The sequence below is a fragment of the Lemur catta genome, chromosome 4 (genome assembly GCF_020740605.2).
Source record: "Lemur catta isolate mLemCat1 chromosome 4, mLemCat1.pri, whole genome shotgun sequence".
NCBI lineage: Eukaryota > Metazoa > Chordata > Mammalia > Primates > Lemuridae > Lemur > Lemur catta.
In genome coordinates this window covers 27,217,112-27,346,799 of record NC_059131.1, presented here as the reverse complement: position 1 = coordinate 27,346,799, position 129,688 = coordinate 27,217,112, and the positions used below count along the sequence as shown (strand labels likewise).

Genomic DNA, 129,688 nt, shown 5'->3' with positions numbered 1-129,688 from the left:
TGAGCCAGAGCAAGACCCCGTCTCTACTAAAAGAAAAATTAGCCAGGTGTGGTGGTGTGAGCCTATAGTCCCAGCTACTTGGGAGGCTGAAGCAGGAGAATCGCTTGAGCCCAGGAGTTTGAAGTTGCAGTGAGCTATGATGACGTCACTGCACTCTTCCCGGGTCTCAAAAAACAAAAACAAAGTATGGTTGAAGTAATTATCTGAAATAAATGAAATCTAAAATATTCACAGTGGCTCTGAAGGCAGTCACCTTCTCCAATGCGTGCCCCCAAAAGGAATAGCCCAAAACAATTTTAATAACTTTGTAACATCAAAGGTCATTGTTATCCAGATAATCCTGGGGGGGGGGAAGCATTTCAATTTTGTCAATAAATTTCTGGTCTAAACGGTCAGGACAATTACTTCACCATCCTCTTGTTCCTCCACAGTGAGGATCGGGGCTTGGCCTGCCCTGAGTCATCTCCCGGTAATATATAGTTACCAAAAAAATCAGAACAAGGACACTGACATAGAACTATTTCCCAGAGAGCAAACGTTTGAAGGTAAGGAAGCCTGACAGAAGGCCCACCCATTCTATTAACACTTTCCTAGGCTGGGCTGTAAGAGTGAGTTTTGTAAAAAGGGAGAGGGCTTCCCTGGGAATACACTGTTTTGCCCTCCTCTGGAGCTACAGGGGAAGACAGGATGGAAGTATCTTCTTTTCTGATGTTCAAAATTGCTAACCCTATTCATGTCTCAGAGTTCTGAGTGAAAATTTAAATCTCCAGACTTAAAATTAAATAGCTTCTTTATTACATCCATGGACAGTTCAGATAATCAGACCACTTAAGAACTTTATATTGATTGGTTTGATATTCAGAACAAAACCGCCTTCACATTTCCCAATATATTTCCTCTCTTGCTGCCTAGGACAACCTTGAAATACTGGGTTTCCTGGATGGCTAGGTAATAATGAAACTATTTGGTTTTCTTACCCTAATACCTTTATATCTTTTCACATTATGTTTCCTATATAAAAGGGGAAGTAGAAATAGCAAACCTACATGAGACAAAATGTGAAAGATATCATGCTAAATATAAGCAATTCAAAATAAGAAATATGGAAACACTTACGTTAAAATGTTAACACAGAATCTGATGATGATTTTCTATTCCCTAGGGTTCTCTAGTCTTGGTTATATTTAAGCCAATAAGATGCTGTTGCAGTTTGGTATCTACAGGAAGCAGACCACAAGACAGTTTAGCATGCAGGATGTGCATTAGGGAGTGCCCTCGGGACAAACCCCCGTGGGAGGAAGAAGGAGGAACAGGACAGAGCAGAGGTAGAAGTTAGCAGCAAAGTGGGCCCAATAGCTGCACCCAATCCCATAGGGAGCCTTGAAGCTGAAATAGCCTGTCAGAGTTGTCCCATGGTGGGCCAAAATGGCTGGGGCTTTATCTTCACACCTCAATGGAGTGATTTCCTGCAAGCTGCTCTACAGCCAAAAGAGCTGACTACTAGGGGCTGTCTGTCAGGAGGTCTCCTACAGCAGGAGCAGGCCAGCAAGGAATTTCTTTATGAATGATCTGTGAGAGCAGTCATTGTAGATGAGAGAGGCCTCTTGCCTTTTCCTGGAGACCTGCCTAATGCATAATACTAGTAACAGCTATTTGTTTGGAAGTGGGTGTTGCATGATTCAGCCTCCAAGTTTAACCTTCCCTTTTGCATAAGGAGTTGAAGGGTGTGGTCCTGAGATTTTCATTTCCCTTTACAATATGTATACACCCATGAAACCACCATAATCAAGAGAATGAACACATTCACCACCCCAAAGTTTCCTCCTGTCCCTTTATAATCCATCCCTCCACTGCCTAAGATAAATCATATTTATTGAGAATTATTTTATAGCCCAGAATATGATCCATCTTGGTTAATGTTCCTTGTGCACTTACAAAGAATGTGTATTCTGTTGTTATCAGATAGAGTGTTCTATAAATGTCAATCAAATCAAGGTAGTTGATAGTGTTGCCCAAATCTTCCATATAATAACTGATTTTTTTGTCTGCTTGTTCTACTGATTACTGAGAGAGTAGTGTAGAAATATCTAACTGTAATTGTGGATTTTCCTACTTCTTTTTTCAAGTTCTATTAATTTTTATGTCATCAACTTCTAAGTTTTCTTGTTAAGTGCATAAACATTTAGGATTGCAATGTCCTTTTTACTAATTGATCCCTTTGTCATAATGAAATGACTCTTTGTACTTTGTGATATTCTTTGCTCTGAAATCTACTTTTTTCTAATATTAATAGTCACTCCAACTTTCTTTTAATTATTGTTAGTATGGTATATTTTTTCTATCCATTTTCTTTTAAGTTATTTTCTTATTTATGTATAAAATGGGAGGAACATACAGTTAGGTCTTATTTTTTATCTAATTGGACAATCTCTTGCTTTTAAATGAGGTATTTAGATTACCTATATTTAATGTAATGTATTGATATGGTTAAATTTAAATGTACTACTCTGATATTTGTTTTTATGTGTTCCATCTATTTTTTTGTTCATTTTTACCACTTTTTCTGATAATCTTGATTATTTTGTATTATTTTATCAGCTTTATTAGCTTTTCAGCTGTACCTCTGTTTTCTGTTTTTGTTTTGGGGGGGTTGTTTTTTTTTTTTTTCTTTAGTGGTTGCTTTAGGATTTGTAGTGTACATTTTTAATGCATCACTGTTTGCTTTCAAGAATCATTTAATGTATAGTATAAGAACCTCACAATAGTATTCTTCAATTTCTCTTCTTTTGGTCTTTGTGCCAATGTTGTTAGATATTTTATTTCTAAATATGTTATAATCCCCACAATACATTGTTATTATCTTTGCATTAAACAATTTCCTTTCAAAGAGATGATTAAGATGAGGTTTTTAAAGTCTTTGTCATTTACCCACACAATTACCATTTGTGATATTCTTCCTTCCTCTGTATAGATACATATGTTTGTTTATCCAGTGTCATTTTCCTGAAGTATGTCCTTTAACACTTCTTATAATGTAGGGATGGTAGTAATTAATTCTTTCTGTTTCTGTATGCTGGAAAAATATTTATTTTGTCTTAATTTTTGAAAGCTATTTTCTCAGAGTATAGAATTCTATGATGATGGATTTTTTTCTTTTAGTACTTTATCGATGTTGCTGCAATGTCTTCTTGCTTGCTTTGTTTCTGACAATTCTGCTCTCATTCTTATCTTTGGTCCTTTGCATGTAATGTGAATTTTTTTCTCAATCTGCTCTTAAGATTTTCTCTTTAATCACAGATTTTAAGAAATTCGGGACATAGTGGCTCATGCCTGTAGTACCAGTGACGTGGGTGGATTGCTTGAGCTCAGCCAGGAGTTCGAGACCAGCCTGGGCAACATAGGGAGACCTCGTCTCTACAAAAATGAAAAAAATTAGCCAGGTATGGTGGCATGGGCCTGTAGTCCTAGCTACCTGAGTGGCCAGGACAGGAGGATTGCTTGAGACCAGGAGTTCGACGCTACAGTGAGCTATGATGTAGCTGGAGCTACACTGCACTCCAGCCTAGGTGACAGAGGAAGACCCAGTGAAAGAAGGAAGGAGGGAAGGAAGGAAGAAGAGAGAGAGAGAGAGAGAGGGAGGGAGAGAGAGAGAGGGAGGGAGAGAGAGAGAGAGAGAGAAAGAAAGGTAGATGATTGTAAATTTTATCAAATTTGGAAAACATTTTAGCCATTATTTCTTCAAATATTTTTATTTTCCCTCTTTCTTCCTTGAGCTCCTCTGGGGACTCCAATTACACGTATATTAAGTTGTTTGAAGTTTTCCCATACTTCACCAGTACTCTGTTTATTTTTTTCTGTCTTTTTTTGGTCTCCTTCATTTGTATAATTTCTATTTCTTTTCTTTTCTTTTCTTTTTTTTTTTTTTTTAAGACTGGTCAAGTGAAGCAGTAGGAGTGAAGAAGGAACAAACAAATCTGTAACTGGTTGTGATCAATTAGTTGTAAACACCACTGCACTTGGACCCAGCCTAATTTCTATTTCTATGTCTTCAAGTTCACTAAACTTTTTTTTTTTTTGCAATGTTTAATCTGCTGTTAATCCCATCTATGTACTTTTCATCTCAGACATTGCTTTTTTCCATCTTTAGATGTTTGATTTAGGTCTTCTTTATACCATCATGTCTCTCCCTGCATGTTCATCCTTTCCTCTACCTTCTTAAGCATATGGAATAGAGTTACAGCAACTATTTTAATATCCATTTCCATTTGCTCATTTATCATCTGCATCATGTTTGTGTTTGTTCCTACTAATTGGTTTTTCTCCTTATTATAGGTTGTATGTTTCTGATTCTTTGTATGCCTAATAATTTTTTAATAGATACCATGTACAGTGAATTTTGTCTTTTTGGGTGCTGGGCAATTTTGTATGTCTTTACATATTCTTGATTTTTGTTCTGGGACACAGTTGAGTTGGAAACAGTTTGATCCTTTGAAGATTTGCTTATAATTTTTTAAGCTGTGGCAGAGCCGCCTGTAATCCAGGGCTAATTTGATCCACTACTGAGGCAATACTTGCCTAAGTATTCTGCTATTTGTCCCTTGTATTTTGAGTTTTTTCCACACTGACTGGTGGAAACTTGAAATATTCCTGACCCTATCTGCACTGCAGGGCTCGTTATGCCCGCTCATTCTTGGCAGTTCTTTCCCCACCCTTGAGTAGTGTCCTCACATGCATGCTGACCAGTACTCAGCTGAGGGGCCGTGGAGAGGTATTTGCTGATCCCTGAAACTCTCCTTGCATGAAGCTCTCTCTCCTCCCGTACTCTGTCCTACAAAATTCTAGCCATCCTGAAGACTCTCTCAAGGCATGTTTTCAAGTGATCTGGAGAAAACATCAGGCTCATCTCATTTCTTTCTCTTTTTTCATTCTTCTCCTGTGATGCCTGTTTTCCAATATTTGAGACATTATTTTTATAAAATATATTTTTTTAAGATGGGAAGATAAATCCAGTCCCATAGTGACTGGAAGCATAATTTGAGAGTATGCTGCTTTTTTATATTCTGCATGACAAAATGGAAGGAACAGATAAAACACTTTGGCTGCAAACCAAAGGACAACTGTTGTCTCAAGGAAAAGCACTTGCATTGTTATTTTAGATGTTTGGTGAACTATCTGCTTTTTTCATGTAATTCCATTTTAATTGAAAGAAAAATGGCTGATAAATTATGGTTATTAAGACTTGGACATTTGGCAGACATTTCTCTGAAAATGAATACCATGTCTATGACTTCAAGGAAAATAACTGACAGTATTTGTTGCCAATGATAAAGTTGGATCTTTCAAGTGAAAACTGGAATTTTGGAAAACTTGTATCTGCTACCGTAAGTTTGACAGTTTCCTGATGTGTAACAACTTTTCTGACAAAATTGGTGATTTTAACAACTGTGATTATTTATTATATATAATGAAATGTTCAACATTTGGAATATCTGCAGAACTCAGTGAAGCAATATTTTCCAAATGCTCAATTCACCATTTTACAAAATCACACAGAAAAGATCTATTCAAAGCATAAGAGAGACCAGTGCAGTTTAATGTAATAGAGTAAAAAAGTCCATTTATATAGTTTCAGATTCCAAATTGCAACTAACTTTTATGACACTACCATTTGTGGTGTTTTGATTTAATAATGAAGATTATACACATTTATCTGAAATGGCTATTAAAATATTCCTTCCTTTTCCAACTGCATGTATGTGTGGAGTCAAATTTTGTTCATATACTTCAGCCAAAATAATCTATCATGACAGATGGAATCCATGAGCAAATAAAGAAATTGAATTGTCTTCTAAGAAGTCAAACCTTAAAGACATTTTTTAAAAATTGAACAATGCCAATCTTCTCACTAAATTCTTTTTATTTTAGAAAATATAGTTATTTTTTCATAAAAAAGTGTTAATCATGTATTTTATTATTTTTAAATAAATTCATAATTAAATATTTATAAAATGCCTGCTTTAATTTTCAATATAATAAATATATCGCTAGACACAATCCACATAAATAAAAGCCACTTGTGGTCCTCAATAATTGTCGCTAATGCAAGGGGTACTGAGACGAAAACATTTGAGACCACTGTAGTAAAACTATTCTCCCTGAGAAAGATAACATGTTAAGCCAATGGCTCTAACTGTAGGTACACATTAAAATAATCTAGAAAGCTTTTTAAAGAAATGGTGATGTCTGGGGTTCCACCCCCAGATATTCAAATGTGTTTAGGCTAGTGCGTGGTCTGAGCATCAGACTGCCTGAAAGCTCCCCAGGTAATTCTAATGTGCAGCCAGGGCTGAAAATCACTGCATTAAGCCTTACAATTTGAGAAACAGATTCACAAAAATCATGTAATCAGATTAATGGTAACATTAGTAATGATGTTGCATAGTAATTATTTTGTAAAGCTCTGGGGGAAACAGCAAAAAAAAAAAAAAAAGATTGGGAAAATGGGCCAGCCCCAGAAAAATTATGAAGTGGGCAGCTTAAATTCAAAACCCCCAATGTTTCCCCCTACTTTTTTGCCCCTGCACAAGCTTCATTCTGAAGCACTCTGTCTTTTGTTATATCCCTGTCTGAATCTGTCCACCACTACTTTCAAAAACAGAGTGAAAAATTAGAATGTTAGCTTCTGTAGTCCAGAGTCAGAATTTTGCTTTTCCTTAGAAATCTCAGGAATGCAGATTTCCTGTAACTCTTCCCAACTCCTTTCTTGAGATCAAAGGTCAGGTCAAGGTGAAAATAAAAGTTAGAAAAAGGCTCCTTCTCTCTGGTTTTCTGGCCCTCTCCCTTCCCAGCCCTTTTGAATAATGTTCTTTCTCCTCTCAAAGAAGGTGAGAAAAACAGTCCCTACACACCCTGATTCCTTTCACCAACACTAATTTTGCCCCTTAAATGAAAATCCTTTCATCTCTTTACAAATTTTGTCACGCTTTTTACCAATTTTTCTCTGAAAGCCAGAGTGTTCAAGATCCAAAGAAATGAATCTCTAGTAAGGAATTTCAATACACTTAAGGAGACAATAGCAAAGAGAATCAAAGATAAAGAACCAAAGAGAAATTTCACTCTTCATAGCTCACTGAATACAATACCAAAACGGACTATGATGTGAAGTTACAATCATACATATAGTATATGTATGCATATTTACAGATGCATACATATTGACTTTTTCTTTAAAAAATTCTTTTAAAAAAAAAATTTTTTGCATCTTGTCAGATCAAATAAGGTGACAAAGCACCCATTTCTACAGTATGTTAATGATAGTATCAAATACATGAAAGACAAAAAGCTATTAGCTCAAGAACTTGTTTTCGTTCAGAGTTACTAGCTAAAGTTTTATGGCATAAGTTAAAAATAGGATCAGGGATGTTAGGTGTGTCAATAATACATTTTTAAGACCTTCTGATTCTATAAATAAGTATAATTAGGGATATTATTATCCTCATTGTTAATGACAAAAAAATTAAGATACAAGGTTAAATAATCTGTCCAGGGCCATATGAGGAAGTTGATTCAGCTGTAGGCAGTATACTTACCCTACAGGCTTTTATAGTTTCAAAGGAGAAAGTGCAAGCAGCCGTTACAATCTAGCTTTCAATATGTTGGAGTAAGCTTTTATTGAAGGTAAAATCAGACACCACTGAAATTATTTCATTTCCAGGTTTTAAACAGAATACTCATTTTTGCACTGCTTTCTCTCCTTTAATCACAGGTCTACTACCACATTTATTCGAAGAGGGAAAGGGGAATCTTTTTTAAAAAGTTAAATACCAAAATGTAAATTAATATAAGATCAACACCGAGACACCTGGTTGTCTTTTGCTTTGAGGTCATTTGTGGATTTTCTAAGGTGTTATATCCTATTTATTCATATTACAATAGTACGAAATTGTGAGTTTTTTCTACTGATCAGGCTATCAACTTTTCTCTCAATCTTGTAATGTTGGAGCAATATTAATTGTGCCTGTTAATTAGTCCCTTTATGATTTTCCATGAAAGAATAATCATTCCAAGAGAAATGTTCAAGTCATACCAAAAAAGTGCTTGTTTTCAAGATTCAGGTACGGCCCAGCAGTCTCAAGCAAAAGGGGAAGTAAAGCTCCTAAAATCCCTTTCCACAGGGTCCAAAAATAGGACATTGAGAAAGGAAATAAAAATGATACAAATTCACCAAAAAATAGCAACAGTCATTAAAAAAACAAGTTGGCTATGCCACACATAGCTATTAATAATAATAATAGAAAGTTGCAACATAGTACCATAACTCAAATTCTGCCTTTAAACCACGTATGTTCCTATAAATACCTTGGTATTACTTAAATTTAGGATGAAATTTATACTATTTGTTCCATTTATATATAGGAAAATATTAGCAAAGTATTTTGAATGTTTTAGTAATACTAAGACAGTACAGATGTGGTCATTAATAATCCTTTCAGCCCTGTGGTTTACATACTCCATTGTTCAGATTATAATAAATTAGATGAACAAATCCATCTTCAATTTTAATGTTTGAAAAAGCATTTCAACAGAGCTCATGATCAGCACTAGGCCAAGAGAATACCTAAATTTCCCTAAAAAAGGAGCTTAAATTACTCAGCATAAAATTTTAGTAAGACTAATCCCCTTCTGTCACTGTTCAAACCTTGACCTTATGATGGTTCTCATTCAGTAACTCACATTCATATTATGGGGACCACTAAAGTTTGAATTTAGAGATCTGTGAGAAAGCAAAACTGATTAATTGTCCTTCATGATATATTTTGTCTAATCCTCCACAAAAATCCTTCTGACAGGGTTAGATCTGTATTACAGATAAGGAAGAAGCAAAGTAGTAATTTTAGACGGGGGGGTGAGAGGAAATTTCATAAGCAAAAGGGAGGGACCATAAGAGAACTGTGCATCTTCATTCTGCTCTAAGGCAAAATGGTCTCCTTCTGATTCTACTCTTAGATTAGAAAAATGATCATCAATTCCAGAACAAGCTAATGGCTCAGACAGGAAACAAACGACATTCGGGACTAAGCCATAGATGAAGGATGCAGTAAATATTGTTATTCAGGATTTTTAGAGACTAAAAATAGGAGAGAAATATCATATAGTAGATAGACAACAGCCTGATTATACACATCTCTGTGTGCTACAATTACATGTGTTTATCTGCATTAAATAATGTAGTAGCTTACAGACTACTATTTTATAGGACACACACACATATATCTTTAGCATATACTTTACATACATAGAAAATTATGGTAAAATTAATATAATCCTTATGAGTGCAGGGACCTGGCAGTTTAGTATTGTAAGTTCTCAATAAAATATTTAATATCTGGGCCAGGTGCAGTGGCTCATGGCTGTAATCCCAGCACTTTGGGAGGCCTAGGTGGGAGGATTGCTTGAGGCCAGGGGTTTGAGACCAGCCTGGGCAACACAGTGAGACCCTATCTCTATAAAAAATTTTTTAAAAATTAGCTGGGTGTGGTGGTGTTTGCCAGCAGTCCTAGCTACTTGGGAGGCTCAGGCAGGAGAATCACTTCAGCCCAGGAGTTCAAGATTGCAGTGGGCTGTGATCATGCCACTGTAGCCACTGCACTCCAGCCTAGGCAACAGAGTGAGATCTCATCTCTCTAAAAACATTTTGTTTTCAGACATTAAAAAAAATATATATTTTTTTTTCCTTAAAGACAGGATCACACTCTGTTGCTCAGGTTGGAGTGCAGTGGCTGCAGAGGCATGATCACAACTCATTGCATCACTGCAACCTTGAACTCCTGGGCTCAAGCTATCACCCTACCTCAGCCTCCCAAGTAGCTAGGACTGCAGGTGTGTGCCACCATGCCCTGATACATGTGTGTGTGTGTGTGTATACACATATATATATATATATATTTATTTATTTTACTTTTTATGGAGACAGGGTCTCAGGGTCTCGCTTTGTTGCCCAGGCTGGTCTCAAACTCCTGGTCTCAACTGATCCTCCAGTATTACAGGCACAAACCACCATACCTGGCTGTAAACAAATATCTTATGATTATTCAAGCTAGTGCCTGCCAGAAATACAGAGAACTACTGGACTAATTATAGTACATAATGTGCAGCCTACCCAATAAGGACAAGCAGATGATGATGGTCCCTTGACCCTGATACCTTGTCTAATTATTGCTTTTTTTCCCTTCAATTCCATTTTTTAATGTAATCTACACCGTTACTTCCCAAATGCCAATTCTATAGTAATGTCTGTCCATGACTATGCCTATTTAGTCTGTTGCAAAAGAACATTAAGAAAAATATGTTTTGTTGTTAATAAGGCAATTATATTTACTCAAAAGGCTGATTTTTAATCTTATATTCTTCCTTTATATTTGATGTTACTTTTTAAAAAATTAACATAATAGTAGGTTGTAGGTTCTTGGATTTGTTTTTTTGTTGTCTTGTTTTACTGTTGTTTAATTGTGGTAAAATATGCACAACATAAAATTTGCCATCTTAACATTAAATATTCAGTTCACTGAATACATTCACATGGTTGCACAACCACCACCACTATCCATCTCCAGAATTATTCTCATCTTGCAAAACTGAAACCACCCATTAAACCATAACTCTCCATTCCCTCTTCCCTTCAGCCTCTGGCAACCACCATTCTACTTTCCGTCTCTATCATTTGACTACTCCAAGTACATGCCTCATATAAGTGGAGTCATACAGTATTTGTCTTTTTGTGATTGGCTTATTTCACTTAATGTAATGTCCTCAAAGTTCACCCATGGTGTAGCATGTGTCAGAATTTTCTTCCTTTTTAAGGCTAAATAATATTCTATTTCATGTATATACCACATTTTGCTTATCCATTCATCTGTAAATGGACACTTGGGGTTGCTTCCATCTTTTGGCTATTCTGAAAAATGTTGCCATGAACATTTATGTGCAAATATCTCTTCAAAACCCTGCTTTCAATTCTTTTGGATATATACTCAGAAGAATTGCTGGATCATATGGTAATTCCATTTTTAATTTTTTGAGGAACTTCTATACTGTTTTCAATAGCAGCTGCACCATTTTACCTTCCTACCAACAATGCATAAGGGTTTCAATTTCCCCACATTCTTGCCAACACACATTATATTCTGTGTTTTCTTAAATATTAATAGTAGCCATGCTGATGGGTGTGAGGTGATATCTCACTGTGGTTTTGATTTGCATTTCCTTAATGATTAATGATGTTGACGTCTCACTTTGCTTTAATGTTCCTAGTTGGTAAAACAAGAAGTTGGCAACTTGGTTAGTCTCCAGTTTTTTATAATTGTATTTGTCCTTGATACCTGCAAATCTGAGAACCACTGGTGTACTCTCTATGTCCTCTTCTCATCTACAATTTACCTCCTCAATTCACTGCAGTCTGATTTTGGCCCTAAATCTCCTCCTGACAGCTCTCTCACCAGAGTTAACAAGTTATTCATTTATAATTTCTAAATAGAATGAACCCTCTTCAGTCTTTATATGATTAGTGGAAAGCATAGAGCCTCTGAGGTCAAACCTAAAATCCCACTCCCTCCAGCACAGTAGGATAGCAATAAATATAACTCTTGCTCCTGGACTTCCCACAGGGCAATTTCATCCCTTCCTACAGTTTCATTCTCCATCCTATGCAATGACTCCCAAATCTCTAGTACTCAACCATGTCAGTGGAGCAATAATACTATGTATGGTTCTCTGCAAGAAATATAGGGATGAATTAGATATGGCCCCTGCTCTCAAGAAGCTTGCAGTTTAGTAAGACAGATAGTTGTATAATAAAGTATCACAAGTGCCATGGAGGAATATCTCTGGAACACAAGGAAAGGAATAATTATTCCAATATGACCTGGAGTGGACAGGAAAGGCCTCATGGAGGAGAAGCCTGAACTGAATGAATCTTGGAAGTGCTTACCAGGTAGAAGAGGGTAGACAGGTATCACACGAGCCAAAGAACATTGGGGAACTTTCAGCAGTCCACCACCATTAGAGGTGTTAGATATGTGGAGAATGGAGGGAGCAATAAGAGAAAGTAGGAGGGGGCACATTGAGTGGGTCACATTATATATCATTGTAAAAATTTTGCACACTGAAAGCATGGGTTAGCTCTTGAGGGATTTTGAGGCTCAGGGAATCATATGATCAATTCTGCATTTTAAAATAGAACTATCAATATACTGGCAGAGTGAAGGTGGATTTAAGAAGAGAACATTCCACGAGATCTCATAGACATAAAGAGTAGAATGATGGTTACTAGAGGCAGGGAAGCAGCAGGGGGACGGATGGATATAGAGAGGTTGAATAATGTGTCCTACTTATTTTTTTTTTACTCTCTTCTCTATATTAGAGATTTTCAGCATATCTTAGCTAATAAACTTTGGACTCCTGAGAACAGGAGTTGTTTTACCTATAGATCCTATCAAATGCCTTGTACATAGTAGCCTCTCAAACATGTTTAGTGAATCAATACATCAGAGACTATAAAGTCTCAAGGGGACTCTAGGAAAAAGGATAAACAAGCAAAATTAAAATCAATTAGCCTTCAGCTAATTAGGCATCATCATTTAAAGAATATTTAAGGAGACAGTTTAAAGCCTAGGGTTATACCATCAGAATTCCTTCTGGAGATCTTAAGGTTTTGAAATGTGAGATGTCATGATCAGAGTACAAATTGTAGTAAAATGTTCAGGTCATTATAGTCTGACTAACTATATTAAAAATAAAACCAACAAACAAAATTATTTAGTGATTTTATCCTGCACTGGTACACTTCAAGTCTTTAGTATAGAAAATGTTGCAGTGACAGCTTCTGATCAGTGGAGGATCTGTGCAGCAAGATCTTCCTTTGATGAAGTAAAAAGGAATTCATTCCATGGCCATAGGAATTTCTGTTCCTTTTCAGCTTTTTGTTATCTTTTAAAATTTCCCTCCACAGAATCAAGCTTAGCATCTTTTCTTTCTCTGTGCTGTCAAAGGAAAGCAGATAGGGAGATATAAAAAGCTCTAACGTTTTAACATGAATAATTAACAGTTAACATTCATTGAGCACTTTCTGTGTGGTAGGCGTTTTAAAAAGTGCTTCCCATGTATTATCTCATTTAATCCTTATAAAATTCAAGGAGTAAGAACTACTACCATCCCAGTTAACTATGAAGAGACTGAAGCACACAGAAGTTAATTTGTCCATAGTCACACAGCTTGTTAAATGGTAAAATCCTGATGCATACCAAGGCAGATTACATTAAGTGTATGGTGCATTACATGCATTTTTTTTCAATTAATTATCACAACAACCCAATGAGGTTAAGTAATTATTTTCCCTCATCTTACATGTAAGGAAATTGATTCTTAGTGAGATTAAGTAGCTTAAAACTACTAAATGGCAGAGCCCAGACTGTACTCTGTCTTCTAATTGGCTTCTCTGGACTGGTGTAGTTTCCAGGCTGTGAGGGAAGGAGCCCCAACTCCTCTATTTTGGTCAGTCCTGGTATGATAATTATTATACATTTTTTTTTTGGAGAACACAGTCTTGCCCTGTTGCCCTGGCTAAAGTGCAGAGGCGTCATCATAGCTCAGTGCAACCTCAAACTCATGGGCTGAAGTGATCCTCCTGGCTCAGCCTTGTGAGTCACTGGGACTATAGGTGTGTGCCAACATACCTGGCTAATTTTTCCTATTTTTGGTAGAAACAGGGTCTTGTTCTTGCTAAGGCTGGCCTCAAACTTCTGAGCTCAAGCAATCCTCCTGCCTCGGCCTCCCACAGTGCTAGGATTATAGGTGTGAGCCACCGCAGCCAGACTATAATTTTAATACTAGCTCCCTGTTCAGGTTTGTAGGACCTTTGTTCTCTTTCTCGGTTGGCTTTTTAAATATATTATAACCAGTGTACAGTATTTTAAAAGAGAGCTTGTAAAAAAAAAATAGTCAATTAAATGAAATCCAGAATAAAAGAAAGATTCTATAACCCAAAAGAATTTAATGTTAATTCTATTTTAAAATCCATGAACACATTTATGCATTACCTCCTCTTTCCTGGAGAAACTTATTTTGCAACCACAAAGATAAACAGGAATTACTGGGGGTGGGCAAGGTAATTGGTTTTTTTATTGCAAAGTATCTGAATATTCACTTTTAAGAACACCATATGAAATCTTAGGTGAAGCATATGCAGTAACTTCTCCCTTCAGTTGTCAGACTTTCCTTATCTTCTTCTTAGTCAAACCATTTTTACCATACCTCTTTTTGCTTATATACTATAAATATTTACAAAATAGTATACATAATTAAATGTGAAATTATATAAGGCTAAGTATAAGTGCAAATTTTAAAAAAATGAGGAGTTATGGGAATAAACAGAGCAAGCTACATAAAAATGGATGAATGTGCCTGGCCTAGAGCTGGTGTTCAATAAATGATAGATATTGTTAGTCTTTTATTTACAAGCAAAAGTATTTGGATCTGGTGAGGTAGGCAGTAGGGAACAATCACAGAGTCTATCATGTGATGTTTTAGTACCACTAGGCTAACTACTGTAATCAAGCTATTAAAATATTAGAAAAATTCACTGACTTAACCAAAATTTATTGAGCACTGTGCTAAGTGATGATTAAGTAACATAAGACATGGTCTTCCACAAGTTCAGGAGGGAGAAGGGCAGATGGGTAGCCCAGGAGGATCAGACTCAACCCACAATAAAATGTTAAAAGTGACATGAGAATTATCTATTAAGGTTAATCAGAGCACAGAACACTTACTGACAGGCTGAAAATCAGAAAAGACAATTCCAAAGATGTAACCATTTGAGCTAGCCTAGAAGGAGACCAACTAAAAGTCTGCTTCAATAATCCAGATATGAGACATGGACTAGGATGATGGCAGTGGAAACTGAGGAAGGACATTCTGAAGGCTATTTCAAGTTGGTCTCTGCTGATAAAGAGATCCTAAAGTATTTTCTCCCATAATTATTTTACTAACTCTATATTGACACCCAAACGCTTTCTTAATTTTTCAGCTATGTTTTGGGGTCATGGAAGAAAGCACATAACAGAAAATAATTTTGCAGTAACCACATGCTATAAATTAAACCCAGCTGAAATTTTAAAATGAGTATTTCCTCTAGCTGGGGCTTAGCAAATCATTTTTTTCCAAGTTTAGGCTTCTCAATTAGGTAGTTCTGCTATCTCAAGTCACAACAGTGTTGACACTCTTTGCTTGTATTAAACAACACCTGCGAATGGCTATGCTGTGTGTCATTAAGTACAAGGGGGGCCATTAATGTGAAACAAGATTTGCAACTGCAGCCACAGAAGAGAAATATCGTAAGCTCCTGTTTTCATAAAACACCACCGAGAAGAAAAATCCTTTCCATCTCAATCATTCAGACTATATTTTCTCTCAAGGATAAAACATTTTGCATGATAATACACTTACTTATTAAATCCAGACTTATCTCTGTAATGCTCTTAGAACAGGAATGGAACATCTTGAGGAAACCGTAGTTCATAGTAAGAAAGAAGGACAGGTACAAACAGTTCTACGCTTAAATGTGTTGTTGAAAAATTCAGCTACAGTGTAGGAGACAATTTTATTTTTAAAAAGAGAAGCAGAACAGTGGAAATGAAATGAAATATATACATTATACATATGTAATATTTTTTGGTCACGCAAGTACACAGAAACATACAGCAGTTTGATTCTTTTGGAAAAGTTACTTCTAGGAAGAGTAACTTCTGTCTCTTTAAGGACCACAACAGAAAATGGAAGTCAATAGTGAGATGGGACTGGCTGTAAACTGCTCCAATGAGGTCCTGGGAATCTTGCTGAGAGGGGACATTTGGGGGCTGGACTAAAACGTCTGCTGGGAAGTGAAAAAAAAAAAAGGCAAAGTTAGGCAAGAGAATTCTTTAAAAAGAAGGTAAATTTGAGTCCATCTACTTTCCATTTTAAAGTAAAAGAATGGTAAAATAAGACTTTAAGTACAAAAATATAATTAAATTGAATTAGATAGATACTACTAAATGTAAGATATTTCAGCAGCTTCCAATTTCTGAGCATGTTTCAGAAATGCCTTTTTTTAAAAAATAGCTTCAGAGTAGATCAGGTTTATACACAATTTTACTTACCCCATCTTTAATATTACTTTAATGTTCCCATTTCTTAATTTTAAACCCAAGGACATCCACTAAGATTGAAGGCTTGGTATCAGAAACAGGGGCCCACTTAAGTTTTCCTTCTTTCTATTCTCAAAAACTGCCCTCTTAACTGTAGCACCTCCTACTGTTTCAATATAGTTTACTTAAATATTTTTGGGATAAGACGTTGACATACGAAGAACTATGTCGGTTCTGTGACAATGGCTGTCAGCTACTCAGGCTTTTCTCTCCCGTAAGACACACATAATTCAACGCACCGTGCATTTTCCCTCTCGGTCCTTACACCGACTCCCGCCCTCGCCCCGCTCGCTCCACAGTGTCACACTTTGTTTTGGAACAAAACAAGTGGAAATACGTTGTGCTTCACGCGTGTGAAAGCCTACGTTTGGTGATTCTTGACTGCACTTCACTTTGGTGGTAGGGTTCACATTCGAGTTTAAAGATGGACAAGGAGGAAACACAAAACGCCTGGAAAACCACTCCCGTTTACTGTGCTGTAGGTGAGGGGCTCTGCACGGATCCGTGCGGGAGCCGAATGCGCGGGGCTGCGGGGCCAGGCGGCCACGCCGAGGGCACGCGGGAGGGAGGGAAACGTGAGGAGCGAGCCGCTATCTCGGGGTGGCAACTGCTCTCAGCTCTGGACACCTTACAAGTCCCCCGTTCAATCTGTCACCTCTTGCCCCTTGTCGCCATCGCCTCCATCAGGGCGCACAGCAAAAGAGAAAGAAGCAGTTCAGTAGCAAGAGTGGGTATCAAGTACTGCGAGTAACTGATACAAATCCACGGTCACGCCTCCGGCGGCGCCCCTGCCACGCGCACGCCCCGCTGCCCCGCGCTCACGGAGACGCCTGCACCTCGGGGGTTGAGCGGCGAACCCCGGTGCGCCCAGAGCTCTCGCGGCCCCTTCGCTGAGCGGAGGAGCCACCGACCTGCCCGCACCGCCGCCTCCGGGCCGGGGCCGCCGGGGACTACAGCTCCCGGCAGGCCTCGCGCCGGCCGCGCGCCCCCGCCCCCCGCCCTCGGCCTCGGGACGGGACGGGGAGGGAGCGAGGGAGGAAGGGGCGCCAGTGGCGGGCGGGATCCTGCGAGGCGCGTGAAGCCTCGCTGGCGCCTCGTCCGGGACCCAGGCACTGGCGGGCGCGGAGTTTCTCGCGACGGGCCGAGCCCGCCACTGTAAGTAGTCGCCTCAGGGAGCGCGGAGCAGACACCGAAAAAGTTCGCGCTGCCACCGCCGCCGCTTTGTTCTCGCAGCCCGTCGGGCTGAGGCGGCGGCGGCCCTGCCCCCACCCGCCCGCACGCGGCGGCGCCCGCGGAGGCGGCGGGACTCGGACTCCGCGCGGGGCTGGGCGGCGGCCGCCGCGCCGGGCGGGAAGTTGGGGCGGCGCGCGGCGGGCGGCCGAGGGGGCGCGGGGCGCCGGCGCGGCCGCCAGATGGGGCCAAGTTCCGGCGTCCGCGCCGAGGCCAACTTGGATTCGCGCTCCGCTGGCGACCACCGCGCCCGGCCCCTTGGCGACGAGCTGGTCCTGGGTCCTCCAAACTAGTTCCCGACGCCAGACCCGCGGCACTCCCAGTGCCGAATTTGGGGTGAACGTTTTCGTTTCTTTTCATCACTTTACGTTGTACCCGTCTCAAAGGGGTGAGTAAATGATGTTTGGAGGACGTAAGCCACCCCCACCCCAATTCCCTGACTGCGTCTAGATTTGCAAGTTGCTGCATTGCTCTGAGTTGTTCTCACTCCCGGGGGGGTTTTAAGATGAAACACAGGAGTGCGACGGTTTCTGTGAGCAATGAAAATAATCACATACTACTCGATTGCCTGTTGGATATTTTATTTCAAGTCATCGCAGTCAGAGGCATAGGCCTTGTCTGCAAGCACGAATATAAATCCAGCGACCTGCAGACTTTTCCACACACAGATTGATGGCATGGACGTAACTGTCTCTTCAACCACACCCATCCCTACAGGAAATCAGACTATCAGTGTCGTCTTTGATTAGGAAGGATAAGTTACACCCTCAACTACTACTTTGTACGACACAGCCTTTAGGAGCTGTAGCCACAAATAAAACAAAAACTTATAAAATGACTTAATTCGTACTCTAGAAAATGTTATTTTATTACTCTCAAACTGCTTTTTCTTCATGCTTAAATGCTAGCAGTTGTTATATTTTTACAGATTTTGATTTTGCTTAGATCAAGCTTACTTATAAAGTTCTAATGTAATGAGGGCGCGGAATACCTGTGGATTTGCTGCAGAAGGCTTCCATAAAGTTCCCCGACTGAGATTTTGGCCACTTTTACTCTATAAAGGAACCCTTTCCTCCTCCCCTGTTTAGAATATGGGTTGAGCTCAAGCGTGGAAATTCAGCCAAAAATAAGTTGCAACTTTTAGTAAAAGTAGTATTTAAAACATGTCACAGAACATGACTGTGGGCTTTGCTTCAGTGGGCAATATAAATGCTTCAGTGGGTCTGATCACATTAACTTGGAGTATTCCTATTTGACAAGCCAGTTTCCATCCAATTAGGTTCCATAATTTAGTATATGGCATTTCACATTTCAGGACGACTCAGATTCAAGAATGTTGACTAGTTTATATCTTAAAACTAGTTTTTTAAGCATTCCAGGCAGTGGTGAGTCTTTTAGTTATACAGATTTTATAAGCTTTCAGTTTCATCAGATGACCTCTTTAAAGTAGAAATTTGCGGTAGTGGATTTTTTTAATTTAAACACTGTCACGCAAAAAAAAAAAAACTTAACAAATCTTTTGGATATTAAATTTTAAAAATTATGTAAGAATTGAAAACACTTAATACAGGAGAAAAATGCATAGATGGTGGCTTAAATGTACTTTTCTTAGGGGATGTTTTGTTCTCATTTTTAAAAAGACATTCTAAAGTTGATGAAAATACTACCATAGTGGAATTGTTTATTTTTAAAAGAAACTACTTGTACAGAATTTTATATATGGGGAAATTATTTGCTAGTACTAGTTTTAATTTGATTTAATAATGATACTGCTTATGATTCACAATATCCTATGCTGATTGTACTTTGAGTCTCTCTGATTATGTAATTCATATTGAACTTGTTATATTTGTGTGCCTCTTTGGAGTAGTCATGTCAAGAAAAACTTGAGATAATGCATTTTGGAGATGTTTTGATTTTAATTTCAATATAGGAAAAAAGTTTCCTCCACTTGTGTGGTTAGTTGATAGTGGCAATATGTGAGAAATTGCTCATTGGCCATTAGCCAATCAGATTTCTTAGATAGTCCTGGTGCAGAGATGGAAGCTCTATCAAGCTCAACACAGATTCAGATTACATTGCCAGATTGGCAGGCTGTAATCTTATTACTGGATAAACTTTTCAGTGCCTGAGCAGAGAGCAGACATGGTGTTCCCTGTCACTACTCTCTTGACAGTGGAAGGCCGGAGATTTAAATATCACTGGTACAGAACAGCAGAATTTTAGAGGAAACAGTTTAGCCAAATGCTGAGCTCTTAGGAAGGAAGGCATATTAATCTGAGGTAATAGTCATGTTTTTGAAAAAATAGATGTAGGGATTGGTACAAAATATGTATTTTTTTAAAACCAACAAGATATTTGAGATTTTTTTTTACACTATATACAATATAAAAGCAACAAATTAAGCAAAGTCAAACCTGTATCAAGGTAAAATATGGACATTGACTTCAGGACAGTGGTTAGTACTGCACTGAAAAAGGCTACATGCTTTTTTACATACTAAAAAAATACTTGTACATATCAAGGGAGGAACACAATCCTCCACTTCATCAGCATTTCTAGCACACAAAACTAAATTGAGCTGGAAAACTCTTTACTAGTAGAGAATCATGGTAAATACTATGTTATTCTAAATAGGAAAAGCATTTTATCTCTTCACTTAGCCTTTATTGAGTACCGTACAAAAAGAATGCTGGCTACACTAAATAATGAGCTTCCTTTTGAAGTATTTAATAACTAGATGTGTTTTGCCTTCCTGGAATCCTCTAGCCTCCCTCTCTGCTTCCCTAACTCCTACTTATCCAAAGGTCTCAGCTTAAATATCATTTCTATAAAGGATCCTTCCCTGAAATCCCAGCTGAATTTGGGTCCCGGTAGTATACTCTGTCATATCACTTTTTGTAGTTTATAATTACCTAGCTATTCATGAGAATGTTTCATGCCTGTGTCCCACATCACACTGTGAGTTCTGGAAAGAGTAGTGGCATGTCTGTTTTGGTTACTGCTGTTTAACTCCAGCGTCCCTCGTAGCAGTCTAGTAAATAATAAGTACTCAATAAATATTTATTAAATGAAAATGCTGCTGTTAGAGTTTCTCCTGATTAGAGACTGTTAAAATCTGAGATGATGTGTGCATGGGGGAAGGAGAGAGGAGGAGAGGAAGATAGATCAACTTGTGATACTATGTGAAGTAACCCTCAAGTAAGTCCTGTAATGTCCAGGGCTTTTACTTCACCTTGTCTGTAACAATAGGGCAGACTAGGCTCAAGATGCCTTAGATATCCTGTCTTTTGATTCCATTCAACATTGACGACAGATTATGTAAACTTGTTTGAATGGAATGTGTGACAGATAACTCTGCAAAAGAATATTTGAGATGTTCCATCTAAACATATTCTTGCCAATTAGACATGATTGAGTATCTCATAGCTGTTAGAAACATATACAATCAATATATAATTTATAAATTAATAAGATGTACTATTTCAGTTTTCTAATTGAAGCATAAAGACAAAATTAAGCAACATTCAAGGTTCTTGTAAGTTAGAGTTATTAAATTTCTTTTAATATTTAGTCTTAATATTTTGTACCATACATTGTGTTGCATCTTACAGAGCAAATCAGGGGGTCTACAGACAAAACAAGGAGAGGGAAAACAGATGGGATGAGTGGGCAGAAGCTAATAGCTCCTTAGTTTCTTCTATTTATGTTCATGCTGAAAATAATTTTTATACGAAATTATATATTATAAATAGTTAACATTAGTTGTGGTAAATTAGTCAATTGTATTAGACAGTTGCTGTTATTTGGCTAATATTACTAGGTATAATAAAGTGGAAATTAACTGTGAAGACAGCCGTTAAAATAAATTATTGTATAACACAGTGGTGTCTTGTATTTTGAAGTAGTTAACTGGCATAAAGTGTTATTCGTAGATATTTTACTACTTTATTGTGATAAATATCTACTCAGTCAGATATGTTATAGAGCTAATTACCTCATGAGACAACCTGTTGTTAGATTTTTGGATGTGGAATAAAATAGAAAGGACATGGGCTTTGGAGTCAGGGAAACTAGTTTGGATCTCATTTCCATCACTTATTAGCTATATTTAACAACTTCTTTGAAACTCTGGGTCCTTTTCTGTAAAATGGAGTTAAACAGATCTCCTAGTATTTTTCCAAGGATTTAATGAAGTATCATGTCCCACTTGCAGTGCTTAGCATAAAGTAGGGGCTTAATTGCTAATTCCTTCAACTAATTACTATGAAAATTACTAAAACTTACTGAGCACTTACTGTGAGCCAGGTACTGATATAGGTACTTCATATGTAGTAGCTCAGTCCTTACAACTTGTCAATAAGTAGTGATGTCCTCTTTATTTTACATCTTCTTTCTGCAATGATACTGAATAAAACCAATTTTTCTGTTAACACCTCTTCAGATATTTAAAAACCACTTATTCTATGTGGATTTGTTAAGCATATTTTTGTCACGTGACATTTTTTCCCTTTATCTGGAAGCATGATTTTTTTTTAAATGAATATATTAATAGCTCTGAAAATGTGGACCATAGAAATAAACAATAGTGATGTAGACTGACTAGCAAGGAGTATACAGATCAATGCTGTTATGTCCTCAGTGTCCTGGAGCATTAGGTTTGCATTAGCTCTTTTAGTCACCCATTATATTAGCAGTTGGTATTAAACTCTTGGGTTGATAACCCCTTCTCATATGAACAGCTTCCGAGTTAGCATTTCCACATTTCTGTAATGCATATTTAACTTTTTGAAACTAAATGCAAAGGTTTACACTTCTTAATTTTCACTTTAATTTTAGTTTTTTTCTCCCAGGTTTGTTCAACCTGAGAATTTTATAAACATGTCTTCTGTGTCTTTATCATCTCATAAATAATGAAAAATAGGGCTAAGGACAGAGCTCCAATCCCCTAAAGACTTTCCTCATCTAAATTGACTTAGAGCAGCAAACTTACCTAACTACACTAACATCCAACTGACACTCAAGCAACATATTTACAAAGATAGTATGGAAAACCGTCTTAAATACTATTTTTGTCAGAATACACTATCTTTTTTTCTGTCTTTGTTAATTGTGTGATCTTGGGCAAGTACTTTAATCTGTAAACCTGTTTTCTAAACTATAAAATGGGTTGTTGTGAAGATTAAGTGAGATAATACATATAAAGTGCTTAGAATAACATCTGGCAGATAGTAAGAGCTCAATAAATGTAAACTATTATTATTATTTCCTTTATCTAAGACTGTGGCCCCAATCCCTGGGGCCACAGACCTGTCCTTGGCCTGTTATGTTAGCTCAGCAAGAGGTGAGCAGCAGGCCAGTGAGGCTTCATCTGTATTTACAGCCACATCCCATTGCTCGCATCACCACCTGAGCTCCGCCTGCATCACCGCCCTGCAGCCCCCGATCCACGGAAAAATTGTTTTCCATGAAACTGGTCCCTGGTGCCAAAAAGGTTGGGGACCACTGATCTAAGAAGTCTAATAGTCATTATTTTCCAGGATGTAAACGTGGTTGATTTGGCATTACTTGTTTTTGTTTGAATTCATGCTAACATCTATCTAGTGATCATGATGTTCTTCTCTAGTTATTCACAGACCATTTGCTTCATAATTTTAAGTTTTCTGTAATTTCTAAAATTTGCTTTCCCGCTTCTCCAGCCCTCAGAACTTGAAGCAACTCTACCCATATTCTGTCTTTCTGAGCTCTGTCTTCAAGATTATCGGAATCAGCTTTGTGATTACACTTGCTGATTGCTTTAGTAGTGTGGAATGGATTTCATCTGGGCCCAAGAGACTCAAACTGGCCTAAAGTTGTTTTAGTCTCTTACTCATCGGGCTCAGGTTTCAGTTCTCAATGTTTTTCTGCAGCTTTAGTTTAAAAGCTGTTGGAGAAGATAAGCAAAATACAGGTTGAGCAATCTATGTGATCTCTCAGCCTTAGCAACATCCTCTGAGCAGTGATTCTCTCAGTTCCTTGTTCTGTTCGAGAAATAGTTTGTTATTGTGGAGAGAGCATTGGGTAAGAAAGCATGAAACCTGGGTTCTAATTCCCACTCCACCTCTTAATAGCCATGTGATACTGAGCAAGTTGTATTATCATCTTGTGCTTCAATTTTCTCACTTGTAAAAATGATATTTGCCCTGTCAACTTTCAAAGAAGTATCATGAGATAAAGTATGTAAAACATTTATGAACTATCACGTGTTGTACAATATAAGATATAATATTTATTTGAATGTAGCTATAAAAGCTTTTATCTTTAAGCAGTGTTTTTCTAAGTCTCAATTTTTTTTTGAGCTTTCTCATTATTTATACTATATCTTTATGTTTTTGTTCTTCTGTCATGTTCATCCTTTTTTAGCCTCATTAACTACTCTGCAGAGAGTCACTCTGCAGCCACATTGGATGCTTCACTCTTTGATCACTGGAATTGTTTATGGGTATATAGATGGAAGTTAGAAGGATCCATCTCTAGTGAGCCATTTCACTTAGTCATGTGGAATTATCCCTTTTTCTTTTTTTTACTTTTTGAATTGTGCTTTTCTAAAAACTCTGATACATGGTTAACTGTACCTAGTGTTTTCTTTCTTACTGTTAGAAATCCGTATGGTTTTATGGCTGTACCACCCTGAACGTGCTTGATCTTGTCTGATCTAGGACACTTAAGCAGGGTTGGGCCTGGTTAGTACTTGGATGGGAGAGATCCCTTATGATGAGATCACTTTCTCCCATCTTCCTGTCATAAGTATGTCAGCTTTCACACTTTGTTGGTCATGTAACTGTTCAGTATATCCCCTCCTGCTTCCTTAGGCTTCTGAAAGGAATTTTCAACAAAACAAGTCAGCAGTTGTATTTTGACAGAATTAGGCTTTTAATATAAAAAAAGAATACTCTTAAATTATCTTTATTAGGAATGTATTGTACATCTTTTGTATGGCTGGGTGATAGGTATTTTATGTATAATTTATGTCTATGACAATGTCAGTTTTACTCTTTTTTGTCCTGTCATAGCTCAGTTATGTAATTGTAGAATAAAAGTGTTTGATATTTATCAATTAAAAATAAAATAAAACAGATTTTTTTTAAAAGTATTTAATCTTCAAGTGTCAGATATTACTGAGGAGTGCCAGTAGTTGTTTTTTTTTTGTTTTTTTGTTTTTTTTGAACGGGAGACTGTCCCTGAAATTATTCCTGCAGTAAAAAATGGTTCTGATAACTAGACAAAAAATGGCTACTCACTAGGATTTATTAGTGAATTATAAACACATGGCCGAAAATTGTCATTTAAAAAAATTATAGATAATCTTACATTTTTAAATTAATTTCAAATAAATGTAAAATATTAAAAAACCTTTTTAAAAATTTCTTCTAGGCTGACTGCATTTCAGAAAGCATCAACTTTTCTCGATCGACCTATTCATCAAGTGAAATATACCAGTACTGTTTTAAGAAGCTTTGTACTTCATCATAGACAAGTTCTTCCCTCCCTCTCAGTGAAAATGAGGACATTTGAGAAGTGATTTAAGGTGTGGACATTTGAGAAGGTGTCCCATCAAATCAGTGAACCAAAGGATAAGTACTGAATAGATTAATCCAAAGCACTATTTTTTAAACCAGGAGGATTTCACCTTGACAGAAAAGCAACTTTTACTCAATATGTATTTTTCTGGGGTTCAGAGAGACAAGAACAGACTTAAAAAAGATGAAGATGTTTAGTAAATAAGCAATGTCAACTCTATTCTGATTAGGATAACTCAGTAATGTTAAATACAAATCTGTCGTTGTGGTCCTAGAAATAAGATACCTTTTTGATGGAACTGGTATCAAGAGAAGTAGCACCTTTTCTGCATTCAACTCAGTGATAAAACTTGTAATCATCGGCATGAGTGGCTTAGAAGAGGAAGTAAAGAAGCTTTCAACTAAATCCAAAAGTGTAGTCATTTTTTTTTTGCTGTTATTTTAAAAACCTCTTCATAATCACTTTCAAAGAATTGACAACTGTTTTAAAAAATTAAAGAAAGGCAGATGTCTGCAAATAATTCCCCTCCATCAGCCCAGAAGTCTGTATTACATGCAGCTATTCCTGCTGTGCTTCCAACTGCTTCTCCATGTTCAAGTCCTAAGACGGGACTTTCTGCCCGACTCTCTAATGGAAGCTTCAGTGCACCATCACTCACCAACTCCAGAGGCTCAGTGCATACAGTTTCATTTCTACTGCAGATTGGCCTCACACGGGAGAGTGTTACCATTGAAGCCCAGGAACTGTCTTTATCTGCTGTCAAAGATCTTGTGTGCTCCATTGTTTATCAAAAGGTACTGTGCATGCTATTCACGTCAATAGTTTTTCTACGTAATGTTACTATTGCTTCTCAGTAAGTTATATACGCAACGAGTTAACACATATGGATCCATCAATTCTGAGCATTTTTGGAAGGGTCCTAATAGATTATGAGCCGAAAGTCTGGAATATCAGTCTAACTAATTGGAACCTATATCCCAGATTTAAAAGACTGCTATTCTTTTGTCTCTTAAGAACAGGAAAATCAGTACAAAGTCAAGGAGGCATAGGAAATCTCATTTGTTTTCAGAGAAAACAGGAGGTAGAAAGCACAAGGCATTGAGGTGGCATGGGGGCATACCAGCGGCCAAGTCCCAGGTCCATACCTTGTTTTTTTCTACGTGCTCTGTGTTTTGCCCTCTGTGTTTTGTTTTGTTTTTACCCTTTCCTTCTCTTTAGAGCCTGATTATTTTTCAGATGACCTATTAATAAAAGATTTCAAACACAGGTCTGTCGTAACTTAAAAGCTTATACACTCTTCATTGCACTGTGCTGCCTTCCCTGTGCCCATGAAAAGTTTCACACTTGATTTTTCTAAGAGTGAACAGGGTATTTGCACAGCAAAAGGAGATGTTCAGATCTGTTTTGGCAAGCTTAAATATGGCAACTGAGTGTGAGATACAGTAGGGAGATCAGATAGGAGGCCATCATAATGAAGACCTGAACTGAGGCAGTTGGAAAGTGATGACATATTTGAAGCGTATTGGAAAAGTACAGTTGATAAAACTTGATACCCTGTTGAATATAAAGGAAGAGCGAAGGGCGAAAGACAGCCAACCTGAGTGACTGGATGGGTGGCAATGCTGGTGACCAAGATAGGAAAGCCAGAAGGAAAAGTAAGGCTTTTTCTGGTAGAGATAATGTGATTGACTTTAATAGAATAGAGGTCCTATGTTCTGGAGATTTAAGAGCATCAAAGAAGTGTTCTTTCACTTAGCTTTTGCATAAGGATGTACGTTGGGGCTCTGTGTTTTACTTGACTCTTGCAATGGAATCATTATTTCTTAAGATGAACTCTTCCAATTCTTTCTCTGATGTTTTCTGCTCTTGTTGAGTAGAGTGTTCTGGAAATGTCAGGTCAATTGGTTGATAGTGTTAAGATCTTCTATATCTTTATTGATTTTTTTTCTACATGCTCTATCATTTATGGAGAAAAGAGTATTGAAATCTCTCAACAATGATTCTAGATTTTTTTATTTTTTTCAGTTTTATTAAATTTTGCTTCATATTTTCTGAAGCTGTGTTATTTACTATTTACAAGCACATTTAGGATTTTTTTATAGCCTTTGATGTAGTGATCCCTTCTTCGATGTAACTTTTCTTCTTTATCTCTGGTAATACCTGTTCTGAAGTTCATAGATGCTCCTAGACTTACAAAGGGTTTATGTCTTGATAAGCCCGTGATTAAGTTGAAAATATCATAAGTCAAAAGTGCATTTTAACTTAACGATATTTTCAATTTACAGTGGGTTTATTCAAACATTGTAAGTTGAGTGTACTGAATGTGTATGACTTTTATACCATTGTAAAGTCAGAAAATCATAAGTCAAAAATCATAAGCCAGGCACTATCTGTACTTTGGTACTAATATAATTCCTACTTTTTAAAAAAAATTAGTGTTCGCATTGCAATATCTTTTCACATGCTTTACTCAAAACCTTTCTGTGTCTTCACATGTAAAGTAGGATTTTTGTAGACTGCATATAGTTGGGTCATGCTTTCACTCTGTCAAGTTTTGCTTTTCAAGTGTTTAGACCATTTATATTTAATATAATTTTCTTTTTTTTTTTCTTTTTTTTTTTTGAGACAGAGTCTCGCTCTGTTGCCCGGGCTAGAGTGCCGTGGTGTCAGCCTAGCTCACAGCAACCTCAAACTCCTGGGCTCAAGTGATCCTTCTGCCTCAGCCTCCCAAGTAGCTGGGACTACAGGCATGTACCACCATGCCCAGCTAATTTTTTTCTGTATGTATATTTTAGTTGGCCAGATAATTTCTTTCTATTTTTAGTAGAGACGGGGTCTCGCTCAGGCTGGTCTCGAACTCCTGACCTCGAGCAATCCACCCGCCTCAGCCTCCCAGAGTGCTAGGATTACAAGCGTGAGCCACCGCGCCCGGCCTATAATTTTCAACATATATGCATTTAAATATATTTTTTGCTATTTTCTGTTTGTCCCTTTTGTTCTTAGGTCCTGTTTTTCTTTTTTTTCTGCCTTCTTTTGAATTGAGTATGTCATATAATTCCATTTCATCTCCACTGCTGGTTTTTTTACATTCTTTAAAAATTTCTTTTAGCAGTTACTCTAATGCAGGGGTCAGCAGTCTACATCCATAGGCCAAATCTGGCCCACCACCTGTTTTTGTAAATAGAGTTTTATTGGAATACAGCATGCTTATTCATTTATATCTTGTCTATGGCTGCTTTCATTGTGGCAGCAGAGTTGAATAGCTGTGGGAGATACCATATGGCTTACCAAGCCTGAAATATTACTATCTGGCCTTTTACAGAAAATGTTTGCAAACCCCTGCATCTTTAACTTACCATAGAGCATCTTCAAACAGTTTCGTACCACTTTATGTATAATGTAAGGTGTGCCTTAAAATGGTATATTTCTATTTTCTTCCTATTGTCATTTGTGCTATGTTGTCATACATTTTATTTCTACATATAATCAATTCTCATTATTTACAGTAGTTATATTCTATAAAGTCACTGTGAACACTGAATTAGCAAATAGTGAACCATTGCTCCTAATGGGAATACAGAATTAGGTTTCTACAAGCTTTTGGTCACAACATTTTCATCAGCCAATAAATACATACCCTGGTTTTATGTGTATTTCTGTTTAAAGATACCTTATTTAATATATATGGTTGATTCATTAACATTGTACTGACAACCAGCAGCCCTATAACTCATGCCTGAATGAAGCTTATTTAACATACTTATTTACTCCGTAAGGCACATCACAGACTTCCTGCACTGAGGAACATTCAGCACATGCTTGGGAGCCATTTTAGAGGAATCACTAACAAAAAACAGAAAATGTGGCACTTAATAGACCATGAAAAGGACACTTTTTTATACTGTAAGAGCTGAAACAAGAAAGCAGAGCTGAAACAGAAGATTTCCATTTGAAGTATACATAATAGTGCAATGGAAAAGCTGTATTTGCCTCTGAGTTGTGCCATGACAACTAATATATTGTTTTGAGATTTTTTTCAATCCCAGCCTACTCTTGGAAATAGGTTGAAGGAGTGTGAACCAAGCTCCTTGTCAAATTTTTCCATGATTCAATAATTTTTTATAAAATAATAACTTGTTACAATCAAATGAACAAATTAATACATATACCTGGACAAATGCAGACTTTATTTTAATGTTTTTGTCTATTTTTTTGTATGAAAATCTTATCCAATCTACTTTTAAATAGCCCACAAGAAGATTTTCTGGTGACCCTATCATTGAACATTTCCCGATGACCAGCTTTTTAAAAATTAGAAGCAAAATGTTCAAAGTTTATTTTGTCATATTCATGAAAAAAATGGCTTAATTTTAAAAAATATTTTACCACAGGCCACATGTTGTAAAGGATCAGGATTCATGAATATTTATAAATTCCATGCCTGTGGTTGCAAGGTCATGTGCAACTTAAATATGACTTGATTTGTAACAGTGGTTTGCAACCCAGGCTGCACCAAAGAGTAACATCTAGGAGCTTAAACAGGTCCTTCCCTAACCTACATATTATATTAAGTCAGGATCTCCTGGAGGGGAGAGTCTTTAAGCGCTCTATATATGATTCTAATGAGCAGCCAGAATTTAGAACCTCTATTGTAATGGAAATCACTAAGCTTAAGGATCAGGTAAATAATAATCTGAAGGTATGTTTTTTCAAATACTTAAATTTTATATTTTGTTTTATAACATGCCATCTCATTATTTTCCACATACTGATAATATGATAATGTATTTTATAATTTATAATCCAAAATATCAGTGAGGCCTACATATGATTGATTATAGGTTACTATGATAGTTGAAAATTCTATTAATAGAGGGAAAATAAATGCTAGTGATTTTTTTTCTACTTGGCAGTTTGCAGAGAGCTAAATAGTGTGATACAATTATACCTTACCAGGGTGCCATTATCTGTTATGGCTTTGCTTCAGTTGAACAAATATTTATGGTACACTTACTCTTTTCAGTCACAGTGCCAGATGACTGTGGAGGCTCCCAAGATGAAAGACAGACAAATTCCCTGTCCCTGTGTTTTACGCTCTAGAAAGGGAGAAAATGACCAAATGTCAAATTACTGTGATATAAGGTAGATTATGACAAGTCCTGAAATAAAGGTATAAAATGGTAAAATGAATCAAAGGAAAGAGAAGTACCAGCTTGTTAGGGGGAGTTATGAAAGCTTAGGTTTTAAACCATACTTTTTGCTTTTGCCATCACCAACTGTAGTACTTCACCTGGGGAAATAAACCCCAGCAGTTGGTACAATGCCTTGTTACTACTTTCTGATAGCTTCTAGCCTGGATAATACAAGATGCCTTTAACATCCTCAGTAGTCAATGAGAGCAGAAACCAGTCTATTTATGCACATACAGACTCTTTTGCATGGTCAAATGAATAAAGTTTTGTGATTCTGCTTCCTAGTGATACTCTAAATTTTATGTGAGCTAGACCTAGTTATTCAAGAAATTCATGGTGATCTCTGCCTTTCTCACTCTTATAATTAACTACACAAACATTTGTAGTTAGTAGCAATGAGCAGGTGACAGAAATATGTGATTGCTTATGTTAGGTATTATTGCAAGTTTACTTGCAAAATATGCTGATGATTCACAATGGCATATCTCCGGTCCAGATTCATTTTCTAAGCTTCAGACATGCCACATTATGTCATTAATTAGCCCTTTGTGCCTGCTGTTTCTCTGCCTGTAACACCCTTTCTCTGCCACATCCAATTCTTAGACCTCTAGCAAGTCTTTTTCTGTGCAGGTGGTAGCTTCCTATTCAACCTATTGTACTGTAGTATTTCATCATGCTGATTGTAATTGTCTGTTTACTTGAATGTATCTACCATAAAACTAATTTTTTGAGGCCAGGTATGGCCACCGTAGGTGCTCAACAAATACGTCTTGGTTGACTAAATCAGTGTAGTATTGTTAAAAACATGAGTTTTGGGTTAGTCAAACTAGAGTTCATTTCTACCGCTCACTAGTTGTGTAAACTTGGTTTCTTATCTGAAAAATGAGGTTAAAGATAGTACTTATCTCTCATGGTTTTGTGTGTGTATGTGTGTGTACATATATATGTGTATTAAATGTTTAGTACCCAGCACATAGTAATCAGTAAATGTTATCAGTAATGTTGTTTATTAATCTGATCTTTTTCTGAAAAGAAAAAAAAACTTTAACCACTATACTTTGAAATCTCTCCCTGTTAAAAATTGGTTAGAATTAGTCAGTGGTAACCTGGAAATAAAACTACTACCAGTTAAATTTATGTTAAGATTGTGTTTTATGAAATATACATATATGTCAAAATCTATTTTCTACTGTGTAGAAGACAACTAACTGATTCCTTTCTTGATCTGAATGAATATTCACAATTTTCTATTAGCTTTACTAATTCTTCTGTTGGTACAGAAAATTAGGGTAACGGTATATTAGTTCTGTGATTTATTCAATCTTTTGTTCTTGGACTGCATGTGAAACTTGTGATTTCTGTATTATAACAATACAGTATGCCCATGCTCAGTGGCTCATACCAGTAATCCTAGTACTTTGTGAGGTGGAGGCAGAAGGATCTCTTTTTTTTTTTTTTTTTTTTTTTTTTTTTTTTTTTTTGAGACAGAGTCTCGCTTTGTTGCCCAGGCTAGAGTGAGTGCCGTGGCATCAGCCTAGCTCACAGCAACCTCAAACTCCTGGGCTTAAGTGATCCTACTGCCTCAGCCTCCCGAGTAGCTGGGACTACAGACATGCGCCACCATGCCCGGCTAATTTTTTCTGTATATATTTTAGTTGGCCAGATAATTTCTTTCTATTTTTAGTAGAGACGGTGTCTCGCTGTTGCTCAGGCTGGTCTCGAACTCCTGACCTCGAGCGATCCACCAGCCTCGGCCTCCCAGAGTGCTAGGATTACAGGCGTGAGCCACCACACCCGGCCCAGAAGGATCTCTTGAGACCAGGAGTTCAAGACCAGCCTAGACAACATAGTGAGACCCTGTCTCTAAAAAAGTGAGAGAAATTAGCCAGGCGTGGTGGCATGTGCCTATAGGCTCAGCTACAAGTATATTATATTCCTCAGGGCATAATGTATTTCTTTAGGTTAATGATGATTACATGTATGACTTCAGAATCATATAATTTTGAGGTTAACTGATTTATCTGGTCAGTTAATTACTATTGTTGAGCAGTAAGTGAGTAAGCCTGCTTCTTTGTATTTCTATACCCTTAGGCTGTTACATCTAACATAATGGAATTGAGATATTTCTGCATTGTATACACATGCACAAGTATTAAACTGCCATAAAGAGCATATTGAGCAACTATAAAGAGATAGGGACAGTTAAATGAAACTATATACAATCTTTTGATATCACGAGAGGGACAGAAAAACTAACCAAGAGTACATAGATATCTCCATTAGGAAAAAAATGGCTATGAGTATTGAGTGATAATTACCTTAAGAAATGGATAAATCCAAATATAAACATAATTTAAAATTTTTTGAAATTTTTTTAAAGACTTTGTGAAATGAATGTGTTTTATCATGTTCCTAAAAAAGGAATGCTGATAATGAGAAGTATTTTTACTTCTCAAATTAAATTTTTTTCCATTAAAGATTTATTTTACCCAGGATAAAATTCTTTTTACCCTGACAATGTTATTCTAAAGTTTATATGGGAGAAATACAAGTAGTAAAGAGCATTTATTTTAAAATCTGAAAAATAGGAGAGAAAGGGGAGAGAAAGAAAGGTACAATAATTGAAATTATGTACTACTTAAACAGGAATAGACAGGCCCAAGGTACATTTTAGGTATATTCCATAGGAGGTATGAGAAATATAATAAAAAGGAATTATTTTTCAAAAAATGGAGTTTAGAAAACCAAATTTAAACCATTGAAGGGACATTAACATAGACCTTCACTTAACATCTGACACCAAGATAAATTTCAGAGTGAAAAAAAGGTTAACATGAAATCTCAAAGGAAAATTAGTATACAATGGAATTGACTATCAAATTTCTAGACAGTGGGATAACTCACTTTTAGATCAATAAAAGGAAACACAAGGGAAAAGAACAGTTTATAGATTTTATTCAAAATTGTATATATATATAAAAATTACAAAAATAAGATTGGAGAAATGACAAATATTGTACAAGGTCAATGTCTTCGTTCTATAATAAGAGCTCATCTATTGGTAAGAAAAATACTATGATCTCAAATATGTGGTCAAATAATCTAAAATATATTTTCCAAAAAGGTTAAATAAATTACCAAACAAACATATGGAAAAGTGTTCAAAATAGTAGTTTTAAAGTAAATACAGATTAGGTATCATGTGTTCAATTAGAAGAAAATGAAATTGGTATTCCCAGTATGGGGGAAACTTTGGTAAAATTTCATAGAAATAAAGAAGTGAGTGATTTGAGGCTTATAATTTTAAAATTGGATCAGATTCTAATAAGGATAATATAAAACATATACACTGAATTTTTTTTCCCAAGAAAATATCTCTTCAACCAACAGATCATTTATAGTTGGGCTTTGCTTAAAACTTGGATATAAGCAAAAGTGATCACTGTTTGAATTTCATCCAATTTTATTATGCATCCCAAGGGTGAAGTAGGGTGGAGTGTCTTTTGTTGTTATTAACATAAGCAAAAATTTATCTTCCTTCTTTTGAAGCTTTGAAACCCTTCCAACATTTATGATACATTGAGATTGGTGCTATCTAATTCATCTTTCTATTCTCGGAAATGCAGTAGACTTTTCGTTAAGGACACATTCTACCTGCTCTTAATACTAAAACCATGATGCTGCAAATCTGTGGTGGTAATTGCTTTCATTGATGAAAGGATTTATAGTTGTCAGAGCTGAAAAGAGAAAGAAATGAGCAGATAAGCACCGGTATTCTTTTCTATCTTGTTTCAGTATCAGTGTGTATCAGTACTTTAGTTGTGCCCTAGCTGATCCCACTAGTTTAGCTTGTCCACTATTTAGTTTGCAGTGCTCTTTCTTCTTGAGATTGTACAAAAGGCCAGGTTCTTCTAGAATGCAGTGAAATTCTCAACGTTACTCACTTCTTGGGGATACCAGTGAACTTTTTCCTTATTCCACATAAGAATGTGGATTAGGACTTTTATTAGCAAATATTAAAATCTCAGTTTCTAATTTTAATCTATAAAATCAAGTTAAACCAGTGGTTCTCAAACAGCAAGATTTTGACCCCCAGGGGACCTTGGCAGTGTCTAGAGATATTTTTGGTTGTCACAACTGGGAGGTGAGCAATGCTACTGACATTTAATGGATAGAGGGCAGGGATACTGCTATGAGAGCCCCCCGTAACAAAACATTATCTGGCCCAAAATGTTAATAATGCTGAGGTTGAAAATCCCTGAGTTAAACTGATCAGAAATAGAATTTCTAAAGTTTAGAGAAATCTAAAACTTCTCTCTGCTAATACTATTGCAGGGTCTTAGTAAATTAGGGAATATGAATATCTCCTAGATTAAAATCTTATAAATGTGAATTGTAACTTGAGACCTTTTAAATAGGATTTCTAGTTTGAGTTGGGCATTGTTTGTTTTAAGAACATAACACACTTTCCATTAGGAGTGTGGATATAGTTAAACAGTGAATGTAAATTGTTAACCTATATGTGTGTTAGGTTCCTGGATTTTCATATTGGTTTATAAAGCAAAATTAACAACAAATAAGATTTCTGTCTTCTAGAGGCTTATAAACTGAGGGAATGTGTTTTTACTGATAAAACCCAAAGAACTAATGTGACTAGCAATTAGGAGAACCCAGAAGGCAGACAAATCTGAGCGGCAGGTAGAACTGGGATTGAGCCAAGCCAAAATTTGCTGATCAGATTACAGCTGGGAGACCACAAGAATCAGATTACAAGTGAGCGAATCAGTACTGAGGGAGTAGGCCACAAGCCTTGCCCACCTTACAGTGATTATTCATCCATGAATTCCCAATATTAAAATTACACTAGCTTTGTTATTGGTGTGTTAAAAAAAAAAAAAGAATAAGGAAGAGATAGCAGAGTATATTACCCTAGAGCAGAGTTTGGAACCAAGGAGACACACCTGGGGTGTAGATTTTTATTCTGCCACTTTCTTGTTTTGTGATGATAGGCCATTTTCAAGTCACTTAACTTCTAATCCTCAGTTTTCTCATCTGTGAAGCTAGGATCCTATCTACCTCCATAAAAAAAATTATGGTGACTAACATTAACTGCCATGTGAATTGTATTTAACTCACGCTAGTTTTGAGCCCGGGCCTCATGAAGCATATGTAACTCACACATCTCTTTACCTTGGGAGCCACAAGAACTATTTTTCAAGTTGCATATAACTCATGCACAGAAAACAATAAAAAATAACATATTTTTCATTAAATTAGAAAGGATTGTATTGCTTTCAAAGTTTTTATTCTGTTTTCATAATAAAACACTGTGGTCCTAAGGAAAAAAAAAATTTTTTTGTGGTGGCAGTCAATGTGTTAAATATGAAGCCCTTATTATAAAGTCTGGTGCATTATTAGTGCTCAAAAATAGTAATACTCATTATTTTAAAATCTCTTTGAATCTGGAAAGATCATTGGTCCTGAAGAGGTCTTAAAATTTTAGTAAATACCAAAGCATGTAGTATAGTAGGTGGCCTGCCAGCATGCTTACATTACTTTGCTCTTGCCTTTTGATTTTAATATTTAACATATGACAGACTATAAAACATAGAGATCAAGTGTTTATCTTACTAAAAAACTGGGATGACATGTTTTAGGAGTTTTGAGAAAATTAAAATAGCCTGTATCGAGTGTTTAGTACAATTTCTGGTGCAAATTGACTACACTCAAGGAATGTTAGTTCCTCACCTTCTTGCTTTCACATTGTTGAGAGGCTTAGAAGATACCACTGTAATGCTACTGTTACTCTGTTAATTTGTTGAACATAGTAAATGTAATTGAAGTAAGAAAGGAAATTGACAGCAATTCATTTTAAGTTATAATGCTGTTTACCAAAATTGAAATTATTCTGACTAAAGCCAAATGTCTGCTTTTAGCTGATTTAAAACATTTGGTTTTAGTTTTGACCATTTACATGACTAGCCCTGAAGACTATTTGCTTATGTAGCTTAATTTAGAAGTGATTTTGGTCTATTCTTTGACCAAATATATTGTCTCTGTAGACATGAATTGGGTGTAATTTTCAGGTTCTGACAAAGTGGAACGAAAACCCCAGCTGTATCTTTTGTTTTCTAGAAACCAGTTGTCATTCTGTGTTGTTTTCTTTACCCCATTCTTTCCACTACAGCTGTGTTGCAATGGCTTGGTGACGTCCTACTCTATTCTGCTCCTACATTTTTTGTCTAGGCAAAACAGGGTTAGGCCCCCATTACTTATCTGGAGGCTCTCACTAGAAGAAGAAGAAAAAAATTTTTTTAATTCTGGATATTCATTTTAAGAGCTTGGCTAAAATAGAAGGTCCCAGAAAGTTTGAATTAAAGAACTAATAACAAAATAGGAAAAAAATGAAAAAGATTGCTCTAGTTCATATAAAAAAGGCAGGTGTTACATGAAGCAGCTCTTCTGGTATGTCATATCCAGAAGATTCTGGGTTGGATGTTAATGATGAAAGTTAAGAATAAATTCAAGTTCACATTGAGTAATTTTCTCAATGACTCATCTAGACTATAGTGTCTTATGTTTGTATATATTGTAGAAACAGAGTCATTGAGATTCTTCCCTTCAGTTAAATATTTTCTTTAAAAATGATGTTAAATTAATATTACCTTTGTTTCTAGAGAGTTTATTAGTGCTAAATTATTTGTTCAATGGTCAAGGCATTTTTCGAGTAAGTGCCTGTTAAGTACTAGGTGCTTGGGGATTCAAGAGGAACATGAAAAGAGAACATTCTTGCCTTCATGGAGCTTATTTACCATGATCTGGTGTATATTTAAAAAGAGTTACTGTGAAGATTTACTTAGCATCAGATTTTAAAATGACTCTAGCATGCAGCATCTCAAATTAGGTGCATATAAAGAAACCTGTGGTGCTGAGAATGTTTTATGTCTTGACCTGGGTGGTGGTGACACAGTATATATTTATGTATAAAGCTATCAAGTTTCTAATTAAGATGAGTATACTTTACTCATCTCAAGTAAAAACTTTTTGTAGAAAGTAAATTAATGTTAAAACTGTTTTTGTTGTTGTTTCTCATTGCATTTAGAATAAAACCTGTATTCCTTTAAAAAAAACAGACATACTGATAAGCTATTCCATTCAGATAATGTTAATTCTGAAGCAATGCATTAAAATGCAAAAATTGTGTTTGACCAAGGAAAATAACTTGCAAGCTTCCTACATCATCTAACATTTCACTGACAAAATTTTGACAATGTGAACTTTAAACTGTGTTCACCTTAAGAACTCTCAAGATAAGCAATGCTTGAAAGAACTTTGCAGGTAGTGGAACCATTTACTTATAACAAGTGTTAGGTTTAAACCATAATAAGTAACTTCTATCAAATGTTTAGAAAGATAAGATCTCTTTTTTTATTGAAGCCATCTTTAATGCGAAAGCAAAGAACCTGAAGTGAGTAGAGTGCATGAGGGTGGAAATTTAGTAACTTCATGATGAAATTCTGTTACTTTCCCATATGGACTGGGAAAAGACTTCACTTTGCGCTTTACTCCTCAGCCCATATCCCCTCAGTAGGGACTGGTAAAAGAAAACTATGCAGCTGCAAAATACATACATAAATAAAAAAGAATAAGAATGTTCTTTGTAAATGGAATGATCTCTAAAATATATTACTGGCTGGGCTTGGTGGCTCATGCCTGTAATCCCAGCACTTAGGGAGGCCAAGGCAGGAGAATTACCTGAGGCCCAGTAGTTCAAGACCATCCTGGGCGACAGAATAAGACCCTGTCTCTTAAAAAAAAAAAAACAGCTATATATATATATATATATATATATATACACACATATATATACATATATACAAGCAAGGTGCAGAACAGTGTTTATGGTGAAATGGAGGAAAGATACATCCATGTTTACTTGGTTATATATAAAATATTTTCAGAAGGATTCTGAAAAAACTGGCAGCACTGTTGTCTACAGGGCAGTTAACTGGGCAGCTAGTGTGTAGATTTTGCCTTCTACTCTTTTTTACCTTTTGAATTTTGAACCATGTGAATAAATTGCCTAATCAAAAATAAATTTTTTTTTTTTGAGGCAGGGTCTTACTCTGTTGCCTAGACTAGAGTACAGTGGTATCATCATAGCTCACTGCAACCTCAAACTCCTGGGCTCAAGCCATCCTCCTGCCTCAGCCTCCCACGTAGCTAGGACTACAGGTGTGCACCGTGACAGCCAGCTAATTTTTCTATTTTAAGTGGACACTGGGTCTCGCTCTTGGTCAGGCCGGTCTCGAACTCTTGGCCTCAAGCAATCCCCCTACCTGGGCCCCCAGAGTCCTAGGATTACAGGAGTGAGCCACCACGCTTGGCCTAAAGTTATATTCTAAAAGAGTATATATTATGTCCCAGAGTATGCAATAAATATCCATGAGTCCATACTGATACATGTAAATGATCGAATGAATGAATGAATAAATTAGTGGGGGAAAATAAATCTCCCATTTAGAAGAATTTCAAATAAATGTATGTAGATACTCAGCCTTCAAAAAAAGGGAATACAACTTTCCATTCCTTAAGTGGAGTCTGTTCATAGTGACTTCCAAAGAGTATGGTATAGAAAGAGGGGAAAACGAATAGCTTTGCAGTGGAGAAACTTGGCAAATACCAACTCAACCATCAACAGTGATGTCATGTTGATACCACACCCTTGACATGTTGTGATGAGAATGGCATTTTACCTTTGTGGTCTGCCTCTCCAAGCCCCATTACCCAGTCTAATCATGAGAAAAACATCAGACATTCCAATAATGAGGCACCCTACAAGACAGCTGATGAGTACTCCTCAGAACAGCCAAGATCATTAAAATCCAGCAAAGTCTCAAAAACTGTCGCAGCCAAAACAGGGCCTACAGGCACTTGACAACTAAAGGTAATGTGATATCATGGCTGGGATCCTCGAATAGATGGATATTAGGTAAAAACTAGGAATCTGATAATGTATAGCTGTGGGGTCATTAATTATAATAAATGTACCATACTAATAAAAAATAATAAGAGAGGAAACTAGGTATGAGGTAGTATATAGGAACTCTGTACTATAGTCTAATTTTTTCCATAAATTTAAAACTACTTTTAAAAATACTTTTAAAAAACAGTGTATGTAATAAGTACATTGAATAATATTTAAAAAGTAAATTTAAAATTCAATGTCCATGTCTTATTCCCCAGAGCTGAACCTGGAATGAAAGCCTGAGCATCTTCTGTTTGTTTTAAGCCCCACAGGTGGTTCTGATGTGTGGCCAGAGTGGAGACATTGTTTTAGGGATTCATTCCTGCTTGAAAACCTAATTTCTGAATTTTTCAAAAATCATGATGAATAGTAAATCCCTGTGTATTCAATTCATTAGCAAGTTGTTTTTTGTTTATTTTCTGTAATTGTTCAGACCTTTTAAAATGTGTGTTCTTGGTTTATTTCTGTTTCTTCTTTTTAGGTGTTTACCTTTGATATACCCTTGCCTCAAGACTTCTAATGTTGGGGGTGGGGGGGGGAGACTTCTAATGTTTTTAAAGCTTGACCACAGTATTTACCTGATGTTCGGTGGCAGTATTTAATCTTCTCTTGCTTTTTCAGGCCACGTTTTTGTTATTTTGTTTAGTTCAGACTCTTGTTTTAGATAACTTCTAACTATCCTACCAAACATACATATAAATCATAATTGTGAATAGCAGAAATCTGTTTTTCACAGGCTAGTTATTACAGTTTTTCCCCTGGGAACTCTGTAATTTGTCAGTCATATAGATGGGTACAGTATGAAAACATTCTCTAGCCTAGAAAATGACTTTTTTCTTTATCATCACCCACAGCTTTCCAGCATCTGATACGCAAATGTCTGTTTTAAATATTTTTAACAATTCTTATAATTTCTTTACTTGCTTTTGAGTCTCTTAACCATACCAAATTTATAGTGGCATTATTATTAATTAGGTCATATGTTTATTAAGAAGGTTATTTTATATTTACTTTTTCCAAGCTAAACATTTTAATGTTGTTTTCCTTCTCTCATTGGTGTGTTTATTATTCGTTTCTTCAGTTACCATTATTCAGAACTTCTCCTTTGGTCATAATAGTATTAATAATCCATATGATTACCAAAAATAGTTTCTGGAGAGAAGCATTCCTTGTTTGTCTCTTTCCATTTACTTGCTATATAATCCAGACTCTGATACCTCTTTCATGACCCAATAGCTTCAGCCTTTCTTCAGGAGCTTGCTTTGGTCTCTTCCAGTTCCAGTTCCTCTGCACAGTGCTGTCAGTGCATTACCTTTTGAAAATAAAGATTTGATCATGTTACTGCCTTGCTCTGGGACCCTGTGTCCTTGCTTTGGGACCCTTTGTCTCTCCCTCTTAGATATAGAAGAATAATATGAACCACTAACATTTATGGATCAGAGTGCTGAGGGTTTTATAGCCGTTGAGTAATTTAATTTTGACAAAAACCCTATAAAGCCAGCACTCCCTTTAACCCCATTTTATAAACAAGAAACTGATGTAGAGAGGTCAAGCAATTTATCTAAGGTGCCATAGTTTGTAGGTAACAAAGCTGAAGCCAGCTCTGTTGATTCCGGGTTTCTCTGTTAGTGTGGCCCCAGTGGGGCCCCGTGTGCATTTTTGCCCTCTTTCTACCCAACTCTCCCCAACCTAATCCTTCAGTTCAAGGCTCCACTTACCTTCTTTAGTTTACCTTGTAATTTCTCAACAACGACACTTTCACTTTCACTTGCATCCTGTGGAAACCCTGCTTCTCTTTTTTACAGTTCTGCTCAAATATCACACTGGATCCTTCTACTCCACCTTCCAAGTTAAAGTTTTTTATTCTATTTTATTCTAGAATTTTGTTTATATTTCATTTTTGTTATTTGCCTTATACTGTATAATATTTGTTTTTATTTCCACCTTCCTTCTAAATTGTGAGCTCCTAGAAGATAAAGACTGTTTTATCTTTATAAACTATGGGGCCAATATCTTGCACTTAGACATGCAAGAAACAGGACTTTTTAAAATCAATTTCATTCACACAAAATATTTTATTAGAGTTTTTATTTTTATGAAGCTGGAATGTGGAGTCTTTTTTTTATTAGCTGGTAGCTCAGGTGGCAATTGAGTGCTTGTAATGTGGCTAGAGTGCCTGAGGACTAAACTTTTAATTTTATGTAATTTCAATTATTTTAAATTTAAATAACTGCCATAGGGCTAGTAGCTAACCATATATTTAGACAGTACAGTTCTAGAGAGTGGGAAAGACTGCTTATCTTTCAGGCTAAGAATAGATTAGCAGTAAGTTCAAGATTATATTCTCCATCAGTAACTGAATATAGAAATCCTGTATTTCTAAGAGATGTGTTGTAAGATAATCAGTGATTATTTATTTGTAAGTTTACTTTTCTGTTTTTGAACTTTAAAATTAACCAGGACGCTTGAGTATGTGGTTCCCCTTTTAGATATTAATGGCTAGAAATTAATAGTGTTAGGCCAAAACATTATGTTTAAAATTTTTTCATAAAATTGAGACATTTACTTAAAAAAACAGAAAGCTCTGGGTATACTGATACAGGACTATTTTCCTGCAGTTTCCAGAGTGTGGATTCTTTGGCATGTATGATAAAATTCTTCTCTTTCGTCATGACATGAACTCAGAAAATATTTTGCAGCTGATTACCTCAGCAGATGAAATACATGAAGGAGACCTAGTAGAAGTTGTTCTTTCAGGTAAGTAGCTTCTTTTATTTTTCTTTCTTTTTTTGTTCAAAGAGCCTTATTTTCTGTACTAAATGTTGTATTCAATTATTCTTGGTCTTTGTATTATTGTTACTTACTTCTTTTATCTATAACAATGGCTGCCATACGATTTTTACTTTCAGGAAGGTTATATCACAGATAAGAACGGAAAATAAGCTGAGAATTGCTTGAATGTTACTGAGCTAAGGGAATTATCATTTGAACTGAAAAGAGCATACTTTTCTCTGAGACGAAGAAATAAAACAATTACGCTGAAATTCTGTTTCCTTTTCCCCATTTCTGTAAAGAGCGTAAAACAATTGGGGTTCAGAAAAGAGAATTAGGAAAAAAGGAGAAGTAATGAAAATATGGAAGAGGAAACTACAATATTTCTATGGCTTATAAAAATGCCCCTTCTCTTTTCGTTCTCAGTGAGCTTTTTTTCTACCTCTCTCCTTTTCCCACCTCACCCATTCTTGCCATACCTTGTTCCTTAGCTCCCACTATTTCCGATCTCACTAACAGCAATGTAAACAGCACTGTTAGTAAGGAGTGAAAGGGAAGAATGCCATAATAGTGTACATGGTAGGTCTGGAATACTTCTTGTTTGGCAAGAAAGGAAGCAAGCTGGCCATCCAAGAGGCCAGAGTCCTGCTGTCAGTTATCCCACTTCCCAAACTCCCCTTTGAGCCTGTTCTTGAGATCCTCACTGACCATCACCTTTCCTTATGAGTCCCCACTCCTCTCATCTTATTTCTGATTCTCCCATTCATCTAGCCCCCCCCCCAGCTTGATCATTCATCTGCACCACAACCCCAAACCATCTGTATACTTCCCCATCCTTGTCTTCCTCCTTGCCCCTGAGGGGCGTCACTCCCTGTCTTCCCTGGAGATCATGCTCACATCCATTTCTTCTTTACCCTTCATGAGACCACAGGGAAGTCCAGTGATGACTTGCAGGTTGAGGTGAAAGGAAGATCCTTGTGTCTGTTCTCTTGCTCACTTAGAAGAGAGGAGTCTCTTTCTCTTAACCACTGGGACTGTGGAGAACATACAGAGAGTGTATCCTGGGATCTTAAGTTAGGACTCATTGTTTTTCCCCACAGAAATATTGCTGTATATTGAGGTTAAGTTCCATAGCATTTTTTACTTTAGTGTATTTCTCAGCATATCATAAGTTAAACAGTTTTTAATTGGCTAAAATAGACCTAACAGCTATCTGCAATCTTACCATTATGAGAAAGTGCTTTTGGAAGTTCCAGATACCTAATCTACAGACCATTTTTGGAGTTCGAATTATTTGAAGCTGATGGACTTCCTAAACTAGAGTTTAAATATCACAATATTAAATGTTTAAAATAATTTATTTTTATGCTCAGATGAAATTTTCAGAGAAAAAAATGATTTTGTATACTACAACATAAATGAACAGGTGAACATTCCTAAGGTCTATTTTAATACTTTTCTTTTTTAAAAGCTTTGGCCACAGTAGAAGACTTCCAGATTCGTCCACATACTCTTTATGTACATTCTTACAAAGCTCCTACTTTTTGTGATTATTGTGGTGAGATGCTCTGGGGATTGGTACGCCAGGGACTGAAATGTGAAGGTATGTGTTCTAAAATTTTTGTGGTCATTTAAAATAGGGTTTCACGTTTACATTCTTTTATTATCACTGAGAAAGTGAGATTATTAGTTGGTGACTAGGGAGTAACCAGGATTTAGAATCGGAGGGATTGGGACTCTTTTGTACTCTTGGGCAATTTACTGAATCTCTCTGAGGATCAATTTCTCTGTAAAATATATTCTACCCCATGGGTTTTGTGAAGAGTAAGTGGTTTAGTAAAGTAATATGGGTAAAATATTTGTCACAGAGTAGTGGATCAATAAATACTAATGTTTTTAATTTTTTTTTTAAGTTAAGTCTTACATACAACAAAACTGTCAAAGTTGTTCTGAATTACAATTGCTAGGGGGTAGGGCACAGGTGCACAATTCTGATTAAGAAACAGTCCTCTAAGTTGGAGTGTTAATAAACTTTTATGGTAAAATGCCAGAGAATAAATATTTTAGGCTTTGCTGACTCTCTTATAATGTGAAACTAGCCATAGACAAGATGTAAACAAACAGACATGGCTGTGTTCCAGTAAAACTTTATTTAGGAACACTGAAATTTGAGTTTCATGTAATTTTCATGGCACAGGAAGAATTTGGTACACAGGCCACAGTTTGCTGACCAGTGCTTTAAGCCAGTGGTTCTCAGACTTTATCATGTATCAAAAACATACTTTGCTGGGTCCCATCCCCAGAGTTTCTAATTCAGTAGATGTGGGGTAGAGCCCAATAATTGACATTTCTAACAAATTGACAGATGATAGCTTTACGGACCATACTTCAAGAACCACTGCTCTAGCTAACTTAACCTTTCTAAACAGACCTTTCTACCCATTTCCTATTCTTCAATTTGTTAGCTTCCACTTAGCCTGTCATCTGGATTCTTAGTTAGAACAGATATTGCTAACAGAAATTAATAAAAGAAGCACCAATTTTTTATGTGTCACAGTTAAAAGTTTTTTTAATATTATTTCTTACCTTTTAAAATATATTTAGGCTGTGGATTAAATTACCATAAACGATGTGCCTTCAAGATTCCAAATAACTGTAGTGGAGTAAGAAAGAGACGTCTGTCAAATGTATCTTTACCAGGACCTGGCCTCTCAGTTCCAAGACCCCTACAGCCTGAATATGTAGCCCTTCCCAGTGAAGAGGTATGTATTCTAAGGTAATAGAAGGACTACTTATTCCTTATATTTCTACAGTGTGTATGACATTCTAGAACATAATTGATAAACTAAAGAACAGTAATGTTCCTACGCTTAAGAAACTTAAAATGTAATAATGGGAGCAGGGCTTACCAACAGTAATGAATTACATTTTGTGCACCTTGGGATTGCATTATTTATTACTCAGATCACTGTATTAGCCACCTAACCAGTGTCCCTGCTCCTGGTCTCTGTATTTCACTTCATCTTATACATGATAGCCAGGTCAAGTTTACTGTTATACTGCTCTGCTTCTAACACTCCCCACTAGAAAACCTTTTATACAGGCTGCGTTTCTTACAATCTGTACTATTCAGCATTCCCTGATGACACCCTGGCTCCCCCTTTCTTTGCTCTTGTTGTTGTCCATACTACATGGATTTTCCCGACCTGGCTTAAAAGCTACGTTTCCTGATTATCCCCTTGCCGAGAAGTTATTTTATGTTCTGAATGCCATTATACTTTTTAAACCTTCCTAATTGTGTATATAACATTCTACTTAATATCACAGTGTTTGTATACTGGATTGTCCTCAAGGAGATTTTGATCTATTTAGAGAAGATAATACTTATGTCTTTATGTGCCCCATTGTGTCCAGCATGATCCTTGGTACTTAGTAGGTACTCAGTGAATAATGACTCCACTGATCCTCAAAATATATATATCAATAGATCTGTATATAGATGAGACCACTGAGATACACAATGGTTAAGTGACTTAAGTCACAGAGAAAATTAGTAAGAGATACTAGAATTAAATCTAGAACTCATTATTTGTAAATCAATGATTTTTCTCATAATATATTGTACCTCTCAAGGGTAAAGGTGTTAGATCGGGGAAGAAAGCAATAACTCTCTTGTACATTTGATAGTACTTGAAGTGACTTCCATCCATAGATTATAATCTTATCATTTAGTTTCTATAACTTCTTTGGTCTTCTACAAATTAATGACAAAAGCAAGCCTCGGGCTGTCGTCTTGGCACCCTAGTCACAAGATTTTGTTAAACTGAGACACCAGAATAAAAGCCTCTGAAATCCTTTCATAAAAATCCAATATTTACATATTGCTTAGCCTCAGTGTGAGATTTTTAAAGTAGAAAAAGAATGCTATGATATAAGGGACTGAGAACGAGAGGTTATTATGAACATGTGAAAGAACTTGGGGAAAGATTGGCAGGAGAAAAGTTAGTGTATTTTATACACTGAACTACACAGAGAGCTTATCTGGGAGTGAGGACTATAGGATAGAGGTATGTTGTTTTAAGATCCCCACAAGTGATGCTGGTGTGCCAGCTACACCCAGTTGCGTATTACTAGTTAGGAAATATTGAGTAGGAGGACAGAGCAGATGGATAAAGTATTATGTTTTAATTCATTAATTTATATTTTATCCTGAAGATGAAAACTCCTTAGGGAAGTGTAAGAAGTAGAGTGACATGTCTGAATCGGTTATATTGTTCAGAGTATTTTAAAACAAGGAGAACTTGTAGAGTAGAAGGTCTTCAAGAAGGTTTCCCTTTGCCAGTCCAAACACAGCCTCAAAAAGAAGGAGGTAGAGTAAGAGAAGAGCTTGTGGAGGAGAAGAGGGAAGCAAGAGTGGGAAGAGAGGACAGTCTAAAGGAATGGAGGAGATAGCAGTTAGGAAATAAGAGCAACCCCTAAGCCAAACCCAGGTCAAGAACTAACTCCAAGTGGCTGCACCTTGAGAGCCTCCTAAGCTCTCGTGTGCCAGGCTTTGTGATGGCTGCTTTGCCTTTTCTCGTGTTCCTCACCACAATCCTGGGAGGTATAGGTATTATCCTGACTTCACAGATAGTGAAAATAAGGAAGAAAAGTTTCTGAGGAGTCAGGATATTAAACTTCACTGAATACTAAGATAAGCTTGAAAATAGGCAAGTTGGGAGTAGAAAACTTTGAATCTGTCTCTGAGGCTGTCTTTGTTTACATGTAAGAAGGTAGTTTCTGTTATAATGTCACAAGTCTGAAGAGAATCAAATAAAGAGATGGAAGAACAGACAATCAACTGTTCATTGAATTTGGTTAAAATGGGACCACTAAGTTTAGAGAAACCACAATTGAGTGCTGGCTGTTTGAAGATGAGACAGATAAATATTCCTTTCAGTACATTTGGGGAAATTCCTGAGGGGCAGAGGACAGAATCAAGCTAGAAAGAAAATGTTGGGTCCAAGCCTAAGCATAAAAGTGGAGATATTTCACTGAGTAATACTCCAGAGCCAACTAAATATACATAATTGAGGAACTGTCCTTTTTTAAAATGCTTTTTTATTCCCTTTACTATTATATATAATTGAGAGTTGACAATATCGTTATATGGTTTTTGTGAGCAATTACTTTGGCAAATGGTAGCTTACGTTATGAAAATAATCAAATTCTTTTAGAAAATTTCTTGCTACACATTAACAAGGAAGAAATAACAGTTTAAGCTTAGCACTAATTTGTGTATAGGGACATTAAAGCAAGGTGAGAAAAGAACTTTCACTCAGTTCTAGTTACTGTAATCTCACTGGTCCCGTTTTAACCAAATACCCTAGGTAATTCTAGGAACATCTACCTCCCTCCGAATTCTGATTAAGTCTGCCATACCTTTCCTGCCATCCTCACCCCATGGGGTGGCAAACCACTATTACTGATGGGATTGTATCACGCCCAGGTATATTGAGATGGGAAAAAGGTTAAAAAGCACTGAACTATAGTGTGGAAGAGCTGAGTTTAAGTCTTGATTCTAACACTACCACTTGGTAGTATTAATGCCTTTGAGCCTGTTTTTTCATATTTAAAATAAGGATGGTAATATAAATAACTAGTCGTACAAGACATGACAGATTAGGTGGCTGCTACAACCATAGTTCCCTGAGTAGTTCCTGGCACACAGGCTCTGTACCGTGTCTCTAATAACCTGATCCTAGCAAGACATGACCAAAAGGGAGTCACGAAATGGCCGTTGGCATATGAAAGTATCTGTTATGAAATCTCTTCCTTACAGGAGTAGTCTGTATGCTTGATGATGACTGGATAAATCTGTCTTACTGCATCTGCTGTTTTGAACTTAAGACAAACCAAAAGAAGAAACAGGAGCAAAAGAAGTAGAATGTTGAGTCACCACTAGAGTAGGGAGCCAGGGATGAGCAAAGGTCTAAAACATCTGTTTCTAGTTCCCGCTGGATTCTCTATTAGCTTTACAGAGCCAGTGGTGTTGTTTTTGCTGAAGGTGGTCCACACACGGCAGCATGGAGCGTGAGCCAGACTAGAGCAGGACACCCTGGGCAGCTGAAGCACACAAGCGTGGTTTGGGTTTCCACATTTTTTTTTTTTAACTTTTCCTGAATTAAATAAACTGCTTCATAATTTATTTCAGAAAATTTCTAGCTACACATTAGTAAAAAACTATTGATCTGAAGCTACATTTTTGTCTTTTTATAGTGCTTTCCTCCATTCATTTGTTTTGTCTGTTTCTTTTCCTTTTCTTCCTTCTACTTTCATTCTTTTTCCCTCCTTTCCTTTCTTCTCCCTTACACTGTCTCTTGGTTTCTTCTGTTACTTCTCTTGATTGAACATACCAATGTAGAATGACACAACTTCTCAGAGTTACAGAACTTACTAGTTACAGAAGATATCTATAAGATCTCAGGACTGAGTTCTGTCAGTGAAGATGCAAGCAGGTTCAACAAAATTTATTAAGGTGTCTAGATGGTAGTTAGGTATTTGGATTTTGGATTTGAGAACTTGGATTATGTTTTATTCATTTTTTTTGATCCCTAATATATAGTATAGGGCCTGTCATATAATAATGAATGTTGTTGAATGAATGGAATGAGCCACATTAAACTAGGTTGTAATTTAGTTTATTTACTTCATATAGAAAGAGCCATAGTTACAAAAATCCACTTATCCCTTAGGTTACACAAAAATTTTTAATTGATGCTTTCTTTAATTTTGCTCTTTATTCATATGGGGGAAAACTCAAAAAACTGGAAAATACTTAAAATATCAAGGAACTTCCTAAAACCTAGGTACTAGGAACTAACAATTTAATTAGTTTTGTGTCTACCATTATTTATTTCATAATCATTAATTAGACTTAAAATTTTACATACGTGTTTTAGTATTTGTTAAGAGAAACTTGAAAATCTAAGATTTCTTTCAAAATATTTTCAGACCTCATGGTTCAATAAAGCAACCTGAGCAGCAATAATACTTTGTGGGTTTATTTACTTTTCCTGTGATTAATTCATTGGTCACGTTTTTGAAGGGATTTGAACATCTGTCATAAATTCATTTTAAGGCTTTTAGTTTTTATTTGTAAAATGCTGAATGTGCCTGATTAATCAGTGAATAAGGACATAAGAATCAACATATCTTAGGGTTTTCTTAAGCATAAATATTAGCAAAAAGAATCTACATTTTTCTCATTCAAGGGTTGGCAAATTAAGCTTTGCAAAGGAAACTGCTGAGATATACATTTTTAGATTTTTGGCTTTTATGTTCCAAATAAGTGATTTTTGTGGTTAAGCTTTGCTCCCAACATTTTGTTTTTAATATTTTGACTTATACTAATGGAAATTACTTACATTTTAGTCACATGTTCACCAAGAACCAAGTAAGAGAATTCCTTCTTGGAGTGGTCGCCCAATCTGGATGGAAAAGATGGTAATGTGCAGAGTAAAAGTTCCACACACATTTGCTGTTCACTCTTACACCCGTCCCACAATATGTCAGTACTGCAAGCGGTTACTGAAAGGCCTCTTTCGGCAAGGAATGCAGTGTAAAGGTAGGATTATACGTTTTCCTTAAGTAAAATTAATGTCTGTTTTTGTTAGCAAATATAGGTTTAAAATATTTATATTTGAGAAGCATTAAAGAAATTATTCTCATAGTTGTTAACTTAGGAAAAAAATATATATATATAAAACACAAATGCATGTGTGCCAGCAACTACTGCTATCTTCAATATGTGTTTTATGTACCAGGCACTATGCAAAAAAAAAAAAAAAAAATTACATATTCAGTCTTCAAAGCAGCTATATGTGAAATATGCTTTTGTTATTAGTAATAGGAATCATTTTCTATTTTATAGGCAAGAGAAATTAACTTGCTTAAGATCACATAGCTAGTAAACAGAAAAACTAGAATTTATATCTCTGAGGTATGACTTCTTAACCTGCATGATGCAGAACAGCTGGTAAGCAGCAAAGCTGTTACTTGAGCTTATGTCTTTTTGATTCCATAGCCGGACACTACCCAAAATAGAAATAATGCTTTCCTCTTTTCATTAAATATTCATACACATGTAAATATACTACAAGAGTTTGGGGTTTTTTGTTTTTGATGATGTAGCTACGGGAATTGTACAAAAACTGTCATTCCAGAGAATAACACCCTGAAATAAGTAGGATATAGTAGAAGCTACTAAAATTATATTAGGGACCATCCATATTTGGATACAAACCCAGCACATTATCATAGTATTCCCAAAACATCTCTTAATGAACCAGGTTTTTAATAGAATAATGGAATAATTTTTGCTTATAGTTATATAATACTTTAATATTTTAAGATTTTTTTGGTCTTATATTTTCTCAGCAATGCTGTACAGTAGAATGAAAACTAAAATACAGAGTTAAATATCTTAGGTTATTAGTTACTGAGCCAGGATAGGGTATAAGTAGTCTAGCTATAATCTTATGTACTTTTTTTCATGTGATTAATCTAGCAGTTCTTAGTAGCACACCTTTTTATATAGTAGAATTATTTGTGGAGTTGAATTATCAAGTGAGCTAAATAAAACATTAAGGTAGGTTTTTGTCTCAATAAATCCTTGCTTACAACACAAGTAAGATAATCATATATTTTTAACTTAAGTATATAAGAAAGCTTTTCTTGACAATATTTAATAGCATATGAGAACATTTGTTGTAAGATATAACTATTAGGCAGGCATATTTAAATGTTGAAATCTTATTTCAACAGCTTGCTTTGAATATGAATTAATACATAAATTAATACTTTAAAATATCAACACAAAAGTATATTGGAAAACAGCCACTGAGAAGTGTTTTGGGAAAGAGCATTAGTAGCAGATGTACAAATTCTAGCCAACAGATAATCTTAGTTAAAGGTAGTTAATAGTGCCACACTGCTAAACAGAACAGAAATATTCTTAAACCATATGCAGAAAAGTATAATATTTTGTAGAGGAACTAAAATAAATATGTAGGTAATGAATTTTTAAATAGAGCTTGTTAATTCTGCCACTGGGTTATTTAACTTCTTAGGGTTCTAGAAGAATAATGTTTTGTACTTATTGGTTCAGAAATTGGTAGGTTTTATTTCCATATAGCTGAGCTATTTCAGTTATCAATAAAAAATAATTTACTTCAGTGATTTCTATATTTTTATAGTACAAATTAAGATACTTAAATAAAATAGTCTTTATTTTCATTCATTTGTCAAGCTAAGAAAAAAATAATTTAGTTAAGGTAAACAGTTATGCTGGATCATTTGAGAAAATACACAATTTCAAGAATTTGTTCGTCCATTCATTTATCTTTTTATTTTCTACTTTGCTGTATAAAAACTTCAATGCAGCTTGAAAGCATATGTGAAATGTAAGAAAGCATAAACAAATTAATAAAAACATGGGTAAGAACATAGAGAAATTAAAATGCCTGCCATTAGAACTTACATACTTGCTGCTGGGTGCTCCACAAATTTGGCTCTAAATTTTCAAAGGGAAAATGAAAATCTTGTTTTCACAATTTTCAGAGTTCATGAGATACAAAACAAATCTATTGAGAGATGTACAAGATATTAATGTCATATTAATTTTTCTTAGGGCCTCTCTTAAGGAAGACAGTGTTATATAATGTAAATTTATCATCTACCAAGGTATTAATTTCATGGGGCTTTTTCTTGTAATGACCTTCAATCAACACTGTCAACATGATACCCAGGATTTCCTTGACTCACAAGGGTTACAAAAGCTTTCTAAGTCAGTACCCAAAAAATTATTTTTAGCCACTTATTGCTGGTAGATGTGTTTGAAAGGTGATGTTAGACATAGTTGTATCAATAGGTCTCAATCTTAGTGTCACTTAAAGAGCTCATTAAAACACACATTTCTCAGCCCCACTCCCAGAGTTGCTGATGTAATAGGTCTGGGGTGGAGCCCAAGAATTTGTATTTCTCACAAGTTGCCAAATGATGTTGATGCTGCTGGTGTGGGAACCACAGTTTGAGAACTACCGAGTTATACAGTATTGTTGAACAGATTGCATCTGACACTGATCTGCAGTGCTGTCAACTCTGAGGTTTCTTGTAGGCTGAAGAGAACTATCATGTAAAAGTGGGAAACCTTGTGCCTGAGCTCAGTCCTTCCTCCCAGGGTTATATGTGAAAGCCCTATGCAATTCCTGATAAATATTTGTTGGATCTCAGTCTTTTTTCTGCATATGCATCTGGTCCTAATACTTAGGAATTGAAAATATGTATCTGACATACATTGAATAGGAATTTAATCAGCTTAAGAAACTCTTATGGGGGTGTGGAAAGATGAATGTGAGATAAGGAAACATGGAGCTGCCATCACATTTTGACAAGGTTATACAAATGGTATTAACCTCATTATACAGATGAAGAAACCGAGCTTGGGGGCGGTTGGGAGGGGGTGTTAAGTGACTTGTAGAAGGTTATTATTTTAAATCATCATCATCACTAATATTAATAGTATTCCATCTGTGAGTGATTTAAAGGTCTGACCGTATCTGATATTGCCTGACTTGTTACGTAAATTAGTAAACTGAATATTTTTATTTTAGATTGCAAGTTCAATTGCCATAAACGCTGTGCATCAAAAGTACCAAGAGACTGCCTTGGGGAGGTTACTTTCAATGGAGGTAAAATTCTTTCTTCATTTCAATAAAAGATCAGAAAAGGTCACAGTTCTTTCATGTATTATCTTTGCAAGAGGTTATGTTTGCACTTACTTTTATATTTAAATTTACTTTGTTTCTGATAAAATAATCAAGCAAAAGATAGAGATCAGTGACAGTGTACATTTATTAGTAATTATGCCTTTCCATCTTTCCTCTAGCCACCGACCACTTTGTAGTCTAATATAGCCAGTAGTGTTGCATATCCTCTTTTATCTTTAGACATAAAAGGACTTGTTTTAAAACCCTGCTGTTGTCCCTATTCTTTCATAGTTCTAATGTTTATTGACTGCACTGTTCTAAACATTTAAGCATTAAGAGATGAGTAAACTGAGGCACAGAGATACTAAATAAGTTGCCCTAGAAATACAGCCAATAAGTGGCAGAGCTGGAATTTGAGCCCATGTGATCTGGCTACTTAGTCCACAGTCATTAGAACACACCATACTGCCTCACTGTCTCTTTTTTTGTCAAATTATCATTATCCAAACATTTTCCCTTTGGGGCCATTTTTTTTTCTCTTTTCAAGATAATACTAAGCAAGGTATTTACCTATTTTTTGCAAGTAGGAAGTAAGGACTCCAGCCTTTCAGTGTAATTTTCTTTTAACAAGGCTGGGTAGCTTACAAACAACAGAAATTTATTGCTTCTAGTTCTGGAACCTGGGAAGTCTGAGGCACAGGCAGATTCTATCTCTGGTGACGGTCTGTTTTCTGGTTCATAGATGGCACTTTCTAGCTACATCCTCACATGGTGGAATGGGCAAAGGGGCTCCCTTGTGCCTATTTTATAAGAACACTAATGCCAATCATGAGGGCAGAGCCCTCATCATCTAATCACCTCCCAAAGGCCCCACCACCCAATACCATTACCTTAGGAGTTAGGATTTCAACATATGAATTTGGGGGCGAGACATGAACATTTAGACCATAGCACTGGTTAACACCACTAACAGAGCATATTGGTTTTCTCTTTCAATTACTCTAAATTAACACAGTTTTCTATATGACTAAAGTCTATTCTAGATTTATAGTTCATGTATTTATATTTTTGTACTTTTCTACCTTTTGACAAATAGATATGAAATACTATTTATATTTATTTTAATGTGCATTTCTCTGATTACTAGTGAGTTGGGGCATCTTTCAAATGTTTGTTGGTTATTTAGGGGTTTTTCCCTGTGAATTGCCTTTTTAGATACTTTGTATATTTTTCTGTTTATTTGTTATAGATTTGCAGAAGTTGTTGATAATCCTACATACTTGTCCTTTTTCAGTTATGTGTGGTATAAATATCTTCTCTAAGTCAGTGGCTTAATCTTTTTTTTAACAGCTTTATTGAGATACAATTTGCACACCTTACAATTCATTCATTTAGTATATTCACAAAGCTGTGCACCCATCACTACATTCTAATGTTGAAACATTTTCATTACCCCAAAAAGGAACTCATACCCATTAGAAGTTGCTCCCTATCCTGTCCTCCACAGTAGCCCTTGGCAACCACTAATCAACTTTCTATTTTTATTTTCTTGTCTAGATATTTTATATAAGTGGAATTATACAGAATATAGTCTTTTGTGACTGGCTTCTTTCACTTAGCATAATGTTTTTAGGGTTCATCCATATTGCAGCATATGTCAATATTCATTCTTGTTTATTGACAAATATAATACTATTCCTCTGCAGGGATATGCCTCATTTTATTTATCAAGTCACCAGTTAATAGACTCTTGAGATATATCCACTTTAGAAATATTATGAATAATGCTGCTATGAACACTAGAGCATAATTTTTCCATGGACATATATTTTCATTCACTTGGGTAGATACATAGTAGTGGAATTGGTAACACTAGAATAGTCATATGGTAACTCTATGTTTTAATATTTTGAGGACCTAACAAATTGTTCTCAAAAGCAGCTGTACCATGTTACATTCCCACCAGCAGTGTATGAGGATTCTGATTTCTCTGCATCCTCACTACCACTTGTTATTGTCTGGCTTTTTGATTACAGCTGTCCTAGCAAATGTGAAGTGGTATCTCATTTGCATTTCCCTGATGACTGATGTTGAGCATCTTTTCATGTGCTTATTGGCCTTTTTTGTATCTTCTTTGGAAAAATACCTATTCAGGTCCTTTGCCCATTTAACTAAGTTATTTATCTTTTTATATTGAGTTGTAAGAGATTTTAAATATTCTGGCTACAAGTCCCTTATCTGGTATATGACTTATAAATATTTTCTCCCATACTGTGGGCTGTCTTTTCACTTTCTTAAGGTATTGTTTGTAGCACAGAAGTGTCTGGTTTTAATGAAGTGATTTGTTTTTTTCTTTTGTCACTTATGTTTTTGGTGTTGTATTTAAGAATGCCTTGCCTAACCCAAGATCATAAAGATTTACTTTTATGTTTTGTTCTGCAAGTTTTATAGTTTTAGCTCTGTGATCTGCCTTGAGTTAATTTTTACATATGGTTTAAGGAAAGGGTCCAACTTCATTCTTTTGCATGCAAATACACAGCTGTCTTAGCACCATTTATTAAAAAGGCTATTTGTTCTTTCCCCATTGAATTGTCTTGGCACGTAAGAAATCAGTTGACCATCATATAATGGTGGCAACTTATCTTTCACTTTGCTTTTAGTGTTTTTTTGTCATACAGAAATTTAAAGTTCTAACGTAATCAAATTAATTAACCTTGTGCCTTATGATTTGTGTATTTTGTATCTTCTTTAAGAAGTATTTTATCCTGAATCATAAAGATCTTTTCATATATTTTAAGAGTTTTAAAACTTGTTTTTTCACATTCAGTAGACTGCCTGTATTTAGATGTATTGATAACCCATTAATATAAAACTCTGAAATTCATTTAAAACTTTGCTAGAACCTTCCAGTCTGGGAACAGATACAGATATACCAATGGACATTGACAGTAATGACTTGAATAGTGAGGGTAGTCGGGGCTTAGATGACACAGAAGAGCCATCTCCTCCAGAAGATAAAATGTTCTTCCTGGATCCATCTGATCTTGATGTGGAAAGAGATGAAGAAGCTGTTAAAACAATCAGGTAACACATATGTAGGTATTGCAAGTTATTTCTAAATTCAAAGTCAGTTCAGGATCTCATTAAGAAAATGCCACATCTCTTTGAACCTTAAATGTAATTTAAAATCTGATTAAATTGTGGCTAATTCTTTTACATGCAGTATAGTATTTCTGAAATAAATTACATCACCTTTACCATCCACTCAAGATGGGAAGGTCTGAGAATCCTTGTTTTTTTTAAAAAGGAAAATGTCTTACTTAAATATGGTGTAGATATAATACCTAGCTATGGAACAGCCACTACAAAGTGCCAGTATTGAATGGTAAGTTAAAGCAACCAGTTTTCACACAGGCAGATTTAAAGGCAGATGGTGGAAACAGCAGTAAAGAACATACTAAGAATGTTGTACAGAGATGATGGTGATGAACTTGGGGGCAGTTTTCATATTCCCACAGTTAATCTGTTAGCACTTTGTAAAAATGCTGTGGGACTGTAACAATTTTTAAATATCCCACTATGTTTATAGAAATTCAATTTTTGTAGCCTATAGGATATACTACTTTGTCATAAAATGTCACCATTTTGGCAGATTGTGTTTTTTATTGGCAATGAAGAGTCATTTAGAGAAAATGGGTCATTTATCAGTCTCACATGGCTGAGTCATCATTTATTCAGTTTTTCATATCTGTAAACCATTTCCCTTTAAATATCTTCTACTAGAAATACTTTTTGCTAACAACGTGATTTACTGAATTGACATTTGAGCCATGTGAATTTGAGTATACATATACTTGTATTTTGCCTTATGAATTTGCTAATTTATCATGCTGCAGAGGGTACCAAAACTTCAACAGCAAATCCAAATAAGACCATTTGCCCAGGCTCCAGATCTTCCAGTTGAGGAGGATGCTTTCTGCTCTGCTCATTGTTTTCTTATATTTTTGTGACCGCTCCCTCAGAAAACATTCATGACATATAACGAGGGTTTACAATATAATCAGTATGTATCATCATAACAGTGTTAATTTATTTTTTCTTCTTAAGGCATTGATTTTTTTTCCTAAGATATTTTGAAAGATTTTAGCTTGATTATCTTTAAAAAGAGTTCATGAGCCTATAGTATTTATAATTTTTTAAGAATCAAAATCACAAATATGTATCATAAATTTTAAATATTTTTTAGTCCATCAACGAGCAATAACATTCCGCTAATGAGGGTTGTACAATCCATCAAGCACACGAAGAGGAAGAGCAGCACAATGGTGAAGGAAGGCTGGATGGTCCATTACACCAGCAGGGATAACCTGGTCAGTAATCACATGCGTTTTTATATGTTAGTAAAACTTTGTTATGAGTTTTATTTTGTGAATTTTTAAAATCAAAATGAGAATGAAATATATATTAAGACATTGTATATACTACAACAATATGTAAACGTTACACTGGAATTACAGTTACATTTGTAAAGAATTTTTCAAAGGCAGAATATTTAATACATTGACTTTACAAACTGGTAGAACAATCAAGATTGAAAAAGGGTTTGGGATTATGCCACAGTAAAGACTAATTACCCAAAATATAATAAGCTCTATAAATAAAGATATTAATAGAAGGAACTACAACTTCATCTGAAAAATCATCTTAGTTATTATCAAAAATAGGAAACATATTTGGTTTTATGTAGACTTTAGTGTAAATATACAAGTTATTTTTTATAACTAGCAAAGAGGAAGGATACATATACTTATGGAATGAGTAGATTTGAAGAATCAGAATAGTGTAATAACGATCACAGACTTTGGAGCTAGACTGCCTAAGTCTCTGTGATTTACTAAAACTGAACTTGGGAAAGTTACTTAGTTCATTATTTCTTAGTTTCTTCATCTGTAAAATTGGCATAATAATGGTAACTGCCTAATAGATGCAAATGAGTTAATATATGAGAAAAGCTTGGAACGGTGTCTGGCATATAGTAAGCACACAATAAATGTTAGCAGCCACTTTTTTTTATTATTTTTAAAATTTGCTGAGTAAATTACTGAAAAAGACTTTCTAGTAAATCTAAGAATAAAATCAAGTACCCAATACATTTAGCTGAGCTGAAGTTTTATATGGTGACAACAGTATAGACTACAGTTGTGTGTGTTTTATTTATAGTTCATATCCTTTCAAATGGAAGTTGAAGCGGTGTACATACATTTGGGAATTCAGTGGTGTATCACAAAGGTGCTTTATCAAATCAGCAGGGGAAAAGATAGATAATAGAATAAATAGTGTTGGGGCAACCACGTAGCCATATAAAAAAAAATAAAGTTGTATGTATACCTCACACTTTACATATAATAAATCCAAGTGTATGAAAGATTTAAATATAAAGAAATTAAATCAGTAGGAGAAACTTTGGGAGAATTATTTTAAACTCTCAGTTGGAAAGAAACAAAACAAAGATTAATAAATTCAATCTCAAAAAAAATTCTACATGGCAAAAAGCAAAGACAAATGACAAACTGGAAAAAGTATTTTCAACTCATTCAAAAGGGTTAATTCCATAATATGTGAAGAATGCCAACAAATTAATAAGCAAATATGATAACATGGAAATATGGGCAAATAATATGAATAGAGAGTTCATGAAAATACAGGCAATACAGTGACTTATACATAAGAGCTTGAATTCATTTATAATAGAAGAAATACAATTTAAACTTTCACTGAAATACTAGTTTTTATTTTTCAGTACAGCAAAGGTCAAAATGTAATAACAATATTGCATTCATGAGGGTATGAGTAAATAGGCACTATCATGTTACTGATGAGACTATAAACTGGGTCAAATCTTGTGTAGAATAATTGAACACTATCAAACAAAATTACATGTGCACATATCTTTTGATCCAGCAAGTCAACTTCTAGAAATTTAGCCTACAAGTAAATTATATATTTGTATGTGTGTGCACACATCTGTAAACGTAACAGATGTATCTATGTGTGTATGCATAAAATTCTCTAAAAAGATTCCCAAAAACCTAATAACATTGCTTACCTGGAGTAAGGGTGAGGAGTGGAATATGAGTGATGGTGGGAGTGATTCTTTTTATGTATCCCTCTTATTATTTTGAGAATTTTGAACCTCATGAACTTTAAAACCAATTCAAAAATACAAATTTACGAATGAAAATGAAAAGGAAAGTACAAGTACTTTGGAGGACTCCTGATGTTGAACTTCACAGCTTTGTGATCTTTATTTTACAGAGAAAGAGGCATTATTGGAGACTTGACAGCAAATGTCTAACATTATTTCAAAACGAATCTGGATCAAAGTATTATAAGGTAAGGATTTTATATTTTAAAAATATAGACATTAAAATATTGGTTGGTGCGAGTGCAGTGGTGTTTACAACTAATTGATGACAACCAGTTATAGATTAATTTGTTCCTTCTCCACTCCCACCGCTTCACTTGACCAGCCTTAAAAAAAAAAATTATATATTTGAGTGATATTCATTAATTGTTATAGTTGAAGGTACCTATTATGACTCTGCCTAATAGGGTTTATAGAAGTCACTGTTAGGTTCCTTGCTGAAGCAGCTGTTCCCCATCCCTCCATTTCACTCCCCACAGCAGCCCTTCTACCAAAGATTGGTTTTTGTTGTTATGTGTCTTTCTTTTTGGCTTGACTGTCAGCTTGCTGCTGCGTTCCTTCTGGTTACTATGATTTAGATTAGGCTGCTTAGGAAGTCCCATGATCATTGCCTGTCCAGAAGAGGCCAAGGCGATATTTGGTGTTTCTCTCACCTTCCACATTACCTTAGGCTCCAGTTCCCAATTGCTGATTTGGGCCCTTCATCTCCTTTTTAGTCTTGCTTGGTTTGCCTCACTTTTTGCCATGTCACAGACTGACACAAAACAAGATTGCAAGTGTAGCAGTTAGGGCAGTAAAAAAGAGTATGGGAACTAATGACTTGCTTCAAGCTGGAGGGGTTTTTTAAAATAAGTTTTTGCCTTAGGAAGTGGATTAAACGTAAATTATTGTTACAGTTTACTCCAATGGACAGAACCAGAGTAGAGTGTTTAAACAACCTACACTGACTGAATATTCTGCTTTTTCTGCCATTATTTCTGCTTCTTACTTACTTTGGGGTTATATCTTGCAGTCTGCAGCTCCTAGAGAAGTAGTTGTGGAGTTGATTTAATGACAGTTGGAAGTGAAAGGGTGCTGAATATAGTGGCAAATTAGCCTTCTAAATCCTCTCCTTTGCATCCTAATGACGTGCTACAGGCCTGAGTCATTGGCTTAGTCATCTGCTCCATGCTTTGCCTCTGGCAGTGCTGGACATGGAAATGACTCAAGGCAGACACTCAAGACTTGACTGTGTTCTATATACTGCATACTTGTGTTTGTCTTAATGACATTTGTGGAAATGAACATCTTTGATTCTTAGTATATTTAAAAATAAAAATAAAGATGTATTCATATTTTCCAATACTTAATTTTTTACTTCAGGAAATTCCACTTTCAGAAATTCTCCGCATATCTTCACCACGAGATTTCACAAACATTTCACAAGGCAGCAACCCACACTGCTTTGAAATCATCACTGATACGATGGTGTACTTTGTTGGTGAGAACAATGGGGACAGCTCTCACAATCCTGTTCTTGCTGCCACTGGAGTTGGACTTGATGTAGCACAGAGCTGGGAAAAGGCAATTCGCCAAGCTCTCATGCCTGTTACCCCTCAAGCAAGTGTTTGCACTTCTCCAGGGCAAGGGAAAGATCACAGTAAGCAATAAGCTTGTTGATGGCTTTTTCTCCTCTTTGGTTCTTAAGCATTTTGTGGGTACGTTTGTGTTCTTTATGTATTTTCAGTATCATCTTAAGTTTTGTCTTTATAAACCAATACCCTTAGTTAATTCTTTTATAAAATTATGTTGGTTACAGCATATACATGTACATAAAACGCCCAGAGCTAGGTTCCAGAGTCAGTCTCCCTGCATTAAAATCCTGGCTCTACCAACCTGTTACATGATCTTAGGCAAGTACTTTACCTCTTTGTAATAGTACCTACTTTTAGGGTTGTCAGTATTAAAGGAAGGAGAACCTATGAGGTCCAGAACAGTGCTTGGCATCTATGAAGTCTCATTGGGTTAAGTATATTACTAGTGTTAATATTTTGTTTCATCGTGGGCTATAAACAAGCAATAAAGTGTTAAAAGTTCACATCATACTGCACTAAAACATTCAGAAATATTAAAAAATTATTGAAACGTATGTTCTGTACCAACAAAATTTATGTAATTAAACCTAAATATGTTAAAGGTTCAAGTGAACAATTAACAATCAAAAGGTCATAATATAATAATACTTCCCCCCACTGGCATTATGTTGTTTATGAGGAAGCATAATTCATTCATTAGAGAAATGTATTTAAATTGAAATGAGTACCAACCACTTTGCAAACATAGTTTATTTCACTTTAGTTATATTATTTTGTGCAACTCTTCTGGGCTTTATGCAAGACTTTGAGCTATAATAGAATACAAAAGCAATACAGAAATTATAAAAGCTCTTTAGGGAGATATGACATATATAAGTAAGTATTAGATGGTAGCATAAAGCAGTATAATGCAAAAATGAGGAATACATTACTCAAAAGAACTCAGATATGGATAGGAAGAGTAAGCAAGACTTCATAGAAGAACCTGATTTGGACTTTGGACCTCAGGTAGGAATAGGATAGGCAGAGTTAAATGGGAGGTGTGGAGGGGTAGTATTCACTCTAGTTGAGAAGACAAGTGTGATCAAAGGGTGAGGGTCATGACCCATGTACATGTTTGATGTTTGATACTGATTTGGAGGATAGATGGATATTTCACAATGGTTCTTAAGTTTTGGGAGGGTTTTAGACAGATGGCTATAACATTCTAATTAAAACCAAGGAGTGTCTCATCAGAAAACAATATAGGTACTTAAACATTTTTTATATGTAGTTTCCAAGGGTTTAGGGACCCTCTCAAGCCCATCCATGAACCTCTCCCTAGGGTTAAAAGTCTTCTCTGAAGGCAGAATTGCAAAAGAATTAAAAAGTGAAGATTCTAGAGAATGAAAGCCCAATTCTGTCACTTACTATGTGATCTTGGACTCTACAGTTCTCTAAAGTGGGAAGAATAATAAATGCACATAATGCATTTAGCATAGTGCCTGACACATAAGTGATACTATTACTGTTGTGTTGTCATTGGTTGCTGTCCTTTTAATAATATGGAATGAAGCTCTCCTGGGAAGTGACAGAAATTAAAACTGGATGGAGCTAGATATTGAAAGCCTTTGAAAGAAAATAAACACTGAGACTTAAACTAGGATACTGGAACTACTGAAAAGTAGTTTTAGACACATTAATTTTGTTGATGTTGTGCCTTCTTTTAATTGTTAGTATTTAAAATTTGAATTATTTAAAATATTTTAAAATTGACTTAATATTTTAAAATAGATTTTTTGACAGTCTTATTTTTGATATATAGTTTGCTTACATATCCTTATTAATGAAGTTTTATATTTTTATATCTGGGATTATAACGGAAACTTTTGTATCTTGTTTCTTTGAATTGTCTCAGATTCTAGACGTCTGATGCCCTTTCTCTTGCTTATTTTCATATTTCCCTTTTGTCTTTTTCTTATTAATTACTTTCTTTACTTACCAAAGTAATAGAACATTTAAACTTTATAGAAATATTTAGTATAAAATGAGAAAGTCTTTGCTAAATACATATAACCACCCCCTCAACCCCAATCCTATATTTTCCCCCTTAGAAAACCATTATTAACAGTTTGGTGTATATTTCTTGATTCAAGAAGGGATTGGGGGAGGGACAGCCGATACTATCTGCTATACTGTTTATTTTTCTTTTTAGAAAAATTGAATATACTCTGTGTATTCTTTTTGCAGCTTGCTTTTATCCACTATTTAAAATATATAAGATACATTTTAATGTCAGTATACAGGTTTACCTAATTTTTAATGTTTTAATGAAAGTAATGTATGCTTTTTATGTTTTAAAAAAATGCAAGCAGTATAGGAGTATATACAAACTAAAATCCTTGTTTCCCAACTCCACTCACTAGAAGTAATCATATTTTTACTTTTGTTTTTAATTCAAACACTGCTTTACCCTTTAGCTTCCTTTCTTAACTCAAGCAATATGTCATGGCTAGCTTTCTGACTCAGTTTACAGATCTACATCATTTACTTAATGTTTAGATAGAACTCCTTTCTGTGGATGTGTTTTAATTTTACTTAACCCATCTCCTCTTTATAGATTACTATTGTGTGTGTAGATAATTTTTTTTAATGTACATCACTGCATTATAGTAACTATGTTAGCCTGTTTTTTAAGTATGATATACCATGGACATTCACATGTCAGTAAATACTAATATTGTTAGTCTTAATAATTTTGTTCTTTTCTCATATATCATTCTTATATTTTACAGAAGATTTGTCTACCAGTATCTCTGTATCTAATTGCCAGATCCAGGAGAATGTGGTAAGTAGTCATCATAGCTAATGTGTACAAACTAGGTGATTAAAGTAAGGAAAATAAAATAAATCTTATTAGAGCAATAGGCTCATAGCCCACAGTATTGAGCAATTTGCCTAAGGCTAGACTTTTTGTGTGATAACTTCCCTAAGGAGTTCTGCTTTATGGAGGAAACTAAGGCAGATTTTAAAAATTACAAAAAACAAAGTTAACTTTTTCATTAGAAAAAGTGACATTAGAATAATACAAAATGATATATGAGTTCAAAGAGTTCAAAGTCACTTACTGGGTCAGCAGGGAAAGCTTCCTAAAGGAAGCACAATTTGACCTATTCCTAAAGGATGGAATGGATTTTGGACTGAAGTGCTGAAGGGATAAGGATTGGGGAACAGCAAGTACAGGGAACAGGATAAGCAAATAGAAGCAGGAAATGCAGTACTTGTAAGGAAAAGTGAATATTAAATTTGGCTGGTGTATGCATAGATATGTGTAGTGTTAGATAACAGGTCAGCAAACTTTTTCTGTAAAGGGCCAGATAGTAAATATTTTAGGCCTTGCAGACAATATACAGCTACTCAACTCTGCGTTTGTAGCAAGAAAGCAGCCATAGGCAATACTTTAATGAATGAGCATGACTATGTTCTTATAAAACTTTATTTATGAACACTGAAATTTGAATTTCATATAATATTCATGTCACAGAGTACTTTGATTTGTCTAATCATTTAAAGACCATTCTTAGATCAGGGCCATATAAAAAGAGGCAGCAGGCTGGATTTGGCCCACAAACTGTACTTGCCAACCCTTGGATTAGAAGGGAAAAGGGCTAGAAAAAGAAATCAGGAAATTGCTCATTAGCTATATATAATTTCTCTGATTTAAAAAAAAAACTCTCCTACTTGGAGCATCCAGGTGTTATAGTTCTCCAACATATAAATATTGTTTGGGATTTCTAAGATTACAATGAAGACTGGGTGTGCAATAGTGTTATTAGAGGTAGAGAATTTCCAGGAGATATAATCTGTGAGTCTCTTGTCCTAGTAGGAGGTGGAATAGACACCGTATTCTTGGGGAGAGAAAGGGAAACGTGAGAGCACATGAGAGCTCAACATGTGAGCAACAAACTTTAAATGATCCTACAGGAACTTGGGATATATCCATTCATGACAGAGGGGAAAAGACTCAGAATTTATCTTTGTTTAAAAAAAAAATCTGTTTCTAACAGTTATATATACATTGGATGTGTCATTATCTAATATGATTAGAACCAAAATTCGGTTAAACAAAAAGTTGGTTAAAGTTGGGAAACATATAAAAATGGTTCATACAAACCTTAAAATTTTCATAACTTAACAAATATATGCAGATTACTAGCTTTGGTTGCAGGGCTGAGGCTTTCTTTGTCTTTAATTGTGGGTCTGCTACATGGAGCTCCACTTTGTCTTTCTTTCATTGAATTCTAACACTAAAATCCCAAGTTAGTGCATGAATATTCTGACAACAATACTAAAGAAAAAAAAAGAGTGGAAGAGCAGGGAGGGAGGAGTGAGGAGTGGATTTGAGTTACAGACTTTCTCTCACACGTATTCTTTTCATCACTCTTTCAAAATCAGCCTAATCCCAATAATATGAACTTTCAAGTTTTTCTTTTAAATCAAAGATAGTGAATCTCATTAATGGTAAAATACATAAAAATTTGTTCTTAATTTTGTATGTTAATTTACTTTTCATAGTTCACTGCTTAATAAATACAAGATTTTTTAAACTGAAAGCATTTTCTCCTGAAAGCCTTCTTATAGAATACATTATATTTGGCATGTTAATAGCCATAGTATAAAATTTGGGCTTAACCTTTTCTAGAACATAGAAAGCCTAAGTTTCATAAAATAATTTGTACTTTATGAAAATTAGTTGCTTCTAATGTAAACAAAAATGTATTTAAGTATTTGAATGAAGACAGGTAGAGATGTTTACATTGTTTTAAAGAGGTAAATAATACTTACTGCTTACTTTTTCCTAATAGGACATCAGTACTGTTTACCAGATCTTTGCAGATGAGGTGCTTGGTTCAGGCCAGTTTGGCATCGTTTATGGAGGTGAGTGACTATAGGCTTTTGTATATTGTATATAGTATAGAAAAATTGGGAAATTTAGAACATATGCCGGCTTTCTTGACAAAATTGTGAAAAAGACCCATATCCTTTCAGCTAAGTTCTTTTCACTGTAGCTGATTATTCATTCCTTAATTTCAACTGAAAACTTTAAAAAGCGACAGAGAAAGAATCAGAAAATTCATTTTACAATAGTCTTACTTTATCTCTTCTTGTAGCTCATACATAAAGATGTTTGTGTGGGGAGAAAAATGGTTTGAACTTTATGTTGGGTTGTATGGGCTTGTTCATTGAAGTATATTCCATACTAGTTTTCCAACACAAATGACACCATTTGTCTACTGTTGGCGTGATTCTTGTGTCAAGTCTGAAGACCTGAAATCTTATCCAGCTCTATAACTTATGATGTTGATGAAGTCATTTAACCTTAGTATCTTCATCTGTTTTTAATGGAGCCAATAAAACCTGACCTGCATAGCTTACAAGGTTTTAAATATTAATTAAATCTAATATATATAAAAATGCTTTATAAGCTATAGTATTAGCTACAAAATACAAAAGAAATGTTAAGCCTTTGTCATCCCTTGCCAAGACTGGTACAGTAGTCTCCTCATTGGCCTTTCTGCCTACAGTCTTGCCTTCTTTTGACACCACTCTTGGAGCGAATCTTTCAGAAAACTCATATCTAATATTAGTATTACCTTACATAGAACCCTTAAATGGTTCACAGTTGTCTACAGATTCACTGCCAATTTTCCTAGCACAGCAAACAAAGCTGCTGTGATTTCACCCTGCTTCTCTAGCCCTCTGTCTAATTGCAACTCCCTCTTTGTTTTCTGTCTTGCAGTCATGCCTCAAATACCTTTGCCTCTGCTCCTTCTCCATCCCTTTGTCCCTCTAGTGAACATTTATTCATACTTCAAGGCTCAACTAAAGGGCTTCCTCTATGAAGAATTTCTTGTCCCCATCCCTACCTCTCCATCAAATAAAACAGATCGTTCCTCCTTGGTACTCCTGCTACTAACATACATACTTCTGTGATGGTATCTATAACACATTGGGTTTATATTTTCTTCCTTCCGAACTTTATTTGAAGGTAGGCTGAGAAATGTCTAAGTTTTCTTTGTATTCCTAGCACCTAGCATTATGTCTGATATATAATAGTCATCCAGAAAATATGTTGATTTTACACACATACACAACATCTATGGCTTGGAACTTCTAATTTGTCAATTTTAAGACTAGTGACATCTCTGGAAGACCTCTTCTCATTGAAGGGACAGAGAACTGTCTGTTTACCTTTGCCTTCTTACCAAATATGTATGGATTTGTCTCATCTTTTCAAGTAGTCAGACTTTTATGATTGTGTCTTTGAGACAGGTATGAGTTATTTTCTAATAAATAGCTATGTAGAGAACAGCAGGTCCCATATAGGTTAAAAGAACAAATACCAAAAATATACCTGTCGTTTTCATCACCTAATCTACAGCATATAAAACAATGCCTTGTACTTAACAGGTACAAAACAACTAATTAGTTTGAATTAATTAATGAGGGGATGGCTATTTATTACATTCTTATACTTCAGAAATCTTTTATATCTAGATTCTAGATTATAGGAACCCAGAGTTTGGGGGAATATGTGGTTAAATCACTGTGTTGACTCTGTGAACCTAGAATGAAATTAATTTATTATACAATATTTCCATTTTGACAGTCTTTCTGAATAACTAGGTCAGGGTACTTAATGATCTTTTATTTAACAAGGTAGATTACTTTTCAGCAGACAAGTGCATTCAAATTTTCTGCTACTTCAGATAATGAAACTGCCTTTACTATGGGGGGAAACATAATTTATTTCTTAAAATTAAAGGTGAGTGAAGGAGTGTGGAGAAAGAACAAAAATGAGTCAAAGGGAATAAAAATACAAGAGAAAATACATACAAATTTCAGTCTGTGGACAACTTCCTGATAAAGTTTTTGCATCATATGCAAGCTGCAATTTGCTTTTCTTTCTTTCTTTTTTTAAATAGGAAAACATAGAAAGACTGGAAGGGATGTGGCTATTAAAGTAATCGATAAGATGAGATTCCCTACAAAACAAGAAAGTCAACTCCGTAATGAAGTGGCTATTTTACAGGTAAAAAAAAAAGTGGGTTGTGTAAGTTTTAATTTTTGATTTATCAGTTTTTGAACCTGAGTCTATTTAGTATGCAAATAAGAATAAGATTTCTTTTTTGTTTTGTTTTGTTTTGTTCTTATGACTTTTTGGCTAAAAGGCTGGTAAGAGTCTAAATGAACTGGTTTTGTTTTGTTTTGTTTTGTTTTGTTTTGTTTTGTTTTGTTTTAAGGAGACAAAATTAGATTACAGTAATGTAGGAGCTACAAGGACTGCCGTTAGTTTGCTCTATAGTAATATAGTTCGTTTAGAACACATTTTCATAAGTAAAACTAAAAAAAAAAGTAAAATTTTATTTTTACAAGACAGGCACTTTAACCAACTAAGCCATGGAGCCCACTTAAAATTTTATTTTTAATTCATCCCTCCAAGAGCTCAAAATATTTTGATACTTTACCACATTTCATTAGGAGGTCATTGTTGTACCCATCCAATTCTCACAGATGATGTTATAGCAATTATTATAAAAATGAAGACTTAAAAATTATGTACCTTTTAATAGCATTTGCTATTTTATTAATTCAGAACTCTAAATATTTTGTAATAGCTTAGTCCATTCAGGTATATTTTAAAGATATATTGGCAATGACTTAAATCCCATAAAATAAATTAGTATGTGTTTTTCTTTTCATCTAACAATTTGACTCCTTTTAGGGGTCATCTAGAAGACTAAGATTTATTTATAATATGCAAATGTATGTTAATTCATCGTGTAGCTTTTGCATATTATTAAAGAAATCATGGTTAGGTAATAGTTAATGCTGTCAGAGCCCCATTTGCTTGTGGGTGAAATTCAAGAAGACACAGCCTCCTGAACTTATGCTTCCTTGAAAAAGGTAAGAAATTTATCAACAGATGATTAATTTTACAGTTATTACATTATTGGTTGCTAGTAGTAACATTTGCTTCACTTTTTCAGAGGCATAATAATCAAAAGCTTGTGGTCAGTTAGGTACCTATGGTCACATCAAGAATGCCTCCTCCTATAAAGCAACCTTTAAATAGAATATTAATAGCATCCAGGTTCTGTATACAGCGTATGAATATATTAAGACATTTTTGCATATCTAATTTTGGAGTCTTTCTCATTGTCCAACTAATATGCAAAGAAAATAAAAATTAAGGCTGTATTCCTAAGGATTAATTTCTCCTTGACATTTTGATTATAAACAGCTCTTAACTAAGCACTGAAGCCTTTTTTCTCCTATTATCAGCTATGGATCATAATAACTAAATTTAGGAATTTCCAGGTAATGCATAGTGTGAAAAGTTCATTATTATAGCCTTCTGATTATTTTCATTAATATTGTCCAACTGGGAATACATTGTAGTATGTCTCCAAATATAGTATTTTCTGTCTCCAAACCACATGCTTTTTCTACTTTACCTCATTGGACCTATTTTGTGTGTGTGTCTACACACACACACATAAAATTGTGACTTCAGGTGTTCCTTTGCAGTGTGTAAACTCAACAAGATTTTCTGTATATGTAGTATAAAGATGAACTTTAACCTACTTTATATATGAAATGTTATAATTCTGTTAATATAACCTGAATTCATCTGGCAAATACACTTTTAAGGAAATTTTTTTCAAATCATACCTCATTTACTGAAGTTAGTCCCATAATATTTAGTCATGTGAGCATTTCAGCTAGAGTTTTTCACATGGGTTGATGGGAACGTACTACACCCTTACAGTCAGTCACTCACACCACCCCTGGGCTCTCGTCTTCCTCTCCAACTGTATTGTCTGCTCTTTCATCTTTGCCCTGTGTTCTTGTCTGTAGTCCTCATTATACAAACCTGAAAGGCTGGCTGAAATCCTATGGTTCATACTGGTGCTGTTATCTTCACCTGCAGCATGAGTGGCATTCACAGTTTTTCTTTCCTGTGCCCACATCTTTAAAAAGAAAGGATGGGGTAAAGACAGCATATTGAGACCACAGCTTTGGCCTGTCCAGTCACAGAGAAGAAAAATCATAGGATCATTGACTTAGAAATGACTTTACAGTTTATCAGGAATGTTGATTCTCTCTCTTAAAAACTTGGTGATAGACTTTGTTTTTCTATCAGTTTAAAAGAAATGAGCACATGCCACTTTTGGATACCTGTGATTATTCTTTATTAAACTGAACCAAAGTCACTTGAAACAGGTTCCACTGTTGACACTATACTCAACAAATTGAATCTCTTTCCCAGCCACACATGCTTCTGTTTCAAGGGTACAAAAAGCTTCCACTACCTGAAAACTTTAAAAATTTATCTTAATTCCTGAATCAAAGAAAGAAATCAAAATTTCAGAATATTTAGAAAATAGCCGTGAAAATACTGTGCATATCAGAGCCTTTGGACTATTATTTAGAGAAAGCTTTATAATCTCAAATATTAAGCCATAAAGAATGAAAATAAATGAATTAAAAATCCAGCTGAAGAAGTTAAAAAATGAGGCCAGGAGTTCAAGACCAGCCTGGACAATATGGCAAGACCCCAGCTCTGGAAATGAAAATAAAAAACTAGCTGGGTGTGATGGTGTGCACCTATAGTCCCAGCTATTGGGGAGGCTGAGGCAGGAGGATTGCTTGAGCCTTTAAGGTTACAGCCACTGTACCCCAGCATGGGCAACAGAGTAAGATCCATCTCAAAAAAAACAAACAAAAAACAAGCAGAAGTTATTAAGGGAATGAATAATGAAATAAACTCAAGGAAAGCAGAAGGGATTAATAAAGGTAAAAATGGAAATTAATAAACACAGAAAAGAATATAATCCAAAAGCTGATTCTCTGTGTGGGGGAAGGGGGAGGTGTGTAAAAATAAATAGCCAATCTAGAAAATATAAAAATTTCTTGAGTACGTGACCACAGATAGAGAAGAAACAAAAGAATCTTAAGCTACTTACTTTGCTCAATTCTTCCAGATAAATTTGGAAACTTGGAGAAAATGTAGTTCTCTATGAAAGTATAATTTACTAAAACATACTCTAGAGGAAATAGAAAATTTAATCAAATAGAGAAATAAACGAGGGAGAAGGATAATATCATCATATACTTCTGTGTGTCCACATGTGTTTTTAAAGGTAGGCATGGGAAAGAACTTAATACTAGACAGCTATAGCATAGGAGACAGACTTCTAAAGCTGTGTTGATAAAAGTTATGATATTCTGACTCTTCCATTGTTTATTGCAACTGTCATAACCCACCACTACAGAGTATTTCACTTCCATTTATTTACTACAAAATTATGTCACTTTTTACTTTGCTACTTGGAACACAATGTCACTAAGTTGTCTTAAATTGATTAGCAAACAAGTTTTGTTGCATTTGCTATTCTTTCATTTTCTAAACATGTTTGAAAACACCTACCATGATGCAAATATTGTGCTAAAATAACAAGTTGGGGCCCATCTGTATTTCCGTTAATAAGGAATAAAAATAAAGAATAGTCACTTGGATCAATAGAGCATATTTAAGATTGAATAGGGAGAATGAAGCCAGATTATTGAAGATCCTAAAATCTAGCCCACGGAATTTATACTTATGTCCAGAAATAAAGAGCCATTCAAGGTTTTTGAGCAAGGCTGACTTGACAAGTTTGTTTTTGAGGAAGTTTTTTCTGCAAAGTAGAACATAAGATAGATTGCTTTTTTACAAGCAGAAACAGTATGGCATTCGTCTTCGCGTATCTCCAGCCCATAACCTAGTTGTGTTCAAGAAACATGGGAAGATGGAAGTAGAGAGATGCTGAGCTTAAAAGAGGGAAGAGGTATCACATAATGAGAATCAAGAAATAGATAAATAACGACTTTAGAAACAAAATCATCTCTTGGGGAAAGAGCTTCACAAATACAGCCCCCAAAGAGCCAAAGCTCTGTGTAATTGACTAAAAATTAATTGGTAATCGGTGCTATTCAAGGACAGCACAAAATTAGAGGAGTGTCAGAGACTTAAAATAGGAGAAGGAAGGAAAAGCAACAGGAATGGACAAGGGCAATTGTATAATAAAATTAGGAAGACATTGTCTGTCCTCGGTGCATCCACTCTCCAGTACACAACTTAGAAAATCAGAATCTAAGATCCTTTTTATTGATTGTAATTTTTATTTTGTTTGCTTTTGTTATTTTTCTAAGCCATTTCTTCTCTTTATGTCATGTATTTCATGTTGTGTAGTCAAAGCACATTGTTAGATATTTGCATAATAAAACTATTTCTCTACTTAAGTTGATCATAGAAATATCTTGCAACCTCTCTTCAGAATTTGCACCATCCTGGGATTGTAAATCTGGAATGTATGTTTGAGACCCCAGAACGAGTCTTTGTAGTAATGGAAAAGCTGCATGGGGATATGTTGGAAATGATTCTATCCAGTGAGAAAAGTCGGCTTCCAGAACGAATTACTAAATTCATGGTCACCCAGGTATCTTCTTTTGAAACTATAGAATAATTAAAAACTAAGAAAACTAAATAGCAGTGCTTTTATGTATTGGGAGACTATGGAATTATTAACTTTAAAGAACAAAATAACATGCTTTTAGCTAAATGTTGATGAACTGTAGTGGAATTTTGAAGTTATTACACCATTCAAGGAGACACATTGAGGTTTAACTGATTTTTCCAGGCATTGAAAAAATCTTTTTTCATAACAGATACTTGTTGCTTTGAGGAATCTGCATTTTAAGAATATTGTGCACTGTGATTTAAAGCCAGAAAATGTGCTGCTTGCATCAGCAGAGCCATTTCCTCAGGTGAGATATTCTCTAGAACCTTTTAAAGAATCATTTTAAATGACTGTGATGACATTTTTGAAAAAACCCAATAATAGAAGGCCGTGTACCAAGTACTATAGGTTCAAAATGCATACCATCTTACAGAAATAAAGTTTTTAGCCTGTAACTACCAGTGAAGATTAATAACTAAATAATTTAAATTCAGGCTGGGCACACTGGCTTATGCCTATAATCCCAGCACTTTTGGGAGGCCAAGGTGGGAGGATCATTTGAGGCCAGGAGTTTGAAACCAGCCTGAGCAATATGGCAAGATCCCATCTCTATAAACAATAAGAAAAATTAGCTGGGCATGGCAGTACACGCCTGTAATCGCTTGAACCCAGAAGTTTGAGGTTGGGGTGAGCTATGACCGCACTGTTGCACTCTAGCCTGGGTAACAGAGTGAGACCCTGTCTCTAAATAAGTAATAATTATTTGAATTCAGTTTTTATTAATTATATCGTTTATGTTCATTAAGACTTTTTTAGACCTAACTAGATCTCAAAGAATAACTTTGCACATATAGACTCTTTGCAGTTCACCTCTCCCCATGGGCCGAGAATGAAGTGGGGGTAAACCAACCTTGGTTGGTGCTTAGTGCTCAATTTGTGAATTCTTCATAAACTAGAACAAACTGGTGGGGTGTAACCTGAAATGGAAGATAGATTTTGGTTGAGGCAGGCAACCAACTCCTTTTCCTCTTTAGAGTATTATATTTCAAACATTTTCACCAAAACCTATGTAAGAATTACATTTCTCATCATCCTCAGCACTTACACACATGTATGACAGTGTCACGTTGCATGTGCTTCCTGGCTGCGTGTGGTATACTCTGATTTTTTTTTTATTCAGTTGAGTTTCATTTTGTACGAAGTGTTGATCTTGATCCACTAAATTTATTTCATAACTTACTAAATGGATCATAACCCAAATTTTGAAACAAATGTCCTGAGAAATATAAGTTGGATGTGGTACCTACAGTTGTTTTTCATGATTCTCATTGAGGATTCCTCCAGTTATGTGAGAATATCTATTGACAAGCTATTATTTATGTACATTGAAAACATGTACAATTAGACAAATGGCTAGAATAAGGACAACAGATAGCTATTTAACTTGGTAAATACAACTCAAATTGTCTTTTCAAAGAAAAAGATGTATTTTTAAAAATCATTCAATTCTTTTACTTTAAAAGTATAATAGTAATATTGTTTTTCCTCTTATAATGTCTATGTGGTTAAAAGTGATTCCCTATCATTGTGAGGTCAAAAATGGTCCCCCATTAGTTGGTACAATATATTAAATAAACTGCTTCCATTTATTATCTCATTTGATCTTCAAAATGGTATAGGCAAAGGGTGCATACCCATACAGCTAAGACTATAACTCCAACTTTTTGACCTCTACTTTAGTGATCCATAGATCCCATTAAGAGCAAAGGGAAAGTAATGTTATTTACTTTGTACTCTTTTTTTGCTCCACTTTGCCCCACTTCATTCACTTGCCAAACTGCCAAGTCATCTTTACTTTGTCAAGATGTTAGCTGAAACCTGGCATTTAACCAAAAAAAAAAAAAAAGTTCAAATTTTTTAGGGTTGGTAATCCTAGTCTGCAGAGACTCAAATATTGAAGCAGCCAAATTCACTAATGACACAGAGCAAATATCATTCATAAAAATATGTGTCAGGGTCCATATCCCAGACATAGCAAGCAGCATTTGAATATACCTTCACTACTTTGTTGTGCAGTCACTATTTGTACCACTGTTTTTCTAGAGGATAGATCACTTTTCTCTCAGTTTATCTTAATGCTTTTTCTGAAGATATTTTGTGACTCAGAGCATTTCCTCCAGAAAGTGCATGGCATTTGCTTATTCAACATGAATACAGTCATTAATCACCAAAATCTGAACCTCTACAAAAAGATGGGCAGCAAGATAAGTATTCTAAGTTCTGCCAAGCTCATCACACTTCAGAAAACTCTTCCCAAGAGGACATGATAGTGACAGTGGCTGTCTTCACGTATAACTTATTTCAAATCTAAACAAATAACTAGCAATAATTTGCTCCACAGTCATAGAAAACACTGTTGCTCTTACTCCTTGGAGCAGTCTCCAGCATTACTCCTCTACTGTCCACATTAATAGTTATCTTTACTATACCTCAGTTTTATTGACTTGTCAGTTTACAGTGTTCTTAGGAAAGGACTCTAGGATTAAGCAAAACAATGTTTTTGAATATTATCTTATTTTTTATTCAGCAAACATTTATTAAGTACCTTTATGTGTTCAGACACTGTAAGGCCACTGAGGATTCAGAAATGAAACATGATTCCTGCTCATAAATGATACAAAAGTTACCTCCTTATAAGACAAATGGTGAAAGATCAGCACCCTCCATTTCATCAAAAAACTGAACACCTGTAACACCAGTCTGGTATTTGGCATTCTGGAAGCTAGAATTTTAAAGTTTTTTGAAATAATCACTAGGAAAGCCTTTCATACTATGTTAGTCAGGATTACAGGGCCGTAACTGTATCTGCCTTTTGGGAAAGGATATTTTACAATTTCCCTATCTACAGTTATTTGATATCCACAATCAGTTGGCAAGAGTGTTGAAACAATACAGTATCCTATTTAGGGACAGTTAGGTATGTATATATAGATTGATACATAGTTATATATATAAAACACTATAATATAAAATTAACATCATCTTTCAATTTTGCAGGTGAAGCTGTGTGACTTTGGCTTTGCACGCATCATTGGTGAAAAGTCATTCAGGAGATCTGTGGTAGGAACTCCAGCATACTTAGCCCCTGAAGTTCTCCGGAGCAAAGGTTACAACCGTTCTCTAGATATGTGGTCAGTGGGAGTTATTGTCTATGTGAGCCTCAGTGGCACGTTTCCTTTCAATGAGGATGAAGATATAAATGACCAAATCCAAAATGCTGCATTTATGTACCCACCAAATCCATGGAGAGAAATTTCTGGTGAAGGTAAAAATAATTAAGTTTTGGCTCTGTGCTCTTAAGTCTAAAAATCTCTGCGATCCCAAATCAGTCTGTCTCTTTTGTCTTCTTTTTCATATTTCCCATTTATCTTCTAAATTCAACTAGTTACCAGTTTCTAAGCACTGTTCCTTTTACACTATCTTTTCTCTCTCTTCCTTATAGTTCCCAGGCATAGCACTAATCCAGGCCTCAATTGCTTCATTCTGAAACTCCTATCTTTTTAACTGTCCTACCCATTTGACTCTCTTTTCTGGTCTTTTCCAGTCACTACAGCCAAATCTATCTTCAGGAAACATTACTTTCATCTTACTCTGCTCTCAAACATTTTGGCTACTCTTTAACCACACTGCAGCTGTATATCTCTAGGATGTGGCCCAAGCTTACCTTCTAGCCTCATCTGCCACTATGCCCCCACACACACCTAGTTGTTTGCTCTCTTCTGAACTTTTTCTGCAACTTGCTTAGGGCTCTTTTCCCCTGCCTGCAACCCCTTCTCCTCGCTATTAATCCTTCCAGTCATTTGAGGACCCCTTAACTTGTGACTCTTCTATGAAGTCTTCCTGACTACTACTCCTGTAAATTGTGTAAGATCTACTTAGGCTAATAGTTGGGCATGTTTTTCTTAAATATTCAGTCTTTTCATAATTAACTTTTCTAATCTTCAGAACAAGATTATTACAACATTCTATGGTTTGTTTTCTCCTCTCCTATGAACTTCTGCTAGGAATCTTTATGCATTTCTTTCCTGCCTAGTGAAGGTTTTTCAGTTTGCAACGCCTGGGTTTATACCCATCAAGACTGACTTGGTTGGCCCTCTTTAGTTTACTGATACTCATAGGAAGGACGAGTACTTAGAACATTATTTAACTATCCCACTGAAGTTAATACAATCAATGCTGGGGAATACCCCCACTTGGATTTAGCCAACCCCTATAACAGGTAGGTCTTTTTTATTTTTCCAGAAGTACTGGGCCTATTCAAAAGTATTGACTAATACTTCATTACACCAGGAAAAGTTTGAGGAACAACATGTAAAGACAGTAGCAGGTTTGCTTGGTAATGAGGAAAGCTAATTGAAGAAGTTCACGGGAGAGTTTTTTGATGTTACCAGATCATCTCAGAGTTCCTGGGGCAGTATGGTCTGTGGACCTCTTAGTATCAGAATCACTTGATGAGTTTATTAGAAGAAAACCCCTGGCCATATCCCAGAGAGACAGATTCACTAGTTGGAAGGATACCCATGAATGTGCATTTTAAATAAATACTCCAAATAATTATGATGCACACATTTCAGGAACAATGATTAAGGGTTTGAAGTATTTGGAACACAGAGAAATTCATAATTAAAGTACTTATGGAAAATCTTCTCTAGTTTGATAGTATATAGAAGAGAAATAGAGCTAGTATTGTCCAAGTCTTTTGTTTGGTTCATCTATGAGTCTAGCCTTTGCTATCAGTATTTCAAATGTATCATTATATAGAACTATAGTTAGTATGTAGTTATATGGTTGCCTTGGTTTTGCAGTTGATCAATCTCTCCAAATAAGCGAATAAAACGTGTGTGCCAAGATTCACCATATATGCCAAAACACACTGAACCTATTTGTTAAAACAAAAGTGTGAACTTTTGGTAATAAGTTATCACCTCAGTCTAACCATGTCTGTAGAGGCAACAATGGCTTTGGCTAATTGTATAGATTAAGCCAGAGACTAAAGAGCAACATGGTGTCATGGGGATGGGGGTAGTCTGCCTGCAATCCAGAGTCTGTTTTGTTCGTCTTGAGATGTTAATAATAATAGTACTTAGCACTCTGTGCTAAGCACTGTTCTGAGCCCTTACATACATTAAACAACTTCATTTTAAAGATGAGGAAATTGAGCTATAGCTCAATTTTAATAATTAAATTTATCAATTTTAATAATTGACCCCATATCACATAGCTAGGAAGTGGCAGAACCAGACTTCAGCCCAGGCTGTCTAGCTCCAGAGTATATTATTTTAACCTGTACTCTATAGTGCCTTCTAAATAAAATGAAAATTTGACAGGTATACTTAATTCAGTAAACATTTATGGATCACTTTACATGTTAGCTTAAAGTCCCTGTCCTTGAGAAGCCAAAATTCCTCAACCTTCTCTTTGTATGGATTGAACTGCTTTCCGGGCAGAGTCACAGGTTTGGGGTGCTCTTTACACCCAAATTCATGTATCTAATTTTGTCTTTTCTTTTAGCAATTGATTTGATAAACAACCTGCTTCAAGTGAAGATGAGAAAACGTTATAGTGTTGATAAATCTCTTAGTCATCCCTGGCTACAGGTAAAAAAACGTATTATCTCTGGCGATCTTCATTTGAGCAGTTCACTGTGAATTGTCTTACCTAATGAAACCACTGTAAGATCAACAGAGTCTACACATTTCTTAGAATAATGTAAGTGCTCTTCAGTGATTAATCTGTACTATGGCTGAATCTTTGGAAGTTGTGCAGTACATCATTGAAGTCAGTATTGATAGTAAAATTCCATGAACAATTGTAGAGCCTATGTGTTTGTTTCACCTTCTTGTAAGATTAGCATGACATGTTAGTTTGTCAAAGTTATTTTAAATGTTCACTAAAAGGTTTATCTTTGCATTGAAGAGGTTTTTTAAAAATGCCTTTTAAAATGTTTGGCCTAACTCCCCCAAAGATACCGCACAGATTTGCCAAAAGATAGCCCCCAACTTCAGAGTAAGAACTATTTTAAAGGGAATGAGGGATAGAAGTAGCTTCAAAACAAATGCAGTAATAGTCTTACTGATTATAAAGTTATCCTGTTAATATCCTGTTAATTCCAAGCACTTTCACATACTTTGAGAAGTTAGGTTTAAGCCTCACACAGTATAGAACAAAATGTTGTAGTGATTATTATAAGCCACTTCAGAAGCCTGAAGCAAATTTTTTTTTAATTTTAGAAAATACTTTCCTTCAGTAGACACTTCATTAAAGTGTTTAACATTACTAATTTAAAATACCACAAATAGAACTGAAGTGTATAGCCAAGTGCTTATAAATAAGGGTTGTCAATTATTTGACTAGGGTGCTAAGCCAAAAGAAAAAAAAAGTTGACAGTATTTTGTTTATGTTTCATAATCACTTCATTTTTTCCTAGGACTATCAGACTTGGCTTGACCTTAGAGAATTTGAAACTCGCATTGGAGAACGTTACATTACACATGAAAGTGATGATGCTCGCTGGGAAATACACGCATACACACACAACCTTGTATATCCAAAGCACTTCATTATGGCTCCCAATCCAGATGATATGGAAGAAGATCCCTAATTATCAATGAGCTAATAACTTCAATAAGCAAAGATTTCATTTTGTGGACTGATACTTTGCTGCATAACTGTTGTTCATTGTAGGCTGTCATCTGCAAGGATGCCAAGACATAAGGAAATATAAGGAATTGGTGACACCAATACTGTAGTTCATAATGAGTAGGTACAGGAGAGGAAACTGAGTAATAAAAACTCACAATGGAATCAAGGTGAAACTTTATAAATTTTTGTAGCATTTTTTCTAATCCTTCACTTTTGTACTACAGTGGCACTTAATTTATCTTCCCTTTCCTGTTTTTACATTTGTGTTTTTAAAAGGAAAAAAAAAGGCAAGCTAGAGTCCAGTTATTGTATAGCTTGACGAAATCATACAAGAGTTATACAAGGTTAATTACTAAACAGGTTTGTATTTAAGAGATAACTGTGAGGCAACCAATATGTGATTTTACAAGGACTTTTTAACATTTGTTTAACCAACCATGGATGCATTGAGGGGTTTTTGGTAGATGTCTAGAAAAGAAACGCTGGACTATTTCACCTTTCTTTTTTAGGTCAATCAAGACTCCGAAACGGTGATTCCTAGAGTTGCGACTCTGTGCTCTCTACAACATAAAAATTAGGTTGTCACCTTTTCTGTGAGTATGTTGGAACAGTGGGACATTTATGTTACAAAATGAGTAAGAACTGCTGTTCTAAGTGTTGAACTGTTACACATGTCTTCACATAGCTCAGCTCTGCTCTGCTACCAAATACTCACGTTCTGACTGACACCATCCTGATGCCAATACTGGATTCCAGCGTTCAATGGGTGCAGATCTAAACTTTACACAATTTATCTTTACCCAGGGTTGAATAACTTGAGAGATAAAATTAAATATATACTAAAAGCAAGGCCAGTGCAAGGTCAGTTAATGCCACAGTTACTATATAGCAAACAGTATCCTTTTTTTTTCTTCCCTTATCCTATTAGAGGACTTTGCACATATCTGGAATGTTTTTGAATCAATTATTTTAAGCAGTTTGGTGGAATGGGTAGGAGTGGAACATGAAGCACTTACTTTATAAGGGTGGGGCTATATTATCAGCACAGCAAATAAAAGAACAAAATAAATATTTGTTTTTACCTTTCAGTTCCAGCAGCCACCTATTTTAAAAAGTTTTCTAATATTTCCCCAAAGAAAGTTTAAGATCTGGGACCATCCACTTGTAAGAAATCTAGTGGCTTTTTGTTTCTTCATTTCTCAGTAATCATTGTTAACCTTTTTTTTCCTTCCCCACTCTTAAGAAGACCGAAAGAGTTAAGTCTTGGCTGTATTATTATTAGCTACGTTGACCTGGGCAGAGATGACAGTCTGTCTGAGTCTATGTTCCTCAGTCTATCTATAAAATGAAGATCATAATTCTCACCTCTACCTTCCTCATAGTGTTGTGAAGATCAGATATGTATGAATGTATTTAATAAACTAAAAACTGTAAGTGTTAACTCTTATTGCACACTGAATTTGAGGTAGCAGAGGAAAAGAATGTTCTTGTATATGAACAGACTAAGATTGAGAGGGTCTTTAGAGATCCGTGAAGCTACTGTCCTATCTAGGACTAAAAATATCTGTGAGAGAATTGTAGCAAACATTATGTAGTGCCCCTATGTTCTCAGTTGTTTTATGTTTTAATTTACTGTCACAACAATAGGGTAAGTACATTAGGAACTCCATCTTACCGATAAGGAAATTAAGACACAGGGAGATTAACCAGCTGCCAAAATTCACGGTATGTGTATTTGAACCCAGGCAGTATGGCTCCAGAGACCCTCTCAAATCCTCCTGACAATTATGCTGTTCTGTCTACCACAACTATCTACAGGAAACATTCGCTATCTTTCAGTAATTTGTTCTCATATGGGAGTTTCAAAGATAAACCAAATTAATTTTGAAAAAACATTTTAGAAATGTTATTTTCCCTGTGGAAGAGGATGACTTCCCCAGATTTCTCCAAAGTAAGTCTGTTTATATCAACATGCACAAAATGGAATAATTGTGAGTCACTAGGCAACCTACTGTGGTTTTATTGCATATGGTGAAAATCAACTGGAATGATGTTCATTTGCTATACTTAAATAATCAAACCTTACAAGCCATGAAATTAATTGCACTCTTTTTTATTTTTGTTGTTGAATGCCTAAGAAGTTTTCTAAAATTTTATAAAGGCACTGTCAGATAATTTGGAGTTGAGTAATTACTCCAGATACTGTATAACCTACATAACCTTTTGTCTTGAAGTCGTGTTTGTATAAGAAATAATTGTTTGCTAGAAACATTTGATAATGTATAAAGTAGTCTATAATGACACTGTTCATTACATTTTTATATTTTTTGTTACAACCAACTTTTTGTAAATATACTCAAAGAAGCTTAATAATAAAATGTATTTCCATATCATCATACTTTTCCATATGAAAACCTAAGTCTATCTCTGTTAGAGGTATCTTAAGAAAATTTTATTTGGCTGTGTTATTTTTCCAGGCCTTGGTAATAGAACTATTTGGGAAATAATATTTGTAAATAGGACTAATGCTATATTTAAAAGTACTGATTTTTTTTTTACTTGACAAAAATAAAAAAACTAATTTTTACACTTTTATACTAACTTTGAGGTAATTATCTGGAGGTCTCATTTCTTGGAAAGAAAGTTTGAAATAATTATAAATTTTTCAGGAGCTACCATCCAAATTATTCAACAGTTATATTAATGACTACTGAAAGACTTAGAAAAGTTAAAAACCTACTATCAAAATTAATTTTCTAGGTTTTAAGATATAAGGCATTGCCTGACTCTTCCCCTTTAATTATAAAACGTTTATGTATTTGGGAAGGGACATTTTCATCTCTCAAAAGTTGTCCCAACTAAGTCTTTGAATACATGAAATAAACATGGAAATAGCATAAGAGTGACTCAGGAATGGCCTGCGGCTGGGCAACATCTGAAAAATAAGGCCTCCATCTTCCTTTAGTGTGTGATGCAATGCTAACCCTGTTCTCAGTGAAGCAGAAATAGCAATAAAAAGCAATAGTTCCTAACTCTGCCAAGGAACTTCCAATATAGTTAAGCCATAAATTCAAGACATATGGCTAGTATTCTTTTCCCTTTAATTTCCCTTATAAATTTGTGTTGCTAATTTAACAATTCCCCAGAAAGTCCAATATTAATCTTTCCAGTATTAATATAAAAGTTCTGTGAACCAAAAAATGAGAACTTAATATGGAATTAAAACTTGACATTTATCTGAAAAATAAGGAAGAATTAGCTCAGTTTTAAAAATTATTCCTCCTGCATGGTCTACGTTTACTGTATTTCAGGCACATGTCAGGATTACTATTATTTACTGTAACTTTTATGATTAAAAAAATTTTTCATTACTTATAAGTACTTATTTATAAAAATGGGATAACTGTAAAAACCTTTACATCCCACTTTTTTCACTTACTGAATCTTAGAGATCTGTGTATGTCAGAACATAATTGTTCTACCTCATTGTTTAAAAATAACAGATCTATTTAATCAGTACTCTGTGAATAGCAATTTAGGTTGTTTGCAGTTTTTATTAAACCAATCAGGGCTCTTGTTTTCTTCTTAAAATAAAAGCATAGCAACTAGCTTTATTAATTAAAGGAAACTCAGTTTCATGATAATTATTTCATTAAGTTGAAAACACATTTGTACCAAAAGTCAGTCATAACCCTAAAAGTTCTATAATTTTTGGTTGAATTATATGTAACATGGGCTATTCTTACTGGCTATGAAGAGATAAAATACTTTTAACACTTATATTACCTGAAGTATATGAAATGTGTTCCCTTTATTTTGATTTCTTAGGCAGATGGAGGGGTAAAAAGTCCAAGCTGAAATATCACTGCCAAGCAAGTTCACTAAACCCAGCCACAGGGAATGCAGAGGGTTTTGACTGACATGCATTCATTTGATGTCTTCCACCATGAAGTCTCTGATGAGGTAGCAAGGCAAAAAAGTTAAATCTTTCTCCCATCTTCTCAGGATTCATTAACATATCATACCCATGAAGTAACTGCTGCCTCATTGATGGCTCATCTGATTTATCTAAAAGAACCTGAAAAGAAAAAAATTCTTAGCAAAAATAACCAGAAGAATTTGTAGTTGTATGCAGCAATACTAATGACTCTTAAATATTCCAATAAAGCAGTACTCTGCATGTGATTTCAGATTACCTGCCTGAGATTCATAGGGTGCTTATTAAAAATGTGTAGGTTGCTGTGACCCAAACTTATAGATTTGCATTTTTAACAAATACCCCAGGTGGTTTGATCTATATGGTAAGGTTTAAATGTCCTAAGAAGAACAGTTAGAAGATTCATACCCATGAATACAGTTTTCTTAATGAACACAACACTATTTGGAAGTCTTAATTCTACCCAACATGGAGATGCATGAAACTTACCAAGCTGTCTGGTTACACTAAATCCTACATTACCGAAAAGACTGAAACACCAAGGATCTGGATAACTACCAGAGCTTAAGACCAGGTAAACTTGTATAAGGTAATTTTTGAAATGCTTTGAAATTAAAATATTTAATTATAATGAAACAAAATAAACCTTACCTTGAGCCGGACATCAATACCCATATTTTTTAAAAATGTTTGCTGTTTTATTGGGCCCAGAGAGGCTACTTTTCCCTGTGCCATTCTTCGCAAATAACTGAAGTCCACGTCAGCTGTTAGGTCTGCTGTTCCTGGGGCAATTAAGACATCATGAAGCTTGTGGCCACAAAACCCCTTGAACATAAAGAAATGAATTTTTGCCCTTTTATGGTTACCATTATCAAGATTAAAGAAATGCTATCATATTAGTACATTTTTATGTAGCAGCTGTTAAAAGGAAAATATGGCCTAAATCTGTGGTTTACAGACTTCATGCAGTAGCATCCTTTCTTCAAATGAATGCTATGTGGAAAACCAAATATAAAGTGCAGTGTCAGAGTGCCTCAAGATACCAGCGTTAAGAGTTATTTAACATTTTCATTAATTCCTGTGGTGATGGAGTAGCGATCTCATTAATTCACAGAATTCATCCAAAGAAATTACCTATGCAGAGAACACCTAAGCAGTGTTTTAAAAAGTATATCCATCAACCATGTGCATGAGATTCACCTGAGAATGTTAGTGGACTCCACCCAGCCCTGACCAGTCAGAATCCCGGAGGTGTGGCTAGAGAATCAGCCTTTTTGCCAAGCTTTCCAGGTTATTCTTAGATGCGGTGAAGTTAGAAAGTAAGAACCACAAATCTAGAAAATGACTAATGGCATCTAGTTATGTGTATTTCAGTTAAAGTATATTGAACAGAACTGATCATATTCAAAGAACATTGAGAAAGGATGTTTAGGAAGGGTAAAAGAATCCATCTGGAGAGGGGAAAAGATAAGGAAAATAGAAAAAGTTATGAGTGATCACAGTAGCTAGATTAAATCTCCAAAGTATCAAAATTATTTCTGAATGAAGGGGGGACAGATAGAAAAGTTTTAGAATGTGAAGAAAATGTTTCCATTTGTATTATTCAGATGCTTACTAGGATCTATAAACCTAGGTTCTACAGCTAAGGAAGAATGTAAACAATTCAGATCCTGTTCAAAGGAGAGTTGGACAGTGGACTTAGGGTTAGGAGTAAGAGCTAAGCTCTAAGGGTAATCATAATAATATGAATTAATGTTAATTATAAAATAATAATATAAAAATCCTAGGCACTGTAGAAACCAAAGACCTTCACTGAGCCTCAGATGTAACAATGAAATCCTGATAAATCATGTTACTGAATGACACATACTCTGAAGGTATCTGTCTTTGTTCCATCATGACCATAATCGGCAATCAGTGCAGCACCTCCAGTTAGTGCAATGCGCTGGGAAAGTTCCTGAATGATAACACCAGCATCAGGACACACTTCAACGTGATCCCTTGTTTCATCATGCTGGTAAGAAAATAGTTGAAAGAATTAAAATACATCATTTGAAAGAACTGTTTCCTTACGGCTTTTCCACAATGAGCGTTTCTTAGTTTTAATAAAAATAAATTCCTTCTCAATATGTTCTCTGTACTCAACTTTTAACACAATATCCTTATTATACAAGTCTTGGTTCTTTGATGCTACCCACTTGGTTTATAAAAACATTTTAAACTCTTTCACAAAAAGGCAAATGCCCTCCCAACAACCCAGATGGCCAAGTGCATTATTTTAATATAAAATTACTTTTATATCATAAATCACATATAAACATATTCCACTAGGTTGAAAGCATGGAAAAGGGATTTTTGTCTGCCTAGAACAATGCCTGGCACATAACAGGCACTGAAAAAAATTTTACTGGAAGAACAAATGACAAATCCAATATAATCTAACAGACCCTATTAAGCAAGTATATTATGATGCCCTCTATTGGGGCAGAAAGTATCCCAATTATATGCCTACATCAAGAAACAGCAGCTTATGAACTAGTGCCAGTATACCTGAGACCCTTATTATCTCACGATGTTCAATTATAACTAGTATGTATGATATTTCACTAATTCCTGAGCTGACTGAAAATTTGGTATTTCTGTCCTTCATTATCAAAACATACATGAACTTTTGCTCCGTCCTAACACCTTACTGAAAATGATGTAATGACCTGCCCTGATGTCTGCCTATGGTGGCACAGGTATAACAGGTACAGAGTCAGACATACTCAGGGTTGAATCTCAGCTCTTCCTATGCTTGTTGGTACACAAGTTACTTAACCTTTCTGAGTGTGTTTCTTAGGTTTGTTGTAAGAATTAAATAAAATAATACAAATTTAGCCCCTAATGCTATTAATTAAACTACTGTGGCTTAGCTATAAAAACCACAAAGCCACATCAGGCATCAGGTAACACACCTCTCGTTACCATGCTGACATTCTGACCATCTTAGACTGCTCTTAAAGAAGATAGGAGGTTGTATTACCATTCCCCCCAATCGACTGAAAGGGAAAATTTACACCCTCCCTCATAAGTGAACATTAACCAAGCCAAGAACTAAAAAGAATTACAACTTCCAGGGCCAGAAGGTTAGCTCTTGGCTTTAGGAATCTGTCACTCAGGTAAAATTAGGTAGCCAGAAAATGAAAAACTAGAAATGTTCACAAGTGTTCAGTCTGATATCTTAACTTTGCAAAGAAAACTTAATTAAAAAAAAAAAAAACCTTAATTCATACGTTTATGTTTAAAAGCTCTCATGCTTTTAAAACATCATTTCTGGCCGGGCGCGGTGGCTCACGCCTGTAATCCTAGCACTCTGGGAGGCCAAGGCAGGTGGATCGCTCGAGGTCAGGAGTTCGAGACCAGCCTGAGCAAGAGTGAGACCCTGTCTCTACTAAAAATAGAAACAAATTATCTGGCCAACTAAAAATACATACAGAAAAAATTAGCCGGGCATGGTGGCACATGCCTGTAGTCCCAGCTACTCGGGAGGCTGAGGCAGTAGGATCGCTTAAGGCCAGGAGTTTGAGGTTGCTGTGAGCTAGGCTGACGCCATGGCACTCACTCTAGCCCAGGCAACAGAGCGAGACTCTGTCTCAAAAAAAAAAAAAGAAAAAAAAATTTCTGAGGTAGGAAGTTCTTAGTTAAGGTTCAGAGAGTAGAAATCTTTTTTCCAACCTGGAAAAAAAATAAGAAAGATGCAATCTTAAAGCCTAAAAATTCCTGAGAAGTATAGGGATTTTTTTGAACCTCTAAACAACCCCAAGATAGGCGGCTGTTCTGTGAGGTCAATAGAAGGCAGTAAAATCTACCATTCTGGCAGTCTCAAATCAAATGTAGATTTGGGTGGAAGCATGGGAAAAAAGCCACAGGCTAGAGTGATAATAAGAAAACTTAACCTAATTTCATTGTTTTGAGAATTAAATGAGAAAATAGAGTAATACATACAAAGTGCTCAATAAATGTCAGCTGTTGTTACTTTACTATAACCTGTACTACATTGCTCTCACAGACATTGAACTCCTCCTATAAAGCAGACGGTCTCATCACCATTTGACAGTCAGGAAACTGAGGTAAACACAGAAGGTAAGGAACTTAACTGAGTAACTGCTTATTAACTATCTCCTATTACATGACATTAAGGTCACACACACTTAAATGATTTTAACCTGCCTCTAGATCCTCTGTACTTTCACAATAAAAAGCACCTCCCTCATATGTTGCTAGCAACGCCCCCTGTAAAGGAACTCTAAAATAGTAACTCAGAAAATAAGACTTCAAAGATTCTGTTAGCAATAAAAGAAACTTAGAAGAAGAAAAAAAGTGTATTCCTACTTGTATGAAAGCTGCTGCTGGGGTGGCACAAGGCGCCAAAACAAACCTCAGTTTATCAGAAACTTGTGGATCAACATCAATGAATACTTCTCGCCACCCTTGGGGTGTTTTCTAAACACAAACACATAAGAACAAATTTTTGCAAGTTTATTCTCAAAATTCCCTCTCAAAATAACTATTAGCTTTCCCCTCTTACCATAAATAACTAAATAAGCAGCATGCAGAGTGCCCCCAAAATGGAAAACAAACTCAGGAGGAATAATTAGAAGCTTCTGCTAACAAATTCCTACATGATAATGACATCTGCTCTTAGCCTTAGAAGTTACTGGTACACATACATTATCACCAAATCTTAAATCTCCTCACAGAAAGAATGAAGAAAATTTTTAATCTTTGGAATTTAAAAAAATGTGCTAAAGTCTACTGAGCATGGTGACAAAACACTTCTGTCTCAGCTACTTGGGAGTCTAAGGCAGGAGGATCACTTGAGCCCTCGACTCTGAGACGAGTCTGGGCATCATAGTGAGACCCATGTTTTAAAAAATTTGGGGGGGGGCTGGGCGTGGTGGTTCATGCCTGTAATCCTAGCACTCTGGGAGGCAGAGGTAGGCGGATCGTTTGAGCACAAGAGTTCAAGACCAGCCTGCCCATCTCTACTAAAAAAAATATAGAAAGAAATAAGCTGGACAACTAAAATATATATAGAAAAATATATACAGAAAATATATATAGAAAAATATATACTAAAATATATATAGAAAAAATTAGCCGGGCATGGTGGCACATGCCTGTAGTCCTAGCTACTCAGGAGGCTGAGGCAGGAGGATCGCTTGAGCCTAGGAGTTTGAGGTTGCTGTAAGCTAGGCTGACGCCACAGCACTCTAGCCCAGGCAACAGAGCAAGACTCTCTCAAAAAAAAAAAAAAATTTTTTTTTTTTTTTTTTTTGCTAAAGTAAATCCTTCATTGCGTGATAGCCAGTTACTATCTCATGTTCTCCCACTTCTTTACCCCAGAAGAATTAAAATTTCTTAATAATTATTCCAGGAGAATAAGAATTCTCTTTAATATTTCATTTTTGCTTTTCAATTATTTATGTTCATCAAAATTCCAAATAATAGTTAAAAATAAGTTCAACAAGTAATATTTGTATACTGGGTAAACACCATAAATATTAATTCCTGCAATGCAAGGCCTTTTGTATTCATTTATATACATGACTTTTTTCCCATCATACCTGAAACTTATGCACAGGAAGAACATCAAAAAATTCATGTGCAAGATAAAAGCTGTACCCTATTTAAAAAGAGAAGAATTAATGTTTCAGCATTTTAAGGCAATTAAGTCTTTTGAACATTAACTGTAAAAAATAAAATGCCTAATTCTTCAGTATTGGAACCATGTGATACTTCCATAATCATCACTACCACAAAATTATCTACCTCCTCATGGAAGACCTACACTGCAGAACATAGAAAGGAACAACTACTACTATTCTCATTTTCCACACAATAAAGTCACAGGAACTGAAATACCTGAATTATTAGTTAAATATTTTATTCATCACTAGGCCTGAAAGAAATTAGAACTCAAATTTGTTAGCTGGAAGGGAATTTGAATTTCATAAAATCATCTGAGAAGGCTGAGGCTAGCAATGGCTTAGGTGTCTTGCCCAAGATCATAACACCACTTTAGGTTTGAGCCAGGCCTCATCAATATTCCTAACTAGTACAGGGATTTTGCCACCACACCTTGCTTGTCTTTAGACAAGTGAGGATTTTTAAAAGACTGGATAACGGAACTAAACCCACCTACCAACACTACTTCCTTGAGTCCCTGCTAGCCTTCGGCTGCTTCATCATCAGCACCACCTTAGCTACAGGAAAATCCTAAAAAGTGCAGTGGAAATTTACACTTTGTTTTGTTTCCTTTTCACAAAACCACATGACATACAATGCGCCTTAATGTCAGACAATTTTATTTCCTAATACAATGCTTTTTCTAGGAAAAAATATGCTATTCTCTATGGATAAGGGACTTGGCAGCAATAACTTAGTCTATTATATTACTGTAAAAAATTATGGTCCTATTACTACTGTGAAGCAATGGTTCTGATCAAAATTCTTTCATTAATCTATGTAATTACCTTTTGGAACGTCTTGCAGATCTCGGTACCAGGAAATTGGAATCCCAGACTTCGTGACACCTTTCATATATACTGGGGATCCAGCATCTCGTTCTAATGGGACCTTCTCTTCAGTCAGTGTCAATGCTTGAATCTCACTTAATTTTTGGCTCACCTCTACCAGATGTATTGAAATGTCACAGTTTTTCAGCACAGACCCAAGCTGACTGAACACCTAAATACAGAAAGAAGGAAAAAGTTCTGGCAAAATACAATGTGTTAAATAGATTTTAGGTTTTCTAATCATTTACCTCAATAATTTAATCCTGGCATAATAGAAGGAATGTTTGGTTTCAGAGAGAATATGCTTCTTAGCCAAGTCACTCTCCAGTAGTCTATTAAGAGTCATAAATTAGAGTTATTAAGTATAACCTACATAAAAAATGAACCATGCCCAATTTGGTTTCCTAATGATAAATTACAATTAACAAATGAAAATAAAAGATTTAGCATCCAATAAAAACAATGATTCAGATTATGAAGTCTAAAAAAAGACCAAGGGAATAAAATGTATAAAGCCCTTGGTTTTGTAAAGTCTCTATGTCTCTGAAATAATCTCATCTTCAAGATGATAAAACTGTATCCTCGGAGAATCAAATTTGAATAGCACTAATAACTTGACAGCTTAACTCTAGGACTCTACCACATTTTCAATTTTTACTACACAGCATTTTTTTACTGTTGTAAACATGCAAGAGAAAAAGGAAAATACTAATATTTTACCAATCTTTTAGGGCTAAAAATTCAATGGCAAAAGCATAAAATGTATCAATATTATTTTTCACTTGAATTTAATTTTCACTGACATGCCTCCTACTTTTAAGATATGAACATGCAGATACAGACTGACAATATAAACAAGATGATTTTTCCAAATGTAGTGTTAAGATGAAACTTCACATGGAAAAACTTCCCAAGAGAAAAATCCTTCAGTAGGTAAGATCAAAAATAAAAACAGTGCTATAATACTTCTTCAGCTGTTTTCTTTAAATCCCTTTAAATTCTTTGGCTTTTAAGAGTTCTTAAGACTCAATCTAGAAAAGCTTGCTTCATACATTTTAAGGTCTATGGACGATTTTTAAAATACCTGAACAAGAAAATATTTGAGAACTTTATTAAATCTTTTATATTCAAATGACTTTGCCAATTTAAAGAAATATAAAATAGAACTCTGGAAATTTAAATCAGTGATTTTGTTTCCTTTCTTCCCCAAAATATGATATAATTGGGATTCTTATTTCTCAGATGTTTATAAATTTTCCTTTCCCCCCCCCTTTTTTTGGCCTCCAACTTTGCATGGTTATAATATTTTCTTTCTAAAAATCCTTCAATTCCTAATTTAAAGCAAAAATCATATAGCATCAAGAAATTTAAGTTTATATTGAGTATATGTTTTTTACATTGAACTGCCAAGTACATACAAAATAAACTGGAAAAGACTAATGGATTCCAAAATAGTAAAATCTACAAAAGCTTAATAAATACTTATTACTTACCAGCTACTATACAGCTGTCCTCATGCTACAAGGAAGACTATCCACTATCTGGTTAAAGAAATAGGATATGACCCCTGTGTTCTCCCTCTACTCTCAGAAGTCACCACCATTCTGAATCTCGAGTCAATCATTTCCTGAGTTTTCTTTATAAATGTTACTAAATATATTTGTATTGCCAAACATATTAGGTTATTAAATATGAAATGTCCAATTTCAAATCAAAAGTTTATTATATCTCAAACAAGAAGCAGGACAATTGATCAAAGTATGTGTCTAAACTATTGACATAGTTTTGCCATCTTAATTATAGCTTATTTAGGCCAGCAGCCAAGAAGCCTGGAGAGCAAGCAGTGATGAAATTGCAAAAGGCATTTTCCACAGCTTGTTGAGGATTGAATATTTTTCCTTGCAACAAGTGGTCCAAAGCCTGGAAGAAGTGGTAGTCATTTGGGGCAAGGTCTGGTGAATACGATGGATGACAGAGCTTCCAAGTCCAGTTGCTGTAAGTTGAGCAGCATTGCCTGTGTAACATGTGATCGAGCATCCTCTTGCAAGAGGATTGGCCTGTCTCTATTGACCAGTCTTGGCTGCTTAATCGCAAGCATCCTCATCATTTCATCCAATTGGTTGCAGTAGACATCTGCTGTAATTGACTGACCAGGTTTCACGAAGCTGTAGTGGACAATACCAGCGCCAGACCACCAGACCATTAGGTTTTTTTTTGGTTTTTTTTTGAGACAGAGTCTCGCTCTGTTGCCTGGCTAGAGTGAGTGCCGTGGCGTCAGCCTAGCTCACAGCAACCTCAAACTCCTGGGCTCATGCGATCCCACTGCCTCAGCCTCCCGAGTAGCTGAGACCACAGGCATGCACCACCATGCCCAGCTAATTTTTTCTATATATATTTTTAGTTGGCCAGATAATTTCTTTCTATTCTTTTTAGTAGAGACGGGGTCTCGCTCTTGCTCAGGCTGGTCTCGAACTCCTGACCTCGAGCGATCCACCCGCCTCGGCCTCCCAGAGTGCTAGGATTACAGGCGTGAGCCACCGCGCCCGGCCAGACCATTAGTTTTTGATGAATATTTGGTTTTGGACTGTGTTTCGGCACTTCTCTATCCAACCATCATGCTGAATCCACTTTTCATCACACACAACAATATGGTACAGTGTAGAAATGGCTCACCTTTATGTCATGATAGCAAAGAAAGGCAACTTTCCAGATGATTTATCTTCTGACACTCATTTAATTCATGCGGAACCCATCTATCCAGCTTCTTTACCTTGCCGATTTGTTTCAAATGGTCCAATATTGTTGGAATAGTAATGTCAAACCTTGCTGCTAATTCACACATAGGTTGAGATGGATTCGCTTCCACTATAGCTTTCAGCTCATCATTACCCAGCTTGGTCTCAGGTCGCCCACATGGCTCATTTTCAAGATTCAAATAACCAGAACAGAACTTCTCAAACCATCGATGTACTGTGCATTCACTAGCCACATCCTTCTCAAACACTTTGTTGATATTTCAAGCTATGTTTCCAGCATTAGTTCCACAACAGAACTCATATTCAAAAATAACACAACTTTTTGACTTATCCATGGTTTCACAAAAATTGCTCTCAAAAAAAATTTGAAAGGTAATCACAAGTCAAAACATGCATTTGAAAGACTGAGGATGTACCTTCACAATAAAAACAAAACAAGAACAGTCAAAGTGAAATGTCAGAGATATCAACGTTCAAACTTAGTACTTAAGGAAATCAGACATTTCATATTTAATAATCTAATATATTGTTTCAGGTTGACTATTTTGGGATTTTATATAATCATATGATATGAATTCTTTTGAAATTGCTATTTTCACTCAACATTCTGTTTCATGTTGAATACTGTTGCACTGTTCTGTGCTTTCATGCATTGTTACAGCACTTGGTGTTTCACTGTATATATACCACAATGTATTGATGCATTTCCCCACTGATAGGCATTTGGGTTGTTTCCAATATTTTGCTATTTTAAACAATGTTGCTATCTTCTTGTACGTGTCTTCCCATACACATATATACTACTTTCTTTAGGGCTACAGTCCCTAATACCTGGGCCTCGGACCGGTACTGGTCTGTGGCCTGTTAGGAACTGGGCCACACAGCAAGAGGTCAACAGTGGGCTGCTCCCCATTGTAGCATCACTGCATAAGCTCCGCCTCCTGTCAGATCAGCAGCAGCAGTAGATTCTCATTGGAGAGAGAACTCTATTGCAAAATGCACATGCGAGGGATCCAGGTTGCACACTCCTTATGAGAATCTAATACCTGATGATCTGAGGTGGATCTGAGGTAGTGATTCTAGCGCTGGGAAGTGGCTGCAAATACAGATTATCATTAGCAGAGAGGTTTGACTCCACAATAAACGTGATGCACTTGAATCATCCAGAAACTACTCCCTGCCCCTACCCTGGTCTGAGGAAAAAATGGCTTCCATGAAACTGGCCCCTTGTGCCAAGAAGGTTGGGGACCACTGTTCTAGGGGATATCACTAGCAGTAAAATTGCTGTGTCATACGACATAAGTAGCTCTCATGTCAGTAGATAATGCCCAATAGCTTTTCAAAATGGTTGTACCAAATTATACTCTTACAAGCAGTACGTAACAACAGTACTGCTTATAAGTAGTCTTTGCTCCACATATCCCCATTCTCACCAATACATGCTGTCATCAGATTTTCGAGGTTTTTTCCAATCTGGTGAGGTGGTATCTCACTGTGAATTTAATTTTCATTTCCCTGACTACTAATGAGACTGAGCTTCTTTTTGTTTTTATTAGCCACTTGGATTTCCTTTTATGAAGGGTCTGTACACATCTTTGGCCTGACCTTATTGATGTAAAGGCATTCTTTATATATTCTAACTATTAGTTCTTTGTTGGCTACGTGTTGCAAATAACTTCTCCCACTCTGTGGCTTGTCTAATCATTATTCATAGTGTCTTTGAAGAATATAAAGTTCTTAATTTCAATGTAGTTTAAATTATTAATCTTTTCCTTTATAGCTTATTTTTTATATAATTAAAAAACTTTCCATACTCAGAAGACAAATATAGTCTCCCATAATGTATTCTACATGTTTACTATTTTTAGCTGTCACATTCATCCTCCCCCTCCATTTTTTAAGCTTACAGACAATATTAAGTAGTAACGATTCATTACATTATTCTGACATTATATCTTAGCTGAGAAACATGAGATTAAGGAGCTGAAAGATAAAGAAATCAATGAAGTTTGTAAACTCAGTCAGAAATAGTAAGATTCACCCACATGAGACTTAAAGACATTCTTTTATTACCTACCCTCAAAATATCTCCCACGAGGGTACCTCTACCTGGGCCCAGCTCCACCAGCTGGAAAGCTACACTTTTTCCAGCGGCCATCCATTCACTAATGAACCATATCCCTAGTAACTGTGACAAGGAAAAAAAATATATTATATCTTTTTATAAAGTATATTATTATAAAGTATAAAATTATACAATATAAAAGTCCATATAAATATGTACTTTATGCTAGAAAGCAAAATGTTTGCAAATAATCATATATGTTATTTAATATGTACATATATGTATACACACATAGGAACTTCACTGGGACTAAGTCACAACATATACCATTTAGGAAGATTAATAGAAGAAAATCGTTATAAGGCAGCCTCTGCTATAAAAGGTCCCATGACACAGATAAGAGGATATCACTTACAGAAAGATACTAGTATTTGAAAGCAAATAGACATGTGAAATGTGATTATGCCATTTCTTCATATTCATATTTAAAGAATTATATGACTATTAGATATAATTAATATTTTTCAATACCTGGATTCTACTTCCTCTTGTGCACTGTTCCCTATTTCTAAATTTATCTTTTCTCTCTTCTTTCTTAGGTACTCTCTCTTTCCTCACCTTTCCTTTTGTCTCTCTTCTTCCATTCTCATATTTCATCTGATTCTCCTTTTTCCAACCTCTTTACTTGTATTTTCTTTCCTTCTCTCTTTGTCCTCTCTCCATTTCCTTTTCTACAGTGAAGTATAAACTTTTCAGATGTCCTCTTTATCAATTTTTTCTCCTCTATTGTCTCTCTATTTCCTCAACATATTAACTACTAAAATGTTAAAACTTTTGATAAATCACAAAAAAAAGCTGTAAGACACTATCACAGAATAATACAACTTGATCTGCTCTCAAATATTTATGATATTAGTTTCTTTCACAGTTTACATTAGATATTACCTCCCCAAAGATCTGACTTATTTCAGGTGAAGTAATGAAATCTCCTTTTTCTCCTAGCATGTCACGGTACACATAATAACCCTGAGTAAAAAGAGAAAATGGAGGAAAGTTAATTTTTAAAAAGTGCTTTTTAAAACACCCCTCCAAAATCTTACAATGTATACAATGGAATAATTATTTAATAAGAAAGTTCTCTCCTCTAAATAAGCAAGATAAACATGGTATTACCTAAATTTTACAAAGTAATATTTAGTTATTTTATAAAGCTAGTAGAAAAACAATTATTCCTCCACTGTAAAGGCAGAAGCCATGCCATGATGCCATGTCCATCTCTGCACTCCCTACTCTTCCTCCCCTCCCCGCTTGCACACCCAACACAGTAACAGCTCATTTATCTCCAAAAGTCGAACACTTTCTGTTTCACAATAGCCCTGCCTGCTGGTGACGCTGTTTCTTGACATGGGTGCTGGTTACATGGGAGTGTTCACTTGTAAAATTCATACTTACAATTTATGAACTTTTCTATAGGAATATTATATCTCAATAAAAAGGCTTTTTTTAATAGCCCTGCCTGTCCACACATCCATGCCATTGCAAATTCTCACCCTTCCCCCCTTTCATTTCTCCCTGACAATCTTATACTCATCATTTGAGTCTGCTCAGATGCTACCTTTGCTGACCTCCTCCTTCAGCCCTCCAACCTAAGACCAAATCCAGTGCTGCCTTTTCTGAGCTTACTTATAGGTCTATGTTCTTTACCAGAAGGTACAGTTATCTGGGAGAGAAGACCATGTCTTATTTATCTTCGTATCCCAAGTGTTAGCATAATGCCTAACCTATCAATTGGAAAATACTTATCAAATGTTTAAAAAAAGAAATAATCAAAAACTGTCTGTTAAAAAATTCTCTATGCTTCTCAAGCTCCTATTCTACCACCTTACTCTTAGCACGTGACATAGGCTCCTGTCCCACACAGGAATTACAGAATGTTATAAAGTACGACTTCCTCAGCTTCCTGACCTACCTGGGACTTCCTGAATTCACAGGGTCTGTATTACAACACACACCATTTAAGAAGATAATAACAGAAAATAGTTATAAGGCAGCCTCTGCTATAAAGGTCCTATGACACCGATAACAAGATATCACATACAGAAAGGTACTAGTATTTGAAAGCAAATAGATGTGAATATGATTATGCCATTTCTAATCCTGATCCCATTCTTTCCTTGGGACTCAAAGGATGAAATGCTTTCCCCTTCCCCTGTTATCCAAACCTAATCCCTCCATCTGGACTGCCAGTCCTCATACAACTCCCTCTTCCAGCTTCAGCTTTTCCTTTTCAGCATTTGAAATAAATCAAGTCACTCCCATCTTAATTTTTTTTCATTCCATACAACATCCCCCTTCTAGGCTTTCTCATTCCCTTGATAAGCAAGCAGTTTAGGGATATTTACCCTTTTGTGTGTTATGAACCACTCTGGTAATCCAATGAAGCCTACAGACCCCTTATAGAGTATTTTTATTTTATTTTTATTTTTTGAGATGAAGGTCTTGCTATGTTGCCCAGGCTGGACTCGAACTCTTAGGCTCAAGTGATCCTCTTGCTGGCTCAGCCATAGAGTGTTTTTAAATGCACAGAACTTAAAGCACACAGAATTAAAAAAGAACTCAATTGGAAAATACTTATCAAGTGCTAAAAAAAGAAACTTGTGATATCTATGTGTCTTTACTAGTATATCAAAAGAAAAAAATCAAGTCAAAGACCTAATAATAAAGTTTTGAAGTAGAGATGAGCACAAGGGGACTTTGAGATACCTGTGATCACTGTATTTTAAAATGAAAATACCAGTGATTTCCACTGATGACAAAGTCACACGTATTGCTGACACGACTTGTTGCCTATGTTCATAATTGAAGAAATGCTACATTTCAGTTAGAAGTTAATGAAAATAAAGGTGTAATTTTTTTCCATCCAAGTTCATGAACCCCCTGATTTCTATTCAAGAGTCTCTAGATTAAGAGCCTCCACTCTAAATTTTAGAGTTACCCCAAGTCTTAATGCTGGGAAACCTTCCTTTATGTAAGTATACTCTTCCTGGTTCCATGGCTTTAAACACCATCTATATACTGATGACAACCAAATTTATATATGCATACCCAATCTTTCTTCTGAACTCCAAATTCTTATAGCCAACTGCCTACTTACTCTCTCCACCTGGATGTCACTGCAACACAATATGTGTAAAATGCAGCTCCTGACGTAGAGCCTCTCCCCAGTACTCTTCCAAACCTGGTCCTCTCCATCTTAACAATCTCAGTAAAAGGCACCCCCAGAACCCACTTGCTCAAGCTAAAAGTCTGGGAATCAGGCTTGATCTCTCCCTTTCTTTCACCCAATCCAGCAGCAAATTCTGATGGTCCATTTCTCTTCTCACTGCATTTCTACTACCACCTGAGCAGTCTAAGCCACCTATTTTATAGCGCTGTCCAGAGGCATTAAAAGATCCCTGCCTTGAGTAAACCGCTTAACACTTGATTCACTCCACTACATCCAACAGCAATAGCCAAACAAACCCCAGAATTCCACAGATGTCCTATTTCAACCCAGCAAAAGGTGAAATAGTCTAAAATAAAGGACTACAAGCTTTCACCAAATGGCTTTGTAGAGCAGACAAGGAAATGCAGGTCAGTGACGGTGTTTAATCCTTAAACAGTAAAGACCTGAACTCTCCATTCTCAAGAAGAAAACCCAAAATATGCTTCCAATGCCAAATGGAGCCATCCTAACACAGACAACTTACCAGGCAATAAATTCCTATTTCCAGTTGCCTTTTGGAGATTTCTACCTAAGAGTCCCATACACTTCAAATTCATGTATTAGACTGAACTCTTCATCCTTCTCCTGCCTCCTAAAACTTGCTGCTCTTTCCCTTCCTGCATTTTCTTCTCTCAGAGCAGTGAACCCACACCATCTGCCCAGGCAGAAAAGTCATCCTTCCCTCCTCTCATAAATCAAATCAGTTACATTCTGTCTCCTCAACACCTTTGGAATGTGTCGTCTCTTTACTGGCACTGCCCCCTGACTTAACCCAGCCCTGACCAATTGACAGATTAATTTACCTGTCCCCACGTCTTCGGAGATGGCTCTTCCCCTGGAAGTCAACCCCACTGCCTGGGCTGAAGACCTTAGGGCTTCTCCCTCTTGACTCGCACCTTGCAAATCTGCTAGCACGGGCCTAGTCCCCGGGGTTCCCGACCCATACCTTGGCTGGGTTGGTCAACACCTCCTTCATGTACTCCGCCACAGTGATGGGACCAGTAGACTTTATTTTGTACATAAGGTGCCGCAACATAGGCGTCACCGGGTTGTTTTCTGCCGGCTCATCCCCGGAGCTGAAGTATTTCCCTCTCCAAATAGAGGGAATGACTGCGAAAAACACAGATTAAACAGACCGCATTATAAATCTTGGTATTTATACGTGCAAGCAGCCTGAGCACTTTCAAAGCAGCTTCGTTAACCCTTAACCTCGTCCCACGCGGGAAGGTGGACGTGCGCGCAGCGCGCCCACGGGACGCAGAAACAGCCCGCATTCATTTGGTGTCTAGCCGAGCTGCAACCTGCAGCCCTGAGCACCTTCAAGCTGGAAGTGAGGCCTCGAGCCACAAGCACGCCCAACTAAAGAAGACGCCCCCTGCGGCTTCCACGCAAACCGGGGTTCGGCGGGCCGGAGGCTTACCTGCGCGCGCCGCGGCGCACAGCGACCCCACGCTGGACCTCACCAGGGCGCTCATGCCGAACTTCACAGGCGGCCATGCACCGCCCCGGGACGGGCGATTGAAGCCTCTTCCGGCAGAGGGCGCGCCCGAGCAGGAAGTACGTCACGGGCCAAGCGGAAGTAAGTTGTGGGCCTTGCGCGTGTGCTCTGCGAACCATGGCGGCCGCCGAGGAGCCTTTAGAGTTCCACGCCAAGCGTCCCTGGCGCCCGGAGGAGGCGGTAGAAGATCCAGACGAGGACGACGAGGACGGTACCAGTGAGGCCGAGAATGGGTTCTCCCTGGAGGAAGTGTTACGGCTTGGAGGCACCAAGGTAACGGCCGCGGGCTCCGGGGAAGGGGGACAGGCGCGGGGAACCCGAAGTGGTCCCCGTGTGGCCCCGGGAATGGCCCTCCGCTCCCGCGCTGCGGAGAGGAAGGGCGTCCTGGACCCAGACCCTGGCTTCAGAATGTGTTCGGTGGGCTTTCCGCGCTTCTTTCCACTGCTCTTTACAAAAGGAAAGTTTCGAATTGAACGTTGTATGCTGTAGCCTTTCTTAGGGTGTAGGTGGTCCTCTCATTTTATTGTCTTGGTATAACCAGAACTCCATCAAGTCAGAGAGAACTGACTTTGCTTGGTCCTGACCTTGTGGCATCAGCCTTTCGAACTCCAGTGGTGTCGGAAGTTTACTTTTTGTTTTCACAGGGTACATGCCATGTACACTGTACGCTTAGAAGCCCTCTTTTGGGGGACGTACACCGTAAATAAGAGAGGCAAACAGGCAAACTTTTAATTACATAGTATTATGCATACTATATAGACACTGAGTAGTGCTATGGAAAAAAATAAAACAAGTAAAGGATAAGGAGTGGGAGAGGGCATTACAATTTTAGGTGAGGTGAGCAACAACCTGAAGGAGAGGGAGGAGTAAGCCACGTGCCATTCCAGATGGAACAGCGAGTGCAAAGTCAGAGTTAAAACTGTGCCTAACCTATTCTGTGAACAGCAGAAGTGCCAGCGTAGCTGAGGCAGAGTGGTGTAAGGTAAAGGGAGAATAGTAAGAAATGAGGTCTGAGAGGTAAGAGGGTGGGCTTTTGCTCTGAGTTTTATTCAAAACCATTTAAATATTTTAAGCAAATACGTGACATAATTTAGCTTATTTTTTAAAAATACTGTTATGTTTGGAGACCAACTTTGGAGTGGGGGAGGGTGGCAGGAGAAATGCAGCCTATAGAGGCAGTTTGCTCTGTGCTTGTGTTATATTTAATTGTTTAATAATTAATATATATACAAGATGTAAACTTTTAAAGGGTACGTGGTGAAAAGCCTTCTTTCCCACTTTTATCTCCAGCCATGCATTTTTCCTGATAGGAGGCAATTAGTTTACACTTTTTTAATTTTTCAGGGATATACCTTTGCAAGCAAATAAATATTCATGTATGTATATGAAATATGTATATTATTTTTTATAAAAAAAGTACCATATATATACTTAAATATTTTGCAGTTTTTTTCTTTAGTGCCTTAGAGACCCCTCTGTATCAGTGCATAAAGTTCTATATCATTGCTTTTATGGCTACATATATCAATGTGTCTATCTTAATTTATTTAACCATCCATTTATTGTGGATATTTAAGTTATTGCCAGTCTTTTGCTATTTTAAATAATGCTGCAGTAAATAACCTTAAGTGTACATTTTCCCCACATTTGCAAGTGTATGTGTGAACTAGATCTGTGGAAATGAAACTGTTAGGTTAAAGGATATGTGCCTTGTAGTTTTGATCGAAGTTGGCAAATTTCCCTCCATATAGGCTGTGCCAGTTTACACTCACATCAGTCATATGAAAGTGCCCTTTTCCCCCATCCCCTGCCCAGCACCACTTGTCATAATTTTATCTTTGCTTATATGTAGATTTAAAAATGTATGTATCATTGTGGTTTTAATGTAGATTTCTCTAAATGTCAGTGAGGTTGAACATCTTTTCATATTTTTAAACTTTTTTCTATGAGCTTTTCATATCCTTTGCACATTTTTCTATCAGATTATTTGTCACTCTCTTACTGATGTATAGGAACTTTTACATTGAAATATTAAGCCCAATTACTTTGATATGAGTTGCTCATATTTTTTATCCCAGTTTATTATTTGCCTTTTGATTTTTTTCCTACATGTTTTGTGTGAGAGAGAATGGGAAATTTACCTGTCCTTTCCTTTGCACGCCCTGAGTTTGTCAGATTTGAAAAGGTTTTCTCTATTCTGAAATTATTTTTAAATTATGTTGTGCTTTCTCCTACTATTTTATGGTTTTATTTTTCTCATTTAAATCTTTGATGCATCAAATATTTATTTTGGGGTAGGGTGGCACCCTGGGTAATACCATAATAACTCAACTTTGTTGATTTCAAAGATATAAATTTCAAATTAACTTTTGGAGTTAACTGTTGAATTTGTAACATTTTTAATTTATGTTTTTATGCAGCAAGATTACCTTATGCTGGCTACTTTGGATGAGAGTGAGGAAGTGGTGGATGGAGGCAAAAAAGGAGCAATTGATGACCTTCAGCAAGGTGAATTGGAAGCATTTATTCAAAATCTTGGTTTGGCTAAGTATACAAAAGCATTCTTAATTGAAGATGAACCAGCTAAAAAACAAAATTCCAGCAAAAAAGAAGAAAAAATATTTAATAAAAAGCAAAATGCAACAGAAAGTGAAAGGACATCAATCAATAAGGTGAAAAATAAGAGCAGACCAGAACCACCTTCTGATGAAAACAACAATGCCAAACCAAAAGTAAAGAAAGATAAGCAGGACATCTTTGAATTTTTTGAGAGACAGACTTTGTTACTAAAGCCTGGAGGCAAATGGTATGACCTGGAGTATACCAATGAATACTCTTTGGAACCCCAGCCTCAGGATGTGGTGTCTAAGTACAAAACTTTGGCTCAAAAGCTGTATGAGCATGAAATCAGCTTATTCAAAAGTAAGACTAACAATCAAAAGGGAGCCTCTTCTACGTGGATGAAGGCAATTGTGTCATCGGGGACACTGGCTGACAGGATGGCAGCCATGATTCTCCTTATTCAGGATGATGCTATTCACACACTGCAGTTTGTAGAAACTCTTGTGAACCTTGTTAAAAAGAAGGGCAGCAAACAGCAGTGTCTCATGGCTTTGGATACTTTCAAAGAGTTACTCATTACAGACCTTTTGCCAGATAGTAGGAAGCTGCGGATTTTCAGCCAACATCCTTTCAACAAACTGGAACAGTTGTCTAGTGGCAACAAGGACTCAAGAGATAGAAGACTGATACTATGGTATTTTGAACACCAGCTGAAACACTTAGTGGCTGAATTTGTGCAGGTCTTAGAAACTTTAAGTCATGATACATTAGTAACCACTAAAACTCGAGCCCTTATAGTGGCTCATGAGCTTCTTAGTAACAAGCCTGAGGAAGAAAAGGCTCTTCTTGTGCAGTTGGTAAATAAACTGGGAGATCCTCAGAATAGAATAGCCACAAAAGCCTCCCATCTGTTAGAGATGTTACTTTGTAAACATCCCAATATGAAAGGAGTTGTGTGTGGTGAAGTAGAAAGGCTACTCTTTCGCTCAAATATCAGCCCTAAAGCTCAGTATTACGCAATTTGCTTTTTAAATCAAATGGCCCTCTCCCATGAAGAAAGTGAATTGGCTAACAAATTAATAACTCTTTATTTTTGTTTCTTTCGGACTTGTATCAAGAAAAAAGATATTGAGTCCAAAATGCTTAGTGCCCTTTTAACTGGTGTGAATAGGGCGTACCCTTATGCCCAGAGTGGTGATGACAAAGTGAGGGAGCAGGTTGACACGCTATTTAAAGTGTTGCATATTGTGAATTTTAATACCAGTGTGCAGGCTCTAATGTTGCTTTTCCAAGTAATGAATTCTCAGCAGACGATATCGGATCGGTATTATACAGCATTATACAGGTATGTACATACCATTCCAGTATATTAATATGAGGAATAAAGAGTTTAGACAACTGAATTTTAGTCCTCCCCTAAAAGCAACTTGCTACTCTTTGAGTGAGTCCCTTAATCTTTATTTCCCTCGTAGGCACAAAGTATATTAGATGCTTTGACTACATCGTTTATTATTTTTTATTTTGAGAAGTTAAACTACAGAAAAATAACCCCAAAAAAGCATTCATATCCTACCACCTAATATTTCAAAATTAACATTTTGCCATATTTGTTTTAAATCCTTTGGTATATTAAAAAAATAGAACTGGAAGTATAATTAAAATTTCCTTCTCCCCGCTTATCCTCAATCCTATACATTCTCCCTCCTATCCTTCACACAGCCATTCAGTAATTCATTCAGTGAGTATTTTTTATCTTTATCCATTTGTTTTATTTCATTTACGATGAGTATTTCTGAGTGCCTACATATATTCCAGGTGCTCAAGATGTGGCACAGTGAATGAAATCCCACCCCTACATGTGCTTACACTCACATGGGGAAGAGGAAATGGGAGATGGAGCTAAACAAGAAAATACGTTAGATAGGGAGTATTGTTGGGGGTTGCAATTTTGGATTTTTTTTTTAACATCGTGATTAAGATTTTGTTTGCTGAACTTTGCGACTGTCTTACAACTTATCTGTTGGGCATAATATTTTGAACAGTGTGTAAAAAGCTTGCGACCATTCAAGTAAACCAACAGGCTATGTTCAAGAATTTAATTTATTTCTGTCTGATTCGTTTTTACAATTTTACATACATACATCTTATGAGAAAATGTAAAGTAGAAGATAATATCTTAGACATAAGCCACACTGGGTTTGAGTCTCAGCCAAAGTTTCTGGGTAACTTTGGGCAAGTTACTTGATCTCATTAAAACCGTATCGGCAGAAATAATCCTATTTTATGAGGCCTAAGTTTGTTGTAGAGAAAAGCACCTATCTCATACTGTTACTGTGAAGATCATTTAATTTATACAAGGTTATGCAGGTAGTAAATGACAGCACTGGGACTTTAAGGAAAATTGGAAAGTTAATGTATGTGTTAACACATGTAATCTTCATAGGTATGTTATGTGCTTAATAGTGCATAACACATAGTAAGTGCTATGTGTTGGCTGCTATCCTTATTATTAATACTATTCACATACATTTCTTCAGTTTAATCCTCTTAGCAGCTCTCCAGTCTGTGAGGAACAGAAATTTGTGCAAGGCCACAAAGATATTAAGAGACCAAATTAGGTGGCAAATCCAGGTCTTTCATGGCTTTAGAGTTCGTGCCATTTAATGACACTGATTGTTCTGGTACCCTAAAAAGAATGTCAAAGGAGTTTCCACAATTCTTTGAAGTAATTTTTGAAGTAATATGTACTTAATGTTATTAGTTTGAGAAGAGTTCCATTCTCAGAGTGGGGGAGATAAAGAAAGAAAAAAAAAAGAAGAGTTCCAAGGCTGAAAATGTAGAGGTTTTGGTTTCTTGAGGTTTTTTTTATGGGGGGAGGGGGTGAAGTTTTTTTTTAACTTTTGAGGACCATTAGAACTTATAATTTCCAGAAAGTATTTGGAATCCATTGGAAAACATATTTTTCTAAATCCTTTTAACATCACAGGCTGCTTAACACAGTAGTCTGACATCTCTGAGGAAGAGTACATTCCTAAATTCTTTAAATTACTATTTGCCGAGAGCTCTCATGGATGGATTTCCTTAAAGGGCAAATTTTAAGCCTTCTTAAAGTATTTATTTGCTCTTGGTTTTAAAAATTGTTTAAATTTTTTTAAAAGCCCTAATTAATTGAGAGATAAAATTAATGACATGATTTGATATACAAAATATGATTTATCAAAAACTTCAGGAAGATGTTCTCTGTCAAATGATGGAGACATTCTTCTCTAAGTTCTTCTCAAATGTTTCTGTTGATGTGGAATGCAATTTATGACTAGAAATGAGTTGCAGAGTGTATGGGAATGTTGAAAATTTAAATGTAAATTGAGAAAACTGAATATCAAAGATTGAATAATAATACAGAATATCTCAAAATATCACCAAAAGGGTGATATTTTCCAATTGGAAGAAACTGGATATGCAGAGCAATATGAAAACATTTCACAAGCTTAAGTATTTTCATTTTTAGTATTAGTGGGAAAAAGTTAATGGAAGTGCTTAGAACAAAGGAAGTCATGATTCCACATGTTTTTACAGCTGATCTGGAAGATTGTGTTAATTTTGGATACCCTACTATCTGGAGGTCCAGACCAGTTGGGGTATCTCTAGGATTCAGCAAGTAAGGTAGAGAGAGAATTTTAAAATTATCATGTGAGATCAGAGTTGAGCAGCCTATAGAAGAGAGACTTTGGGGAGAGAAGGACACCTAAGAGCTATATAGGTTCAAGTATTTGAAAAGCTGTCAGATAAAAGTATTAAGTGCCTCCCTTTGGGGTTACAGCAGTGAATAACACAGGCATGGTCCTTATTCCATTGGACCTTGGGAGAAAAGGGAAAGGCAAAGAAACAAAGGGTTCAAAACTATGAAGAACATAAACATGGCACTGAGAGACTAACAGAGGAAACTGTTGGGTACTATGGACATGCGGAGAGCTGGAGAAGAGGATTCTGGGCAGAGAGAACAGGATGTATGGGAGGGTTATTACACAGTATGTTGGACTTGAGATTCTCTGAAGTCCTCACAACTTAATTTTTTACTATTCACGTATGGTCTTCACTAGAACCATGTGATGGGGGCTGCCTCTGGTCACCCAGCTAACAGGTAGTAATACAAGGACAAAAACCCAGATCTTCTAATGAACTGCTTTCATGGCTTAGTTTTAATTATTTGATTTTGGATTGGCCTTTCTGGTGGGATTCTGTGTCTGTATAAAAACTGTACTGTTAGGGCTGTGCCCTGTTGATGTAGAAAAGAGAAAACCACTTGGAAAAGAGAAGGGAAACCACAAAAAAATACGTCTTGCTTCATGTGATTTTTTTTTTTTTTCTTTTTTTCCTGATGCCATCATCATCCTTTCTGTTCTGGTATTGATTTCCATTTTACTTCTTATGGCAAAAATTATCTCTTGTTCTAAAATATGCAGGAAAATAGTTATCCCTAACTAGGAAGAGGTTAGTAGTTGCCTCTAATATGTGACTATTAATTGTGGAGGTGTATTATGAATAAAATATTTGATCTTGGTCTTTTTTTAAAGGAAGATGTTGGATCCGGGGTTGATGATGTGTTCCAAGCAAGCTATGTTTCTTAACCTTATCTACAAATCTCTGAAAGCTGACATCGCATTGCGCCGGGTGAAGGCTTTTGTGAAGAGGTTACTTCAAGTTACTTGTGAACAGATGCCACCCTTCATATGTGGAGCTTTATATCTTGTGTCTGAAATCCTTAAAGCAAAACCAGGTTTAAGAAGTCAACTAGACGATCATCCGGTATGTTTTACAACTGCTCTTTAAATCCAAGTGGGTGCTGAAATTCACTGATTGTTTTGGTATTGTTTTGCTTCAAATGACAATAACTTAGTTCTCTGGAGCACATAAGACTGTGAGTTCGGGATTCGTAGATTTTAGTGCCAGTTGTACAGTCTACTAGGAGGTTATGTTGCCTGACCCCTCTACTTGTTATAAACTGCACTTGTTATAAACTATACTAGAAACTGCAATTATATGAGATAGTTATAGAAGATTATAGAGCTACTAGATCTCTTAAGCCTGTTTCCTCAGTTGTGAAATGGAAATAATAACAGTACCTGCCTCGTAGAGTGACTTAGAATGTTCATGTTTCACCAGAATTGGAATAAGTGAATCTTCTTCAAAACTCTCCATCACATAATTGAACAGACTTTATTGCAACTTCTAGTTGATTAATGTAGATTCATTAAACCATTTTTTTTTGTTAGGAGTCTGATGATGAAGAAAATTTTATTGATGCAAGAGATGATGAAGATGACATAGAAAAATTCACTGATGCAGACAAAGAAATAGGTACAGTGAAAAAAGCTGAGACAGAGGAAACCGTATCTGAAAGTGACATAGAAACCAAAAAACCAAAGATTGCTTCCTGGGTACATGTTGATAATTTGAAAGGTGAGTTTTTTAAATCTTCAAATTGTTCTCTTGAATTTTTAAACCAGAGAGTTTGTTTCGTCTTTGATCTTCATAGCAACTAATATTATACCATTTTAGAAATCTGCAGTGTTGCTTTCTTAAAAATGGGAACTCTCATGATCAGATATTTTCAAGACCTTAGAAATAAATTATTAATACAAGGAGTTATTGATTTCTTTATTAACAAAACTACAGATAATTAATACGCATTTTTCTATAATTCAGATCTTAGAAGTTAAAGCAGATACCTTTAACATGTTAAATGCACAGTAAATCTTAGTTCCTTCGACTATAATTACGAGTTTATACCTTTGAACCAATTTTAGTTTCTTGCCCTTTATCTCTACATGTAAAGGCCTCAAACATGTAACACATGAAGACATCCAAATGTTGTGTCCACAGAAGTTTGATTTATAAACCGAAGTATTTGGTCATATATTATAAATTAAGAAAACTCTGTATAAGACAGAAACTTTAAGTGGTTTTCCATATATACACATACAAACTGAATTAAATTAAGTCTATTAACAGAATATTAAAGCCAAAAGAAATCTTAGAAATGCAGACTCTTCATTTGAAGCTGAAAAAAAAGAACACTAGCCTTGAGGTTCTAGAAATGTGGTGCCAGACCCATTTCTTCAAACTTGCTCGGGACTCATATTTAATTAATTCATCTCCAAATTTCAGTTTGTGAAGTACAAAAGAGAAGTCTAGTAGCCACCAGGAGAGTTTCTAAAAGAATACATCGGTTACCCTGAAGACTAAACTGAGAATAATCCTTTAGAAGGATGACGAGCATGTGCGATGTGAGGTAGTCAGTTCATAGTTTGTTCTGAAAATATTTTGTTTTAAATTTTTTAATCCCAAGTTTCTAAAAGTACGAAGATAATGTAAAATCTGTTCCAAATAAGAATTATTTCTGGACATTCTTTAATGATAAATATTTAGAGCACACTGAAGCTCCAGAAGACTTTAGACCTGTCTTCAGGTTATCTCCATATTAACATTTATGACCTATGTGACCCAGAAATAGGCACCTTTTGTTGCTATTCAGAAAAGGGAGAAATTTTGAAGGAAGTATTTAGTAGTTGGTTTATTGCCTGGTTTATTTAAGAGCAAGTGCTAGCTCAGATACCAAGATAAATTCTTTTTTTTTTTTTTTTGAGACAGAGTCTTGCTCTGTTGCCCCGGTTGGAGTGAGTGCCGTGGCGTCAGCCTAGCTCACAGCAACCTCAAACTCCTGGGCTTAAGCGATCCTGTTGCCTCAGCCTCCCGAGTAGCTGGGACTACAGGCATGCGCCACCATGACCGGCTATTTTTTTCTATATGTATTTTTAGTTGGCCAGATCATCTCTTTCTATTTTTTAGTAGAGACGGGGTCTCACTCTTGCTCAGGCTGGTCTCGAACTCCTGACCTCAAGCGATCCACCCGCCTCGGCCTCCCAGAGTGCTAGGATTACAGGCGTGAGCCACCGCGCCCGGCCCAAGATAAATTCTTGAAGGGGCTTGGAGTTCTTAATCTAGGCTGCTTTTCTAACTAAGAATGTTGGATATATCTCTGAGAATGTGGATGATGGTGGTTTTAATGGCCTCTGGGCTAGTAATAAAGCATTTGAGAAATACTATTTTTTGTTCTTAGGTGGCAAGCGGTTAAATACATATGACCCATTCAGTAGAAACCCTTTGTTCTGTGGAGCTGAAAATACAAATCTTTGGGAACTCAAAAAGGTAAAATAATTTCAAATTGCCTTTTAATTTGTTTGTGCTATGTATGCTCGCCCTCGTGGATTTGACACCTCAGAGTTTTCATTTTTCTTGTAATTGAGAAATATAGGAGTTAATAAACATTAAATTTGCACATTTGGGGGACGATACTGTGTAATGTGTTTATTTTGTACAAAATCTGAAATGTGCATGTAAAAGAAGGATGTTGTACATGGCTTTTAAGTGTTGCTTTTTGTAGGTAGATTATTGCATATAAAGACTCAGCAAAGTGGATAAATTTTGCCTTTTTAAATATACTAGAGGAATTCATATTTCTAAAAATATTTCTGTGATTCCTTTTGTAAAGCCAGTATCATCCTATGAATCAATCCTCAAGAGTATGACCACAGACCCCTAAGGGTTCTTGATACTTTTTCAATGAGTCTGCAAGATCACATCTACGTTCATAGTAATTCCAAGACATTATTTATCTTTGTTACTGTATTGAGAGTGGCACTGATGATATAAAAAGAAATGCTGGGTAAAACTGCTGCTTCCGTAGCACGAATAAAGACCATGGCTACCAAGCTGCATTAGTAGCTGTTATAGTGTTCACTACCACATACTTGGAGTTAGGGGGGAAAAAAAGCCAGCACCACTTGAAATGATGAAGCAGGAAGAATTCTTTATTTTAGTACCTTAAAGTACAAGTCTTTTTAGTGGTTTTTTTGTTTCTTTTTTTTTGTGTGGAGACAGAGTCTTACTCTATCACTCTGGCTAGAGTGCAGTGACGTGATCAGGGCTCACAGCAACCTGAAACTCCCAGGCTCAAGCCATCTTCCTGCCTCAGCCTCCCAAGTAGCTAGGACTATAGGCATGCACCACCACACCCAGCTAACTTTTCTATTTTTTGTAGAGACAGGATCTTACTCTTGGTCAGGCTGGCTTTTTAGTATTTCATATATAGCAAGTATATATAACACACTTCTGCTGCATACTCTAAGTATGAAGGTTGTCACGCGTCTCAAGGAAGGATACTTATGCAGTTGTTGCAAGCCCATCTAGCTTCTTTCTCATGAAAGACTGACAAACTGGTTATTCAAGCTTAGGTATTTGGGAGGCATTTTCTTCAAAATGAATTAATTGAGCCTGTAGCTTTAAACAAAACAACTGACAGTATTTGCTGTCATGATAAAATTCAACCTTTCTGCCAGGCACTGTGGCTCATGCCTGTAATCCTAGCAGTCTGGGAGACCAAGGCAAGAGGATCGCTTGAGCCTAGGAGTTTGAGGCTGCTGTGAGCTAAGCTGACACCACGGCACTCTAGCCCAGGTGACAGAGCAAGACTCTGTCTAAAATACAATATAATACGTAATAAAATAAAATTTAAAAAATAAAAAAAAATAAAATTCAAGCTTTCAAGCAAAGACAACAATTTTAGAAATTTTGTAATCACCACCTTGAGCTTGACAGTTTCTCAGTATGTAAAAACTTTTCTGATGAAATTAGTGGTGATGCTAACAGTTTGATTTTTGTGATAAAATATAATGAACTGTGCCAACATTTGGGAGAACTGCATAACTCAGTACATTAGTATTTTTTGAAAGATGAGTGCACATTTTTAGAAAGTTCATAAATGTCTAAAAGGTCCATTCAAAGTAGACCAATTTCTAAGTAGCAAGTGCCAAAAGCCAATTGAATATGGTTTCAGTTTCCGCATTGCAACTAATCTTCAGTTTCAATATAGTACCGAAGAAGAAAATTCACAATTACATGATAGGCTATTTTCCAACTGTGTGTCTGTGTAAAGCCAGATTTTCTTAATGTACTTTAACGTGGAATACAGAAGCAGGTGAAAGAATCCACTGTCTTCTCTTAAGTCAGACATTAAAGAGATGTGCAAAACTGTAAAATAATGTTACTCTTCTCCCTATAATTTTTGTGTTGAAAATTATTTTTTATAAACATGTTATTTATATTAATATGTACTGGATTTATTGTTATTTTAAATGAACTATAAGTATTTAAAACTTTTGTGTTAATTTTTAATAAGGTAAATATCAATAGATATAACCTTAAATAAAAGCTTTTGGGATCCTTGTTTTTTAAGTGTGTGAAATGGTCCTGAGACCAAAATGTTTGAGAATCACTTATCTAATGTATTGGCTTCAGTTTCAAATTTTTGGATTTTCTTAAATAAGCTGTAATTGTAGTAATTTCTAACTTTAGAAATATTGATATTATTCACATCTTTCTCTTTAGTTATCTGAGCATTTTCATCCCTCCGTGGCTCTTTTTGCAAAGACTATCCTTCAGGTAGGTCTAAAATATTCAGAAGATAAGAAATAAAAAATAAATAGTATAGTTTTTAGATAATCAGTAATTGGTTATACAGCGTTTTCTCCACCAGACAGAATCATGTACATTTTGCTGCTCTTATAAAGCAGCAGTAACTTGTTTAATACAGAGCAGCAGATAATTTTCCCACTCTGAGATGAATGGAAATATAAGACATTAGAAAACCACAGCACTTCCTCATTACATTCTGGCTTCTTTCCTGGAGAAAGACTGCCATCCCTTTTCCCCTTTACTATGTTTGCCACTTTGGGATTTGGTTCCTGGTTAATGGTTGGATTGCCTAAATTATTAATATTATTTACCTAACCATAAAACTAGCAGTACAGCATAGAATATGTATGTATATGTATTTGTGTGTTTAATTTTTTTAAGTTATAATATGCATGAGATATTTGAAGGGTCATTTATTAGATATTTGTGCCTTTGATGCAGTGTAAGAGAAGCTTATGTTTTTCCTCTTTTTCTTATCCGTATGCATAGATGGAATTTGAGTTAAGTTCTTAAATCCCCCTCTACTTTTCAGGGAAATTATATTCAGTATTCAGGGGACCCCCTGCAGGATTTTACTCTAATGAGATTCTTGGATCGATTCGTGTACCGAAATCCAAAGCCCCACAAAGGGAAAGGTATGCTTCTGGTTGATGAACTATTTGGTTTTCACTGTTGATATTTAATAAACAATATGAGCATATAACTAGGTTTTACATTACACTGTCATAATTTTACATTTCAGAAAACACAGACAGTGTTGTGATGCAGCCAAAAAGGAAACATTTTATGAAGGATATTCGTAGTCTTGCTGGTAAGTATAAAGCTTGAACAACTGAAGACAGTAACACATGAATTGTGTTATTCTTTTTTCCACTTTATCAGAATAAAAGATATTATCTATCTTCTGTTTCCAAGAATGTGTACATAGTCTCAAGTCTTCTAAGGCCAGCCTGAGCAAGAGCAAGACCCCGTCTCTACTAAAAATAGAAAAAATTAGCTGAGCTTGGTGGCACTACTTGGGTGGCTGAGGCAGAAGGATCACTTGAGCCCTGGAGTTGGAGGTTGCAGTGAGTGATGATGATGCCACTGCACTGTAGCCGGGGCGACAGAGCAAGACTGTCTCAGAAAGGAGGAAAGGAAGGAAGGAGGGAAGGAGAGGGGAGGAAAGGAACGAGGGAGGGAGGGAAGGAGTGGGGAGGAAAGGAACGAGGGAGGGAAGGAAGGAAAAGAAAAAGAAAATGGAAAGTTTAAAGTGATTATTAAGAGAACTCTTAAAGTTTTATTTCTCTTGAAATTGGGATCCTATATGCAATTGGAGGACAATGAGAAAACTATTTCACTGTGACTGTACTGATGGCAATGTACTGCCTACTTTTTGCTGTAACCAACAAAGTTTCAAATGTTGGGTCTTCTCCTCACAGACTTTTCCAGAGATTGTCCCATGCATTACAACATCCCTTTTGTCTACCTTCCTCACAATTTTGAGATTTTAGAATTCTATTATTTTTATTTTTATTTTTTGAGACAGAGTCTCACTCAGTTGCCTGCACTAAAGTGCCGTGGCATCAGCCTAGCTCACAGCAATCTCAAACTCCTGGGCTCAAGCAATCCTCCTGCCCCAGCCTCCCGAGTAGCTGGGACTACAAGCATGCGCCACCATGCCCGGCTGATTTTTTCTATATATATTTTTAGCTGTCCAGGTAATTTCTTTCTATTTTTAGTAGAGACGGGGTCTCACTCTTGTTCAGGCTGGTCTCGAACTCCTGAGCTCAAACAATCCACCCACCTCGGCGTGAGCTACCGGGCCTGGCCTAGAATTCTAGATATGCTATATTTAGTCTTAAGAGCTTGAAAAGGGATTACTATAGTTAGTTAAAATGTTTCAATTTATTTTTCCAGTGAACAGTAAAGAGTTCCTTGGAAAAGAAGAAAGCCAAATACCAGTGGATGAAGTGTTTTTCCACAGGTACTATACTTAATACAGTTTCATTTGGGGAACTGCTAAAATTTAAGTTTTTAGATTCTATAAAATGCTTAAATTAACATCAGCATATTTTGAAAAGATCAGTGGATATGACTATCTATTTTTATGAAGGGAAATTTATAAATCAGTCATTTTGCTAATAAGATATCTTAGTGAAACTAAAGTAAATCTGGGGGGTTTATTTTTAATAATTTAGCATATAAATTTTGTTTTATGACTCTGACTTTGTGGAACTCGATCTTTAATTTCTTTTTATAATATAGTAATTTTCTTAGAGGCTTAAAATCTGCTTTAGTTTAATATAGTGATAAGTCATGAGTAATTTGTCCAGACCGTGGCCCTTTAAGCAGATTGAATAAAATTCATTCCACTACCATAGAAATAAGTCCTAAACCTACTAGTGTGCCTACCAATGCATTATAGTAGTACTTACTGTCTTATCTGGTTGATTGGTTAATTAGGTTTGATTTGGTTAGCTTTTTAAAAACATTCGGTGTGAATAATTTGGAGGGTATGGTTCCATCTGTAAACTGCTATGTTTTCCTGTATCCTAATGTAAGAATTGGGCTGTTGGGTCTTAAAAAAAATTAAAAAAAAGAATTGGGCTGACTGTTAAAATACTGTGATTTGAGGTCATTTAAAGCTACATTTTATAATATTCTAGTATGTACATCTTTATTGTTAAAGCTGAAACAACCTTTTACTATGCCATTTCCTGATCAAGATGAGTTTAGTTGTTTTTATGCAGAACTAGTTTGTAATAAACTGAAATCCTTGAAATTTATTTTACTCCACATTTCAAAAGTTTCTAGCTATTTTATTGAGTTAAACTATTTTTTATATTAAATACAAATTGTACTCATTTATTTCCAATGGATGAGTATACTTAAGCTTTTACAATTATGGATTGTCACTATAGGAGCTTTGATTAAATTATCAAATTATATAACATGCATTTTATTTTAGGTATTATAAAAAAGTTGCCATTGTTAAAGTGAAACAAAAACAGAATGCAGATGAAGAAAGTATAGAAGATGTGGATGATGAAGAATTTGAAAGGCTGATTGGTAATTTGTTTTGTTGACTCTTCACTTTGTAAAATAATCTATTACTGTTTGTTAATAGAACATGTAACATTAGAAGTAGAAGTGGCTTAGTTTTAAAAAATCATTTAGCTAAGACTATGCAAATCACAATGGAAGATTAAGAAATAGTTTGATGACATAGGGTAATTCACCCACATTTGCTCCAGAAAAATACATTGGACAGTATATATAAGAAAAAAAATTTATTTACTTGAGAATACGTTCATTCTTTTTTTTTTTTCTCTCTGAGACAGGGTCTTTCTCTGTCACCCTGGCTAGAGTGCAGTGGTGTCATCATAGCTCACTGCAACCTCAGACTCCCAGGCTCAAGAGATCTTCCTGCCTCAGCCTCCTGTGTAGCTGGGACTACAGGCGCACACTACCACACCTGGCTAATTGAATCTTTTGTAGAAATAGGGTCTCACTGTGTTGCTCAGGCTGTTCTCCAACTCCTGGGCTCAAGCAGTCCTCCCACTTTGGCCCTCCCAAAGTGCTGGCATTACAGGCATGAACCACCACGCCAGGACAGTATATTCATTCTTAAGGCCAAATCGCATATAAAATAGAAGCCATTTTGTTCATAATCACTTTGTGTTATTGATGGCAATAGTCAGCTGTTTAATTTTTTTATCTTTATAATCCACAGAGCTGGACAAATTTTAATTGAAACTTAATAGACTAAAACAAAAAACATGGTATATTGGAAAGGTTTACATTGATTTCACTTCTTTACATATTATACCTACTAAAAATAAGCACCTTAATAGTTTAAGAGTAAAAAGGACTGCAGTTAACTGTCATTTTATTTGACATTTACCCTCTTTCCATAAAAGAATTATAGAAAGAAGCTGAAATTAGCTGGGTCCTATTTTAGTTGAGGGATTTCATTAAGATCAGTATTCCATAAGTTTATATACGTTAATAAGACACACAATAGTCACATTTATATCATTTTGGTGTTTGTCATAAACAACAGAATCATGACTGTCTTATAATTCATTCAGATATAAGACATGTCAACCTTGTTATTCTTTGCTATATCTCATAATTTATATATTCTTTGGCAGACACATTTGAAGATGATAACTGTTTCAGCTCTGGAAAGGATGATATGGATTTTGCTGGGTAAAATACTTTTCTTCACTCTTCTCTTTACTGTTTTTCCAGCATTTCCCAAAGTGGTGTCCCTCAGAACAGTAGCCCACAGAATATGTAATGTATAGGGGAAATATATTCAAATAAGTTTGGGAAGTGGATACAGTATTCATTTTGGACCTTTATAATGCACATTATTAGAATATTTACTTTGAGCAGTGTGTAAGTCTTTCTCCTTTTAAATCATTTAACAGCCTAGTACCCTGGTAGTCACCAAAACACTACTTTAGAAAAACACTGCCTTTTACAAGTTGTGTTTTTTCCCAGCAACGTGAAAAAGAAAACAAAAGGAGCTAAGCATAACCCAGAAGATGAAGATTCAGAAGGTAGTGATGATGAACTTGATAACTTAGATGATGATGAAGTTTCTTTGGGAAGTATGAATGATGAATTTGCTGAAATTGATGAAGATGGAGGAACATTCATGGATGTGTTAGGTGATGAAAGTGAAGACATTCCAGGTAAGCATTTTTAAAAATAAGACATAAACTGTCTTCCATAACTTCCTCAGCCTTAGGTTAATTTTTCTGCTAAAGGTTTTTAAGGTATCACTATATTCAAATTAATACTCATATTGGCCAGAAATTTAAAGGGGACCTTTTTCCTTCTCATTTGGAACTGAAAGTTTTTTGTTGTTTTTTTTTTTTTCAGTAGCCAAGTTTTGAGTTTTTAGACTTAAATCAACAATTAGCTTCTCTGTACAATACCCATTGAACTGTGATGTTGCCCTTTTTTTATGTTAGATGAGTAATTAGCAGTTTATAAAAGTTAATCCATAATCATCATAATCCCATAGCATAGATGAAGAAAGTAAACATTTTATTTCATTGCTGTAAATTAGCAAAGAGCACCCACAATTGTGTCTTTGGACTGCTTTCTGGCCTTTCTTGTCCTTTCGTGTTCCTCGAGTATACACACACCTGCCTAACATCCTTGTACTTATTCTGGACCACAGCACAAGTTTCCTGTTTTAAGGAGTTTTATACTATGTGGTCTTATTAATGAAGCTATGTAATAAATTTGGTACTTGGCACAAAATATAGAAATATGCCAGTTATTCTTAGAGTCTTGATCTAACTCCTTCCTCAAAGCCTATGCTAGTAGAATTATGAAACCCACGTGGAACAGCAGTATAGCACCTTGGCTTCAGACTAAATATTTTAGCATATTTTAAAATGCTATTTTCCAGTCCTGTTGTTTTTAAATTGCTGAATGCAGATTTTTTTGTGTGATAGAACTCGATGAAGGCTGTTCCAAAGTCAATACTAAGAAAAGCAAGAGAAAAGGTGCAGATGATTTTGACTTTGCTGGCTCATTTCAAGGTAAGAAAATGCATTTAATCTCTGAAAACTAAGCAGTGTCTGTCAGATTCATGCATTTCCTGGTTCTTATCTCAGTATGGAAGAATGGTTACTGAGACTGAGTCAGGTAACAAAAGAGCAGGCCAAACAAATACAAGCAAGCCAAGCACCAAGATTTGTTAATCACAGTACATTCCGGAGAGGGAACGCGTCTATCTCCAGGAGTGGAGAAGACCTGAGTTTCTAATACACGCGTTTTTATATGATAAACTAACTGCCCCTCCTTTCTTTAGGTGGAGTTTCCATTTGCCACCCTTGGGTGATTGACAGGTTTCCTTACATAACTCACTTAGTCGGTACACATGCACCTTCCCAGAATCCTTCATGAAAGCCCATGGTGAGGGGTCAAAACCACAGTGCTAATTAGATGGTAATGAACCCCAGGCCACTTGAGGACAATTAAACCCCCCTAATGGGCATGCTGCAGTTTATCCAGTTTGTGGCCTTGACCGGATCTCCAGTTCGCTGTTTCTCTACCTCTTTTTGGATGGTCAATTCTTACATCTTCTTATTGTAGATAAAACATTTGTTCCTCTCCCTTCCTCCTTATCCCTACCTAACAGTGTCCACATGAAAGATATCATCATTTTGGGAAATAAACCTTTCTAAATTGCTTAATATACTTCCAGATTATATTAGAAAATAATGTTTTTCATTTATATGGATTATTTTCCACATATACCTTCAAATCATATTTTCTCTGCCTCTGACATTTAAATATCTCTAGATCATCTTTTCAATCATTTTTAAACCATTCAATTATATGTAAGCCCTAAATTTTCCAGATACATGTTACCTTTTTCCTTTTCTCAACCGTTACTCTTTGCCATTCGACCCTTGTAAAGTCCATGCTTCTTTATTAACTTCATTTTCCCTTTTTATACAGTCTACCATTTTTCTGCCATGACAAAACAATTTTAATCTCAATTTATCTTACATAAAAGAGATATGAATTCTTAAGTGTATCTTGTAAGATTATGCTTTACAGTGTAACACTTGTAAGATACTAACAAAAGAAAAAAGTGCTATATCAGGTGACAGTTTGAAGATTTTGATAAAAATGTAGAAAGCATTATGCTTTCCTTTCTAATGCCTCTGTGGCTTCTGCTTACTGATAAATAGGAATAAAAATAGATTTGTAACATTAAATAATAAAAATACTAAATAAAGATTCCTTTACATATGATAGTAGTCTCTCAGACACTTATGCCTATAAAATTTTTATCAGCTCTTTCAAATACTGCTATCAGTATCATAGTGTACTAATGGCTAGATGACTTAATTGATGCATATTTAAATTGTGAAATGGTTATCTTCTGGATTTTGTCTGCCCTTGAGTGATGCAGGATCACATTTTAATATTAGTATATAAGGCAAAGTTTTTCTCAAGATCATCCCTCAGAAAAGTGTTGTTTTGCCTCAAGTCCTACTGAGGTACCTACTCAGCCTGTTATTAAAAGGTGCTCTCTCAGTGACCTTGTTTTCATTAATTAAGTACTATTTCAGATGTTAGCCTGAAAGGATTTCAAATCTCTATCAAGGCTGGGCACGGTGGCTCACACCTCTAACCCTAGCACTTTGGGAAGCTGAAGTGGGAGGGTGGCTTAAGGCCAGGAATTTGAGACCAGCCAAGGCAATATAGCAAGACCCCATATCTACAAAAATAAAAATTAGCTGGGTGTGGAGGCATCTCCCTATCCTAGCTACTTGGCAGACTGAGGCAAAAGCAAGAAGGATATTAGCTTTTTTAAAAATGTCATATATTGACTCTTAAATTATATTTTTCGTTAAATGCCAGTTGCCTTAATGGTGCTAAAAAATAACTGCAGTTGTATTTTTACCCAAAGATAATTTTTTAATAAGATCATGTTGGAAGAATTATGTTTTTTTCAAAATCATTAGATTTACAATCAAATAATCTAGACTTATAATTTTTTTTAGGATCAAGAAAAAAAAAGAAAAGAAACTTAAATGACTCTAGCCTATTTGTATCTGCTGAAGAGGTAAGGCTAATGTACTACTTTAAGAAGTTAGCTATTCCACATAACTTTAAGTTTCCTAATAAATTTATCCTTGTTTTCTTTTAAAGTTTGGCCACCTATTGGATGAAAATATGGGATCCAAGTTTGATAACATTGGCATGAATGCCATGGCTAACAAAGATAATGCAAGTAAGTAACCTAAATTTTTTATTGACGTTTTTAAAAATAGGCTTGACTTAATTAAAACTTCAGAAGATATGACTATTTTTGGAGGACCATTTTATGGTACCTTATAACCTGGAAAAAATGGCTTTTTCTTCTCCCTCTTGGGAGAGCATGAAGAATTAAAGTATTTAGACCACAGCAAAAAAGACTACAGACTACAATAATTACTTTAGCTTTTTTAGAAGGTGGGCTATTTTTATGTAGTATGAGTTTGCTAAATAACTTTATATGTTTTAAAGACATATTTCTGATATTGTTACGGTTTTTATTCTTTCACCAGTAAAAGTATTCAGAGGAAAGACAATCTTTAGAGCATTAGTTCCTTTTCCTTCCTTAGTCATTTATTTATAAAACATTAGTCTTTGATAATAAATATAGAAGAAAAGCAACAAAAAAGCAGTGGATTTGCATAGTGGGTGGGAAAGTGCAGGCCACGGCGGGCCACGAGTTCCTGTTACTCAGCAGGCTGTTCTGTGTGACCGCCAAGAGTCTTCAATGGCGTAGTAGGCTCATCTTTATTCTCCTCCCAAAGGTCTCAAACAGCTTAAATGGGAGGCCGAACGTGATAACTGGCTGCACAACAAAGATGTGAAAAGTATCATCAAGAAAAAGAAAAATTTCAAGAAGAAGAGGCTGAAAACCACTCACAAAAGTAAAAAGCAAAGGAAATGAGTTATTAATGTAAATTATAAATTAAAATTCTGCTTCTAATTTTTGCTGTTCAACCATTTTTCTTGATCTTGTATTCTGATCCCATACATTCCAGACTGTTCGATGGATCTGTAATAAACTATAAATAAAAATAGCTGTCACTTATAAAGTCATGTAAAAATATTGTTAAACTTGTATTAAGAAAAACTTTTTTCCATATTGCTACATAATAAAATAAAAAAGAGGACAACAGGATTACATATTTATGTATAAGCTCTTGCATCTCTACTTATCATTGTAATGAACACTATTTATTGTTACTTTATACCAGACACTGTAAGTACATAAGGTTATCTTGTTAAGGCCTTGTAGTAGTCCCATGGAGGTAGGCATTATCTCCACTTGAGAAAGAAATAACCTCTGAGAAATTAGCAAACCTGAGATTAAAAAAAAAGGCTCATGCCTGTAATCCTAGCACTCTGGGAGGCCAAGGCAGGTGGATCGTTTGAGCTCAGGAGTTTGAGACCAGCCTAAGCAAGATCGAGACCCCGTCTCTACTAAAAAAATAGAAAGAAATTAGCTGGACAACTAAAATTATATAGAAAAAATTAGCTGGGTATGGTGGCGCATGCCTGTAGTCCCAGCTACTTGGGAGGCTGAGGCAGAAGGATTGCTTGAGCCCAGGAATTTGAGGTTGCTGTGAGCTAGCTTGATGCCACGGCACTCTAGCCGGGGCAACAGAGTGAGACTCTGTCTCAAAAAAAAAAAAAAAAAAAAAATGATCTTTTAAACCCATTCTATCATCACCTCAGATATGTCTCGTTCCAAAGTCTTATGTTTTTAACCACTGGAAGAATTAAGAATCTAGCCCATTAGCTATCTCTCCTCTCATCTCGGTAATTCTAGATAACTTTAGATGAGAACTTTCTCAGAAGAAACTAAAATAGATGTGAACAGTATTGTTGGAAATTGACACATTTAAAGTGAAGTCATTTAGTTCTTAATTCATTGTAAGGACACTACTAAATTTAAAGGTTACGTGAAAAAGGTGGTTTATACTCTCATTTTTACTTAAGGAAAAACATACCTTCCAAGATGAAGGGAAATTTCTTGCTCATTGTTTGCCTGAAATCTGATGAAAAAAGGAAGTCTTGAAATTAGACATGATCAGAAATTCATCACATTAACACATCGAGCCACAATTTAATGCTACCTTTAGGGTTCATATGATAAGAATCATATACATTAGAAATTTGTTTTAAGGTCCTTCTGGTGATCCAGGAACTGTATCCTTTTGGATAGGATCTAAGTTACCTTAACATGTAGCTGCCTTATAGTTAGAGTTTTTAAAATTTGGCCTGTATATAATGATGTAATTTATTTTTAAATGGTATTTAAAAGCAAATTTTCATTGTCAATGATTAATTCCCTTATGCAACTTTATGAACTGTTTTTATCGATACTATTTTACCCTGATAAGGAATTAGAAATAAAATCATACCCAGTTTTTGAAACTGATCCCAAACTTTAATTTGCTTTTAAATACTGTTGGGATGCTTGCTTTATACCCTTAGGGTCTAAAAATATAGAGGTTTTTCTGTTTTTTGGGTTTTGTTTTTTTTTTACCCCAAAATACTAGGATTACAGATCTGAGCCACCATACCCAGCCAAAGTATAGAGATTTTGTGAATATCCCATAGCATCGTGGTACAGTGTTCCAGTTAAATACTTTGAGGAAGTGACAAGTTTCAAAGATGGCCACCACCTCATGATTACGCCCTACTTTTGGGAAAAAGCACTTCCTTACAGCTTCAGAATCCTTTCCTAATAAAAAAAAAAAAGAAAAGAAAAGCACTTCCTAATTTTAAAAGTTGATTGTGGCTGGGCACAGTGGCTCACGCCTGTAAGCCTAGTCCTCTAGGAGGCCAAAGCAGGAGGATCCCTTGAGGTCAGGAGTTCAAGAGGAGCCTGAGCAACAGCCCTCTCTACAAAAAGTAGAAAAATTAGCCAGGCATGGTAGTGCATGCCTGTCGTCCCAGCTACCTGGGAGGCTGAGGCAAAAGGATCGCTTGAGCACAAGAGTTTGAGATTGCAATTAGCTATGATGATGCCACTGCACTCTAGCTGGGGCCACAGAGTGAGACTGCCCCCCCCCAAAAAAAAAGTTGAGGGCTCTAATATAAAATTTCACCCCCAACAAAATGTCAAAGCACTTTCAGTGATAGCATGGGAAAGTCGTTTTGTGTCCACTATTGATGCACAGAATAAATACCCTAGCCTGAGAAAACTGGTTACCCAGAGAAAACAGCAATGCTACTTGACTTTTTCGGTCTACCAATGAAGCATAATGGGCAGGCCAGGTTTCCGCCATCTGTGCTCCCAAACTAAGACAAGGACATTTGCTCTGCCCTCCTCACTAGTAAAACCCATGGAGGTGTCAAACATTTCCCCTAGTCTACGACATTTTTTAAGGGAGAAGTGAGAATCATCTAGTCTACTATAATGAATGCCTTGATTTCCCTTCTGCCCATAAAAATGTCTTAATACATTGAATCTGGAGAGGCAATTTCTCACAAAATGCCATTATTATTTGGCACCTAAAATGCATTAGCAAACTCTATACCCCTCTAGAAAGCATTAATTATGCTTCTGAATTATGATTACCTTGGCTTGTGTTCATCTTAGTAAACAAAAAATATGCTCCAAAAAGGCCGAGAAGTTCAGCTACTAAAACTCCTTTAAAGATCTTCTTTGCCAGTGGTTCCATACGGCGAGTCATCCTAAATTTAACAATAACCAAATGTGTAAACCTGAATGAGCATATTTAAACTTCTACTACCATTTCTATAAAAATAACTAATTCATTCCCACAGTTTGAAGGGTTTATCTGTGTAGGAGTAAGACCCCAAAGTTACTATATACTTTTTGTTTTAGACATATCCTACATACCTAGATACCTAGTTTTCAAACTCCACACCTGAGGGGCACAATGAGCCAAAGACAAGATTGCATAAAGCACCAAAAAAGAAAATTCAAGTAGAAATTGTAAAAACTAATAATTTATGGAACTAAGATTTTAGAATTTTCTAAGAATATAGGATGGTGAGAGAGGTTAAATCAGTTTTACCTGAACTGGGAATTAGATGATCTAATGGGCACAATATGTAAAAGCTCTTTGTAAAGGATCTTTACAAAAGTAAGATTATTCCATAAATGGTTCTAAATTTTTTATAGCTGGAGTTCTACATTTATTAATATAACATATTAAACTATGTGACATATTCAGGCGTTTTGCTAGATACTAAGGACACAAAGTTGAGCAATAAACTAATTGGTTCTTGTTCCTGGAGAGTTGCTCTTCTAACAATCTTAACACTTTAACTGCATCAGCCAAGATGTTTGTTAAAAATACACATTCATGGCCGGCTGTGGTGGCTCATGCCTGCCATCCTAGCACTTTAGGAGGCTGAGGCAGGAGGACTGCTTGAGACCAGAAATTCAAGACCAGCCTGGGCACCATAGCAAGACCCTGTCTCTACAAAAAATTTTTAAAAATTAGCTGGGCATGGTGGCATGCACCTGTAGTCCCAGCTACTTAGGAGGCTGAGGCTGCAGTGAGCTATGATCATGCCACTGTACTCCAGTCTGGGGGACAGAGTAAGACCCTGTCTCAAAAACAAACAAACAAACAAAAAAATGAACCTTAGCCTGCAATTGTCCACTTCCCAATCTCCTCAACCTCCTGAGTAGCTGGGACTATGGTCCCGTACCACCATACCTAGCTAATTTTTTTCTTTTTTGTAGAGAAAACAGGGTCTGGCTATTTTGCCCAGGCTGGTCTTGAACTCCTGGCCTCAAGCAGTCCTCCCACCTTGGCCTCCCACAATTCTGGGATTACAGGCAAAACACCCACCCCAAATAATTTTTATACAAGTGAGGGGGACAACTGGTTGGGTGATGACCCAGTAAGTGGCAAAACTACAGACTGTTTAGATCTTAATTCTCTTCCCTGTAATTAAAAGCTAATCAAGAAAAAGGATTTGAGTCTTTATTCTTTTTTTCTAATTAAAGTAAAACTAAACAAGGAAAAGGACTACATAACAAATTAAGAAAATAGAATATTTAACTCTTACTGAATATATGAAATGTAAACCCAAGTTTTTACTCAGCCTCCCTGTATCCCTGAAGTCAAGAACAGGAGAACCACTAGTTTTTATCTCAGACTGTCAGGCATTTACCCCATTCCCTTCTAACTCCTCTTCACAATGCCTGAGAGCAGAAGTAATTAAATACCCTCCTTTTTGTAGGATTATCCTGGTAATATCCTTACCAGGTGTCCCTCCTCCCAAATATTCCCTTTTCTCATTTTGATAATGTGATCCTCCTGGGGACCAAAAGATTAAAACTTTATTTTTCTTACATAAAAGAAATGAAGCAAAGGAAGTTACAAAAGAACCTATATAATACAAAGAGACCTGTGCATAGGTGGGAAGAGAGAATTGTTTTGCTCTGTTCACTACAATGTTGTACATTACTGACTGAAAATGAATCATGCTAAATACAGATAGCTCTCGGGGTTATTTTTAATGTTCAAGGGGTGAAAAAAACAAAGCCTGCCTGCAGCCTATTCCATAATTTAAGGAATCCACGTAAAATTTTGTTTTGTTGTGAGGGGGCGATGCTAAGGGTTCAAAAAAATAAAATCCAAATAACATTCTATATAATAAAGCATTTACCTTTCTTAAAAAATATGTGTGTGTGTGTGTGTGAGTGACCAGGTACAGTGGCTCACGCCTGTAATCCTAGCACTCTGGGAGGCCGAGACAGGAGGATCGCTTGAGTTCAGGAGTTCGAGCAAGACCCTGTCTCTACAAAAAATAGAAAAATTAGCTGGGTATGGTGGCACACGCCTATAGTCCCAGCTACTTGGGAGGCTATGGCAGGAGGATCGCTTGAGCCCAGGAATTTGAGGTTGCTGTGAGCTGCACTCTAACCAGGGCGACAGAGGCTGTCTCCAAAAAAATACATACACACACACACACACACATATATACACACATATACACATATGTATGTTTTACAGCCCAAGGCCCTCAGCACAGGAAGACAGGGTTTGGGGGGTTTGGAGAAGGCTGGAGTTTAGGAGAAATTTAAAATGAAGCAGTCTCTGGCAGGCTCAAGGCAGGGCTGTGTGTCACGGCGTTAACGCCACACTGGGCCGAGAAGCTGACACGGGGTGCACAAGCTCAAGACAAACGTGCAACACTGTGTCCTCAAGCCCCTTGGAAACCGAGGCTGCTTCTCCGGGCGGAAGGGGCCTTACCCGGCTCGGCAGGCCCAGGAGACACGGTTTCAAACAGCGAGGTCTCCCACGGCCCAGACGCGACCCAGCTCCTCTGCACCGCCTCCCTGGGTCTCATTAACAACAGCAGTTTCTTCCAGGTTCCCGCGGACGGGAACCAAGCAAGCAGCAGAGGCCGAGGACAGCGGCCCTGCGCTGGCTGCCACGTCCCTCAGCGCCCGACCCCCCCGGTTCTCGCACCCCCGCCGCCCCCGGCCGCCCCGGCCCCTGGGCCCCCAGAACGCCGGGCCGGGCCTGCAGCCGACCCCGCGGGCAGCGCAGGCCGCACCGCCCCGGCGGCCGAGCCGAGGTCACCGACCGACCCGGACACGCTCGCCTCCGGCGAACTGCAAACAGTGACACTCGAGTGTCCGCCGCATAACCCCAGAACTCTGTCGAGAGCCTCCCCAAGAAAAAGGCCCTCACCGTCTTAGCACCGCGGAACCCCCAGACAGACACCCGAGCGCGAGCCGCGCACCGCCGCCTCACCTGAAGCGCGCGCACAAGGCGCCGCGCATGCGCGTGACTGCACAGCGCCCCGCCCCTCCCGCCGGCGTAATCACAACTTACTGTGCTCTGACTAGGAGCCAGGCCTGAGTGCGGCTGCCCACGTTATTTTACTTAATGCTCACAATTGCCCTATGTAATAGGTGCTGTGAGGAGCTTATTTTGCAGCGAGGACAAGAGGCTTACCCTGCCCACAGTCACACAGCTAATAAGAGACAGAACTCGGATTTGAACCCAGGACACTGGCTCGATGGAGCCCGTGCTGGATCGTTTTTCCACACTCTGCAACCCAAAGTGTGAGCCTCAGAAGATCAGCAACTTAGGCATCACCTGAGAACTTGCCAGATCTGCGGACCTACTGAATCAGAATCTGCATTTTAACAAATCCTTAGACAATTCTCTTGCAAATTGACATTTGAGAAGCAGTGTCTATGCTGCCCACTAGGTGAGCCGAGGAAGAGGAGAATGACGCGAAGGGGAGGAGAGGGAGGAGAAAAGGAATATAAAGGTCTACTGCGATGCCATGTGCTCAAGACAAAGCCTAGAACACCCAAAATAGTCAGACACGATCGACCTTCACTGAAGTTCCAGTCTAGTGGGGGTGGGTGTGAATATATCCACAAATAACTGATGAAAAGTACACAGTAAGGGCCTTGAAGGATGCGTTTTAGAGAAGGGGTGATAGATAGAGCTGACTTTGTCAATGCCAGGAAAAGGAAGTGCCTCTGTGGGGCGCTCAGTGACTGCCCCAATTTTCCTATCCAACCCACTCCCATAGTCCAGCCTACGTGGCTCATTTGCACAACTAAACTATTATAAATTATGAGAAACGTGGATGCATAAACTATATTCATTTAAAGCATGTCACTGGTAGTCAAGATTACTCAGGTCTACACAGAGCCAGAACCCCAGACAATCCCTTCCACTCTATCAATGGGTCTAGTAGCCTCTTAAAGTTTGGGCTTTCTACAGTCTCTTGATCTCTTCTATGTGCTCTCTAGAAACTGTCTCTGGCTTGAACCTCCATTCCATTTAATATTATATATTTGACTTTCTCTCAAACTTTTCTCATAAGGCCTCTTCCTGCACCATGTTGCTTTTTATTTTGTCTATTATTGTTTTTGCTGTCATAACAGCAACAGTTTTTCTCAAAACTTTTCAGAATTCTAACCCCAGGCATCGCCTACACCATTGAGGTTCCCCTTTCCATCCAACTGGGACACCCGGATACCCACATCCTTTTGTTGTTGTTGTTGTTGTTGTTGTTGAGACTACTCAAGTGCAGCGGTGAGAAGGGGGGAAGAGCAGAACATCCACAATCTTTAAAATTTATTCCCATTCAAAGATTCACCCATAATAAATACTTTTGATATTAAAAGCAACCCCCATGACTTCCATTAAACATTTTGTTAAATATCAGTTAAGACACTATTCTATGCCTCAAGCTTCCAGGCCTGTCCTAGTCCACTCGGGCTGCTATAACAAAATGCCATAAACTGGTGGCTTATAATCCACAGAAATTTGTCTCTCACAGTTCTGAAAGAGAGGAAGTCCAAAAACAGGGCACAAGCAGATTTGGTGTCTGGTTCAGGCCAACTTTCGGGTTTCTGAGATGGTGACTTCTCACTATGTCCTCACATAGTGGAAGGGGCAGGGGTATCTCTGGGGTCTCTTTTATACAGCCATTACTCCCATTCATGACACTGTCACTCATGACCTAATCACCTCCTAATACATGAATTTGATACATGAATTTTGGGAGGACACAAACATTCAGACTGTAGCAAGTCTCTACTTACATTAGTTTGAAATACCAGAACATCAGTGTTAGAATGACCAGCATGACAAAACAAGATGAAAAGGTCATTGGGCTGGTTCAGACTGAAAAAAGAAAAGAAAAAAAAAAAAAAACTAGGCCGGGCGCGGTGGCTCACGCCTGTAATCCTAGCACTCTGGGAGGCCGAGGCGGGTGAATCACTCAAGGTCAGGAGTTCGAGACCAGCCTGAGCAAGAATGAGACCCCGTCTCTACTAAAAAAAAATAGAAAGAAATTATCTGGCCAACTAAATATATATAGCAAAAATTAGCCGGGCATGGTGGCGCATGCCTGTAGTCCCAGCTACCCGGGAGGCTGAGGCAGTAGGATCGCTTAAGCCCAGGAGTCTGAGGTTGCTGTGAGCTAGGCTGACGCCACGGCACTCACTCTAGCCGGGGCAACAAAGTGACACTCTGTCTCAAAAAAAAAAAAAAGAAAAAAAAAAACTGTAAAAATATTGATAATGAAGACTGAAATAATTGTCTAGAAATGTGATCATTTCTGCTGGATAGTATACATAAACTAAGGGTAGGTGGTTAATTGGAAAGCGAATTTCCCAGTATTACACAAAACTTGACATCTTCATGTATGTTAATATTTCTTACACATCTTGGGCCCCACTATAGATTTCACAAACACGTTTTGAGGCAAGGCACATTTGGCTAAAAGGCTTGGGGCAGGAAAAGTGTGGACTCCAGTGGAAACTCTTACCAAGGGTCCTTCAGGGGCAGTGCATTCCTGGTCCCAGTCTTCTGTAGTGGCCATAGGTACAAAGGCTCTCCACATTAACAAAAATGTAAAAGTTTGCTGTCCATTCTTCCATGTTCACCTCAAAGGGCAGCTAGTCAGCCTGTCAGCGATCTTCAAGGTGAAGCTCTTTCACTTGCCTGACACGAGGCAGTGGAGATTAGCCTCCAAGGAGCCATTGCTGCTAGACGCTAAAGCGCATCTTACTGCACAACAGGGGCCAAGATCTTGGGTATGGCTGAGCCGTCCCTGCAGAAAACCACAGGACACAGGGCAGTGTAGAGTCATGGGCTCTGTCCCTGAAGCAGGGACAGTGTGGGGAGGGTGGAACCCCTGATGTCCCAGCTGCCAGGCACTGTAACCAGCACTGTAACAAAGTGGTCCTCCATGACCTTCAGTTTAGGAGGCGATGGGGCTCAGGACACAGCACAGCAAAATATGGCACCTTGGCATTTGAGAAAACAGCAGAAGCAGGAAGGTCACTCTTACCTTCCCCTCTACCCTGCCCTTCTCCCCTGAAGCAGGTCGTAAAACTGGGAAGGATTTTCTGGCCTTCCTCTACAGCAGGTCAGGAGACCCTCATTCAAGAGATGCCTTCCCTGTACCTGGAGGAAAGGACCATTCTCATCTCTGAGGACACAGGGTCACAGAGAAGAATCTGAACAAAAGGCCTTGCTAAATTCCTCTCCACAGATTCCAAGGTAAATTTTAATCCTGAACTACACTGGGAAGTCACACATCTCTTGCTAAGGAAAAGAAAAGACACAGCTTCACCCCGAGGGGCCCTGCTACATAGGAAGGAAAATAGCGCAGGAGGAGCTGACTCACCTGCTCTCAAAACCATCCTGGGGCCAGTCGGCTCACAGGAGCCCTGTGCTACTTGACCCCTGCTCTACTGATCCAGCTTGATCTCAATCACCCTAGACATTTTCTGCCTTCATGTTTTCTCTCTCTCTCTTTTTTTTCTTTTCTAGGGTATAAGTCCCCAGCCTAGAAAAGTAAAAGAAAATAAGGTAAGAGTGACTGATTTCTTTAATGCCAAGGAAAGGAACTTTGAATAAGCCTCCCTTGCAGCTGCCTCCAGGGCATGAGCCAGGCCACAGCTGGTGAAGTCTAAGCGGGCTGCAGCCATTTATCCCCATCGTGGGGAAGGTGTAGGAGCTGAACGGGAAGCTGGGGCTTCACATAACATGTGACCACCTGCATTCATAGGCACGATGTGCAAATGTACCATACCATAGAGGTTATTTTGCAATTATTCATGCTGTTTCCCTCCACCATGCATGCCAGACAATTAAGAGTTGAGTATGTCAAATTGTAGGGTTAACAGGTTGACCTAAGCCTTGGGAGACTAAGAAGAATCAGAGCTCACATTACCAATCCCAAAGAGCCCTCCAAATCCTGGAATTACAGGCATTAGTGTCAGAACAGGACCCAGCCCATTGTCTTTTTAAAATGTTTTACTCCCAAGAAGCTAGTAAACAACTAGTTTGAATTAATGTTGTAAATTCCACCTTACCCAAGGGAAACAGAGACTCTTTATAATGAGAGGGATAATCCCACTAAGCCGATTGGCAGGGAGGCCAGTCCTACTCTTCTCTTTTTGGGAGGGAGATTCTTAAATACACCTTCCCAACTACAGTGAATGTCATTCCCTCATGGTGTAAGGTAATAAGGCCTTCAAATGGGAGTGGTGTATGGAAATATAAAAATATTAAGATACTCAGATATTCTACTTTACCTTTCGCAAACTGTTTTTTTTTTAAATAAATATTCACAGATATAACCAATCCCAGATACCTCTTCCTAGCTCAGAACACTCTCTGGTCAGTTTTTTCCCCTCTGTAAAATAGAAATAA

At 36.4% G+C, this 129,688-nt stretch overlaps 4 protein-coding genes and 1 long non-coding RNA gene across 10 annotated transcripts; 3 read left to right on the top strand and 2 right to left on the bottom strand.

Moving 5' to 3' along the window:
- The first annotated feature begins 17,299 nt into the window (after nucleotides 1-17,299).
- PRKD3 (protein kinase D3) lies at nucleotides 17,300-81,393 on the top strand. Of its 3 annotated transcripts, none has more exons than XM_045549414.1 (19): nucleotides 17,300-17,396; nucleotides 24,885-25,825; nucleotides 41,951-42,008; nucleotides 43,495-43,626; nucleotides 44,628-44,785; nucleotides 49,437-49,629; nucleotides 52,676-52,753; nucleotides 55,672-55,855; nucleotides 57,018-57,141; nucleotides 59,087-59,164; nucleotides 60,339-60,615; nucleotides 63,325-63,377; nucleotides 65,395-65,467; nucleotides 67,516-67,622; nucleotides 71,914-72,075; nucleotides 72,305-72,403; nucleotides 75,154-75,421; nucleotides 77,668-77,753; nucleotides 78,584-81,393. In XM_045549414.1, the coding sequence occupies exons 2-19, from the start codon at nucleotides 25,538-25,540 to the stop codon at nucleotides 78,755-78,757; spliced, it is 2,592 nt and encodes an 863-aa protein (XP_045405370.1). In that variant the 5' UTR covers nucleotides 17,300-17,396; nucleotides 24,885-25,537; the 3' UTR covers nucleotides 78,758-81,393. The 3 variants fall into 3 exon arrangements, with proteins under 3 accessions (XP_045405370.1, XP_045405368.1, XP_045405369.1); XM_045549412.1 differs by having other exon boundaries at nucleotides 41,870-42,008; XM_045549413.1 differs by lacking the exon at nucleotides 17,300-17,396 and adding an exon at nucleotides 17,683-17,859 and having other exon boundaries at nucleotides 41,870-42,008.
- A 1,032-nt stretch (nucleotides 81,394-82,425) lies between these two features.
- LOC123636804 lies at nucleotides 82,426-90,281 on the top strand. Of its 2 annotated transcripts, XR_006734662.1 has the most exons (4): nucleotides 82,426-83,309; nucleotides 84,523-84,752; nucleotides 86,787-86,860; nucleotides 89,273-90,281. It is a non-coding gene; the product is annotated as an uncharacterized LOC123636804 (long non-coding RNA). The 2 variants fall into 2 exon arrangements; XR_006734663.1 differs by lacking the exon at nucleotides 84,523-84,752.
- Nucleotides 82,581-98,883, bottom strand: NDUFAF7 (NADH:ubiquinone oxidoreductase complex assembly factor 7). Its single transcript, XM_045549416.1, has 10 exons — nucleotides 98,802-98,883; nucleotides 98,328-98,491; nucleotides 95,062-95,142; nucleotides 94,129-94,239; nucleotides 89,254-89,467; nucleotides 88,345-88,403; nucleotides 87,110-87,220; nucleotides 84,606-84,749; nucleotides 83,387-83,560; nucleotides 82,581-82,876 (listed from the first exon to the last, which is right to left on the bottom strand). The coding sequence occupies exons 1-10, from the start codon at nucleotides 98,854-98,856 to the stop codon at nucleotides 82,661-82,663; spliced, it is 1,329 nt and encodes a 442-aa protein (XP_045405372.1). The 5' UTR covers nucleotides 98,857-98,883; the 3' UTR covers nucleotides 82,581-82,660.
- A 68-nt stretch (nucleotides 98,884-98,951) lies between these two features.
- CEBPZ (CCAAT enhancer binding protein zeta) lies at nucleotides 98,952-119,591 on the top strand. Its single transcript, XM_045549408.1, has 16 exons — nucleotides 98,952-99,152; nucleotides 101,300-102,786; nucleotides 106,016-106,247; nucleotides 106,715-106,901; nucleotides 108,562-108,650; nucleotides 110,889-110,942; nucleotides 111,508-111,610; nucleotides 111,718-111,786; nucleotides 112,875-112,941; nucleotides 113,926-114,026; nucleotides 115,112-115,169; nucleotides 115,467-115,660; nucleotides 116,435-116,521; nucleotides 118,502-118,563; nucleotides 118,650-118,731; nucleotides 119,300-119,591. Exons 1-16 carry the CDS (start codon nucleotides 98,997-98,999, stop codon nucleotides 119,437-119,439), a joined length of 3,168 nt encoding a protein of 1,055 aa, XP_045405364.1. The 5' UTR covers nucleotides 98,952-98,996; the 3' UTR covers nucleotides 119,440-119,591.
- On the bottom strand, nucleotides 119,087-125,285 carry CEBPZOS (CEBPZ opposite strand). 3 transcript variants are annotated; one of them, XM_045549409.1, is made up of 4 exons: nucleotides 125,249-125,285; nucleotides 122,083-122,198; nucleotides 120,506-120,550; nucleotides 119,087-119,557 (listed from the first exon to the last, which is right to left on the bottom strand). In XM_045549409.1, the coding sequence occupies exons 1-4, from the start codon at nucleotides 125,275-125,277 to the stop codon at nucleotides 119,475-119,477; spliced, it is 273 nt and encodes a 90-aa protein (XP_045405365.1). In that variant the 5' UTR covers nucleotides 125,278-125,285; the 3' UTR covers nucleotides 119,087-119,474. The 3 variants fall into 3 exon arrangements, with proteins under 3 accessions (XP_045405365.1, XP_045405366.1, XP_045405367.1); XM_045549410.1 differs by having other exon boundaries at nucleotides 125,186-125,268; XM_045549411.1 differs by lacking the exon at nucleotides 125,249-125,285 and adding an exon at nucleotides 124,742-124,856.
- Nucleotides 125,286-129,688: the final 4,403 nt, after the last annotated feature.

What these genes read in the sequence shown, in the direction of transcription:
- PRKD3 (XM_045549412.1), top strand. Translation starts at nt 25,538, where the DNA reads ATGTCTGCAAATAATTCCCCTCCATCAGCCCAGAAGTCTGTATTACAT. An exon ending in ACACCAGCAGGGATAACCTG is followed by an intron (nt 57,142 to 59,086) that starts GTCAGTAATCAC and finishes TTTATTTTACAG; the next exon opens with AGAAAGAGGCATTATTGGAG. An exon ending in GAGAGAAATTTCTGGTGAAG is followed by an intron (nt 75,422 to 77,667) that starts GTAAAAATAATT and finishes CTTTTCTTTTAG; the next exon opens with CAATTGATTTGATAAACAAC.
- NDUFAF7 (XM_045549416.1), bottom strand. Translation starts at nt 98,856, where the DNA reads ATGAGCGCCCTGGTGAGGTCCAGCGTGGGGTCGCTGTGCGCCGCGGCG. An exon ending in TTCCTGTGCATAAGTTTCAG is followed by an intron (nt 87,221 to 88,344) that starts GTATGATGGGAA and finishes GTTTGTGTTTAG; the next exon opens with AAAACACCCCAAGGGTGGCG. An exon ending in CAGCAGCAGCTTTCATACAA is followed by an intron (nt 84,750 to 87,109) that starts GTAGGAATACAC and finishes TTTTCTTACCAG; the next exon opens with CATGATGAAACAAGGGATCA.
- CEBPZ (XM_045549408.1), top strand. Translation starts at nt 98,997, where the DNA reads ATGGCGGCCGCCGAGGAGCCTTTAGAGTTCCACGCCAAGCGTCCCTGG. An exon ending in ATCTTTGGGAACTCAAAAAG is followed by an intron (nt 108,651 to 110,888) that starts GTAAAATAATTT and finishes CTTTCTCTTTAG; the next exon opens with TTATCTGAGCATTTTCATCC. An exon ending in GATGATATGGATTTTGCTGG is followed by an intron (nt 115,170 to 115,466) that starts GTAAAATACTTT and finishes GTTTTTTCCCAG; the next exon opens with CAACGTGAAAAAGAAAACAA.
- CEBPZOS (XM_045549409.1), bottom strand. Translation starts at nt 125,277, where the DNA reads ATGCGCGGCGCCTTGTGCGCGCGCTTCAG. An exon ending in GCCTTGTGCGCGCGCTTCAG is followed by an intron (nt 122,199 to 125,248) that starts GTGAGGCGGCGG and finishes TGTTAAATTTAG; the next exon opens with GATGACTCGCCGTATGGAAC. An exon ending in TAAGATGAACACAAGCCAAG is followed by an intron (nt 120,551 to 122,082) that starts GTAATCATAATT and finishes TTTTTTCATCAG; the next exon opens with ATTTCAGGCAAACAATGAGC.